Source organism: Cavia porcellus, unplaced genomic scaffold, assembly GCF_034190915.1.
Source record: "Cavia porcellus strain 051 isolate PalLab524CR breed Dunkin Hartley unplaced genomic scaffold, mCavPor4.1 scaffold_2, whole genome shotgun sequence".
Lineage (NCBI taxonomy): Eukaryota > Metazoa > Chordata > Mammalia > Rodentia > Caviidae > Cavia > Cavia porcellus.
Window position 1 is genome coordinate 50,740,694 of NW_026947485.1, and position 144,179 is coordinate 50,884,872.

General features: G+C 37.3%; 1 protein-coding gene across 1 annotated transcript; it reads right to left on the bottom strand.

Moving 5' to 3' along the window:
* Positions 1–445: 445 nt before the first annotated feature.
* Met (MET proto-oncogene, receptor tyrosine kinase) lies at positions 446–106,722 on the bottom strand. The gene is made up of 21 exons (XM_003475137.4): positions 106,542–106,722; positions 80,437–81,650; positions 59,211–59,402; positions 49,753–49,887; positions 48,828–49,001; positions 44,194–44,354; positions 41,288–41,387; positions 41,041–41,177; positions 40,219–40,380; positions 38,941–39,040; positions 35,297–35,515; positions 28,350–28,496; positions 26,514–26,670; positions 26,182–26,322; positions 22,858–23,088; positions 20,934–21,014; positions 17,209–17,390; positions 14,352–14,461; positions 13,036–13,201; positions 2,663–2,799; positions 446–2,559 (listed from the first exon to the last, which is right to left on the bottom strand). Exons 2-21 carry the CDS (start codon positions 81,634–81,636, stop codon positions 2,349–2,351), a joined length of 4,143 nt encoding a protein of 1,380 aa, XP_003475185.1. The 5' UTR covers positions 81,637–81,650; positions 106,542–106,722; the 3' UTR covers positions 446–2,348.
* Between the last annotated feature and the right edge of the window lie 37,457 nt (positions 106,723–144,179).

Below are 144,179 nucleotides of genomic sequence, written 5' to 3' on the forward strand. Positions count from 1 at the left end.
GGAGGCAAGGCCGCCGCTCTTCACCCTCACTCCCCAGGTATCCACCTCTGTGGCCACAGAGAGGTTGCAGCACCACTGTCATATCTTTTGCTCCAAGGGCCACTGTCATATCTTCTGTGCCACTGTCATCTTGTGCTTCTGTCACATGTGACTGGAGAATAGCACTATGCTAAAATAGGATCCAGTAGCTCCAGCAGTTGAAATATTGTCAGAAATTGCAGGTAATTCTGCAACTCAGTGCAAACCACTCTGAGAAAGACAGAGACTCTTAAAAATTAAAGTAGTTCTTTTAGCTATGGTCCATGCATTAACTTGACTAAGCTTCTCATCTATGGATGAGCTTGATGTAGCCTGGTGAAATCAATCTCCAGGCTTTCCTGTCATTATGTAAATAAGTAGGTAATCAACCATGGCTAGTAATAAACTGCTTTCAGTACACAAGATGTTACATCACTTTAATTGTATGATTTATTAGAACAACTATTAACATACAAAGTACCATTCAGCTGAATTGCAGGTATAGGCAGTGACAAGTATTTAATTCTTAGAAGAATCACTTATTCCCACAATCTTTTCAGACACATTAACCTAAGGACAATATCATAAATAGCAAACACGATTTCCACATCGCAGTTTTCTCAAGTACGTATATACAGGTGTGCAGCCCTGTTGGCAGGTTGTTACCACAAGCTCTCTCTGTTCTTAATGACATACATTCTCTTGGCCTCTTCAGGGTTACTTCTCTCTGCAGAGCAGATATTTTTAGTAATACTGGTGAATTAGTATTACTCTTCCTATAGATGAAGTAGTAATATCTGAACTGAGTATCTCTGCAGCACCATTCCTTGTCTTCTGGCAAGTCCCACCATTGTCAAGGGGCTTTTGGTTTCAATCATTTTCCTGCAACTATAGCCAAACTCAACTATTGGGTTTCAGTGTAACTCACTCTTGTTGTAGCTTGTTCTGTTAACCCTTGGCTTCAAGTCCTGTGATGTAATGAGGGTGGGGTGTACTAGCAATCAGTACGTTTCCTTATTACTATTTACAGCCATTTACAATCATGCTGATATTAATCTGAGTCTGACATACCTTTTCTGAAATGTTCACAGTGCAGTATTTTATGGCCAACAAAATTTTTTTATACCATTAAAAATAAACATTTTTATAAAAATATATTTTCAATTTTCACATTGACAAAACCAGCTAGAGTAACCTATGCCAATGCACTATACAGTAGTCAGCACAAATTCCACAGAAAAAAACTCACAAAAGTCCTGCCCACAATAACTATTCATCCAAGTGAAATAATGAGGATTTTCAATTGCCTTGTTCACCTGTTTGTTGATTTTTAGAATGTATTTCGCTTAATGCAAAACAAGTCATAATGTAAAACTGGACTCCCCAAAAGATTTTTCCCAACAGTTTGTGAAGTGGGAAGCTGCCACCTGAGAAAGAAGTTAATATTTCCAGTCCACTGAGTTTCTCTTTGTTCTGTATATGAGCCATGACTGGAAGCAAGGAACCTTTTAGTCAATTGTATTTTGCTTTAAAAACATACTGACTTACCTTTAAAAATATTTATCATCACAAATTACTTGTCTATTTTCAGAGGTGTCATAAAAATACAGATACAATTTTCAAATGTCCACATTCATTACATCAGAATCGCATCATTCTCAAACACTTGGTTTTAAAATGACAACTAAATAGTTCATTGTGACTAAGCTATTTTATGAAAATTTCTTAACATTCTCTACATACAATATATAAATATCCTGGCTAATTTGTAAACACATCTTGTGTCATGCTACTTTGAAACTTGACTGCACTGCCTATGGATATTTTTCAATCAAAGGAATGTGTATATGACAATTTAAAAGGGAATGTTTGCCTACAGGGAAATGATAACATCCGTAATAAAAAGCTCTGAAAACAGTGAAATTCTTAGGGAGTGGCGTGGTCCTGGGGCTGCTTTGTCTGTCCATCTCTTCGGAATTTTCTATGAGTAAAATTCACTGCATCAGTTTCTCCTGGAAAATCAAGTGGGACTCTGAGTTTTAAAACTTGCCACTCAGAATTCCAGTTTGGATTCCAATGTTACAGGAGTGTTGTTATAGCTGCAGGATTGTCCATGGTCACTGGCCTGTGGAAACAAGTCTGTTTCTCATTTTTGTCAGAGGACAAATTCCTTGAAGCCAGTGATTTAAATAACAATATAAAGTCCAGTACTGGTGTAATGTTGATAAGCAGAAGGTGTCTGGTGGCCTTTTGGAGGCCAAATGCTGAAAATGTGGACTGTTGTCTGGGCTAGTACTATGATGTTTCTCAGAAAGAGCAGGTGGAGTTCATCACGTGTCCATGTCACCATCGATGTTTTCTTGTGATGATAACAGAGAAGGATATGGAGCAACACATTTTACATTGACGTAAGTAGCATTCACATGGACGTAATGCTCCCCGATGAAAGTGGAAAAGATGGCTGATATCTTGGAGACCAGCTCGGAAAAGGATGGGCGCATTTCAGCTTTGGGGTGCCAGCATTTTAACATCACTTCGTACCTGTTTCAGAAAGAAATGCTGTGAGAGACCCTTTGAATGCAAATACATCTGTCAAGGAAATGAACATAAGAGACCAGGAGATCCTGTGGGGATTCCTACTTACAAGGGATCTGGACAGTATTCGGGCTGTAAGAGCCTTCTGCCTTGTAGCAAGTAAACCGTGATATCAAAGGTGTTCACATCAGGATAAGGGGGGGCTCCTCTTGTCATCAGTTCCCAGAGGAGCACGCCAAAGGACCACTAGCAAACAAGAAAAAGGAGAACTGAGGTGAGAGAAGTGTGGCCACACATGTGAAAGGCAGTCAGTAGGTCCTAGTAATTAAACTTTGCACAGCGTATTCAATATTATTGCTGTTGGGGTGATAATTTCCTTAAAGGTGATTACATTTCATGACACATGGTATACATTTCTTGATCTATTTAAAACAGGACCAGATATCATCTAGAGTACAAGTAAATGCAGTTTTCCAAAAGAATATCTGAGGTCATACGATGATTAAAATTTCATCTATGGTTTGTACAGTATGCTTTCTAAGCTCTTTCTTACAGGATCAAAGCATCAATATGTTTCTATTCTCTCTTTCAATTATCTCTCCTACAATGTTAGCTATTAGTAAAAGAGGAAGATATAGAAAGTTTTCCAGTGCTTAAATTTGTAGGATTTCAAAATGAATATAACAATTCTACTTTAAAATTTTAAAAAAAATTTTAAGTAGAATAAAACTGAACAAAATAAAACAATAAAGCCTATCAAAACAGAACACTGAAAGTGATATAGGACTTTAAATCAAGATAATAGGAAATCAACAATGGCTACCATAATGTCTTGTTTTCTCCAAAATAGCTGCCCATTTGTTTTTAGTATTATTGGACATAATAACAACAAATGAAATGAAACAGAATAAAACCAACCAAAACAAAACAATGGAAGCATTACAAGACTTCATAACCCAGAAATAGGAAATCAACATTGGCTATCATAATAATCTTGCTATCTTCAAAATAGCTGCCTATACCATCAGACATAATAACATCAAACAAAACAAGATAGAATGAAACCAAGCCTAACAAAACAATGAAAATTATATAGGAATTCAAAACAAGATAACAGGAAATTAACAGTGTTTACCACCTTCTCTTTTTAGAGATTTCCTACCCTATCACTTTCACAATATTTATTGCACATTTTGGATCCCACTAACTCCTTCAGCTTTTTATGCTAGGGAGATAAAAAATGATGCTCACTCATATGAATCTGAACCATTTCACACATTAGCATGATCTCAAGTTGCATCCAGTTACCTACAAAAGCCTCAAGATTATCCCTTATAGCTGAGTAGCTTCTCATTGTATAAAAATACCATATTTTTCTTTTCCATTCTGTGGTTGATGGGCAAGCTACCCCTGCTTTTTGCAGATTACCTATTACATGGAACAGTTTTTCTTCTTTGAATTTCAGTTTGTGAACTTCCTTTTGAGTTAAATGTGTTTCTTGTATACAGTATATTGATGGATCTTGTTTCTTGATGCACTCTCCCTGTGTTTCTTTTTATTGGTGAATTGAGGCCATCCACATTGATCGTTACAACTGGCATGCATTGGCTTGTTTCTGTCATGCTATTCTGCTGTTGGCCCCCACTTTTCCTCTCAGTTCAACTGCCTGCCCTGTTTGGCAATTCCCCTCTGCCACTGTTCCTGGAACCGTAGTCATCTTTTCTCTCTCTCTAGAATATCCTTCAGCACACTTTGTAGGGTTGGTTTGTTGGTGATGAATTCCTTCAGTTGTTCTTTATCATGGAAGTATTTTATTTTTCCATCAATTTTGAAAGATAGTTTTTCAGGGTACATCGATCTGGGTTGGAAGTTGTTTTCTTTCAAGATTTGAAACACTTCATTCCAAGATCTTCTTGACTTGATGGTTTGTGTTGAGAAGTCTGCTGTGACTCTGATGGGTTTTCCTTTATAGATGCTCGGTTTCTTTTCCATAATAGTCTTTAATATTCTGTTCTTGTGCTAAATTTCTGGGATATTGATTACTGTATGTCTGGGTATAGATTTATTTTGGTTATGGCTGGTTGGAGTTCTACATGTGTTGTTTATCTGTATGCCAGATCCTTTTGCCATGTTTGGGAAGTTTTCTGCTTTTACTTCTGTAAACAGTTTTTTTTTTAATGTTATTTGTGTTGACTCCTGCTTTTTCATTGAAACCTATAATTCTTAACTTATTTTCCTTTGTGTTCTCTTGCAGTTGTTGACTTGTTATTTCCTGGTTCCCTGCTATTTTTAAGAGGTCTTTCCTTTCATGATTGCAAGCTGCAATCCGTTCTTCAAGGTATGAAAGTCTACCTTCAGTCTTTTTCAAGTAGTTTTGCCAGCTTTTGATCGAGTTATTAATTTCCTGGAAATCTCTGAATTTTGCATGCATTGTAATTCCTTCTGTACTGTTCAATTAAGGTTTTAATCATCTTCTTATGCTCCCTTTTTTGTTTGTTTTTAGTATCAGGGATCAAAGTTACAATCTTAAGCTTGCCAGGCTCCTCTTTTTTTTTCGTGTGTCTTCTTTAGATACATTCAGCAATTCTTTCATTATGTGATTTCTTCTTTTACCTGAGACGTTATTTCTGATCTGATACTTTTACAACTTCATGAAGTTGTTTCTTTACTTCAGTTGCTATCCTTTCAGATTTCAGGTGTGTCACTTCCATTTTATTCCATGTCTGTATCTCTCAGTCTTGTTCTGTGTGGGCTGGAGGTCTGAATTGCCTTTTGTTCCTTTGTCTTGACATTTTCCTAGGTTCCTCCTGATAAGTCACAGGCTGAGTGATACCTTCCTGGTCACTTTCAGGCTAAGAAGCATATGGGGGAGAACATGACCCCTGAAAATAATGAAACTTGGAGAGGAAAGAGAATCCAGATTAGATAGGTGGAGTAGAGAAACATAAAACTGAGATGTGATGTAACTTATACTCAGCAAGAAGGAGAATAATGCATGCCTTTGAACACTGTGATCGAAAGAAAAAACTAGGTAAATATGGTTGTTGCTGATATAAACCTTTATAAATGGCTCTTTTCCTTTGCTCAAGTGCATGAGCCCTTTAAGGCCACTGAATCCTTTGATCCAAATGACTATTTAATTTTGCCCTTCAAAACTGAAGTTTCCAAAGGCTGGGAATGTGGCTTAGTGGCAGAGTGCCTGCCTAGCATGTACAAAGCCCTGAGTTCAATTCTTAGTTAGTACCACAATAAACAAAACAAAACCAAATCCCCAAAATTGAATTTTTGACATCCTGAAAATCCTACAAGTCATTCTGGTAACTTTATTTTGTTAACCTTTGAGTTCCAGAATTTTCATTAAAATTTAAATCAAATTGACAGGTAATTACTGACCTTTGATCATGTATAGTAGGTTACTATCCAAATTACCGGATAGGTACCAAGACTGATTAAAAGAACTGTACAGATAACTGTCACACAGAACAATAAGATAATGACTACAATATAGATCAATAAAACAAAGAGGTGGAAATGTTGTAAAGTCAAAGAGATAAAAGTGGGTTACTAAAAAGGCTTCAGGAAAAGTGACAGGAAAGCAGGCCCTGAGGAACAGGGAGAATTTGTTTTATAGGTGCGTGAAGCACAAAAACAGAAAGCATTCTGGACAGAGGAAGTGGCCCCAGGGCTCTTATGTATTTTCACTGAATCACAAGTAGCAGAGGTCAGGCTGTCAGATGTGTAGAATAGGGAATAGAATTACAGGTGAATAAGGTTGAAAGGGAACTGTACAGTGGAGGCTTCTAAATGTAGAAACTGGGCTAAACTAAAATTGATGGGCATGATTTGAGTCATGCTGCTGGACACTGTACCTGTAAACACCATGAGAAATGTGACAGTGCACTGGCAACATGGAAGCCTGTGGGGCTGTACCCTAACTTGCAGGATGGAAAAGCGAATTTGTCATGTGAGGTTTGTGTGGACATCATAACTGTTATAAACCACTGTCTTATTTAATCTGTATAGTGGTTACATCTGATTACATCCCTGTAATGTAACTTCTTTTGCAGATGACAGGCTCAGCAGCACTGAGATCAAGGCCTCCTAACAAGAGCCTTAGGCTATGTATTGGTCTGTCTGAGACAAATTTATAAAAAGGGAAGCTGAGTTAGTTAAATTCCTGAGGAATTATAGGATTTGGGCAATAACTGAGTATCAGTGGAGAGCTGGAGGACTCATGGAACGGAAGTTAGAGGGAAGGAGCTTTCAGGAAAACACTGTAATGGACTACACCAATATATGTGCAAAACACATGTCTGATAACACAGATTGTACCTAGATAAATAACTAATTATTCATGAGTTTAAAAAGTATGAGCAAATAAAAACCTCGTAAAAATTGTAAAATCTAACAAAGAAAAAGATATGTAATCTGAGTACACACTTCACAAAAGGAGATATAAGCACATAAATAAAATAAGCACATAAAAGGTACCTAACATCATGAGTCATTATAAAGAAAATGAGATACCACCATCATCATTAGAATGGCCAAATCCCCCAAATGTGCTGATGTAGACACCGAATGGAATGAATGGGGACATTGAGACCATAGCTACTTTGAAAAACTTGCCAGTTTCTCATAAAGTTGAACATATACTTATTTTACATCTTCAAAATCTTAACTTTTACGTATTTACCTACAGGAGTAAAAAAATATGTTCATGCAAAACTTTTAAGCAAACGTTTCAGCAGTTATAGTTATACAGAAGTAAGTGCTTAAAAATGAAAGAACCCAATTATCCTTCAACTGGTGAATGAATAAAGTAAATGTAGTGTATTTTCACAATGGGATTCTCAGAAATAAAAGGAAATGAATTGCTTCACTAAGGAAAGTTGTATTGAATTCCTCAAAAAAAATTAAAAATAAAACTATCATAGCATCCAGCAATCCTTTTTCTGCGTAAATATACAAAAACCACAAACAAAAAACTAAAAACAGAGTATCTCAAAAAATCTGTACATGTTCACAGTAGGACTATTCACCAAAGTCAAAGGTGCAGGAAACCTAAATGTCCATTATCAAATGAATGGATAATGAAAATCTGATTTATACATATAAGAGAATATTATTCAGGCTTTAATAACAAAGGAAATTTTGTCATGCTCTACAGCTAAGAAGCTATAAGAGAAAAAAGTCACAAAAGACTAATACTTCACAAAGCAACTTACAAAGTACCTAAAGAAGTTCAACTCACAGCCCTGGAATGTAGAATGGTGATTTCCAGAATGGCTGGAGGAAGGGGAAAAGGAGAATTGTTGTTCATTGTATACTGAATTTCGGTTTTCCAAAAAGAAAAGAAAAACAGTTCTAGAGATCGGCTGCCCAGGGTGTACACAGCTAACTGCTGTACCATACACTTCAGATGGATCTACTGACATAGCAAGATGGGTGACCCTCAGATCCATTATGGTAAGTGAAAGGAGACAGACTCAAAAGGCTAGTGAGTGTATGATTCCATTTATACGACATCCTGAAAAAAGAAAGACCTACAGAGACATAAAACAAACCAGTGATTTCCAGGTTGTGGACACAGGGTTGAAGTGACTATGAGAGGACACAAGAAAATTTTCTGAATGATGGAAATGCTCTGTATCTGGATTGTAGTGGTCACACAATTGTATGCATTTGTAGGAACTGGCGGAACTGTACACTAAACACGGTGACAGGTAGGTAAAATGCACCATGATGATGCCATGAAATACTATAGAAATCAGGTCAGGGGTTGTCAGTTTGGTGGAGAAGACTTTGATTTTGAACATGGCAAATTTGTGATGCTGATGCTGACCTCCAGGTAAAGAAGGTCAAAGGTGACTTGTTGATGCCAATACTTGTAATTGTTGGGGGAATTTGATCCCTGAAGACAAACATCCTGGGGGATAGCCTCACCTAGCAGGTAAGAGAGAATGAAGGGAACAAATAGCATAAAGAAAACACACTCAGAAGCAGGGGGAAAATGAGATGACACTGTGCCCAGAAACTCACAGAAAGAGGATATGTCAAGATGGAAGACATGGTCAACAATGTCAATGCTTCAGAATTGAGGTAGGATGAGACTGACAGAAGTCATGTGATTTGAACAATGGAGAAGTCAATTCAGACTTTAATGAAAAACTTCATATACTAATTGTGAAACACTGCACAATGCTGGATGCTAGTAGTTTCCAGTTTGGTTTGAATATACTTGAAGAATATTGAGCTTAACCAAATTTTGCTAGGCATTTGCTAGAAAGGAAAGCTATCAAGAAGCAAGCACATTTTTGCTTACAGGTCTCAACATAATTTATTATATATGTTTTTGGAAGTGTTACATGCTGACATTGAAAAGCTACTGTCTTTGCAATGAAAGTATGGAAATTTATCCATACAATCAATAACCTTGCCAAAGCAACACTATACGTGGATTTCGCAGGTTCAGCCTTTATGTCATTCAGGATAGTGTCTTGCATTGAGAAATGCCACTGGCATAGATACAGTCAATACCTGGGTATTGCACTGTCCTTCCCTATCCCCAGACATGTGCATATATGTGTATTGAGGTACTGGAAGTGGAGGTGTATTTGTGTGTCAGTCTGTATGTCTTTCAAAAAGCTCAGAATCCCCAATCCTGCCTTGAATACCCAAAATTTCAGTAGACTCCGACTTTAAAACAAGCTTTGCTAATATATAATTTATAGAATATAAAATTTATTAAGTATAAATGTACACAATGATGCTTAGTAAATTTATATAGTTTGGAGGTATCATTGCAACTCAGTTTTAGATCACTTTCAACGTCCCTGAAAGTACTTTCATGCCTTTTTGTAGTAAATCCTCATTTCTATCCTTAGGCCTAGGTAATCACTGATCTGTTTTCTGTATCTGTATTTCTGCCACTTTCTAGAAATTTCATACAAATGGAATCATTCAACGTGTAATCTCTTGTCTGCCTGGTTTCACATGCATCACTATTTCCTTTATATTGTGGAATGGCATCATTCTATCATAGATACCCAGATTTTGTTTGTCCATCTACCAGTTAATGGACATTAGGAATGCTCCTGTTTTTTGGCTATTATGAATAAAACTACTATGATGACTCACGTACAAGGCTTCCTGTGGGTATGTTTTCCTTTCACATGCTTATTAGCTAGCTATTCAAACATTATTTGTAAAATGTCTATTCAAATCTCCTTTTTTCCCCAGTAGTACTGGGAATTGAATATAGGACCTTTGCACTGAGCTCAGCCCTTTTTTATTTTGTGACAGTTTCATTAGGTTGCCTAGGCTGATATGAAACTCCTGGGTGAATCTTATAGAGTGCCAGAACTTATAGAGTGCAAGCACCACCAGGCCTAGGAGAGTTGGCATCTAGTGACAGACTGGGAATAATTCATGAATGAACAGGATGTTCTTCGAGGAGGGCGAGTCCTTTCTACTTTTTGCTTTTACCTGCCACCGGCTAATATACCCCCGTCTCCCCTCTGTACTATTCATTTGTTTAATTTTTTTCAGAATCTTTCTATATCAAAATTCCAGGCACTGACTCTATCACAGACTGCACCTTTCTTTTCATCAACCTGATATAACTGGCCTCTATGATGTCTGATGACTCGCTTATTTATTGGAAAAACAAAAACCAAAAAATCCTGTGAGTCACCTCAATTTACTTTCTGATGTTTTCTTCATTTCCTTACAGGATCTGAAACTTAGTTGTCACTAGAAGATCCTCATGTATTTGACTTACTAATAGGGGTCACGCTTCTTGCTTTTGCTGACTCAGCAGGAAAGGAATGCAATGACTTCTCACTTCCCAGTACTGCCCGCAGCTGCCTGTCACCTCTCACTAGTGGTCAGCCTTTCACTTTTTAGGTTCTCTTCTCTATGAGCATTCTTTTACATTGTTTACCAGTATCATGGGTTGTCCTTTTAAAAAAAATTTTCTCCATGCCATTTTCAATGTCTGAAATATCAAATGTTTTTCTACCTGGAGACCACACACAGTCTCAATTCCATTCCCTGGCTCCTTAGTACAAAGACTTTCAAGTCACTCAAGCTGCTCAGCTTCCAAAAGACCCTGCAGCAAAAGTGCAATGAAAGCAGGGGAGCTGCTGACCACCCCATTGTTTCTGAGACTTGTTCTTTCCTGTGGCTTTCATGGCTGTCTCTTCTCCTGGGTCTGCTTCCACTCTGCAATTCTTCCTCATTTCATAGCAGATTCTTTCAAATAATTATTTTGGGACCCTTAAAATTACATTTCCACCCTTGACTTCTGCTATGTCACTGAGTTTGGAGATACAGACCTTCAAAATGTTATTAGGTTTAGATGAGGTCACTGCAATGGAAAAACTGTACAAGGCAAATCACTCTTCTTAAAACTTTCTAAAAAAATTGTTCTTTTAAAACTGTATAGCTCTAAACTGCTTCATGGCTTTGTAATTACTTTGTTCACCCCTCTAAACCATGAAAGCATAAGTGAATATGCAGGATGCCTGATTGTACTATTGCACTAAGCTTTATGAAATGATGATCATTGATCTATTCTTGTAACCAATGATCTTTCCCTTTTAGCTACTCAGAAGAACTACCAGGCTGTGCTGTCTCCCCTTTGTACCTGCTTTGTACCTCCTACTTGTACATCATATAAAAGCCCTAGACCATCAGAGATCTGGGCCTGATATTCTGGGAATGATCCTGATCAGTGTCTGTTGACGTGAATAAATCTGCCTCCAAATCTGGATGCTGCTTTGGTGTTTCTACTTGCTGTTGCATCACAAAGGTGGAGCTCTTGTGATGGAATAAGTACAGTTATAGGAGATACCAGAAAGTTGGTCATTCTCTCCTGACCACAAGAGTACATAGTGAGATGGCCGTCTGTAAACTAGAAAGAGGCCTTTACCACAGCTTGACCATGGTGGCACCCTAATCTTGGATTCCTAGCCTCCAGACCCATTAGTAATAAATTTCAATTGTTGAGATTACCCAAGTGTTTGTTTCCTTTTGCTTTTTGTTCTTCCAGCCTTAGCTGACTTAAAAACGAAACAAAAATAGCTGCACATTCTCATTTTCAAGTGCCTGATGAACCCAAGGCAAACTCAATGTATTCAAGGTTCAACTTGTTTTCATTCCAACTCCAGATTTTATTTCTTTTTCACATATTGGTTATTGCACCAGCTTACAACTTAGCTCATCTTTGACTTCTATCAATTCTTGCTAAATACTGTTGATTCTACCTGTGTGATGTCTTTCCTTCTACCTCTTCTTATCCATTATCATTGCTTCCATATTATTTCATGTTCTTTTTCTTGTGTCATCTTAAGGCTCTACATCTTGCAAGCCATCTTACAGAATTCATAAAGACTACAATCTAATTTGATTACATGTTTATGTTTTACATGGACATGATGAAGAAAACAAAACTTTGGGAACTTGAAACTTAAGACCAAAATGTATAGCTTATACAAACCAACTGTCTTGTTCTGTTTCTGTTATCTTGCTTGTACAGCCTGCCTATGCTTAACCACGCCCCATTCTGCCTCTGTACTCAATCTGCATGTTCGTGCCGAAAAGCTTTATGTAAAACAGCCCCAACAAAGGCTCGGGGCTCAGACTTTGGAATACGCAGCTCCTTTGAGCCTGCTGGCACAATAAAGTTTGGTTCTCCCCCTCTCTTGAGTCCTGCTTAGTTTTGTCACTTCTGATAAATCTAAAACGGCTGTAACAGGCAGACCTTCTGCTGTGGTTTTTAAGAAAGCTTCATGACTTAGTACAAATATATTTTTCTAAATTTATTCTCATAGTGTCCCCATTCTCACCAAATCATCAATTAAGTACTATTTCCTCAGATTTTTAAAGATCTTTCTATTTCCCTACACCTTTGCCTTATCTGGATTCATATTTCCAATCACCAAGTTGCTCAGTTCCAAACTGGCTGTCCTTTAAGGGCCATTCTAGGTGCCGGCCTCCTCCATTAGTTGTGAGGGGGATGCAGCAAAGCTGGGTGCCAGCTCTGAGTTTCTTGCCTATGTTCAGTACTCACCCGCATGCATTTTGAAGCTTGTTCTCTGACAGGCATGTGGACTTTGCACATAAAGAAACACGATTTTCAAGCCAGGCACAAAGGCCATGTCCTCACTGCCAGACTTGCCTCAGTTACAGCTTCCAGATTCTCTAGGTAGAATTCCTAGTACCAAAGGGCTAGGAGAGGCAGTACTAATCTCAAGCCCTGGTGCATCATAAGGAACCAGCATAGTGTTCCATATCACAAATGCTTTTGAACAGACAAGTAGATTTCTGAAAATATACTATAGGTACTTATCAGACAACTAACATCAGTCTTATTATTTAAAGATAACTGAAATTAGTGGTGTTGAATTCTTTCACAAATTAGACTGCCATGATATTATGGGTATGAATAAAAAAGAAGAGAAATAATCAACACATTACCACATCTGATTTGGTGGTGAACTTCTGAGTTTGCAGGCTTTCTAAAGCCATCCACTTCACTGGTAGCTTTGCACCTGTTTTATTGTGTACACTGTAGTATTCTTTATCATACATGTCTCTGGCAAGACCAAAGTCAGCAACCTTGACAGTGAATTTTTCATCCAACCTGCAGAAAGAGCAAAAATCATTTCTGGTGATCAGAACAGAATAATTTACAATGGTGTTATAGATCTATAGATCAGAATAAGTGGCACCAACAGTTGAAATCTCTATCTTCTGAAGGGAATGTTTCCTTGGGCCTATTGACTAACACTAAATTAACAGAACTCTTGAGTAAAAGTGCTTGACATTCACAGGCTGAGGAGTGAGATGGTGCATGCTACAGCATACAAATATCATTTTGGCTCTTATGTAGATCTGGAGAAGAAGTAAAGCTGGCTCCCTCTCAGCTTTCCTTGGTTGCTAAACAGCATGCCAACCGACTACCCACAGCAATCACGATCTTTACTTGTCAACTTATCAGCAATATGCAGTTTCATGGGAGAGACATGACATGGGACTGTTATTTTAGTTTTTATTCTCAAATAGGATAGCTCAGGACACAGAATTCCTATCTCACCACTGAGGTAACAGAGAAATAGGCTACACACTAAATCATCTCAGCAAACAGCGAGGTTCTGTTAACTGAGCTTGTATTCTGTGCTTAAGTGGCTTTTATGGTGTTACATGGACCAAAACTAAGGTAGAAAATTAATAGCACGGTTCTTGCATTCACACATACCATAAGTCGTGAATCAGTGCTGTGTCAGGGAAAGCTCTGAATTACAAACTGTTGACTGTTGTGTTATGCAGTCAGGGAGCCAGAAACAAATAAAAGTTCTTTGTATATTCATTCCCAAATTCCATTTTTGGTAGGGCTTCTGCAGGCTGACTTCAAATGGACTCTTGGGAAGTTACATTATATTGGTATCTGTGTTACCAGCCCTCTCCTTTCCACTGTAAAATATTGAAGATCAAATTCTCCCTCCTAAACACTAATACAGTGTGAAACCACAACATTGCAGGCCGCTGGTGGGAAGGACCAAGAAATGCAAAAGTACACAACAGCTGTTTAAGACCCCCTAAAGAGCAATCTTTTAAATTCTCTGTTTGATAAAGCCTGAAAGCCCGCCTACACGCACAGGGCTCATACATCCATTTAAAACAGTACAGGAAATAAAGGATTTTTGCATAAGAAGAGAAAAACATCCTGGCTTGAGCAGTGGGAAACAAACTCAATTAATGTGAGTAACAGGCTCAGAGATTCTCATACTTACATACAGTTTCTTGCAGCCAAATCTCTGTGGACAAACTTTTTGCTTGCAAGATATTTCATGCCTTTGGCTACTTGAAGACCAAAGCCTATAAGATCTTTTACAGTTGGGTTCTGCAAACAAAGAGAGATGGAAAAGTATAAACTAAGCTGCTTAGAACTCACTGTTCTAACTCTGATCTCAGAACACTGAAATGCCTGAAAAAATTACCTTGTCTCAAATAATAAGTGCCCCACTGGTAGCCACAACTATTTGTTAAATATTCATTGCATATAAAGCAATAGGCTAGAAGTTTTTATAAATTATGACTAATTCTTACATATGTTGGTAAAGCAGGTGTTACAGCCTCCAGATTCCTTCTGAAAAATTAAGTGTTTTAAAATGTAGATTTTTATGTTCCACTTCCCGTTTCTTCTTTGCAGTGCTGAGGACTGAACCTTGGGCCTCCACTTGAGAGTCAGGCAAGTGCTCTACCACTGAGCAACTTCCCCAGCCCCAAGGTCTTATTCTTCAGGTATGAAGAGGCCAACAGGTCAGGAGACAACTGCCACTGAGGACAGTTGGATACTCAGTGTTTCTAAGAGGAGAGTGAAGGCCTTGTCATGCAGGGTCACATGGGAAAGCATAGGAGACAGTCAGAAGGCAGAGGGAACAGGAGAGGCAGGAGGGAGGGAAACTATAGTTTCCATAGGAAGAAAAGGTAAGGCAGGCTAAGCCGGTTTAGGACTGGCTACCTAGACTAATTTCTGCGAGCTCTAGGGAGTTGGGGGTAGGGTTCTCACTCACTGTCTTGTAGTTGGCTGTGGAATAATTAGGGCAGGTGCACAGTGGCTGGAGTGGTTGGTTCACCTATGAAATGTGCATTCTGAAGGCAAGTTGTTGAGCATCTCTAGGAATTAGCCCTGGGAGCAGCAGAATCTTCAGGGTTATCAGGCTCCAGATGTCAAAGCATTAGGAAAACACACACAGGAGGCTCAGAGAGAAGTGAATCACTCCAAACCACTCAGATGTAAGTGGTACATTTAGGATTTTTTCCTCTTGTGTTGGCCAGGAAGGCTATATTGTACTGAAATCCATTAATGAGAAGTCTTCCTATTGGGACTCCATTCCCGACCAGCTCATGGCTCCTGAAATTTTGGGCCACACAGAGAATGGGACAGCTCATTTCCTGTAAATGCCATCCACAAACTAGATGGACACATTTAATAAAGATGACATTGGGGCTGACAGCTCTGACTAGGGCCTGGCCATCAGCTAGAGGGTTCCTTTTCTTTAGCAGCTATTGCAGAAGACACAGTCAGAGGGGGCCCAGCCATGCGCTGCAGCTCTCCTAATGCACAGAGTGAGCTAGGAGGCCGACATGTTTGTTTTCAGCTTTTAAAGACATATCTGTGAAAGTGGTCATCATTAGTATGGACTCCTTGGTTTATAAAAGTTCAGAATACTATTCTCTGCTGGATAATAGAGCATCTCTGGTGCTTAACCCTGGGGGAACAATACTTTAGGATAGGCAGTGCATCTGAGCAGATTAACTCATCAGGGTAATGACGCGAGTTAAAGTGGGATCTGTCAGGGCAGTTTTACACTGTGCAAGGTAATGTACATTATCTGCGAAAATTCACTGTGAAGGAGTTGCTGTATCATTTTGGTAGAACACTATTTCTTTCTTTTCCTCATTTTCTTTTAAGAACCTCACTCCGTGTTTACAAAGGTGTTCTGATTAAGAGTAGCACTACTCTCCTGATTTTCAGAGACTTGGACTAAGGGAACCAAGAAGGAACGTGAAGCTGTGAATGAATTCAGTTGGGGATTCCTTTCCCTTCCACCTTGTTTGGCCTTGGCCTGGCCAACATTTGTTCACCCTTTAGGTCTTGGTATAAAAATGTCATAAAGTCCCACTCACAAGAGCTTACAGTTCTCTTTTGTAACCTTGAGCTCATTTATTCAACAAACATTTACTGAGAGCCTATGTGTTGAAAACTATTTTAGGCACTGGAGTTATAGAAATGAACAAAATACGCCAAGATGTCCAACCTCGTAAACTTGCATTCTAATGGCATGCATATACATATATACGTAAAGTACAACAAGGTAAAATTAATTAACCCAACAGTCAATATACTATCTTAACCTATAATTATGAATATTTTAATTTCTTTATTATACTAAATATTCAAAATGTATGATATACTTTACACAGATGATACATTTTAGTTTGAACTCATGACAGTTCACAAGTGGCTTTTTGTCACAGTACTGGACAGTGCAGGCCCAGTGTATCAGATGATGGTGAGTGTCATGAGGAAAATAAAACCAAGAATAGAACACAGACCAAAGGCATAACAATGGGGGTGGGTCAGTAGCAATTTTAAACAGATCAGGGAAGCCTCATTTTGAAGAAGACCTTAAGGAAAATTGCTAAAGGAATGAGATGTATGGCTCTCTGGAGGAAAAAGTGCTTCAGGCAGATGAAACTGCAAGTACAAAGGTCCTGAGGTAGGAGAGCAGGTGACAAGTAAAGGAAAAGTAAGTCATTCATTTGTAATTAACTCTTCAGTGTCTCTTGGAGATAAAACTGTGTGGCTGTGGTTTGCTTTGTGTCACTAGCCCTACTTTCTGGCACATAGTAAGCAAAGATGACTGACCAGCTGGGATGGTCCGGCAAGGCTGCTTGCTGAGCAAGTAAGAATTATCATGCCAGGATGCCCTCCCAGGTATCACATCATCCCACCCAGACAAAAGACTCTGAGGTACACTTGAATGATGCCACTTTTTACATAAATGTCTTTGGCTAATAGCTTTGCAAAAGACACAATGCAGGCATATACTGAGTGCACGGCTGGCTCAGGAATATACTTACGTGAGTCTCATTTCGAATGAAGTTGCGAAGGTCTCCATGCTTCATGTATGGTAGGACTACTAGCGGGGACCCTTCACTCCGCAGGCAGATGCCCAAGAGCGAGAGAACATTGGAATGGCTGAAATCTTTCATGATAATTCCTTCGGTCAGAAACTGGGAAACTTCTCCTATGTCAGTGATTCCTGAGAAATCAGGGGAAGGGAGGGGGCACACACACACATATTAACTTCATTGTGGAACAGTGACTGCTTTGTCAAATTTGCAAAAGAAGAGTAATGAAATGTAAAACTACAGATCTCAACTCCAGGATGCTTTTTCTCCAGTATTACACAGCTGGTGCCCTAGGAGTGGAAAGGTGTGAGCACTTCTCACCCACTGTGAGGGGCACAGATGAAACTCCTGCAGCTACAGGCAGGTTGGCAATAGACAAGCCTAATGGATTTATTTAATCAAAGTTTTTCTTATTAGTACACGCATGCAGCACATACTGATTACACTGATCTTGGAAGCTGGTACAAGTAACATATACCACTTCTTTTTTGTTCCCTTCTCCTCCACCTCTCACTTGCCTTCCCATTCCCAAAAGCTCTATTTCTATTTTTTCTTTCAATTCTTTTATTCATTCCCTTTTCCTCATCTCCCTCCCATTTCCTCCATCTCTCATCTCCATTCCCACTTGAAAAAATACCTTTCTATTATCTATCTTTTACTTTGATCTTCATTTACATGGAGTTCTCATTTATGAGAAACCATGTGATATTTAAGTTTGTGTGTCGGACGTATTTTGCTTCATATTTTGGTCTCAAGGTGCCATCTATTTACCTATGAATGCCTCAAGTTTATCCTTAATGATAAACTTGATTGAAGCAGTACTTGACTGTGTCTAAATACAACATTGTTTTTGTAATTCATTCATGTGTTGATGGGTACACAGGCTGTTTCTAAGATTTAGTGTGCATGTATCACTGTAATAGGATATCTTTAACTATTTTGGGAAGACTGGGTCAAAAAAATAATAAAAGTTTTATAAGACACAGAAGCCTTCAGAAACAGAGATCTAAGCATGCAGGGAAATAGTGCTTTCATGCTTGGATGTGATGGAGAATAGTCAGGTGCATAGAAATGTGATCTAATGCTAACAGACTGAGAGGGAAACCCAGCAGGCCCATGTGTTGTGATTCTTCTTGGCCTTTTGGTGCAACATCCCTTGCTCCTGGATATGGGACAGGACCCCTTCTCCAGTAAGGGTCTTATGAGCTACAAGCAGACGAAGTGGCTCAGAGAATTTCTTAATGGCCAGCTGCAAAACAAAGACGGAGGACAGTGAGAGTAGTATTCTAGATGTTATGGCTGGCTTTGGAAGAAAGTGGCTATAGTGTTTACACCATACCTGCTTAGGGAAGAGGAATTTAGTGAGGGAGGAAGGAGAGAAAGAGTGGAAGGCAGGAAAGGGTCAGAAAGTGCTTTTTTTTCTGAGGCCCCTCCACTGTCCCTTAGAGTTCAGAGTACTCAGTGTGCCCAAGCAGCATAGTTAAGGCATTGTTTTCTAGGCCCCAACAATGTCACCTGGTGCCTTCAAGTTACCACATGCATTTCTCTTGTTAGGTAAAGTCCAGGGACCTGTTCCTCGAATAGACTCTTAGTCTGTCTCATATAGAAATTCCATGGTAACTGTCAAGACACAGCCTGGCAAATTTTCTATAATGGGTCAGATAGTAAACATTTTTTGGTTTTGAGACTACATGGTCTTTAGGAAAATGTTTAACTCTGCTACAGAACTATGAAAGAAGCTATATGCAGGCAGACAATAAGTGGTTGTGTCTCAATCAATTTGACAAAAATAGGTGGTGGGACATAGTTAACTGATTCATGGGCTAAGAGAATTTGAAGATCAATTATCATATGGTACTTAAGTAGGCAGTACATTCTAATCATTTCCAGAGAGACACAAAGAGGGGTTGATACTAGTTAGCATTAGTGAAGAGTTAATACTGATTTATTAATTTTACTAGACTCTGCACTGAAGTTAACAACATTGATTTATTAATTTTACTGGAATCTAATATTAATAGAATCAGTACTTTATATCTCAAAAACTAAAACTAAAAATTCCACTTGATCCTCTCCTAGGTGTCGCCCTGAAAGAGTTAAAAGGCATCATATTACACGCATACTCATTTTTATAGCAGCATGACTCACAATAGCTAAATATTTAAAAGAAAAAAAATGTTTTTTAGGGGGGTCGAATTCAGGTGCTTATGCCATTGAGCTAAATCCCCAGACCTAAAATTTAATTAATTTATTTTTGGTACAGGGGATTGAACTCATAACCTTGAACTTGGCAGGCAGGTGCTTCTGCCACTCAGATAAATCCCTGGCCCTAAAATTTAATTAATTAATTTATTTATTTTTGGTACTGGATATTGAACTCCCAACCTTGAGCTTGGCAGGAAAGTGCTTATGCCACTGAGCTAAATCTTGGCAATCGCTAAATCTTGAAAGTGACCCATATACCCATCAACTGATGACTGGGATACAGAAAATGTTGTATACACACAAATAGAATATTACTCAGCCATAAAGAAAGATGGATTTGAGTTACTGGTAGGAAAATGGATGCACTTTTAGACCATCAGGCTAAGAAGATTAATCAGACACAAAGCCTACTGCATGGCTTCTCTTACATGAGAAACTCAAAGTATAAATAATTGAAAGAACAAAGTAAATGATGATAGGAAACTTGGAGGCAGATTTTATGGAGATAGGAGAAGGATCTGGGGATGGGGAAATTACAGGGAAGACAGCAAAGGGGAAGCAAAAGGAATAAAGTAAGATATGTGTACCAATTCCCACAATGAATGTATTTATTATATATCACAAATACATACTAAAAAAGAAAAAGTTACTTATGAGAGTAGAAAAAAATGAAGCCTGGGAGCACTGTCAACAAAGTGGACAAGTTGGAGCCAGGAACATCTTAGTATGTAGCACGCTGAGTTGTATAATAGTAATTTATGGCTATAATTATGGTTTTGGGTCATTAATAAAGATTTAGTTTATGTGTGGAAACATTTTTTGTTTCATACAGTATGGATTTTATCTTAAAAGTTTATAAATAATAGCTAAAATTTTAAGAAATGTTCTAGAAGTAAAACAGGGCAAGTTTTACTTCTTTAGAAAGTTCAATTATACAGATCAACTCATTCCCCAAACATGTGACTAAATGAGGTATTACCAGACTTACAATATTTCAGTTTTCTGCCAGCATATTTCTCTCCTGTTTGTTTTATTTCATTTTTTATCATTTTAATGGAAGTTGTGGTTAGACAATAATTATAGTAGTGCCTAAGGGTAAAATGAGTCATTACTATTGTATGTGCCAACATGCTTCCAATAGTTTCCATAAGTGTCATTGGTAAAACAAATATTATAAGCTCAACATAGTTAAATGATACTTAGTTCATCCAAGAACCTCATTTCTTCTACGCCTTTACTAATGAGGGCCCTGACGTGTACCTTCAAAGGGAACAAGTTCATAAGAATCTACCCCAATAAGACTTTCTCTAGATCAAAAGAATTTCATATTTAGATCCATAATTTCAACAGTAGCTAAATTTTTTCCACAAGGAACAGTGTAAATCAACATTTTATTATAAGATTTTCATACATTTGCAAACTACAAAATTATCCTCCACTGCTCCGTAATCTAATAGTAAGCAACTTACTATTCAAGGATTTCACAGCACAGTGGATTTTCTTGCCATCACTGTCCAACAAAGTCCCATGATAGACACAACCAAAATGTCCTATGTGAAAGAGAAAACTGGGTTAGAATTGTGTAATATTTAATTATTCAGTAGTTGTTTACTAAGGCTTTCATGATCTCCATAGGGCAAAGAGTACACTGTTTGGATACTGTAATGATACCACTGTATATAGGGTATGTATGTTTTGTACGTTTGTAAATGTGATAAATATATGATTGTATATGGTAAAAACCATAGCTGACATTATTGCTATTAAAAGTTAATATAATAAAATATTCAATGATAGCAGAACCACTGAAACAAGGCATAATACTCTGCATAAAAGAAATTTATTATTTTAAAGGATTAAATATTACTAAAAAATGAAAATAGTTTTGTCCACACAAAGAAATATAATAAAATAAGCTTCCTATATTCCAGTAAATGAAAATGAAATAATAATGTTATCCTTCATAATTAGAGTAGCATTATAGAATAAGGATTTCCCCCATTAGTCACCAGTTAATATGTAAACCAGGTTGGCAGAAACTGAAAGGCAGTTGCCCCAATGAAGCAAATTCACTCTGACTCACTGCACACATTTCCTTCTAGGTTTAACCACATCATTTTCCCAATGGTAGCCTTTCATCCAGGGCAGTAATTTTTCCCTGAGGTGCCAAAAGCCTGATAGCTGTGTAAGTCACTCATTAATTAATTCATCTATTCAGCCCAGATGTCCCGAGCGCCTAGTCCTTGAGTGTCAAACATTAGGCTGCCCTCTTGTAACACAAGGAGGAATAAAGTCTGTTTTCCTGGAGAAAAACGTAAAAGCGAATAGCAGCTAATATTTACAGCCTGTTGATGATTATTTCTTCAACAGAGAAAGAATTGACATTTCAGCACCTTCCATAATTAAAAAAAAACCTCTTATTTTACAATGGGTAGAAATAGAACCCAGTTATGAGGTTACATATTCTAAAATTGGTGCAATTACTGGGATTAAAGGCTGATAATGGAACCATTTATTACTGTGATGTAAGCCACGGAAACATGTCTGTGGACAATGACCTGCTTTTGGGGTAGGGGGTAGCATGCTCAGGATTAAACTCTGGCGTTGATACAGGATGTATGGATGCCACCACAGGAAAATGAGACACCTTGTGTTCATGGAAGGCAAATAGTCCCATCAGTTTCTCTTGCATTATAGTGGCAGACACCCATACAACCTCTTGTAGGACATAGAGTGTAAAACAGATCATAGGTCATTCAGTATTAAAGTAAAAGCAGCTTAGGAAAAAAAAAAAAAAGATTGCAGTTCACTTCCTGGCTTCTGGTTGCTTTCCTTTCCTGCTAAATATTTCTTCAGATACTGTTTATACTAGCTGTTACTGCAGCTCTGGCTAGCTTATTACAAATATTCATTCCTCTTTGTATAAAGAAATTGGAGTGTGTTGTGGAGATGATATATGTTGCTTGAGATTGTGGGAATGCTATAAATTTCCTGTCTTCTGATGCTGTCCAGTTGTGTATAAGCTGCTATAAACCAGTGCTTCATGTTTTCAAGGTAAAGGAAGGCTGGCGGCAGATACAACTGAAAATATTGGAACTTAAAGGAATGCTTTTTAAAAGGAAATCAATGGCATGGTTCAAGAAACTACAGTTGCTACTATGAGAAAGATGAGAAAGAAATTTGGGAAGTTATCCAGTTGCCTCCCTGCACAGACACAAGTCCCCTGGATCTGATCTGCAGGCTGCATTTTTGCAGACCAGGAATCAAGTATACTCATTATCACTTCTCTGTCACTTGCTCTCACCATTGTCTAAATTCCTAATCTGCAAAGGCAGAAGATAAAATGCTTACTGGAAAACCGTATTTAACACAAAGCTGAGTGGAAATACTTACCTCTTCCTATGACTTCATTGAAATGCACTATCAGGCTGCTGGGCCCAATCACTACATGCTGGACTGCTTGCACCAGCTCTGGATTTAGAGCACTGAGGTCAATGTGGACTGTATTTTGTAGTAATGGACTGGATATATCAGAGTCTCCACTATTTAGGATGGGGGACAAGTCCGTCAGAGGATACTGCACTTGTCTGCATGATCCATTCTGAGATGAGTTAGGAAACTGATCTGCAACATAAAGCAAAATTACAAGAACACAATAGTGAAACCTCACTTAATGAAGACTGCAAAAAGGCAGCAAACTAAATTATTAGTGAGGTCACAATTTTAAAATTAAAGAAGTGGTGCTTATAACAGATAAGGCTAGGGATTGCCTTTGATAAAAATGGTATAGTAAGTCGGGAAAAATACTGGCTTATTTTATAAAACATTTATGATTTTCCTTTATGTAGACTGTTAACTCTGAAAGTTATGTGCCCTCATTTGATGTACCATCAAAGAAAGGCATTTTTCTTTTGATTAATAGCAAAAAATCATATTGAAGTTCATTTTTGAATGTTGTATCTTTAGGAAGCAGTGAGTTGATCTCAAAAAGTTCAGTTTAAATGTAAGAATATGAAAAGTTTCTTTTAGGAGATGTGTTTACTAACAAAAGTAATAACAAAAATTATGGAAATCTATATGACTTCCCAACCAAGGAAAAATACATATTGGAACACACACACACACACACACACACACACACACACACACACACAATTATATACAGACCGAGTACTGTTTTCTGAAATGCTTGGAATCAGAAGTACTGCATTTCAGATTTCTTGATAGCTGTAAGGAATTTACTGGTTGAGCATCCCTGATCTGAAATGTTCAAAAAGTCAAAACTTTTTCAGCATGGTGCCATTGGTCATAAAGTTTTATAGTTTAGAACATTTGGGATTTTAGGTTTTCAGGTCATGGATGCTCAATCCATATACATGTAATTATATATATGTAATTAGAAATGCATAATGGTGATATCTTCAGAACTGAAAGGTTTTCACAGTAGTGATAAATTCGCCACCTTATGGTCATGGCAGTAGAGTTATCGTCATTCAGAGTAGGCAGCTTGGACCTGGGTTTGTGTGCCATCCCACTGCCTAGTTGAGGGCACTTGCACAGGAGGTCCTTGTAAGGTGATCTTTACAACAAAAACTCTGGAGTGCTTCAGGCAAGATGCTGTTTTGGGAGAAGAAGCGATTTTCTATTTCAAGGCTAGGGAACTATGTTGCTGAGATGCTGCTTTGCCTAATGCCCCAGAATACGTATCTATCAAAGAGGAGCATCATAATTGGGCAGTGACTGAAGAGAAACCAGGCAGGGCACTGAAGCACAGTGTATCACATGAAAGGCTGTGAGTGTGTGTGTGTGTGTGTGTGTGTGTGTGTGTGTGTGTGTGTGTGCCTATTGGCACCAACAGATGATATTCTCTGTATGCAAATAAGAAAATCTGATTTTGGGACACGAAAGTTGATGGCATCTTGACTATTTCTAATCCCATCTAAGCATCTGTAGTATTTTCCGTGGCTCATATTTGATTAATAACAAATACTTGGCCAGAGAAATGAGTTTCAAAAGTGGTTCCACAAAAGTTTGTGGGGCACCTACAGCCTTGGTAATAACTAGTTGGAAATAAGACAGATGCAGCATTAAAAGAAGGATGTAGAAGTTAGCGGACCATCTGAAATGCTGGGCTGGTAAAGGAAGGAGGAAGCGTACTTAGATGCTGGCTCCTCAGATCTCAAGGAGTTTGGCTCTCCAAGCTTTCCTCAGGGGATTGGAAATGCAAATAAGCTTCTTGAAACTCCTACCTTCACCTTCACTTTCTAAACTTATGCTTCTGGAGGTAAGAGTTATAGATTCTTAGGGCTGCAGGGACCTCGGGAAATCTCTAGTGAGATAAGGACAAAAGTCCTCTGGCAGGGAAATTCTACTGACCCTTTAGCTAAGTTCCAATATGTGTAGAAACCAATTTAGACCACCAATGTGTGACCTTGATGGAACACCACAGAGAATTCTGGGTCTTCTAATGACTCTTGGGCTATTCTCAATAATGACAGAGGAAGGCTCTATAGCTGTGTGGTTGCCAGCTGTGCATTCTCCTCTGTCTTCTCTATGGAAGGTCCTCTTTTGCCAGTTTTTACCTTTCCATGTTTCCAAGAAAGGTTCACAGTGGACATGGGAAAGAAGCTCCTTGTCTTAGCAATGATGACAGAGGTTTGCTGAGTAAGGAGTTTGGAAGATTATAAAAGCTTTTTTTCTTAAGGTATTGTGAATTCTAATTATCTCAGGTTAGTTATCAAATATGAATATAAAATAGTAACTAGATCTAAATTTCAAAACACACTAGGATTTGATTTGTCCATACTGCTAAAGAATAATTTCTAAAGGTGAGAAGTCATGTGGACAAAGATAATATTTATAACATATATCTCTATAGTGATAACACAAACTTCAAAAAATTTAGAGGCAGCAAGTGGTAAGAAAGTTAACACGTTAAGCATGATTGTTCTTGTACTTGTTTGGATGAGCACCTTTTAACTTTCCAGTATCTGCAACTGTCTGTGACTCACTTTATTTGTCCAGTGGTAAATATTAAACCAGGGAAATGCTGGCACTTGACTCATGTCCTGTAACTTCTAAAGATAATGGTGTTGGTACAATACAGACACTTTGCTTTGACCAGGAGATTTTTAAATTAAACAATGTGAAATGCTGTGGCCATCCTGACCATTATTAGGCCTAATGTTTTGCAAAGCAGATGATGTTGATTTCTCCTTGTTTGATAGCATAATTGAAGGTTATTCTTGGCTAAGACTCAAAATGTGTTCAATTCCTAGAGTGTAATAGGTAAAAGACCGTGCTCATTGAGAATGCTTCAAAAGGTTACTAATAGTATAATTCAAAATGTTTGGGATTCAATAAATGTAGTAGTTACAACTTATATTTAAACAAAAATATGGTTTATAACTTAACTCTTGGAGTTGTAAAGAGTTCATAATTTCTCAGCATCATGCTCTGGTGATACACAAATTACTACTGCTCAAATTATTTTAAAATTAGTTTTTTTGTGAGATGAGAGCTCATAGGTTCTAAAGTTAGAAAATATACATCGTTTAGAAGTAAGAGCCATGTAATTCTGTGTCAGGTTCACACCTCTTTGGCAGAGGTTAAGTGCTTGTTTTTATTTTTATAAAAATATAAAGGCAAAAAGTAAAACAACAACGTCACAACCCACAGAGTTAAATGTATAGTTATTTCTAGAACAATAAAGTATACCTTCTGGAAAAGTAGCTCGGTAGTCTACAGATTCATTTGAAACCATTTCTGTAGTTGGACTTACACTTCGGGCACTTACAAGCCTATCCAAATGAGGAGTGTGCACTCTTGCATCATAGCGAACTAAGTCACTGCCCAGATCTTAAAATAGAGAAAGAAAGAGCTTGTTAAAGTCTTGGGTATCATGGTTCCCATTAGAGTTTGACCTAGTGTTAAGAACTCACGGGTTTTATGGTTTACATATAAGATGGCACACAAGATCTATGACAAAGTTAAATTGTAATGGTTATTCTTAGGAGAATTTCTTAAAACAAATAACGTGAAAAATATACCTTTAATTTGCTTTCTCTTTTTCAGCCACAGGAAAAGCCCAAGTAATACTAAAAGTATTACTGATACCGAGACAACGCTAACAATCAATCCCGTGAAATTCTGATCTGGTTGAACTATTACTTTTCCAAGGAGAGTTGAAGAGACTTCTTGCTTCCACTGAAAAGTGATAAAGAAGGGTTAGTCTGATCATGATTGATATAAAATATTCTATCCAAGGTGAATCCCATTTTTCTGGGTGTCAAATCCCACCTGGCTGTTATCATCATGAAAGTGGCATCCCTGTGTTCAGAGAAATAAAGGATTCTTCAGTTCTGCTTCCATGATCAAATACTTAGAGAATACTGATTCCCAAAATACTTCTATAATATTTATTGGCTTGTATTTGTAAGTAGGTGTTAGAGATAAAAAAGATCTTGAGAACTGATGTATATTAAGTAAGATGCACATAAATAATTACAGCATAATATGAAATGCAGCATATCAGCATACATAAATAGCAAGAAATCAATTCTGTCTCATTAAAGAATGGAGTGGATGGCAGAGAAGACACTGTGAGAGACAAATAATTGTAGTTATAATGGGACAATAAAACCTGAGAATATTTTTATTCGTCTTGATATATAGAAGACATCTTTGAGGCCTCTTCTTGCTCTCTTTTAGCATTTTTTGACTTTTAGGCTTTATGATGACTCTGAAATTCCATCTCTGAGCTCATGATTCAGTCTTCGATTTTCTAATATTTTTCATGTTTTAATTTCACAAATTTTATTCTCTATAGCTTTTAAGAATATTTCAGGAATCCTTTGAATACCATTTATTCTTAGATAAGCAAATTGTGGGACACATATAATGAAGTATTATCCAGTCACAAAAAGGAACACAGGAATAACACATGTCCATACACGGATAAACCTTGAAAACGTGTGCTCAGTGAATCAGACATACAAGGACAACTATGGCATGACTCCACCTACAGGAAATATCTAGAACAGGCAAATTCATACAGATAGAAAGTAGCTTATAGATTACTGGGGGCTGATGGAGAGAGTGGGGATTGTGGAGTGACTGCTTAATGGGTCCCGAGCTTCTGTTTGGGGTGATGAATGGACAGTGGGATTAGACAGCGGATGATTACACTGAAGGCAATACATGCTACTGAACTGTACACTTACAATGGTTAAAATGAAAAATTTCACATTGTATATATTTTAACACAATTTAAAGAAGTTAGTGACGTAATACAGCAAACCCACTGAAATGTACTTTAAATGGGCAAACTGTATGACAGGTGAGTTACACTGTAGTAAAGCTATTAAAAATAATGAAAAAAATCATTCTGGTTCTACATTATCTGACTGAGCTGTCTCCATGGAAAAAGTTACTGTGAACTCTTTAATCCACACTTTACTCTGTCCAGCACATACATCTTTCATTCATGGGGTCCATGCATTTGTGGTCATGTAGTGGGTGGTGGTACACTGGCTCTGGGCTCCTGAGATGTGAGAGATGGGGAAAAAGATACTCTTACACCTGATCTTATATTTTCTGAGAATTACAGTAAAGTTTGGCTATACAACATGATGGAGAGCCAGTGTGGGCAGAAAGGACTTTTGAGACCTACCCTCCAAAGCCTGGGGCAGGAGCCAGTGTGGGGGAAAAAACCAAAAAAACAACAAAAAAAAACCTGTTTCTAGAATAACAACTAGGAATTGAGGTTGAGTTGATGAGCCACAGCCAACACATAAATGAGCTTTAATGATTTATTTTAAGCCTACAAGTGACATAATTACACTGGCATCCTTATTTACATCATGAGAGGAATGCAGGAATCCCACCTCTATATTTAGCTCGCTGTTCAGTTTCAGCAGGTCATTGGGGACCGTGCATAAAACAGCTTCATCATGTGGCTCTACACTCTCACAGCTCTTATTTCCAACTTTTAACACGTCACCTTTAACTGCTTCAGGGTCAATATCATTTCCCTAGAAGGAAAAAAAAAAAAAAAAGAGGTTGTTAACACTTCGCAGATTTGCAGGAATGCTCATGATTGTGAGGAGTATAAATACACTGCACGCACAGGCCATGTTATTGTTTGCCAAGGCCTATGATTTCATGGTGCTCATTTTCATGGGAATTGGGATGGCTGAAGGGAAGCATGAGCACTTTAGGACACTAATTAGGATTTACAGGGCTGAGCTTTTTCGTCAAACTGAATTTTAGAGAAGAATAAAGAAAATCTTGTTTTTTACCTTACATTGAATAATGTCTTAGTCATAACCATCTTACTACTGCATTCAGTGGGAACTGGTGTTTGGCAAAAGGGAAGCAATTTAGACTTTCAGTTGTTGCACGGCCTTACACTGACTAATGAACTTGGATTTGCTTTTAGAATCACACTGAGAGCTTCAAAAACACTCATGCTTAGGTCCCAGATTGCCAGAGATCTGATATAATTTCTCTATGCCAAATACTCCTCTTCTGTTTGAGTTGAGCAGTTTTTCTCATCCTTCTTGCACACTTAAGTCCTATACCTGAAAGAACTTTGTCTCAAAGAAATTCCCATAAGATATTCCATGTTCTTCAACATGGAATGTATAATTATATTACCATATATCAAATAACTATATAGTTACAGAAGATTTTTTTTTTAGTACTGGTGAATGAACCCAGAACCTTCCACACTGAGCTACATTCTAGGCCTTTCTAAAAATTTACTATATATATATATACATATATATATATGTATATATATATTTTTTTTAATTGGTGCCTGTTATCAAACTCACAACTTGCAAGGCAGGCGCTTATGCCACTGAGCTAAATCCTCAGCCCAAGATTTTAAAAATTTACTCAATCTGACATATTTAGTTAACTGACTTTATCAGGAATTTAAAAAAACATCAGCATTTGTTGAAGAAACAAATCATTAGCCTTGAGAAAAAAGTATAAATGTGTAATTTCCCGTATCTACTCTTAACAAGCATAGTTATTTATTGAATAAGCCATTACTTTGAGGAGAGATCTATCAAAACCTGTAATTATATTCTTTATGAACAAAGAATGACTAGTAATAGCTACAGGCCCGATCCTTTATTTTATACAATCTTTAATACTGCTTTCACATATAATATCTCAAATGAAACTCAAAAGATTTGAAGGTCAGATATTATTATAGGAAAAGGAGCTGAAAGAAGATGCTTCTTATAGCATGAGGACTTTGAGAAAAGATGACCACAAAAAAACAGTATCCTGATGAGATTTCTCTATTCCTGAAGCAGTCTGCACAATCCATCGATCCAGGCCAGCCACACAGGGCAATTCAACATAGAAGCACATAAATCTAATAGGTCACTTTGGGGCTTCAAATGACAACTTGTTGGTTAGATCTGAGGAGGATGAGGGATCTTACCAACATATTGGAGGGAATTCAGAGAATGACAGAGAAAAGAGATTAAAGAGTAGGAGGATTTGATTTATGAGGGAGGGACTGAATATGTCCTGCTTGCTAAGATAGTAACTACAGTTGGGGGAAGGGATGTACATACTGCATTTACATTTTCAATACTCGTTTTTTACGTTTAGGGTTTTCTCTAGGATGTTACATAAAAGGAAACAAAAGAAAATCATACAGTTGAACAACTGCACCCCTTTTCACACTCTCCCACCAAGAAATATATAATGAGCAGTGTTGCATATAAGAAATTACTCTCAGCTTTGTATATTTAATAGTTTTAAAAGCTGAAAAGCGTAGGTGTCACAGAAGTGATCTTAGTGCCTACATGAGGAGAGCTAATTTCTACCTGTAGGCCAGTATAGTCATTTAAAGTAAACAGCTACATAAAGCTAAGAAAAATGTATACCTTCAGAACTTTTGTTACTTTTATCATTATTATTAACTATCATTAAATAGAACATATTTATGAAATCAGTTCAATTCTGTAGACTTTTAAATAAAGCAACATAAGAAGAAGCAGATTTCTGATATTTAAGCCCTTACACATGCAGAACAAATTAGAATTATAATTATCTCATTTTATTCTGCAAAGATATCAGCCTCTCCAGGTAGGTATCCTGACTGTTCCGGCTTTATATATGAAGCACAGAGATATGAGAAAGACTAGGTCACTGAAGCAAATCAAATTCTATTTGATGCAGAATGAACTGACCACCTACTGTGTGTTGTAATCAGGGTTAGTCACCAAGGATAAAGATGAACCAGAGTCTCCCTTCTTTCTGTAATGTTAAAATGGGCACATTTCGGGGCAGGGGATTTAGCTCAGCGGCATAAGTACCTGCCTTGCAAGCAGGCGATCGTGAGTTCGATCCCCGGTACCGATAAAAAGGAAAAAAGACAAAAAAAAAAAAAAAAAAAAAGACACATTTCTAAAATCTACACTAGTGATTCCTACTATGTCATGTTAGGATGTACTGGTTCGTGTCTTCTCTAAATCTGGCCACACATGATATAATGTTTCTACTCAGCATCCAGGCCTGGGGATGCTGCACAGGCTACGAAAGGGGTGTAAGTGGAAGCACAGTGTTTGAAAAATGGCATTGTAATAAAAGGGATCTGCATGTGTTTATACTCAGGTGGCTGCAAGGCAAACTGCAGAGAGTGGGTGAAAGCAGTAGGTGCAGATTAGTAGCAGGACCCATCAGGCAGGTTCAGAGCAGGGAGGTTAACAGTGGAGAATCAGCGAGTTGTTGGTGGAGGTGACATTTGTATTTCACCAAAAGGATGTGAGTCCCTCAGGTTAGAAGCCAGGCCAAACAACTGTCACCAAAAGCTTCAAATTTGAGTTTCACAACATGTCAACAGGCAACTGAGGGCAAATTCCCTGGATGTTTGAGAAAAGCAGGGCAAACCAAATTAAGCTGATTTCTTCACTGGCTACTAGGCCTTCACCATTTACTTACTTGGAAGAACCTTTCCATTGCTGTCAATGTGCCCTGGAATATAATTTTTTACAGAATTCCCACTAATGTTTGCAGCACAGGGAAATAATGTTTGAGGGTAAGGTATGCATCTGTTAAATGAGAATAAATCTTGATGCTAGGTCAAATGACTTTGGAGAAAAGAATCCTTCTCTTCCATCTTGTCTGGAGTGAGAACTGGCTATGTGGTAGCCGTGATCGGGATTGGGTCTATGGATCCAGGTAAAGTGGTTGGAGGAGGGGAAAAGATAACTATTGGCTGCCTCTGGCCAGCAGGTGGGTTGGGTTGGCTCAGGATGATGCTCCCTTTTAGATCTTTTTGAAGCCTGTCATTGATGCCTGATCTTCACCTGAGTTTTCAACATCTGTTCTAGTGTGTATCACACCTGAGTTCCTGATCTGTTTTAGTTCATCTTCCTGCCTCCTTTTCTTGTTGAACTGAGTTCTCCAGACTTAAATTTTGAAGCATATCTATTTCCAAATATTCCTATATGCTCCAGAATAAGATGAACTCTCAGAGAAGTGTCAGACAGCCAGAACTTTCTATAAAATATATTCATGCACAAATGTCAGATAATAATTACAGAAAGTATCAGATTTCTTTAAACTAAATAAAATTTTTGATCATTTTAGAAAGCTTAGTGCTACTTCACTTAAAGAACTGTATTAATATGTGCATACCATTGCTTTTCTTAATAGGAAAAGCTTTTCTATTATGGAAGCTATTTTAATACATATTAAATGAAAGTTAATATGAGAAGCACTGTAATTTTAGTGGAATTTGGCCTCAAGTAGCTTAAAGAAAGACCTAGTTCTTCTGTTTGCTCCCTAGATAACCCTGACACAAGGCATGTTTTTGTTAATCTGCCTATAAATGCAGATAATCTTTACAGACCTCCCAATCTCATAGGTCCATGTAAGAGAAGAGTGAAATAATGTATGTCAAAGTACTCCATGAACTGTAAAATTCCTCATAACTGTTGGCAGTTGTTGATAGGAACATCACATCCTACTTTGTATTTCCAAAGAGATGTCTACCTCTGAGGCCCGCTGTCTACAGCTGGGTCTGGTGGACTTGAAGCCATGACCATAACTACCTCCTACATCTGCAGGGTTTCTGATTCATGCTGAGAAGTGACTGATCTTGCCCCAAACTTGGCTGGCTCTTTCACTCATGGTGTAGTCACTGAGCCTCCTGTTCATTAGCTAATGCTCACAACTGGGGCTGGAGAGTATTGCCATCCCTTCTTGGCTAAGGGATCTTTTTGGATGTGGCATTCAGAGTAGACAATAAAGCTCACTCTAAACACATGATGTTTTAACAGCTCTTTCAATGAGAGGCAAATGTACTTCACTCTCATGGTCTGAATGATAACTGAACAAGTATCACTTTGATCAAAACACTTTTAATAAAAATATTTTACTGCTCATCCAGAAGAGGCCTTTTCTTTTCTCTTTTGATGTTTTATTTTCCCTAGTTTCTTCTTTAAGAGAGGCAGAGGTTTCAATGTGATCTCTTTTAGAAAATGATAGAGAATTACATTTCTGTCACAACAGCCAAAGTGTGGTGACTTCCACCTACAACCTCTGCACACTGGGAAGCTGAGGCAAGAAAATTACCAGTTAGAGCACAGGCTGGACAATTTACCAAGACCCTGTCTCAAAAGATTGGGGATGTAGTTCATGTGGGACTAGAGTTCAATCCCTAGAACTTTAAAAAAAAAAAAAATGTCGCAAAAATACTATCATGTGTCTTAGATTTCCTCTTATTCTTAAGGAAAGTGGAGCATGGGCATATGCTATCACCCTAAAACAAGTGCCCTAAACTGTCCCTTCCCCCAGAAATTACTGCTCTGTGTTATGTCAGGTGCTATATACTTGTTAGAGAAAAAGTCTTTGTACTATCACGAAAAGGAAGGTTTTTGTGCATGTCTCCAGAAACTCCTTGGGCCATGATGGAATAACAATAATAGGATGAGGATGATGTCAAATCACATTTTTCTTGGTTCAAATACTTTGTAGCGTGTTGAATAATGGGTATTTAATTTATATAAAAAAGGAACTTTTCTGTATCCTGTGTAGAAGGATATATAAAAGAATCATTTATCTCCAATGTGTCCACCATAGATATAGGAACACAAAATGGAATTTCTATGGGCATAAAACTATTTGCACATAAATCTTTGTTTTCAACAAGAAAAACCAATGGAATCTTTCAAATGGCAAACACAGTAATTGTTGAAAGCAAAGGTCACACTAGATTAATTTTATTGAAAAAAAGTGATAAAAGCCCTTTCTGCTTTTCTAAAACTAATTAAAGAAGTGGATGAAAGAACCTTGCTGTGGTAAACATGCTGCTCACTGAAGCAGGCTTCCGTTTAATTTCATGCTGGGTTTGCTTAATTATTGCACGAAACGAAACTGTGAGGTTAGTAAACTTGTATGAGTGTGAATGTATGCTGGGGTGAGCTGTGGATGGTATCTTGTTGATAAAGCAGGAAAATTTCAGTAGAAACATATTACTTAGATGAAAATGGCCCGTGACAACCTCTATTACATCAAAATAAAGACTAGCCTATTGCTTTGTGTTTGTATTTGCACTCACAGGACCTTTCAAGAAAAAAATTCTGAATGTTTAAAACAACATGTTGAAGGATAAATATTTTGCTCTTTTGAGTGGATGGGTTATGGATAACTAACATCTTGATAATTTTGATGTTCTATTATCTTTTGAAGTAAACATTACTCGTGCTACGTAAGAGAGCTATGTTCTAGTCTGTTCTGTCACTATTTTGCCACTTGTCAAACTATTTAATCTCTCTTGGCCTTGTGGCTCTCCATTTGCAACAGGCTGCTTAGAAAAACAATGAACTATTACTGTAATAGGTGGGGCTTTTTTAGATGTGACTGAATCTATAGTGTGTGATGCCTGGGCCAGGGTGTGTGATTTAAATCAGTCCACGGATTGGTTTGGCACTGCTCTAATCCTGACAGCCGACACAGAATATAAAAGGGGCAGAAGGAAGCTGCTAAGATTCCTTGCTAGGGGGCGGGGATTTAGCTCATTGGCATAAGCCCCTGCCTTGCAACTGGGCAGTCTTGAGTTGCTCCTGAATTGTACCAAAACCAAAAAACAAAAAACAAGATCCTTTGCTTGCTTTGCTACCTCTTGCCCACTCTGGCTGTTTCTTTTCTGAGATGCCTGTCTGCCACAAGTTACCCTGCCTTGAAGCCAGCTGACTATGAACAGAAACCTCTACAAACTGGAAGCCAAATAACTTTTCATGCCTTAACTTTGGGTATTATGTATTTTGTCTCATCAGAGAAGTAATTATGCAAATTACTTTCAATTAAACTATATTTAGAGGCTAATATATTCCCATGGTGTTGGAAATCCAGTTCCATTTATAAATCAGTTTAGAAATGACCACACACAGATATAAAACTCCAAATATGATAAAGAAGTAAAAGAATTACAACTGATGCAATTGCTTTTATGGCCCTTATCTTTTACCTTGTAATGAGCACATCTAGGTGAAGTCTTCATGGGAACTGTGTAACATCATCGGGATAAAGGACTGCAGGAAGTCATTTAACAGATTTGTATCCTGCATTTATTACTTTTAAATATATACACAGAAAAGTACTTTCAAATGCTTCATTAAAAACCAATCCACAATTAAATTTACCTTTTATTCTTAAACCAAAAAAGATTTGTTTTTTAGACCTTACATATTGCTGATGGGGCATAAGAGAAAATGGCATGTACACTGATTCTATTCAAATAGTTATGAGCTCAATAAAGTTCATGATGATTATTTAAGAGACCATTTTAAGCAATTCTTACCTTAATTTCCAGCACATTTGCATTGCCCATTGAGATCATCACTGGCTTTTCAAAATGCTTGAAGATGGGATTATGTACATAAATGAGATCAAAGTATTTGGAAAGAATCCCATCCAACATGAAAAAGGCTTTGGTCTTCAGGGGGAGTTGCAGGTTCAGCTGTTGCAGTGAAGGCGTGGTACAGCAGATTATCTCTAAATTAGAGCGATGTTGGCATGCCTATAGGAAGACAATTATCCACTGTCAACAGGATGTAGCCTGACAACACCCATAGCAACTTCCATAGTTTACAATCTTAATCAACTGAAAACACAGAATTGTTAAAAAAAATTCTGCATTTCACTTTCTAATGTTGAAGAAACCATTTCTGGAAACACGAGAGATGCAACATTTTCCAAACAACCCAGTCTTCAAAATACTGCAGGGCTTCATTTGCCCACAGCATGCTCTGTTGCTCTATCTGCAGGTTGTCTGTACTCTTTTATTATTTTATTTTCCTTAAGGCAGAAGAGTCACCTGGAGGGACTGCCTCCTGAGTTTGTGAAGCAGTTATGGCTGAGTTGGAGCTACATTTTGTGGGGTTTAGACGTCCTTGGTTCAGATCCTAGCTTTAACTGAAGCTCTGAGAACCGAGGCAAAGCTCTTACTCAGTTTCCTCATTTAGAAATTAAGATTAAAATTTTATCCATAATGCAGGATACTGCCTAGTAAAGTGATTTCTATACTGCCAAGCTCCATACGGTTACCACTGTCATGAACTATGTAGTCAGAGAATCTTATTATTGTGCTTTAAGATTTTTTTTTTTTTGTCTTTTTCCTTTTTATCGGTACCGGGGATCGAACTCACGACTGCCTGTTTGCAAGGCAGGCACTTAATGCCGCTGAGCTAAATCCCCAGCCCCGTGCTTTAAGATTTTAATTTATCAGGTTCTGTGCAAAATGCTTCACAAAGTTGGTCTTCTGATAATCCTACAGGTAGATGCTATGAATATCCTATTTAGAGATGAAGAAATTAAAGCTTTTCAGATGTATTTCCTTAGACTCAGGCCACACATTTCTGAGAGGAAGAATAGAGGGTCCATATGTGCTGGGTCATTAACATCAGTACTCACATTGTCTTCACTTCAGTGATCTATCTTGTGCTCATTATATCATCTATACCTGTAAATCTTTTCCTGTTTCTCTATTCTACAAAGATACTGCTATTGTTATTTCATGCCCTTTCATCTTTCATTTCAAATATTCTCCTTTGAAATTCTGATTTATGGAATTTTGGAAAATGTGGTTTCCTCTTGATTATACTCAGGCTAAAACTAGCAACACAAAGTGATAAGTTTAAGGTTAAATGGCTGCTTTCCCCCAAGGAAAAGATAAACAAGCAACAACATCCCTTAGATTTCCTTTTCTTTAACAAGTTTAGTTGGAGATAAAACAATTACTTATGCCCACAATAGAAAAAGCCAAAGGATATACATAAAAAGCACAACAGAATTTGGTGTTTGATATTTTTTTAAAAGTAACTTAAAAATTATTCTACATTTCAATGTGTCATGTTGTAAGCAGATAAAACTGATAGGCAAAATGTGAACAAAATTTATTATTTAGTTATATACCAAGTTAATATTATACTGCTAAGAGCTATTTTTTTTTCAGTGCTTGGGATCTACTCCAAGTCTTGTGCATCTTATGACAAGTGCTACCATGGAGCTATATCCTTAGCCCTATTCCAATCCTCTTGAAAAATGGAAACAAACAATTTTACTATCTGTTATCAATACTTATTTATAAAATACCAACTTTGAAGCTCTACAATAAGCTGTGGGCATCTGGGTTAAAATGTACATGAACAAATTAATACACATTTTGTTGTTATTTTTAATTAAAAATTCAATTTTAATTAAAAATATTTAAGTTTACTAAATGAAAGTTATTGAGGCTAAATTTATATGTCTAAATCAGATCTGATCATGTGTTTTTATTTGTTAAATAACAAATGGGTTCGATTTTTCATGGTCATCCTCAAATTTTGAAAGTGTCAGGGAATATAGAACACATACTTTTTATGAGTTTCCACAAACAACAGTAAAGTAGTAAATAGTCAAATACAGCCACTGAATTTTCATTCCCATCCAACTCTCCTGTGTATTTCTATTGTACTAACATGTCTGTGGCTAAAAACAATAGAAGTTTACATTTCTAGGTATGTAAATAGATTGAGATTTTTATCTTCTGCCATTGTTTGATTCTTTTTGGAAACATGCATCTCTCATGTCTGACACCTAGAAACATTTTTAAAAAGTATTTGATTATAAATACATGAATGAAGCTGAGTTTTTCTTTCTGTCATCTTAATTTTGGCAAGGGAGAAGAAAGCAAAGGTAGACACCATTTTAATAATGTAGACTTGATATTAATTAGATAATCTAACAATTTCTTGGATTACTACTTTAAAAAGGCACATGCCAACACCTAAGGAGCTACTGTTATTCTGATATGGCTAATGAAAAATTGCTGTGCTTGCTTGTGGAGAACTGACATCTCCTAAATTAATAGCAGTGGTATTTTAACTTTGTTTGTGGCCATGTGTGGGGATTGGCTTCAAAGCCCTTTAGTTCATGCGGTAACTCCCTGGAGTACAATCCCTTAGGAATATGATAAAAATCTAATAATACTTTTTAGAGGTGATGCAATGTGGCTGATTGAGAAGGTCAAGAAAAATCTCATTTGAGATGACCTTATTGTTTGGTGATTTAGTTTGACATTTTTAGCCTCAGATTGGTTTTTGTAATTAAAGAACACCGTGGCTTTAGTCTTCAAGAAATACTGGATGGGGAATCTCAAAGAAAGTGCTGTAATTCAATCAGTCACCTACCTGATCACGACCATGTTTGAGCTAGAGCACTCAAAACTTTCATTCTATGTTGAGTGAACAAGTCCAACTAGATTATATAGCATCTTATAATAGACATTAGCAAAAGGTATGCAATCTTTGGAAGTAACTTCAACTTCTTAAGTCTTAGACAAAAATTACCATTTTAATGTGACCTGTTGAAATTGTTAGAGCATAAAACGGATTAATTGTTTTAAAGGAGGCATTCAGTCAAAGTCAAAAAGACCTTGCAAATAGAATCAGGATATGACAAACAACCACCACACTCCAGGAGTCATAGTCTAGTGATGTTTCTTAGTACTTGATAATATGCTAAGCAAAGGACAAGACTGGTAAAAAAATAGGGAGGAGCATAAGCAAACACTGACTAGCTGCTGCCTAGAAAAACAAGACTGCTGCTCCAAAACCTAGATAATCCTAAACCTTACATAAGAGTTATCTTAGAATGCAAGACTCCATATTCTATGTGGAATCATAAAGATCCATGGGAGAATGTTGTGATTTCTATGCATACAGGCTGTCTTTAAAGTTGGTAATCTTAATCTGTGTCTAAACTTTGTATGCTTGCATTTATGTCAGCCCAAGATGCTCCACAATCTTTGTTGTTGAGTTAAAATATGATTTGACTTCTGCTGCAAAGAAGGTAAATAGCAAATATCAAAGGCAAAATCAAAATGTCCCATGTGCCCTGAAAGCCAGGTAGCAGAGACAGAGATGCAGAGCTCTGAGTAGAATTGTCTCTCAAAGGACTCACCACTGTGTAGTTCTTTCCCGCTTCATGCACATTTATTACGAGTCTTGGGACGCTGACTGAATTCAGGTTTTTTCCAATACCCGTTATTGTGCTCCCACCACTGGCACAATAAAATAGAAAAAAAGTAATACTGAGAGGTTCTTCCCACCAAGTATTTTTTGGGGGGTAATTTTTATTTTAAAGAGAATAAAACCAAGCAAAATAAAACAATGTAAGAAATACAGAACTTCAAAACCGGTAATAGGAAATCCACAATGGTTACCATGTCTTTTGTTGTCTTCAAAATAGCTGCCCCTAACTTTAGACATAGTAAAAATCAAACAAAACAGAACAGAACTAATAAAAAAAAGCAATGAATGCAATAAAGGACTTCAAAACAAGGTAAGAGTAAATCCAAAATGGTTACCATAACACACTTGTTAGCTTTGAAATAGTTGCTTTGACATTGGATATAATAAAATCAAACAAGACAAAACAGAATAAAACCCCTCCCAACAAAACAATGAAAATGATACAGGACTTCAAAACAAGAAACTAGGGAATTAACAATGGGTACCACCTTCAGAAGGAGATCCAACAAATATTTTGAGAGAGTTTCAATTTTGACACACATGCAATGATTATATGAAGCACCGTCAAAGTCCAACGGAAGATGAGGGGCAATTCTTCAATGGAAACAATGCATTTAACTTGGAAATATTTTTAAACATTTGTATTCTATAAGCTAAAGAAAATTTTACTCACTAAATATATAACAGAAATATTTCTTTGGCCTAAAATAAAGAAAATAATATACGTTAACTATTGTTGCTAGGCTAATAGAACTAATGGAAACAGGGTAGACTGAATTGGCTCCAGTGAGATACTGATTCAGAGGGAGTTGGGGATAGGAAAAAGTTACACGGAAAGTAGGCTGAACAAAAACACTGAAGAATGGGAGAAAAAAGGTGTTTCTACTTTGGGGTATTGTGGCTGCTATAGAATTAACATGTCCATAAACACAAGTGCATGTATGTTATAGTGCCACAAGGAACTACTTTACTGCAAGCCATTTAAAATATAATTTAATTTGAAATGCTTGTTGGCATGATTTATCAGTAATAAGGACAGACTGTATCCAGAATCTGAATGTGACTTTTTCCACTGAACTGGGAAGAAAGTCTTCAAAAGCAATGCAACAGCACCCAAGTCAGGAATAAAAATGCATTTCTTGCTATTCTACAGTCAATTCATCCTTATGTCCACTATTTTGTATACTTATCAGAAACTCTTACTTACCTAATAAAAGACTTGGTCGGGTGAATTTCATAGACAATGGGGTCATCCTGGTAATGGAAGCTGCCAGTCTCTCGGTTGGCTAAGTCAATTTTCAGCTTAATAGGAAACTCAGCTGAAATGGTCTGGGCTGGTGTGTAACATTCAAGAATACTACTTGATACACTGAACAAAAAATAAAAAAATGGATCTTAGCTTTTCAAGGTACTCATCATTTAGAATTATGCCCATAAATCAAAGGATATAACTCAATGGTGCCTAACTGAGAATTTCCTGAGGTGGCCGAGAAAAAAACCCTTTCTAGTGTAGGCTGTTTACATTTGACTTGATCCCGAACTATGTTGTTGAAAGGCCATCCCTAACTTCAAAACATCTGGCACTTTAAGCAATCTTTAAAGTACTGTTGGTCCTTGAGTAAACTGATCTGTTTCAACTCAAAGAAGCAGAAACATAACCTCCTTCCAAGTCTAATCTCTCTTTCTGCCCCCCCCATGTGACTTCTAATTTTAAATCTTGATGGAAATGTTCATTTTAACTTATTGTCAATTACCAGAAACTCAAGTTCATCATTTTAAGGGGATATTGAGAAATAATGCAGGTAAATGGAAAAACAAAACTTAAAAGTGAGATTAATAAATAAAAAAGAAAAGGTAGCAAATTCAGCAGAAGGAGATGGTTGGATTTGTGAGTCTTAGCAGCAGAATAGTAAACAATAAATAAACATCTTGATTTTTTTCACTTTAGAAAGAACAAACTTGGCTTGATTTCTTATGTGTAAGTATTAATACAACTTGGCAGATACAATAAAAAATCAATTTACAACACCTTTTTAAAGTGCATGTTTTTCCACCAATTGAAATGTGTCTAGAATTTCCACTATTCAGGTATTTTCCAGTTAAAGTAAGTAAAGTGCCACCAGCCTTAGGACCATAATTTGGAGAAATACTTGTTATTACAGGATCCTGAATAGGAGAAAAAAATAAAACAACATAACTTGTTAACTGTATAACTAAAAAATTTAAATAAAAACTAAATATCTTAGTTCATGAGAAAAAGGAAGGCTTAGACTTACTACATAGGAAAAGGTGCTATGTGCTGTTCCACGATTGTTTGAAACAAGTATGGACATATTGAAATGCTCATTCACTGAAGGACCAACTGTGCATTTCAACCTGGAAAAAAGCAGTTTCATAGATTACAAAACCATATGTATTCTCTGGCGTGTTTTTTTTTTTTTTTAATGAGGGGATGTTAACTTCAGATTGTGAGCTGTTCTGAATAGCAAACAGTTTTGTGGTAAGAATTAAGGCTGAAAATTATATAATTCTACTTCTGCACTATTATGCTAATCCTTATACTGGCTGTAGTATAGCATATATACAGAAAACATAGGAAAAAGACTTCATCAATGCAGACTTCACCAATTAAAAAGTACATGGTTAAAAAAAGTGCATAATAATCTAAGTCTATAAAATTGTACAAATAAGATTTGGTGTATTTAAAATAAAGTAATAATATCTTAATAACCAGTAAGAATGGCCAAATTTCCCTTATCAAAATATATCAACAAGTTCATTTCTATTTTTCTACTTGTTACACATTTAAATTGCTTAAAGAATAATGAAATTAAAAGATAATGAAATTGTCAGGTGAAGAAATACAAATGGCAAATAAATATATGAAAAATGTTCAGCTCTGGTCATTAGAGAAATACAAATTAAAACAATGCTGAGATTCTATCACACTCCAGAAAGAATGGCCAGGATCAAAAATCAACCAATGACAAATGCTGGAGGGGCTGTGGGGGAAAAGGAAACTTCTTCACTGTTGGTGGGAGTGTAAAATGTTGCAATAACTGTGGAAATCACTGTAGAGTTTCCTCAAAAAGCTAGGAATAGAGGTCCCATTCAACCCAGATACCCTACTTCTGGGTATTTTTCAGAAGAATTGAAAACATCATACTACAGTGTTATATGAGCACTCATGATTATAGCTGCACAATTTATAATAGCCAAATCTTGGAAACATCCCAAATGCCATCACCCAAGGGATGGATAAAAAAGATATGGTATTTTTATACAATGGAGTACTACTCAGCTACAAAGAGGGATCACATTAAGGCTTTTATACATAAATGGATGAGACTTGAGACCATACTCATACATGAAATAAATCAGACTCACATGTGCAAATACCATATTGTTTCTCTACTGTAAGAAACTGAAAGAGTAAATAAAATCCAAAATCTACAATAGATATTGTGAAAGGGTAAGAAATTGCCCAAAGGGGAAAAATAACTGGGACAGGGCAAAGGAGAAAAGAAAGGAAAAGGAAAAAAAATGTGAATTTGTGTACACGCATGTAAGATAGCTAAGATGATTGTACTAATAATTCTATTAGTTCTTGAAAAAGAACAGTTAATACTCTTATGATTTGATCATTTTTTCATGTCTATATTTGGTAATTTAAGCAACTCCTTTGAAGATAATATGCAATACGACAACCATTGTTAAATTTGTATCATCTTGTTTTGAAAGCCTCTATTGTTATTGTTTTGGGGTTTTCGTTGTTCTTGTAGTTGTTTGTCTCTTTTGTTTTTCTTTTCTGTGTTTTTTCTCTTTAAAATAAAAAAAGAATAATGAAATTGTGATGGGCTTTGCATAGAATAATTTTTAAATCAATAATCTTAAATTTTGAAAAAGTATAACTTGTTATACTAAGTTTTTAGAGAAGACAATAAATTATTTCATTTATACAGACACTAATTTATAAATGCAGTAATTAAGAAGAGTTGGAGAACTTACAAGAAAATTTCTAAAATGAATTTATTTTGCCATTGAGCTAACAAATATGACATTACTTGTTATTTTTGTCTTATTAGAATGAATAGATGATTTTTATAATCCTTATAAATTACTGTATAGTAATTGATTTCTGGATCCTCACTGTGGAATTCAGTATGGAAGGCACATGTAGAATACAGTAGAATAAGCCCAGGCTATGGATCAGAAAATCTGTCTTTAAAGGTTCATTGGGCTCTTCTTGTCTGAATCACCTCTGCTAAACCATATTCCATTCTTGGAATATCACGTATTTCCTTTGTAAAATAGGAATGCTACTGCCGCCTCCCAGTTATACTTCGTTCAGTACACTGCCGATAGGCATTATTTGAATGTAAATTTAAATTCATTTAAAAATAGTCTGAAAAAGGTAGTTGAGTGGCTTTACCAAACTTTTAAGGTTCAGCAGATGAATTTACAAGAGGAGATCTGTATTGAGCTGTTTACTGACTATAGAAATAGCCTATTGGTTGAAGACAAAAGACTGTTTCTTTCAAATATACCTAGACACCTTTTGAAGAGTTGTTACATTAATGGTTGAAAAAAATCCCTAAATGCTGGGTTCTTTTTTCCTTCAGTAGGCCATGCCAACATTTACCTTTCCCCAACCCCTGTAACAGGATTAAAAGCACAAAGCAAATCACAAGTGGGGAATTTCTTGTGACATCCAATGGGTTGATGTCTGCTTGAGTTGCCTGGGATGTACAAGTCTTGAAGACTAGCCCTTTTGCTAGCTTGGGCAGACAGGGGCATGATCAGATAAAAGATAATTACTCGGCCAAACTCTCACCTTCTCTTGCTGCCCTGCCTTGTTACCCAAAACAAATATCTGTGCTAGGCACGGCTCTACTGCCTTTGTCGTTCCTCAATAAATCTGGGGCTTGAGTCGGCTTGGGGCTTCACTCCATTTCAGTGAAGACCCTTGGTCCCCCAACAAAGATGTTCTCTGTCTCTTGCATCTTCACTTGTTTTTCTAACAGGATGTACTGGCTTGAACCCAGTATACAAGGAATGTCACAGGCCAAAGACCCCTTTTAATTCAAGAAATTAGTTTTTTGAGAAAAACCATACTAAGCATTCACTCAAAACCAAAATCTGTCTCCAAGTACACCCCTGCAAAGCTTTCAAAAATCCTTACATATTTGTTGTGCTCTCACTTGACGTCAAGGTGCAGCTCTCATTTCCAAGAAAAACTTTGGTTTTCTTTAAATCAAATTTGTTATTCTTCCTGAATCCAAAGTCCCAGCCACATATGGTCAACGTTGTCCCTCCTTCAATGGGTGCACTAGTAGGGAAAATCTACAAGGACAATACAGAACTTAAAAAAAATCCAATATGTTATTTTTTTAAATACGTGGATAAAGCAAGCAAAAACAAACTACATATCCTTTTTAAAGTGGTTTGAAATTCTCTCATGATACAGTAAAAATTCAATTTTCACTAAAGGAAAAGGGTCACAAATTGCACAGCATCTGGAATAAACACTGAAACTATCTGACATATGATAGAACAAGCTGTTTTCGGATCCAGAAATAGGAACAAGAGTAGAGTCAGCCGGAATAGGAAATAGGGGCTTGTTGGGCCAGTCTGAAGTGGACTCATTTTGGGCAGCAGTAGACACTTTGGGTCCAGACTCTTACTTGCTTGTAATTGATTATACCACCTTCACGGGCCTCCAGATAAACTTCCACCGGCCCTGTCAGCCAACATCATCATTACACCTTGCTTGGTGCATGAGCTTTGTGTGCACCTCATTCTTTTTGCTACTGTCATTCTATATCCACAGAAGAAATTCACATGGTAAAGGTCCATCTTTTAATACTTTGTGTTATACGACTGTACTCAGCAGCTATCGTAATACCAACACACAGATGGTATTCGTTACATCCCTGGCAATCATTCATTCATTCATCATGTAAAAAGCACCTTCTATGTGTCAAATACCAAAAAATAAGCAAATCTACTTTTTTATTCCTGTAAGTTAATCTACTTCTTTATGCTTATTAGTTCACATTTATTACTGACAAGATTTTCCTTGTTCTTTGCATAGTCATTGTTTGATGTATAACATGTATATGATGTAAAATCAAATACTGCATAACATTTTAATACATTTAATACATCTTAATATGTTATTTCTATGAGATATAAAAAAACAGAGCTGGAGGACATCTAAAAACAGTATTGTAGCCGTCTTTCTAAATATCTCCATTGGTATTATTTTACATCTCACTTTTAAGATTTTTTCACCCTTTGTTCAATGTTTAATACATAATAGGTTCATTGTATTGCAAGATCACCTTTGGTGTATTAAAGGTAAAATTTGGAATTCTTAATAAAACTTTGGCAATCATGGTATAAAGTAGCATTAGACATTTATAAAGTCTGCAAGATAACTGTTATTAGGTTAAAACTAGTTAAACAAAAGGCATTTCCAAGTTAAAAATAAGTTTCTCCTGGGTAGCTCTGTGACAATTGAGAAAGGAAATGCTCTTTTGGGGGGGTATATTGTAAATTGTGCTATAAAGTACAATGGTGGGAAAACAGCACCAAGATAGAGGCAACTTAAAAACCAGCAAAGGTATTTGCTAAAGCCCATTTTGTGCAAGTCTTACAATTAAGAAGACTTATAGCAAAATTCAAATTTGCAAATATTCTCATCCTTCCAAGGTAAATAGTTCCAAACCAAAGTCTTAATTTACCCTTGTTACCAAACCCGTTTAAAGTCTTAGCTTAATGCTTTTATGATAGCCATTTTACCCATAAAAATCCATTACACAGTTATGCCTTTCATGAAAATTTACCTCTCTACGTCTAGCCAAATGAGAACTGCTAAAAAAAAATCTGTTTATTATTATGTTAGAAATCCAACAAGAGAGAACAAGACATCCCACCCTCCCAGGTCTCTCCTCAGCCTGAGGCCGCCACACAGCTGCTATTCCCTCTTCTAATGAGGAGCCTTCCCTGTTGAAAACAGCTGCCCAATGCTGATTTGGGTCCGTTCCAGCTGCCTCCATTCCCTTTACTATGTGGAAAAAAAAAATGAAGTCTGCCACTCAACATACATCATCACTAGCCGCAAAAAGCAAAGGGATTGAGTGTTGATTTGAGAGGAGACACAGAGTTGCTGAAGTGGCGTGCTGGCAATAGAAATGAGTATTAGAAAACTTTCACTAGGTGCAAGCTTCAAAAGGTTTTCTTTCTGCACTGAATATTTTTCCCTTGGTTTAAGAGGTAACCTCCACTCTTTTTTCAAGGGAAAAAGAAAGAAGGGGCCATGGATCACACCATCTTCCCAGCACTGGAAAGGCAAACTCCATTATACTGGAGTGCACTTGTGGGTAGAAAGTGTGTCCAGCAGGAAGCCATAGAGGCTGCGTCTCCCACCTGTCTGGACAGGGGAGATACAACCACACATCAGCTCTAACAGGTGAAAGACTGGGTTTATGATGGGCTCATTCCACTGATATTTTAAAAGGATCATGTTTTTTAAACACTTAAGATAAAACATGAAAAAGCTAAAAGAAAAAACATCCCTGAACAGAAACATTTGCAACGGAAGGCTCTTTCTGCTCTGGCAGGAAAAAAAATGTCACAAAATATACCCTGGCAATATATTGCCTGTAGCCCTCCTACTCCTACAAGACATTGCTGCTGCTTCTTATCTGAGTCTTCTGATTAATTAATAAATAGTTTATTGTCTTACTGGGATTGACTTCAACCCTATATGATGACAACGTTATCCTGATAAATTCACAATATATTAATTAGGAAAGTACTCTTCCTTTTCTAAAGCATTTTTCATTGCCCTGTAAGTACAAGATCAGTTGACATATGTGAAACAAAATAATGGGCTTGCATTCCTGCTATCTCTCCTATCTAGAGTTGCAAAGAATCTTACTGAACATGATGTACCTTGAAAAGCAGGTTAACGCGCATGTATCGGCAAATGAAACTCTATATATCTCTAGATTTTGTGCATGTAAAGTTTAAGACAGATAAGAAAAAGATGAATAATCTGTCTTATTCTTCACAGTAAGAATGCTAAATGTCACGGTCTAGCACAGCATGAAATCTTCCTAACAACTATGAACCAAGAGGGATTTATGAACTCAGCTGCACTACTTTCCCCCTAACTGTACAGCCCACGCCTGGAAGACTAGTGCATGATACAATGCAACCTTTTAAAACTGCCAACTGTAGAGTGCTGGAGCCAGAGGATGTGAGAGATGAGGTAGACTCAAATACGTGTCTCTCTGCTTCCAGAAAGTTCTAAAATATTACTCGGTTTCTGACCATTTTAATATGACTTTCATGATTAGTAAAAGAAAACAGTAATTTAAATATTTCTGTACTGGTTATTAACCTGCTTTCTTTACAGGCTATTTTGGAATAAAAGTTGATTTAATTGTGTGTGTAAGTACATAGACACACACACACTCCGTATCTCTTTCATGGAACATGAAGAGTTCAAATTTCTAGTGTCTTAAATTGCCAATTCTGTGTGTTTATAAAAGTATAAAATTACATGAAGGTTTTAAAAGTATACTGGATGATAAAAATGTGCATAAATACTACAGAATAGATTCGAAGTTTGTTTTATTTCTTCAGTTTATTTTCTGGTTGATCAAGCCAAAGCTTGATAGTTGTTACATCAAACAGAAAATGATTTGGTCTAAAATCCAGTCACCCACTACAAATCTCATCTGAAACCATAGCTAAATGAAAACAGACCTGTGCTTAGACTGGGTTCTTGTTTTGACGTGTACACTTTGTTTACTTGAGTGTGAACCAGGTGACCCAGACCTTTAACTTGAATCTTTCACAAGAATCATTTACTAAAGTCCAACTGTTCTAAATGCATGCAGAGAAAATACATACTGGGTCCTTATCAGAGAAGTAATTTCAAGCAAAATGTATAGTATTTGGACCAAGAAATAATTGCCAAGGAAATTTTCATAGTACTAAGAATATGCTTAAGCAAATAAGGTAACAGATTAGAGAGTGTGGATGCAATATTACGGGAATGTCCACTTCCAGAAGTCAAGTTGTTTAACAGCAGGAGGCACATTTATCTTTTTTTGACTATATACCCCAGTATTTAAAAGGCCTGCCATGTGGTATGCTCTCAATAAGTGTTTTTGCAGTGAACTAAAGGATGAAAGATCTTACAGCACTGTAGACGCCAGTGCAGTCATCAGTCCCACCTTTACTTCTCTTTCAGCTACACCAAGTCGATACTCATAGTGACCCATAGGCTTTAACCTTCAAGTTGCCTCCCATATATTCTGGGACACAATCTCCAATCTACATGTGATGGCACAGTTTCTTCTGTGCCTCATACAGAAAAAAATCCTTTTGTCCTGTCTGCCCTTGCATGGCTGGAATTGTGGGCTTGCATGGTTCACCTTTGAGGTTCTGGTTATGCAACGAAAAAGTCTGTCAGTGGTGGAGACTTCTGTCTGGGCAGCTGGCATGAAGCAGGTGATGAGGAGTCAGAGAATGGGTGAGTCAGGAGGGAATCAAGCTCCAGTATGAACAAATGGGGAGCAGTATCACTCATGAGCCATGCACAAGGAACTAAGGAAAAGCAGCTGCCAAAGGAGAGTATCTAGTGAACAGGAAACAAGTCCTTCAGCTGCAGGACTCAGAGGTGCCCTAAGGCCACGCAGGGACAAGCTGACGTCTCACAGCTAAATGAGTAAATAAACTTTAGACTGTTTTTTCAACAGTGAGATTTGTATTTAACAAAAATCATGCATGATAACCTACCTTGTAGATTGCAGGCAGACAGATCTCTTGTGTCCATATCCCATTGGTGCACTCATCTGATCTCACACATTGATTGTGGCACCAGCCACACTGCACAAAAGATGGAGCAGAGAGACACTGACTACAGGACTGGAAATGTCCACAGCCCAAACCATTCAGTGGGATCTTTGTGATCTGTGGAGAAAAGTGACACAAAGGGTTTCCAGGTTTTTGGTTTGTTTGAGTAAATGTGAATACACAAAAGTTACATATAAATATCAACTTATGGCGTCTACTAGAGAGCACCTATGTGCAAATCACATAACAATGGTTACGTGATTAAAATTAAAAAATCAGATTTCTTGCTTCCCTCTATTATTGGTTTCTATGTGACAAAAGCTGACATGACCGCCCAGGAATTTTACAAGCACTGTCATGCAAAGGGAGAGGTTACACAGAGTAGGAACACTCAGTCTGTCAAGGTAATTTTGAAGTAAAGAGTACAATCTAGGCTGCAGGAAAACACATTTGAATTCCTGGAAAATTTTAAGTGAGGGCTGATACCAAAATGCACATCTTTTTTTCTCAGAAAAGGAATTACTGGCTGGAGTCAGATTCCAGCATACATTTCCAGGATTTATCTGTTTGAACTAGAGTTCTACTATAAGATGCTAATTTTCATTCTCTGTGTTTGCTTCTCTCATTGAAAGATGTAGGACAAAAGTAAAAGTGTACATTATGAAGAAAACATCCTGTAAGCCTAATCATGCATGAATAAAAAGTTAACTTTAGTTTGGAACATCTTTGGAATACTCAGAAAAAACTTAATGGAGGAGATGCGAATGTAAGACAAAGAGAGAAGTTATAAAAACAAAAAAACCCAAATGATACTGGCTGCAGCTATCCACTCATAACTATGGAAAAGCCCTGTCAGAACAAGGCTTACCTTTTTCCCAGTGATAACCAGAGTGTAGCCATTTTGGTTTAACGGTTGCTCCACGATGACTTCTGGAGACACAGGCTGGGAATCCAGGCGAAAATTCACATGAGGGGTAGATGATACTGTTCGAGAAACCACAACCTGAGAAATAAAAAAGGACATACCCCATTCCAACAAACTGTGTTTAAATATAAGCAGATGATGTGGATGATAATGGAAATAACAGATTAGAAGAGTTGGCTGCTCTTTGAACCACAGACCTAATGGTTCATCCTCTTGTAAATCAATACAACATCTTCTAATCTCCTTCCTTGAAGCCATTTATTTGAAGCCCCAAGACAGAGTTTTGTTATGATCTTCTAATGGTTTCTAGGGAAAGAAATCTTCCAATCAATCAGCTAGCACATCCAGACAAATCCTCACAACTGTACAGGGAACTGGAGGAGCCAAACCTCTCCCCAGAAAGAAGACAATCATATATGTGCTACAAGGATTCTGGACTATTTTTATCTATCCTTCGGATCCTCCCTGTGAGGCAGTTTCCCTTGACTTAATAGTAAGAGTGGTGGATTGGGAATCTGGAAACCCGGAGCCAGTTCCAACTTCTTCATTCTTAAGCCATATTTATAGATCTTTTGAGGTCAAAATAGACCCTTGGTTACATCACATTGATGTATCATATTTTTTATTTACTGCTGTGTCATGATATGCTTTTACTTTCATTACAGCTACTTCTTGTTCCAGTTTTAAAACAAAGCCTGATGGTTTAACAATGCCTGGGAAATGATGACTGATGTTATTCTTGCTTTCAGGAATTTCAAATTTGGGATGTTTCCCACCTACATAATACCTGCTTTGTTCTTACAACCCAATGATAATAAAATTCAGAGACTGTGGATCAACAACTGAGATAAGATCAGGGTGATTAGATGAACACAGATTTTAGGAGGGTTTAGGAGTTCTCAGAGCAACTGTTGTTGTTGAGTAGGCCAGCAGTTTGCATATACATGAGGGTGTAGGAGGTTGAGCACAGCTCTGTGCTTGAAATCTGCTCTGTGAATCTGCCTGACATCTCTAATAAGCTTTTACACTGCACTGACAGTCCATTGGCTTGCCATGAGCGTGACCTTGAGGGGCAAATATAGGCAACTGTGGGATAAAAAACAACAACTCTCCCAAAGCTTTCTTAATCATAAAGTTGAAATAAAAATCAGAAGAGTATCTGCTTTGTACTCTAACAAATACATACAACATAGAAATGTTCTGGGGACTAGCAAGAGGCTTTTTGTTCTTCAGCTCAGTGAAGGAGCCAAGTAGCTGCAAACAATTCAGGAAGATTTCCAAAGTACCTGGTACATTCCCAGAGAGCGGCCTGTTGACAGATCATCTAACCAAAGTTGACATAGAGCCATGAAAGTTAAATATCAGATAGTTTTGTTCTAATATTGGTTCTACCCTAAACACTCAGCACTGACAAAACATCTCCATTAAGCAGGGTGGCTATATTTGCTCAGAAATAGATGATAGCTCAAAGGTCACTTGGTCAAGATAAAAACTACTGTTATTTCCTGAATTTAAGCCCTAATAGATATTTGTCCCTTTTGCTGGCAAAGTGTAAAAGAGTTCAATTACCATTTTCACCTTCCTCTGAGTGCTGGTTACAAACAGAATGTCAGACGTTAGACTTACCAAACCTTTTCCTCCAAATTATCTAGATTTTAGTTATCTGAATTTGCAAACTGGTGCTCACTATCTCTCATTTTTTCTCCTCCTTTTTATTCCCCCAATGCATATCTACTTGACCTCTACCAATTACTGCAGACTGGAAAGGTGAAAAAACAATGTTTTTCTCACGCACAAGTCATAACTGACAATAGCAGTGCCAGCTTGTCATAACGCCCTGACTCTATACTCCATTTCATTCTGTACTTTTTACTTCACTGAAGACTATTTATCACTATGAAACTTCCTACAGATATCTGCATTTTGTGTTTGCCTCCCTGGTTTTTTCCCACACTATACAGAACTGCTATGTACCAATCACCTCAAAGAGCGCTTTGAAATGATGTGCTGTATTTTTTTTAATCATTGTCCTATCCTGTATTAGAAGTGGAATTGTTGAGCAATATGGCAATATAATATTTAACATTCTTGGCCCTATCTTCTTGTTTTCTTCAAGATCATTTTCCATCTCTGTATTAAACAATCTCTTTTTAATTAATGGGTCATCATATTTGGGTTTATCAAATACCTGAAGCCCATTCAGATACTCATTTTCAGAAAAAATTAACCATTCTCTTTTTTTCCATAAAGAGGCTCTTTGTACCTTTAAACTTAGATTGATTGATTTGTTTTTCTCCCATCAAGACTTTGTCTGGAGAGCCCTGTACACATGGCACTTTCATCATAGGTAGTGGAGGCAGGTCCTATGCTAAGTGCTTTCAATAGAGATTTCACTGACTCTCACAATCATCCCATAAAGTATGCACTATTATTTGCATTAAGGGAAATATAAGAGAATTTTAGCGAGGAAGTACAAGAGTCAGGTTTCCAAGGAGCTTTATCTAATGCCAGAATCTGTGTGCTTGACCTCTCATTACACACTCAACTGCTAGACTCTCGGAGCACCAGAGTAAATACTAATTTAAAAAGAAAAAAGCCTTTCCATTTGGTTTCCCAAGAGCCCTGGTGAATCAAGGCATGACAAGAGCTTTCTTGATATTTGTTCCTTGCCAGTTTGTAAACCTGTCCACACAAGTTATGTGCTTAAGGGGAAAGCTTTCACATTTAAATAGTTTTCCACGACATGGAGGAGGAAATGTTACCAGCTCAGCTAGCAAAGCTCTCCTCTTCATCATGGCCTAGGACAAGCACTGGTCAGGGTGGAAAATGGAATGAACAAGGGAAGGTGGGAAGGCTCTGTGGAAGCTAAGATGAACCTCAGAAATGTTGAGCGGTGGTTGTTCCACAGATGCAAATTTCTTTTCAACTGATCATTAGCCTTTTCTTTTCAGATACATCTATGCCTGCAATTCCTCAAGCCAACAATGCTTTTCTATCATTGATTGCTCACTTTCTCTTATTGTCAGAATTCAAAATAGTCTAGTAACCACTGTGGCTCTCAAAATACGTTGAAGCAAAGCTTGTGAGAGTTACAAGTTGCTTGTTGGTGTTACGGAGTTATTTTTAGGGACAGACAAGAATGTGGCACGTAAATTTAATTATTACGAGAAATCACTTGGCAATTTTAGAACAATTAGTATGAAATTGAAGACTGGCAATTCTCTTTTTTAAAAGTTTCTACTGTGTCCAAGACTAATTGCTAACATTCAAACTGCAGGATATTTTTCTGTAATGGTCTTGAAAATACAAGGCTATTACATTTTGAGGGGGAGGGAAAGAATCTGAAATTTCTTGATTGTTATGGTAAGTTATCTGGGAGGGTTAGAAATATGTTGTACAGATACATAAAATTGTTGTGGCAAGGCTCCTGTATTTGCAAACATTAACAAAATAATTTTGTGTGCACATATATGTTACCATACAGAGAATTAAAAATGCTTTAGAATTTTCTTAAGAATGGCTCACACAATTTAGTATAACACACTTGTTTTGTATGTAGTGGACACTTCATTGTTTCTTAGTACAGTCACGGATTTGTGCAAACGTCACTGCAAACAACTTTGAAATACTTTCATTACCTCTAAAAGCGATCACACATATTCCTTAGCCAGCACTCCTCAATCTCCCCTGACCCTCTTGCCCTGCACAACTCTAAGCAATTTTCTATTTATATAGATTTTTTGGTTCTAGATATTTCACATAAATGGAATCCCACAATGTGTGGTCTTTTGTGTTCGGCATCTTTCACTTAGCTTAATACTCCATACCCCTTTTTATTGCCAAATAATATTCAATTTGATGGATACACCACATTTGATTTATCGCTTCATCACTTGGTAGACAGACATCTGGGTTATTTCCACTTTTTGGTTGTTGTAAATAATGCAGTAAGGAACATTAATGTATGACTTTTTTTTTTTGGTACTGGGGATCAAACTCATGACCTTGTAACTTGCCACGCTAAGACCCTCAGCCCCTACTGTATGACTTTTTGTGTGAACACATATTTTCATTTCTCTTAGATACATATATCTAGGAGCAGAACTGTTGTGCATTAACTCTATATTTGACCTTTAAGGCATTGCCAAACTAGTTCCCACACAGACTGCACTATTCTACTATTTTGCCAGAAGTGTCTGAAGGTTCCAATTCTCTATCCTCAACCAACACTTGCAATTTTCTATTTTGACTCTAGCCTTCTAGTGGGTGTGAAGTGCTACTTAACTGTGGTTTTGATTTATACTTCTCTGCCAAATGTTTTCTTAAATTAAGTAACAGGAAGGTTTACTTTTGAGGTTCACAGTCTCCTGCCTGAGTCTGAGGACTTTGGGCACCTCCTGCTCAGTACCTCGGTACGTGTTCTGAGGAATCTGGCCTCATGGCTGGAGTGGAAGAGAAATGAAAGTGGAGGAGAAAAGTGGATTCTCACCAGGAATCTCAGTATAAAAACAAGCAAACTGTTTGACATAGCTATTGCTTAATGTATGAACATATCAAAGTTAGAAGCTCACTTAATCTTTGATGAAAGCATGGGGTTTTCAAATCTTTCAAAATTTAGACAGTCTTCAATAGTTTAACGTACATTTTCAGGGTATGGCCTGCCTGCTTGAGGCCTACCACCTTCTTCAGTATGTGATGGAAATTGTTGTACATTTACACACCAAAAAATCACAGTAAGAAAAGTAACTTGTTGCAATTGAGGTAAACATTCAGTTTTACAATTGATATTGTTAGTTCAGAACTAAAAAGTCATAAGATAAATTGTTAGGTGGCAAACGTTGAACTCGGTGAAGCTTTCCTTTGCTCTTCCTTTCATTCTTTTTGGGAATGAACACTTCTATATCAGACTGCCACAGCAAAGGCCAGGTATATCCAAAAGGAAAGGGATTTTCCTCTTTCACAAACTGATGTATATGTGTTCCAGTTTTTGAAATGAGGCAAAAGCGAGTCAAAACAAATTAATACCAAATTAAGACCTTATACAAAAATCAAACATGTAAAAACTGAACAAGCTAGGAAATGTGTAAAAAATTTAAATTAACTAATACTTTTCAAATCAGTCTTTCCAAATCTATTGCTGTAGGATTTAGTACTCCACACACAGAATATACATTTGTGAAATTTAAAAGTGATACAAGTTCCAAAACTACGGGTACACATACCTTGTGTCTTACAATATTTCTCTGTTCTTTCCAAAAAGCATCCATGCAAGAAATTCCAGTTCCTCCCGCTGCCCCAAACCAAAACAAACAAGAGCTCTGCATTTTCCCATGGTTTCAAATATTTATGATGTCTCAAATTTCTATGAATATGAGAGTATATAAAATACATGTTGTTCAATAGCATGCATTAATTCATTTTTGGAGACTAAATAACTGGGCTTAATATTTAGTTATGGACATACTAGGTTTTATAAAAATATTTTTCTGTACTCAACCTAAGGCATTCACACTTTTAAAAATTTTTAAATTTTGAGATAAGGTCTTGCTAAATGGTTAAGTTGCCCATGCTGGGTTCAAACTTCCAATCTCCTGCCTTAGTCTTCCAGAGTGCTGGGATGTCAGATATGAGCCACCACATCTGGCTAGCAAGTTTGTTTTTTTAGAAGAAAATTTTATGGGTATATTTTCCTTTAAAGAAACAGACTAACACTAATATCCTTTAGGGAAATAAATAAGTCACCTAAGGTAAATAACATTTTTTAAAAGGCAGATACTTTTATCTGAGCACTTTATAAAAGAATTAATAATTCCTAAATAAGAGATAGCATTTGAATTTAAGTTTCATTTGATTCTGTCACTGCATAATGCTCATGGTATCGATGAGTTGCTGATCTGTGTCTACATATTTAAAATAAGTCCAAATGGGTTGTATTTCATTGGCTTTCAGTGAAAGCACTGACAACTGAAAGAGCTGAAAGAATCTGAAGTCAGATCAACAGATGAATTGGTTCTTCTCACTGGATGTGAGTAGTTATTCTCAAATTCACCAATTACTGGCATAACCCTTTAAGTAATGGTCATAAATAATGAGCATGAGCAAGGACTTTTTTTTTTTAGATGATCCTTGCCTCTTTAAATTTCTTATTTAAGACAAATCAGTCCAGTTATGACCAGGGAAAAAAACATTTAATGAGTGGTAACAGCAACAGAGGTAACAAAATTGGGGAGAAGGGAAAAGGAGGATGGAAGAAGAGCCAGGATGGTGCCAAAGAGCCTGATGGCAGTTGTCACAGGCTCTAGGCAGGGGTCATGTTAGCAGGCGTAGTGCAAGTTGCCTAGTGAATGCTTGTGGAGCTGCACTGGAAAAAATCTTGAAAGGGCCTCCCCACGCCAACCCATCCTTGATTTACTCAGTCTGCCTGGCCTGACAGTCATGCACAAATATTTTAATAGCGATGCTTTGCATTTAAAGATTAAAGGTCTTATACAAGTGCTGTAAAAAAAATCAAGCGAGCATTGTTTTGGATATAGATTAGACGAGGAGCTCAGAAGGGGAGACATGGGCAGTCCCTGTGATTAGTCCTATGATCTTCATGAGAATCCTTTTTCCCCTCTCCCACGTAGTCACGGATATTGTGCCAAGGTTCCTGTCATGTTCTTTTCTGCACTTTCTCTCCCCAACCTGTAAGAAGGCACATTCTCATGTTTTACTTACTCTACCTCAAACATTTCATTTATCATTATTATTTTATTTCAAAGCACCCTAAGAAAGTGACATGCGAGTAAAAACTGTTGTTGAAATTTGTACTGACACAGCTCTACAGATACAGAGACTCACATATTTGTGCCCATCAATATATTTAGCCATGGCTGCACCTGTATAAGTTAAGCATGTTTAAATATTTCAGACAAGTAGAAACTGTCTTCACTGCCATACACAAACTATTGTTAACTCAACAATATAAATTCTTTCTAATCAAATAACCACTGTGAAATACCTGATTCACTTTGCACCCAACAGCTGGAGATGAAGCTGGTGTTCCCAGCCGGAGTTGAACACAAGCACAATAGGAAGGGCAGAAACAGCTGCAAACTCTTGCTAGAAAAAAATGTGCAAAGCAACTCTGCCACCAGGCTTCTGAGTAGGAAGGAAGTAAAATCATTTTTTTGTTTCTTTTCATGTGTGGCAGCTGTCTTTGGAGAAAAAAAAATATGCCCATTTTATTTTGTAGCAGAAACTCCATAGTATTTATTAAAATGAGAATTGTAGAAATAGGCTGGCTACAGAGTTAGTATTTTAGCCCAGTCAAAACATTTACAAAACTTGGTAGGAAGTCACTGCCAGGACAGATCTAACTGGCCGGTCTCTAATCTTTGCTTCACGTCCAGCCCCTCCACCAAGAATTATGTGCTGTACACAAAATGGATTTCAGTGATGTTGGCTATCTTCAAATGCTGGGGGTTTATTTATATGAAATTTAACGGAATTCTTTAGACAAGCGTTAGAAAAATCCATCTGTGTGTCCCTAGAGCCCTTTGTCTGTATGCACTATTGTTAAATGTCTTTTTTTTTTTCCTCTGCTACTAAAATTATAGCTTCTTAAAGGCAAGTTCTATGTCAGTGTTTCCTCTGTGTCACGTATTTGCTGGGTAAAGCAAATTTAGTACATTCTCTATACATATGTGATGACTTAAAAGTCATCTTGTTTTAAAAAATCAAAAATACTGATAGTATTTTCATGGAATATGTATCTATTTTTATGTTTTGTTTTGGATGCACAGTTAATAGTGTAAGATAGCATCTTTTACACACATGCTAGGAGACAAGGATAGAATTATCTGCTATAGCATTTCTATTATAATGAGATGATACATTCTATATTCTTTGGATAGTGCAGACTCTTTGTTATTAAAGCAATCTATTTAAAAATGGGATTTTATTAGAACTTTAACATCTGGAAATAGACAGGAAATCTTTGATGTTGAAAAAAACCTGTCAGACTTAAAGTGGCCATAGAAGCTTACTAATGCGAACCTGAATTGGCAAGATAATGGACAATTTTGAAAAAAAAAGAAAAGCAGAAATGAAGATAAAGGGAAGCAAGCCAATACCATGAATACATTAGGAATTCAACAGATGCAAGCTTCTCTCACGCTCCTTTGGAATTTTATAGAATACCGGCAACAGACATTAAAAACATATAAACACAAATTAATGCTACAAGGAGAACAGATGCAACAGGTGGGTAAATAAACGAAATGGACCGGAGAAAGGAGGAGGAGAAAGTGTGGTTGGCTGTGAGGCAACAGAAGCCGCAGATACTACTAGTATAGGAACATTTAGACCATCGGATCTGCGCTGTCAGTTTTGAGCTAGGAAGGTTTTATGACTTTGAAAAATTCTACCATACCCACTAGTATAAGACAAACAGACATATTTTACTGTTCTTAAAATATGGCAATGGCCAAAGTCCAAATGATGATAAAGAGAGTGGCAATGTAAAAACTATATTTCATAAGGGAAGACAGATATAGTACATGAAGAGATGCAAGTCATAGGAAAACAACTTCCTCCTTAATTGGTTTACTATAAGTTGTTGTCGGACCAGGATGCTAATTTTATCAGACAACTATGAAATAAACATTGTCCTTTATAAGAAATTTCTAGTCTTCATACACACCATGAATGTCACTGTCATTTTGCAGTGATCAAGAATCTACGAATGAATCATACTGAAAGCAGTAATAAATATAAAAGCAGTAAAACTAGAGCATGTTAATTTCTGCAAAGTGCTATGATTCCTGTAGCTAGGAAACATGGTAACTTTAGTCAAGTTTAAACTATGAACATTTATTTTATGGAAATGCTGTTACTAGCCATTAAAGCACTTCTTAATACCCTTCTCCCTTTTTAAGTATTTGAACTTCTTTGTGTCTGACCCCACCATTTTGCGGAAGAGCCTGAGCTACAATGGGACTCTGACTGTAATATCCCTTCCTAACTCCTGCCAATACTTCTCAATGATGTGAATGTTGCTTCTCATGGAGACACACAGTTCACACAATAGCTTTCCTTTGATCCGTAGCTTCCCTTGGAATAGGAAAACATCGCCTGGAAGTGCTTTAATTGTTTCATTTTTACTTTCCAATCATGTGATAAAAGTTATGAATGGAAAAAAGATCCAAACCATTCCAAAAAAGAAAATTAAACAACCACTTCAAAAACTTAACAAAAATAGGCCATACACTTCATAAAAAGTGGGACAGCTTTCACTGTTTGGCTTTTAGTCCCTGTTTCTAGCCTCTACTGTCATTTATACATTGTGATGTTTATAGCAAACATTTTCCTGCAAAAACAAAACCACACTAATTGCATAATATCAGGTAGAAAGCAATTACCTGCATGAAACGACCCTCTGATGTCCCAAGATTAGCAATGGTGAGGTCTCCTTTAACGAAGGTTGATATAGATGTTAGAAGCACCTGTTTGAATTGGCCCGAGAATAGATCAACACGCTGTAAAGCTGTGGTAAACTCTGTTCGATACTCATCACTGCGTACTTCACAGCCTGATGAATTTCTCAGCAGTGTCTGGAATAAAACATGACCAACAGAGTTAATGTGAGTTCAGATGTGAGCAATCTGGTAAGAAACTTTTCAGTGTATCTTTTTAGGGTTTGGCAAGGAATGGCCAGGACAACTGTAAGTTGTAGGACAACTAGTAAGATAGCCCCAGAAAATAATAAATAGTTTTAGTGATAGAAATGACCCTCGTTTTCTAGGCACTGTGGAACAGGCATAGATTTTAAAAAACTGGAGGCAAACATTGTTATCACACAATAGCTTTTATTTTACGGAAATATTGTTGCTGTTCAATATGTGTGCACACAAAGAAGGAACTTAGCAGGTGATATTAAAAGAAAAACAAAGCCTTAAATATCTCAGCCTTTGACATAAAAGTAATGCTTTTAGCAGGCAAGGCCTATGAGATGAATTTCAGCTGGAATAACAAATGCTGGAGTCGTATTTTAAATGTGTGCCCATGTGTATTCGCCACAGAAGTGGTGGGGAGTAGTGGTTAATAGGTAATTCATGGGCAGCAGAGAATACAACCAAGTGCCTACAACGAAACCTGGTCTCAAGGTTTCTGTAAATCGTACAGCCTTCCTGTAGGATTCATACGATCAGAAATTCACAAGATCTCTGTTTCATTTCCCTCATCTATAAAATGCGGTATACCAAAATGGTACCTATCTTACAAAATTACTACAAAGATTAAATGAACCGGTTTACATAAAACATTTTTAACCTGGCCTGTTGGGCTTCAAATCTTCAGGCCTCTACCTTAACTTCTCCAAGTCTCTGCCTATTAGTGAGCAGAACTTCTTTCAGCTTTCTAAATGTCAGGTGTCCCCTCCCCAACCACCCCGCATGAAGAGCTGTTTCCTCTGTCTGGAATGCTCATTTCCATTTCTGTTCACCTTGTTAATGCCTACCCCTCCTTCAGACCTTAGCTTGTCACCATTTCCTCAGGCCTGCCCCGATGCCAAGCACTTCTACTACAGATTTTCATGGTACCTTTTACTTCTGCACCACAGATAACATAGAATAGTTATAGTCATTATTGCATCTTCACATTTGCTCATCAATTATAAAGTAATATGTAACTTCTGCATGGATCTGGGAAGCCAAGGAACATGTTTCTTCACCACTGAAATGCTAATTGCAAACTAAATACCAGACATAGAAGATAACCAATAAATGAGCAAATAAGCAAATCAATTACAGGTAGATGGACAATATGAGTGGAGATATGAACCAAAAGTATTTAAGTTATTTTGGGGGTCAAAAGTGGGTGAAGCATTTATGGGAAGCAAATAAAGTGTTTAGCTCTTGACTCTCCCAATGAGAAATGGGAATCGGTAAGCTGGGACAGACGATGGAGGCAGAAAGATGCAGTAAGGAAAATCGAGAAGAAAAAGTGAGCAAAAGTTCATTTTTACAAATCTATGTAGCTACAAATCCAGGAAAGAACAGCAAGTTAGCAGTTCTCTGTGCTTATCCTATAACAGGATCAAAAGACTGTCATAGTAGGTATTAAATTATCTTACTTTTTAATTTTACAAATAAAAATGTTTATCCTTCTGTATTGTGATCTTCATCCTTAAGGTCAACTGTTTATCAAATGGAATGCAAAGTTCTAACAACTTGACTTTTATGATTGAAAGTCACCTAGAATGCTCTAATTCCATATATCAATTACTCTTCACTTAAATAGCAAGAGATTATCAAACTGAGAGTCTCACAGATGCTAAACCAATGACTCTTGTAATTAGCAAACTGTTAGTAAAATAAAAAATTAGGAAAATTAATAAAATGTTAGTGCTAGATATTTATTTTGATGTACTAATGAATGCTATTTCACTATTTAATTAGAAGCTTTTCTTCTATAAATTACTCTGAGTAGTAGTAGAAACCTGGGATGTACTTGGAACTAAATAGTAATTGCTTAGCTGATAATTAAGTTTCTATTGGTGATCAATCATCCATTTTGCACAGACAGCCAGAGCCAAGGGAAGCTTACTTAAAGGATCAAAGACTAATTTTAAATCTGAAGGGCCTTGATGTGCAGTATTACAGAGATGGCTATTTTTCAGGGCCAGTGTTTAGTGGCTGTTTTGTTCCCTCACTTGCTAGTGCTTACTCTGTTCTTTTAGGTCTTGGTTTTATCCTGGGAACTTTGAAGCCTCAGACTTGCCTTGGGATACAATACAGTGCTACCTGAAAGACACTAGATTCCCTGGGATACGAAAACAATTTTCTGTGTGTAGAGTGATCTTTGATCAAAAACCACTGGCAACCTCTTATCAAAAAGAGGCAGCAGCTGGTTTACCACCTTTTATACTTTGTGCCCTGTAGCAGGCCTTGAATACAGTAGGTACTTAACAACGCTTGCTGAAAAGCTACTGCATGTGCAAAGCCATCAGAAACCCAAGACCCCTCCATCTTGTTGTGTGGTCTTCTCTGCTGAATGGGGCAGGCAGGGGGATGGAGGGGAGAGTGCCTCTAAGTGTTCCTCTGTGTCTGCCAACCTGCAGGAATCCTTTAAATGGTGAGAAAGCAATACAAACAGGGTTTTAGCCTCAGTGCACCTGCTTCCACACACAGAAGTCATACATGCAGGGCTCTGCATCTGAGATAGCATAATATTTACACTGTACACTTTACAGCTTTTTCTTCAGGAAATAGAGAGGTTCCTAAATAGTACCTCTTCAAGGACTAGTTGGGTTGAGGTATGTCTCTTTTGCCCTTCTTCTTCCAAATTTCCAGACCTTCATCTTGAAAAATGATATTTGGAACTAAAAAGCAAGTAACATATCAGGTTCAAATGTCATTCAAATTTCATAAGCAGGGGATCCCACAGCAGACATTTGTAGGAGGGCCATGTGGGAACACTGGCTTCCAGGAAAAAGGAACATTCCAGCATTTGCTACAGGAAAGGGGTTTCTCCTTGTCTTTTTCTGCTGAAAATTCTGATCAACTCAGCGACAGGGTCAAGGGGCAGGAATTGGCTTACAGCACTGCATGTTGTTTTTGAGTGTTGGCGTAGAACTTCAAAAGGGAATTCTGCAAAGTAAAGCAGTGTGCAAATAAAAAGTCTGATCTTTTGTGTCTCGTAAAGGCACAAAGCAGAAGTATCTGCTGCTCCTTTTTGCAGGGAAAATGGGATGGCTCCGTTTCAGCACCCTGCCACCATTCCTAAGGCCCAGCTGGAAGAACCAATCCCTTGTTGCCAGGGGCCTCTCTGTTACTTGTGCTTCCTTCAGAGTCATTGTGCCTCGAGTTGCAACTAAGTGGAGTGAGCAGAAAGCAGTTCTGAAAGGTAAGAGCCGCTCTGCAAGTACAGAGAAGGTTTGCACCAGCAGCAGGAGGGAGCCTGAATGATTCTGCCCCTACTGTAACAAAGGGAGGAAAAACCAAGGAAGGAAGGAAGGAAGGAACAGAGGGTGGAAAAGAGGGAGGACTGGAGGGATGGAGGGAGGGAGTGAGGGAGAGAAGGATGGAGAGAGGAAGCAAATCAGTTTTTACTCTGCACCCACAATGTGTCAGGCGCTGAGTTGGGCATTTTCACATCCATGATTCAAAGCAACCTCGGGAGGATTTTATTACAGGGCAGTCAAGGGTCCAGTTCACCCTGGAACTGACATCAGCGCTCTCTGATTCTCAAGGTCATTAACTTTTGTTACTATTTACTATTCTGGACAATGTTCTAAGATTGTCCAACTTTAAAAATAGAAAAGGCCTTGAAGATTGTCTTATACTAGTGATGAGTGGTGTAGCTCAGTGGTAGAATGCTTGCCTAGTATACCCAGGTCTCTGAGTTCAACTCCCAGCACTGCTAAGAAACAAAAACAACAATAAAACCACTATCACCTCACCCAGATTCTTTAAGAGGTAGAGGATTGAAAGTTTGGGTCCAGTTTAGGTAATTTGGTGAGACCCTGTCTCAAAATAAAATATAAAAAACCTTTCCCCACCTCAGCTTCTTGACAATGTAAGCAGTTTTGAAACATTCTCAAGGCTCTTCTTAGCTCAAAATAATGTTGAATAACCTTCACATAGCAGATTATAGTTTTCTTTTTCTTTTCCTTTTTTATAGGTACCAGGGATCGAACTCACAACCGCCTGCTTGTAAGGCAGGTTCTTATGCCGCTGAGCTGAATCCCCGGCCCCTATAGTTTTCAAAGTACACGATCACATTTGATCTTCTTGACAAGTCTATGATTTGGGTGTTAGGATCATGGTAATTCTGGAGATGAAGAAACTGAGGTTCAGAGTGGTTAGTATTAAAGCTTGAACCCCAGCTCTGAGGCAAACTCACATTCTGGGAATGGCATAGGAATCTGAGGGAAAGGAATGATAAAGTCTTTGGGACAAGACTAGCTCTATCCCTGCAAGGCTGTGATGAGCTCCATGACCTTAGGCAGGTCACTTGCTTTCTCTGGGTCCCAGTTTTACATTACTGATTTAACAAACTGATTTGCTCCTAGTGTGTGTGATGTGTCAGACACAGTTGTAAGCACTTCACAACTATTAATTCACTTAATCGCATAACAAGAAACCCAAAACAAGGCACTGAGTGGACCACATGACTGTGGTACAGGGTCACAAATAAATCCAGGCAATTAGGCCCCAGAGTCCCCTACCACACTAGGTCACACATTCCTTATCTGTAAAGAGAGGTGCTGAGCAAACTGATCTCAAAGTCCTCTTCCAATTCTGTACACCGCTTCCCAATGCTTCTCCTTTGGAGTCACCAAAGGCAAGTCATTGCTTGCGAGGTTCAGGTTATCAAATGTGTAAACACTGTGCTCCAGTCACTGTGGGCTGCTCCAAGGTCTAAGTAGATTTCGCATTCTGTTTTTTTTTTTTTTTTTTTAGTATGAGCTCTTCCATGTCTAGCCTCTTCTAATCAATGATTTTTTAAAACAAAAATCTTGATAACTGGCTTCTTTAACTCAATCTTACATATGATCATAGAGTTAATAATTATTTTGCAACTTGTAAGTCATGATGCAATATTCTAATTAATTTTGTCTTTATCTCTCCATGAATATTTGCTAGCCTTTTATTTTTTCTTTTCCATACTGAGGATTGAACCCAAGTCCTTCATCCTGAGTTACATTTTGAGCCCATTTTTTTTTTTTTTTTATTTTGAGTCAGTTTCATTATGTCATTGAATTGCCTAGGTTGGGCTCAAACTTTGGATCTTCCTGGCTCAGCTTCCCAGAGTGTTGGTGACAGGTATGTGCCACCACATTGGCTCCAATATTTTTTGTCTGACTCAGACAAACAGCTTTTTTTTTTTTGAAAAAAAAAAAAAAATTAAAGTGCTATATACCAATATATTTGATTCAAAATGTTTCCACTAATTAAGTCTATGATGTATGCAGTGAATATGTAATTACATTTAATTCAGTATAATTAAGAATGTGATATATTTAAAATAGTGATTCTTCTAATTGATCTATAGGAAAGACTTAGCTCATCAGTAGATAATTTAAATCAGTCTTGCAGATACACTTTTCAGAAATGTGCTATCTTGTAAACTTAGTGCCAGGTCACCCAGATCAAGTCTCTTCCCATATAGCCATGATTAAATTACCAGAAGCATTTTAATACAAACTTTATTCATAATCATACTTCATAGAAATCTAGATACATCTGGTATCTGGGATGCACATGGTACATATGGAGGCTCACATTGAACAGTGTTCATCTCAACTTCCTGGGGGTTCATGTTTCTAAATAGAAACTCCCTCTTAGCCTAGAGCTTATCATACAGTTGACTAAAACTCAACTGTCCTAATTTCAGCAGTTTTACTTTGTTTCCTTATGTGGAATCTCTTCTCATAGTTATTAGGGAGCACTGAGAAGAGAACAGTGTGAAGCTGACTGCTAGCAGTGGCCTAGGGCACTAAAGGTCATGTCTGGCTATGTTCTTGCAGGTAGACTTTACCTCCTCTCAGCCTGCCTGAACACCATGACTGTCAGCCTGGAAGCCTGGATTCTCTATATGATGTAGAAGAGTTAGCTCTCATGAAAAGCAGGCCATTTTCCTCAGGATCTTTACTGCAAAATGTGGGGTGAGATCCAGCCCTATGAATCTGACGGCACTGTTTTGTGCTATGAAGCGGATTAGTGAACTCTGTGTGGTCTGAAATGAAGAGAAAGAGCTCAAGGAGTGGCCCTGCCTTTGCCAGATATGCAAAGTCATAACCCTTGTATCTCTAAGACTCAACTTCCCATTTAAGAGTAGAAAGTAGAAAACATACACCTATATAATAGAATTGTTTTGAGGCTTAAGTTGAATGAATTCAGTTCCAGGAACAAATTAAATGGTCACTTCATTCATGTACTCATTCAAAAATAAATTTTATGGAGACTCATGTTGAACAATGTTCATCTCAACTTCACATCGGCACTGAACATCAGAATGTGACTGAAATGGGCTTCTTGATTATTAATTAAGGATCATGAAACGAACTAACCTGGATGTGTATGGGGCCTAAGTCCGAACACTGTTGACTACTGTCCTTATTAGAAGAGAGGATACATGGAGACATATGCGTCTCATGTCCTCATGCCCACATGAGGATGGAGATGGGAATGATGCTGCTGTTATCTAAGGATATGGTCTGGATACCAGAAGTGCAAGGAGTCTTTCTTGGAGTCTCTGGAGGAAGCAGGGCCAGCTGACACCTTGCTTTTGGATCTCAGGCTTCCAGAACTTTGTGAGAATAAAAAACTAATGTTTTAAGCCACTAAATTTTCGTAATGTGCTATGATTGTTCTGCGAGATGAATACAGACTCATATCACGTGACAGACTGTGGTAGGTGCTAGAAAGAAATGGTCACAAGCAAACAAACAAAAAAGTAAATTCCTGCTCTTGCTACTTAACAGTTAGGTTACTTTTATTACTGTTGTTGGTCTAATGACTCTACATAATGTCTTTAAGAACAAGGTCCAAATTTCTGAGTACACAGATAACACACTTCAGTTCCTTCATCTGTAAAACAGAAACACCTATACCTGTGGAACACAATTACAGCTGCTAAGTAAGGTCATCTATGTTCTCCATAAAATGTGTGGACCTATCATCTACTATTCTTTTCCTTTTTCCCTCCCCCTCCCTCCCTCCCTCCCTCTCTACTTCCTTCCTTTTTTTCTTTCTTCTTTCCTTCTTATGCTGGGGGTTGAACCTAGGGACTTGCTCATGTGAAGCATGTGCTCTAACACTTCACTGCATTTGAAAACCTATTTTTCATTATTCTTGAAAGCAGGGGTTGGCACATTTAAAATTAAAAAAACATATTATTAGTACCTGTTTGCAGATAATGATCACATTCCTCATGAGGAGCTGGTTCTTGTATATAACACATCTTAATTCTTTTTTCCCCCTCCCTCCATCTGGCCTTTTCTAAAGATACATGGTATATTAATCTTGGAAGGCCACTGGTCTCCAAAGCATATTTTGGTTTGTCTCTTGTGTTTAACATTCTGATTGGCTTGAACCAGTGGTATATGCATGACTGCCCCTTCGGTGGGGGGGACAGAACAGTTACGGATGGGATACTCATGCGTGCGTGGTCCCATCCTAAACATGTTAACCCTTTAACAATGTAGCACATGTAAAAAGCCTATATTTTACCCAGCCTACCAAATCTACCTATGGGTCATCTTGAAGGTGCAACAGAGGAAGGTGAGAGACTGACACACAAAATATCTCATAATGCAAAGTTCAAAGAAACAAACTGAGAGATCAGTTCTGCAGTAAATTCTATGAAAGGAAGAGAAGGGTAAAAGCAATGTGAGCTTCCATAGCTGGAGAAGCCACACAGCAGGGCTAGAAATTGAGCCAGGTCTTTAGAGAAGCTGGATTAGTGACGAGGGAAGAGAAAAACACTTGGAGCAGAGTACATTGTATGTGTGTATAGGTTTACATACACATGTGTGCAGATACACTTACACATAAATATATAATCACTCTCTTCTCAAGGTAACACAGGGATTTCAAGACTCAGGATCCCCACATGATATGGAATTTGAAGTGTTAAAACTTTTGCTTCTTTATCATCATTTCCTAAGGTGAATCAGACTTAAAACAGATCAAGCCCATGTGGTTTCGGTTAGCAGGCTTCCTACTGCACTTCAATCACAGCCAGGAGTGACAGTGATTCATAAAGAAAATTGTTCCAAGTGAGGCAGATTTTGATGCTGCGTGCAAAAAAGTTTTCTGCCTTTATTTACTTAACAGAAACCAAAATTTACTGGACTTACTCATAGAAATGTAAGTAGTTCTTCCCGAAGATGGTAAGAGATGTGATCTTTTTATGTGTGTCATACTGTCACATTCAGTAGGATCAAGCTGATGAGTATCTTTAGGAGAGGGAGAGAAGGGTGAAAGACAGGCGAAGCAAGAGTCCTTCTCTTGTATGTGTTCCGATATACTGTGTAAGCCATGACTATATTTTACCTGGCCATTAATGCAACTGCCATTTAGTGCTCCCTTCTTTCCATCCTACATCTGGAGATTCTTGTTCTTCATTCTCCCCTCCTTTCTGACCACGACTGCGTATCAGGAGGCTTTACCTTTGGGCAAGGTGTTCAAGGCCAAGGCCCTGAGTTCTGTACCCATTCCTCGCTTTGCCTCACTACACGTAGACTAAGCTCAGGAAAGCTGTGTACTGGGCATGCCCTTGAGTGTCACTGTAAGTACAATCCTGAAGCTGTTAAAGGTAAGGATATTTGCTCTTAACTTCCTTCCTTAACCTGCATGCCATTTTCAACTTGAAACCACAGATTGGTATCCAGTAGTGACAGTCTGTGGGTTCCAAATGCAAACTTCAAGGGAGGTCATCTCTGCTGGTACTACTGCTTGAGCAAGTCTGAAAGAAAGAGTTATTGTCTAAAGTTGCTCTCATGGTCAGTACCACCCTCTCAAAGGGTGGGCTCTATGAAAAAGTTTGAGAAAGCCCTAAGGATCAGAGAGGTGTTCCTTCTAATGGCTTTAATTCTGTTTTCCCAAATTCAGCCTGGAATTCCTGTCTACTTACCTACACTTTTTTCTTGTCCTTTCATATTTCTACTTCTTTGTTCTTTGATCCATCTTTGTTCCAAAGTGGTGGTGGATGGAAAACGGTGTGTGTTTGTGTGTGTGTATATATAAGGAAGAGGCCTAGATCATAGCGAATGGAACTTCCTAGTTTTTAATTCAGTGTAAATGTAGGTGTTGGAAAATATCAATTCTAGAAATTAGTTTTCAGAGTTTGAGGGAGCAAATGGAAAACTGTTTAAACTATTATTTTTGCTAATCAGCATTCTAGCATGCTATTTGAAATATGAGGCTTCGTTGTAATTATTTACTCATTTGATGGACATACATTTTGTTGAAGCTAACATGTTATATACTGTGGATCTGGCGCTACAATCCCTGGTCTGTATGTTTAACAGGTTACCAATGGGAGTGGTGCACATATTTCTACAGATCTATGACTGTGGTATGGGAAGAGAGCATAAAATGTCCCACGTGGACTCAGCAAAATCCAGAATATGAGGGTGAGGGAGAAGGGATGAGGGAGAAGCTAGAGAATTCGGGAGAAAGTGTGAATCAGGTTCTAGAATCAGGGCTGTGAAGGAGACTGACGATTCTCGAGCCACAAAAGTGACGGGATGAGGGTGGGGCAGATGGCAGTAGGGTCCTTGAGTCACTTTGTCCTTGCTGACAGAAGAAACATTTGCACACATCTCTCCCTGGATTTTGTTCAGTGAGAAAATCTGCTTCAGTGATAACTTGGCATTGGCATGGTGCATGTGTTATACCCAAGAAATGGGACACTACAAATCAGGGGCTTTAAGACTCCCAGAGTTAAACAGTTAGCAGCATACCACGGGTGTGAGGGAGCACAGGGAGCAGCACGCCAAAGTGAGAAAGACCTTAAAGGCCACACAAAGGAATGTGGGTTTTATCCCCAGAGAGTCCTCAAACTGCTTTATGAAATGAAGTTCTACAAATAGGTTTGCTTTCAAGAAAGCTCAGTTATTCACTCTAGCATCACTTTGGAGAAAAGGAGACTGGGTGGAGAGAAGGGAAGAACCAGGGTGATTTAATATTACCTTCTTGCCATCATTTTTAATGCATTATAAAACCACAAGCCCTGTCAGGAATAATGATATCCAATTTTCTGTTTCTGCTTTGCATTAATGTAGAAGGAGAGAAAAAGTGAAGATTTTTTAAACTTGGAATTTTCAGTGAATGAAACCCAGTTTTATTCTGAAGAAGGAATAACATAGAATTAGGCTGTACTAAGGAAGAATGCTGAGACAAACTGATTTCTTGGAAAGATTAAACTTCTAGATTAAATAGGTATAGCTGGTTGCACCCACATCAGCAACTAGATAAGGTGCTTGGGAAAGTCTTAACTGGGGCTGGCCTACAGAATGTCAACACGGGTTAATGAATGAGAAAGGTTGTGTAAACTATTACTTAATCCCAATTGAGGGTTTCCTGAGCCACTGGAGAACTGGGCTGGGACTGATAGACAAGAGTAAAGTTAGAAGGAAACAGGGCGTTAAACAAACAATAGTTCAATGTAATTTGCAATTCACCCATAATTCAGAGTGTAAAATGAAAACCTGGCTAATAGCAAGAAAGGTAAAATGAAGCTACGTTATCACTGTTAAAATAATTGCCTGATCATTGCGGGAACAAAGATTTTATTATATACTGGCAGAAAAAAATATATAAAAATCTACTGTTTCTTAACTAGTTCTTGAATGTCCAATATGAAGATCATTAAATAGAGCTCTGGGATTTTTAACAGCTGGTTCCAAGGGCTAAGAGAATGCAAGGAACAGTTTAACACTGATAGAAGCTTTATTTACAAAAATTTAGGTGTTCTTTTCCAAAGAGTAAATAATCCTTCTCTTTTTGTGAATTCATCTGAATTAAACTGGATTGTTATCTTAAGGGTCATATGACACCTCATAGCAAGATGTTTATGCCTTGATTATGCTAGGCCCCATGGTAATTTGGAGGTTTTTGCTAGTTTGTTTTAAATGAACTTTATTTTTTTAGGTGTAGTGAAGTCCTGATAATACATTTGTTTCTATGATTTCTTTCTTTCTTTTTTTTTTGTGGTACCAGAGATCGAACTCACGACCTCACACTTGCTAGGCAGGTGCTTATGCCACTGAGCTAAATCCCTAGCCCTTATTTCTAGGATTTGTAACTGCATTTTACACAGTGATCTCTAAATTTACAACACTAAGGCAAATATGTTTTCCTTGCAGAATCTACTAAAGTAGGTAAGTGGAGTTAAAAGGAGAGGCAGAGGGACAATTATAGTACCATCATGTCATACACCCAGACTAAAAGCATGGAATTGATGCTCACGTTTTCAAAAGCTTTGCTTCTAAAAAACACAAAGGCAGAACATATTGAAGTTATTGTCACAATTTACCATAATTTGTAAAGCAGACATATATTTTAGTTCTCTGTACATGTCAAAAGTCTATATTTTGACCTTGCAACAATAACTATAAATTTTATGTAGTATTGTTAAACTACCAGTTATATAATTCTCATTTTATGACTATTGACTAATACTCTTAATCCTGGGACAGTAACAGAACTGCTTTTGCATGTTATATTCCTCCTTTACTTGGAATCATACTTTTCAAGTAATTCTTCTGAAAATGAGGGTAAGTTTTTTGAGGGTAAAAAAATATTGTACTGCTCTTTTTTTTTTGGATTGGCCCTAAATAAGCCCAATTTAATTGGCATTTTTCTAACTAGAAATATTTCTCAATTACTTTTACTAATACACTTACTGATGCTTGTTTACCATAATGTTGGAGCCACAAATAAACTTATATTCAATGAATCATCAGATATCTTATACCCTATTACACATTCCTCTTCATTTAATTCACCTTGTTAAGCCCTGACATTAGCTAGTTTGACCTCATATTTACCTCTATTATTGCACTTTAGAATATTTCCAGAGTCTTGGACCTTCACATATAATTGAAGTATGCAAAAAAAATAGTCTCATGTTCCTATTGTCTTTCCTGAGGTTTTGAACACCTCCTACACACACTGTCCTCTTATAAACAACCGGTTACACTCAATATTCTGGTCACTTTACTGGAAAATAAATAGTTCTCTGCCTGTAATTATAGCCCTCAGGAAGGGGCAAGCCTGTGACCTCCTGACTTGTAGGCACAGGAGTAAGCTCTGGAGATTAAATGTCTCCTTTTCCCTTGCCAAAAGCTATGTTTTCTTGGCCAAATGGATGTGAACGAAACCAACACAGAAAAGGTGAATGTTTCTTTTGATTCATCATACCTATTTTTATACCTACATCTCAAATCCTTACAGTTTGCGGGGACAAAAAAAAATGTTCTTAATGATCCATTCATAAGAATATTCTCCAGTTTCATCAAGAATCTTTATTTTAAAAGCTGTTTACCATGAAAATATGCAGGGTTTTGGAAGACAAATTTTTTATCAAATAGAACTGACTCTACTTTTGGTCTATAATCTACCAAGTATGTGCTTATATAATAAGAAATCTGACAAAAAGGCCTGCCTGTGAGACCTTAAACTTACTTATGTATTTGCGTGGTTGAAGAAAATATACCATATATATATATATGTATATATATATATATGAACAGGATTCACATGAAAGAGAGAGGCAAATGTGTATACAGCCCCTGATGAAGGAACTTGCCGATAGATTACAATGTGAAGGTGCACTTCGTCCAGAGCACATGTTTGCACATCAGTAGTGCTCATGAGACCTTGTGAGTCCCGGGAACACTTGTCTCTCATTTGACCTCTGAGCCACATGACTCTCATGAGAAGGGAATGGACTAAAAACGGATACTATTGTGCAGAATACACTACACAGAGGCGGAAAGACAATGTGACTTGAGGCCACCTCAGCATTACATTCACTTGAATTCTATTAACCTTTATACTTTGGATAGATTCAGAACGGCTCATTGTATGTGTCCTCAAATTTGTATGATTCTCTGTCACAGGACTCATGGGCAATGGGACAACCTCCTCCACACCCAAGAGAAACATATGCTTCTGACAAATAGGATCTCTGATGTTGATGCAGAAGAAAGGAGAGGGAGACAAAGAAGAAATAACTCGGCCTAACAGAAGAAATATCTATTTTCAAAGGACTGGAATAAGGTAATAGGCTACAACAGGTAGTGAATGTGAACATGACCTAAATTATGTTCTTAGCTTCTAGAAAGTACACTTTATCGTGTTCATACTAGGAATCAGATGAACCTAATTAATTTAGAAATTGAAGACAAGCAAAATTTAAACACTATGACAACTTTTTAAAAACATAAAATAAAAAAAACCAAATGAAGTTTTCCACCATAACACTACTTCTTGTGATGTTTTAAAAGTGTAAAATAGTACATTTTAATAGCAACGATCCACTTAAACAAGCTAACGTTAAATGCAGAAGCTTCTATTATGATGTAAAAGTTAAGAAATTGGTAAAATTTTTGGTGTATTTAGATACTTATTATATATTTACTCATATTTTTTTTTCTAGAACTTTAAGCTTCACATAAAAGTTAGTCTTCATCTCTTCAAGGTGGTCTTTTGTGACTACACTTCCAAATTTAGATATTCTTTCTCATTTGCATCCACAGATGTTTCTTTCCTTCACAGCATATTTCACAAATTATGCTGATGGGCTGTTATTGGTGTGATTGATTACTGTCACCTCCACTAGTCTATTTGCTACATGCAGATAGAGGGTTCACCACTGTAATACCAGCAGGGTGAGGCACTCCATAAATAGCTCCGGGATTTCATGTTCAATCTTTGTTGTTGTAAATAAATCCTTTCCTCCGTCTCTTGCTGAAAACAATGATTATAAGTATTTGGCCATTTTATGCACTAAATAAGATGGCTGGGCTTCTAGCACTTAGTTTAAACTAATTAGATGGAAGAACAAGCTCATAAATGTGATTAGGCTAAAATAGATTGAAAATATTGCACATTTTATTGTCAAGATAATTTTTAGAGATACTCATTTTTGTTACTGACTGCCACTGCATTAGTGCTTGTAATCTGCTTAGTGCATTAGCACTAAATGCTATTGATTCACTCAGAGCTAACAGGACAATTTAATCTTTGCATTTTCCTCATTTCCTGAGCACCATTTTACCTGTAGTGTAGTCAATAGGCTGTTCGCTAGACGACAATAGTTAATCAGGTATTTTAAATTTCAAAATGTCATCAAAAAATTTAACATACAGAGTTGCACTTTTTTTTTGTAGATACACAACTAGTTAATCATTAATAACAATCTATGTATCTTGAGATAACATCTCAGTAAACTTAATTTTCATAAAATTGGCTCTAGAAAACAACATTTTACAAATTAAAATAGACATTTATCACTCCTTTTACCACGAGCACAGTTTGAAATGTCAACTACCATTTTAATATCTGCTGATAGACTCATTTTGGTCGTTTATCCAAATAAGACCCCTGAAGTTGGGTGTTAAGTCTGAATTCACAGTATATCTTTTTGATTGATAGTTATACTATTCATAAGCCACTTTCCCCATGTGTGAATATCTAGAATAGTTAAAACAACCGCTCTCCTATATTATCATGCACTTTTAGACTTTTTTGTTTTCTTTTTAGAAGAACCAGAGAATGTTTTTGAAGTATCTGCACACCTCATCTGCTCCAATGTTACCCAAGTCTGGGCTGAAGCAACCTAAGTTGAGTCCCTAAGGCAGAGCCTGGCTTTTAGAATAGGAAGTCAACACTGCTTGGCCAGTAGCTCACATGCAAATGAATGTGCTTGGAACATTTTAGTTAGAAAAAATATATAATTAGCAATCTGGAATATATCCAGGATCCTAAAATCACTTAACATATTTATTATCAAAAAAAAAAAAAAAAAAAAGGAAAGGAGTTTTAATGACCTCAAGAGTAGCTGAGCCTTTGGGTTCATTTCCTTGATAAACGAGCTCTTTATAGATGTGAGTTATGGCACATACGTGGGGATTTAGTCATCATGGGCTTTGAGTACCAACTGAATTAGTATCTGTGCCAACCCATGAACAAGCAACGGCTAAAATTCCTAGTGGATCCTCTACTCAAATTCTACAGATCCCAGTTTTTCTCCTTAGTGTGAGGAGACAAGAATACAGAGTGCTAAGATAGAAATGTGAAGTAAGGCATAACACCCAAAGTTGGAAATCGTATGCTGAGTAAAAAATGTATTATTACTCAACCAAGTTAATATCCTTATCGAAATGCAGAATCCTACATGCTTTCAGAACTCTGTAATGATAGAGCATGGCAAAGAAAATATGTATCAGTGCCACGACTTGAAGTTTTTATTAATGTTTGGGCTTTTCAACAGCCAACTTTAGGATTTATTTTTTCTTGCAAGAACCCCTTTATTGTTTGCTCTCTCAGTTTTGCCAAATGAGTTTCCATGTAGAAATCAATGACTTAAATAAAACACAGGCCGTACCACTGCTTTAAAAAACACTGAGGAGAACCTCCTGCAATCCCAGCACATGGGAGGCTGAGAGGAAAAGCAATGTGAGTTTGACCAGCCTGGCTACACAGTAAGACCCTATCTAAACCAAAAACAGAAACAAAGAACCAAAACCAAAAACACAAACAACAATAACATCCCTCACCAAAAAACAAAAACGAAAACAAAAAACCCTAAGGAGAAGAAAGGATCTAAAGCGTGAACGGCACCTTAAGTCTTTAACTAGCCACACAAGTGAGAGACACTATCAACCACATCAGTCACCATAAGCCACAGTTCAAATTTACCTGCATTTTGAGGGGGGGGGGTATTGGCTTTAACTCTGTTCTCTTGCTTTTAGCTTATAAAACATTGTGTATTTGCCTTATCACCTTTCTTAAAGAGAATGTATGAATGAACCATGCAATAATTTAAGGAAGATATTAGCAGAAAGGAGGGAAAAACACAAGAGATACTAATGGCTCATTGTGTAATGTGTTTTCCAACACTCCCAGGGTGTGCCCAGTGATGTAAAAGAGTGTTACAAAATCCTGGAAATAAACTATTACGATTTTGAATTTCTCGTAATAAAATAATGCAATGTGCCATCTTTCATGAAATGAATACACTGGAGAATTCAAATAAGTAAGTTAGGAAGCAGAGACTCCCTGATCTTGCAAGAGAATACAATCAAGAATACAGAAGGAAAAGTCAAGTGAAAGTAAATTCCTTAGATTTATTTTGTAAAGTACACTGTATCCTTATACTTCAAGGACTTTCTTGCAAAAATTTTCTTTGATAGTAATATTTGGCACACAGCCAAGATATTTAGTGTTTACATTTGGAAGATTGTTTAGCATCAAAAAAGAAGAATCCTCAGTTATACTTTTCATGTAGAATAACATTCTCTCATTTCTGAGCACAGGAAGCAAAAAAAAAAAATTCCTTGGTAATCTGATTTCACATTTTTCATCCTTAATGTAAAATGCATTCATTCTCTTGAGAGTGCTAGATTGTTTAAATAAGGGATCCAAACCAGTATAATTACATAGATGTTATTTGTAATGTTGACACTACATTCACAGTTCAAACGGTTCAGGGGATTATAGATATATGGCCTATAAAGAGTTATAAATCTTTGTTTATTGTATTAAATATTAGGAGACGTGCCCTGAGGATAACAGATCAATAATGATTCTGCGGTTTCCTGATGGAAGGCTGCAATTATTTTCTTCTATTACAACTTAAATGTAACTCAAATTTATTCATCTATCATCTTTATAATAGTAATAAAGGAATGTATGTTTATTTTTCTACCTACTCATATTATTCCTCATTGGCATCTTGTTTTGATTTTTGTTCTCATTGAAAATTGTTCTAATCATTTTGGTTTCTTCCTCTGGTGACTCTAACAGTGACCCTTTAACTTTGGCACTGTGAAACGGAGATGGAAAATTACTACCTTCAGCTTCCTCTATTTTGGGAAGCTGTTGGCTACTATTTGAGTTTGAGTTTAAATGATATTTAAAAACAAGGAAGCTTGATACAAACAACCTATAAGGTTGAATTTTTCTAAAGGTGCATTGCCTGAAAATTCTTACTACAAAGTATGACTTGCAGTACATAAACATAATATAGTTGGAATGTTAACTCAGGAAAAAATAGCAGAACTTAACACCTTCTATCAGACTACAGTACAATTTTGATTCAATTGTCTTTCTATCTTCTGTACCCTTAAATCACCACCAATCCTTACCTCATTATTTAAAAAATATAATAAATCTTAAAAGTTGTTAATAAATTAAGCTTCGTGGAAGGAGGTCCCTTGTAATAGGTAGAGAGGAAAGCAAAAGACCCATGTAAGACATAGAACCAGAATATGCCCCTTCCAGGAAAGAATCCAATCATTTGAATTTATCACTCTTTAAACAAGCAGGCTTTATGATAGTAGCTGATATTTATTATATGTCCTTTTTATAGCTCTTACTGCACTTGTACATAGTTCAGTATGAAGGCAGCTGAGTTCTGAAAGTGTAAGCAGTGCTCTCATGCTACTCCAGGTAGAAGTGGTAGAGAACAGACTTACACCCAGATCCCTGACTTCAGTCTCCTTTAATTAGACCACATCGATTCCCAAATAGCTTAATTTGTGATCATCTTTCTGTGCTGGGTACTTTATATATATTATCCTAAATTTTCACAAAACTCTCTGAAATTGTTATCTGCTTGTTATACATGAGACCTTGTCTCTAAGAAGTTGAGTAATGTTGCAAAATTCAGAAAGCTGGAATGTGCAAAGCCAGAACTGACATCGCCGTGTCTGGCACCAAATGTTATGCTTGCTTTTCCCTTTCAATTGATCTATCCTCAGTCATTAAGATGAACAGAATGTTTGTGAAAATGTTTGCTACAATTTTTTTCTCATTATTCCAATGCTTCTGCAGAGAGAAACACTTTGATAATAGGACTGTAAGGAAAACACTGTATTAATTGTATTTCATTTCAACAATTCTTTTTCATTTCAAATTAAATTTGAAATCTCCCCAAAAGGTAACACTCCATCACTCTCAGAAAATAGCATTATAACTCAGGAAACAAAATCTGTGCTGATTTGGAAAGTTTAAAAAAATTCTCCAAGTTGGTATTGATTCTCATTTTGTAGAAGATTGCGTCTATGTGTTCTTTTTCTTTCCCTAGACATGTTAAGAATTCCTTATATATGGATGTTGGATATTCAAGCTAATTTTAAGCAAATGAACTGAATTTTTCTTCCCAAATTTTGTTTTTCACAAGATCTACATAGTATGGAGCTACTGTAGCAATTATTCTATTTGAACAATAAAGTACTGTGTAGGAATATACATTAGTCTAAAACATTTGAATCAATATTAATTAGAATGTTCACTGATGAATGGGTGAAAAAGATAATAAAAATATTAAAGACACTAATTGTTGCGGGTGTGTAATCTTGTAGTTTTCAGTGTTGGAAGTCACTGTAAATAAACCTTTTAAGAGTAACTTTCAAAAGTAACATTCTTGATTTACATTGTGAAAATCGAGAACATATTTTTGCAGGATGACTAATATAGTTAATAGCACTCGCATTCTGGGAATAGGAACCTAGTGTTTGGGATAAATTTCCAGAAACAACATCATGCGTGGAGACGAAGTTCTCAAGTGCTGCTAATTTGTGGCTGAAGGTGATGTGTTCTGGGAATTATCAGGTGACTCAAAAGAGTGCTTCATGATGTCATGAATATGAGAAGATGCACACAAGGAGTTTATATAGACATATTCATGAAATGAGATGGTAGAAAAAGCAAGATCCTATGTGGTCATTAATAAAGTCAGGCCTGAAATACCTGCTGGTCCCCTCGAATATAAAAGACGTTCTTTTCTGGTACTTTTCACTGCCTGATCCTGGTGTAAAAACCCATTTTGCACATGGCAGGAAGATCAAAGCCCTTCTTACGGATATTCTTATACTGAGATAGGTAAGTGCTTACTTGCAAATGTACTCCACAGCATTCTTAAGCTTGTCCATGGAGCACACAAGAGTTCCTCCAAACATGAATTAGAGATGTTACTAATAAAATTACGGTCTGTGTCTAGTAACCAAACTTCATGCCAAAATAAAAACTCAGTTCCAAAAATTATTAGAAGGGTCATCTGATATCTAAGTAAGTTAATCTGCCAAGATAAAATGCAATTACCTTATTGCTTAGAGACTTTCTAAACTGGTTCAATCTTGTAAATCATTTTGTTTTTGTGTGATGAATGGCTCTTGTTGCCTTCATTTTAAGATACAGCTGGAAAAATTATTATACACTGGTTATAGGACCACTGAGGTCTTTCTGTGGACTGGGTATACAAAAGATAGGAGGCGGGGGGGGGGAGAGAGAAAGACATGTATAGTCTTGGTCTCAGAAAAACTGTGACCTTTCGGATCCAAAGAAATAAATAGGCAAATAAATAAAGGAGGTTTGAAGGTATTTGTCTTCATGGAATTTGGCCAGTGTAAAAGTTGGCTTCCCTTGTTAGAAGACTCTGCTGGCAAGTTCCATCTTGTTTCCCACAAGAATTTTTGCAATTCAAGTGATAATGGTTTCAGGTGTGGTCAGTGCATTTTGGGCATTTTTCCTGGGTGATAAAACTGGCCTGAATTTCACTGCATATCTCACTGTTCCTGTTGGAACACTAAAAATGTCAAAAGGTAGGATAAAGTTCAGATAGAGTTTGAGAATTTCTAGACTTGGCAAGTACTTTTATATCTGGGACTGAAATGCAAAAAATAAAATAATGAGATAACAAGCCCATGCCCTATGAACTCAAGACTTTTTAATCATTAACAATAACAACAAACATTTTTAATAGCAGAATCATGTTCTCTAGAAGCCCCGGGAAACCCCTAACAGGCTCCAAAGAAACCTTGTGTTTCCAAAGCAGATTACTGAATACAGGAAAAGGGTTTTCTTAGAAATGCCATTACTATTATTACACTTTTATTTCCTAATCCCAGGTTTCTAAAATCCCTGGTTTCCTTTCACTCTTTCGTATTTTCTAATAGGAAATCCATTCTTTATTACAGATTATATAGGTATATTAAATGCAGAGAAAATAAGCCTTAATTGGGGTATGTGTGTATGAATGTGTTGAATGGTCCTAAACTTTGAAGGGGAAAGGAAGAAAATTTTGTCTTTAGTTCACCAAAACATGAACTGACTTTCTTAGATGTACTTTCCTAAACTTTATTTAAAAAAGCTAAACAGAGACAATTTCCATCTAGGGAAGTATTCCACATACTGTAACAAGTCAACCAACCAAGTGCTTCTGAATTTATATGTTTTTGGTATCCTTTAGCACAATTATATGCTTTCTCTAATCAAGGATATTTAATATTCTTTCCGCTTAGTTATAACCTTTCATTCTTAGATTTGAAACTGCTATGGCAAATGAGACATACACACACAAAGTTAAACTGTCTTTAAAGAGCTCTATTTTTTGCTTGGTCATGATTGATAGTGGTCATTATGTTGGGAGGTATATTCGGTTCTACACATGCAAATCTGATCCACTTTACAAAGGCCATGGCCACAATGGACTCGCAGACTAATGTTCCCCCTCCTGCACTCAGTGACCAAAAGATCAGCAGGAAAAATCCTCTGGGTACAGATGACAGCTTTTACTATATTTAAATCAAAGCACAAAGAACTTCCCTATCATTTCCTTTAAAAGTATCATTTCATGCAAGTAAAAATAATCATCAATAAAAAAGTGTTAGAGACATGCAAAGCCAAATTGTAAAAATAGTTTTTTCTTTTAGTTACTTTAACTTCTTAAGATATTTCAAGCATAAATGAATATTTAACTTATTTTTTTCTGGGAAGAACCTGAAGATATTCTGAATAAAGACCATTTATCATGCACACAAAAGCCCTTGCTAGCTAGCCTTTCTAAACTCATTCTTATCCTACTTTGTACCTCAGAGTTTGTAAGTGAAAAACCTATGTGACTTACCCTATTAAAGCAGTGCTCGTGATTTGGCCCATAGAAATGCTGCAGACATTTCACATTGTTTTTGTTGACGATCTTATTGAAGAATTCATTGACATATTTGATAGGGAATGCACAGACAGCAGATCGATTCATTGGTTCAGCAGAATCTGGCTTGCTTTGTGCAAACACCCCATATAAAATGTCATCATTCAGACCCACTCGGATTTGCTTAGCGAGATGGGCCCCGGCTGTACCAACATATGCAGCCTGAAGGATGTTAAACACTTCCTGCCCTGTGGATCTTTTTCTTCTTTTTTCCGTAAGAATACACTCCAGAGGCATTTCCATGTACGAGTGCAGTCCAGAGTCTGCAGAACAGAACCTGATGATTCTTGTGTGAAAAGTCTGAGCATCCAGAGTTTCCTTTTGGACAGTTAGAAAGTAAATGAAATGGCTGCTTTCAAAGGCATGGACGTACTTAATGGGGTAAGAATCTCGGAACTCAGGTAAAACATCAATATAGGACTGGTCTGTCAAAAACTTAAAACCATCTAGTGTTTCTTTTAGCCTTCTCACTGATATTGAATGCAATGAGTGATCTGGCAGGTAAGAAGAATTTATGGTATTGCCCACAAAGAAGTTGATGAACCGACTCTTTTCAGACAGAAGGACTTTGGTTCCCAGAGCGCTCACCACACAGTCAGGACACTGGCCGGACTCTTCATCTGCCTGTGAGAACATGCAATATACTTTTGCCTGTATGTCAGCAGTATTACTGAGTGGAAGGACGTGTCGCTGGCAGGTCCCTCTGTTGACACTGCCACAACTAATGAGCTGGTCATCATAGTACGTGTCAATAAGCATAGCCATGTTGATGTTATCTTTCCAAATGGCTCCTGATAAATTGGCTTTACTGCTGCAGTCCTGACATGGAAGACAATCCGGATGCTCCAGCACAGGTCCAGTCTTATACTCAGCTACCTTCTGAAGGTCTTTGTCATTTAAAACATAAAGGTAGTTGGTGGCCCCCAGGTAAATGTGGTGCCTGTGTAGAGCAACGTGCTGGATGGGTGTTTCTGCAGTGAAGTTGGGAAGCTGATACTGCATGTTCATGTTCATCTCAGACTTCACTAGTGCCTCCGCACATTCCCCATCGCTCCTCTGCACCAAGGTAAACAGCAGCACCAGGACGCCAGGTGCAAGCGCAGTGGGGGCCTTCATTGTGAGCAGCTGATCTGCCAAAACATGTTCAAGGCAAGAGCAGGTCAGTCACAATCAGAAACAAACAAGAAAAACCAAAAGAACTATCCCAGTTAAATATCAGAAAGAATGCCTCCTAACTGGAATTTTTACATAAAATGAAACAAAAAACTCTAGTTGGTAGCACATAAAGATGCATTGTGTGGTTGGACATGACTCCACATGTTATATTTTTAGAAGTCAAGCTATGAACAATTTTAGGGAACTATTATGAGATGCAAAACAATGTTCTGTATTAAGGTCCATATAGCAACTGAGACTCATTCAGCAATGAAATAAGAAACAGCACAGTTCTGTATTAACCCCTTGCTGGTTGTTTCATGTGGTTTCATATCTGTGGCTAATGATGAGGTTGATATTTCAACTTCCTTAGTCAAGTAAAGGAACTGTGGTTCAGATTCATTTATTCTAAAATTCACAGCAGGCATTGTTTCCTTGGGAGCATGTAGAATTACTAGGCTAAATTTAGCTTTCTTTTGGAAGAAAACAATCATAAATTGTAGAGGCAATATGATCACATGCTGTTTATAAGATTTTGTGTGCAGAGGAAAGGTATGGTTATAATTTGGCTATAGTTAACCTATTGTTTCAGGCAGACAAATGTTTAATGTAATAACACTGGACTTGAAAGTAGCCGGCTGACAAAAGTATAAAATAAAGTATGATCTTTAGAACTACAGACCTAACACTATGTCTTAGGGGAAAATGACATATTGTTCATTACCAAGTCAAAAAACTATTTAGTAAAAAGAACATTATTTCCATTGTAAGCACATGGACAATGTTTCCCAGGAAGCATGCTTGGGTTTGTTATTCCTTTTTTTAAAAAAAAAAACGTAAGGGTCACAAGTTCTAAATATGTGAGTTTTACTTTTAATAGCTATAGGCAGGACAGTATGTTGGAAAAGAGAGGACTTAAAATAAAAGCAACTATAGGTGTCATCTTTTAAAAAGAGCATCATTCTGATAGCACAAAGGGAGACCCTACAAGTGTCATAGGCCTTATATGTCTACCAAAGACAAACATGGGGGTCCACAAAGCCACAAAAAATTGTCTGAGCAACTATTAGGTGCATGGTTCTGTGCTTGTACTATGGGAAATGGGACAGGCCTCGTGCCCTTCAGTGAACCTGGAAAGTAGTTAAGCAGTAACTTACACACAATTGACAACCATACTGCAAGGCATGTAACATGAACCAAAAGCTACTAGCACAGGAAGAGAGAAATGGCTTGCATTTATGATAGTAAATATGAGAAACAGGGACAAGTTTGTTATGCTGTGAGATACAGGACAGCAAGGACAATGTATGACTTATCACTGAACCCCAACTACCTGCTATGAAGTCTGGAACACAGCTGGTGTTAAACAAATATATACTACAAGGGAAAATAAAAGGTAAGCAGTAAGCTCGAAATCGAGTAACAGGTTGCTGCTGGTAGCCAAATTTTTAAAATATCTTTCTGACTCCAAAATCAAACATGCTTATATACTATGTAAGTTCTAAGAACTGAGGGCTTAAAGATATTAGAAAGTAACCGAGTGGGTCTGAACTTCCTATCACCAAGGTGTGAGTCAAAGAAGAGAAAGTGGACTTCCAGCAGGGGAGAACTTGGTAATGAGCAGATCAGCTGATCAACTGTTACTACAGTCTATAATGAATAAGGGCTGAAGCAAGGCTGTGACCCCAAGAATAGAAAGAAGAGAGGCACATCTAAGATTTGATCCCACATTGGGAAGAAGATAAAAGAAAAGACCAAGGTGTCTGACAGTCATCTGGGCATAAGTGGAACAAGTTACAAAACCAGGGTTGCCAGCACCAGGAAGAAAGGCTGAAGACACTGGTTTTAAACATAATGAGTTAATGGGAATGAGTGAATGTTCTACAGAAGGCATGACGAGCAGGTTTCACACTATTTACCAGGAAGCAAGCATCTGGAATACATGAAGATAAAATTCTGAGCAGAAAGAACATATGTGGCAAGGAATAGAGATGAATCATGAGAAGCATTCAAGAGAAGCTGTCCTTACTGGAAAGTGGCATGAGTAATCTTAGGTGACACAGCTGTTTTGGGAGACAGTGGCAGGTGCAAGCACTAGCGCCAGGTCACTGTCACTGCTAAACCAGAAGTGAAAATTGAATTTTGAAGAAATTTGGGCTCAGGCTGGAACAGAAATAAACTCTGCATATATCTGCTGGGAAGTGATGGTTAAAACCTGAGTGGGTATGTTCACAGAGAGATTAGGTAAAAGAAATGACAGCGAATGAACTAAACTTTGGGGAAAATTTTCTCATGTTAGTAATAAGTGTCAAGGAAGATTAAGGTCACAGAGACACTGAAAGCTAATATGCACAGTGTCACAGAAGCCAGACAAGCATTTCAAGGAAGAGAATGCAGTTTTTGTGAAAGCTCTTCACTGAACGTCGAAAGGATAGTTTTGCCAGATTTGGTGGTGCATGTGTCTTGTAATCCCAGTACTTCCATAAAGATAAACTTAAGTCATTTGTAGAAAAATGGATGCACCTTCAGACCATAATGTTAAGTAAATCAGACAACACAAGCTTCAATAATGCACAGTTTCTCTTATATGAGAACCCAAAGTATAAATATACAGCAAAATAATAGGAGCAGAGAGACAGATTTATTGTAAAAGGAAAGGAGACCAACAGACGAGGAGAGGGATAAAAAGGAATCAAGATGTGTTATGTTCATGTACCGACTCCCCACAAGGGATGTAGACATTATGTTCTGCAAACATGTACTAATAAAAAATTAATGAAAGATACAGGTATAGGAATGCAAATGAGGGGTAACCAGCGAGATTTGAAATTATGCTAGAGCTGAGTCTCTAAGAATGAGGCATGGAAACTAAGAACACTTTGACTGTTACAGGGCATAAATGGAAGGAGTTGTACTTACTGTTTTTATAAATAATTCTCATTGTTTGAAATGCACTAGAAAATTGCATATAGGGAGGAGAAACAGGGAATAGAAGAAAAGGATTAAAGACACATTGTTCCATCAGTCCAGAGCATATTATGTAAAGAAATTCTCAATGTGGTGACTACTGTTGGATTTTCAAAATTGAGAATATTAGCCAAACGAATAATTTATTACTGTATTTTCTCTAGAAAATATAATAAAAGAAGGTAAGAAAGGAACCATTGTTACCATTAGAAAAAAACAGTACACCCAGTTTACATTTTAGTGACGTCTTTTAATATGACACAGGATGTAAATGACCTTTGTCCTTTGTAGGCTTTTTGAAGAAGTCTTCAAAATGATCTTGTTAAAAAATTGAAAGCACTAAACTCTAAATTATGTTTCAAAAGTAAGTTTCATATGTTAAGGTTGAAGTCATTTATTGTACTAAATCTCAATTAGCTAGAACCTAAGAACCGTACAAATGAGCATTTTGTTATCTTGCCAGATGAGACAGCTATCCATAAGAACATCATAAGGGAAGAATTATTTTCTCTATTTCAAGAAATGTCTTTCAGAGCATTAACACAGTAAATACTTTGGTCTCCTACACTTCCTTTTCATTCTCTTATAGCAAATTGTGACGCCATTTTTCAGATTAAGAAAGGATAATTTTTCCATTAAGAAAAGACAGGATTAGGCTCTATTATCAACATTTTTAATTTATAAAATATAGTTTTCCATTTAAATCTGAGACAATAAGAAACCTTATTAAAAGACTGCATCTTTTTTGACTGTTCCAACTATTTAAGGCCCCTCTCTCTTCACTCACTCTTAAGGGTGTGCGCAGGTCAGACCAGGTCTCCAGGAAATGTCTGTGTCCCTCTTAAGGAATGAAGGGAGACCTTTTACAAGATTTTTGCGAGGCTGGGTACTCTGATTAACACTGCCAGTTAACTGAGTGACAGCTGAATGGCCAACTTATATCCTCTGGAGTCAGGTCTCAGGGTTTTCTATAACCTTGGGCAACTAACTCTTGAGCTTCTATGGTCTCAGCTAAGATGTGGGTGTCACTATGGTAACTATGTCAGCTGTGAGAATTATTCTGTGGATTCAATGAGGTAATGCAGGTAAGCCACTGAGAACAATGTCTGGCACACAATAGGTTAGTACATGTTCTTATTATTGTTTATTCATTCCCTCAATAAACACTGATGAGCATCTATATTGTGCAAAATGTTGAAGTTACAAAGATAAAATACTTTCCAATTGTTAGGAATATCTCAGATGAGTAGGGCAGACAGGCAAAAGCACCACAGTTTAAACAAAATATGGAAAAGACCTATGAAGGAAACCTTAACCAGGCTGGGAGCCAGGTGGGTTTACCCATCAATTGATCACGGTCCTTTGCTCATAATAAATTTGAAATCTTGAGGTGAAGAAGTGGAAAGAACCTAGTTTTAGCTGAGGCAGTAAAGCAAGTTAATTCTATGACTCAAAGCACGTAACTCAGTTTTTCTGGTCTCAACAGCTTTCTAATTTATCCCATTACAGTGCTGAACCAGCCGCATGCTCAAGTTCCCTGGTTCTGGCTCAAGACGATCTTACTTTGTGCATGTCTTTCTAGCTCACATTTCAGTAACCTCATCTTGGTAGCCTAAAATCAGCTATGGTAGGAATATTTATAACACAGAAGTTGGCAACCACAAATTAGAGAGTTTTTTTTCCTTCCCTAGGGGGAAGGTTGGTTAATAAATATTTACCAGTGATTCTTGGGTTGAACTAATGAACTCCAAAGAATATTCCAACTCTAATAATTTTTATCTTTTAGATTGTTTTTCACAGTTACATTTTACCCTAATGCCACTGAATTGACATTACTTTTACTTCCTCACGTATGACAGATCTAGCTGTACAAGCAACTTTATTATTGATACTGGTAGTGACCCCCACAATACTTTCACTTTTTGTATATTTTTGTCTTGATATTTATTCCTTCAAAGTGCCTGAATCAAGCTTCCAACATAGAATACCTTTTTGTTGCTTCTTTTTTCTTCCTGTAAACTTGCTAGTCATTTTATCAACTTTAATTCTTCACTAAATTGAACATGCAAAATGTTCAAATAGACTAATTCATTACTTTTAAATAATCATGCATGTATCAGGTGAAACTGAATCATCCATAATATATTTCTTTCTTTTCAGTTGACAGTTAAGATAATCTCACAGACAAAACATTTCCTGGGAGTGATCATCTTAATTGTACTTTGGCCGTTAAACTTTTGACATTTAAGAGTATTTCCCTTAAGAAAGATTACTTTTAGTTACGAATATTGGCTTGGCCTAAACTTCAAACCAGCCACTAGGTTTTGTGTGTTGTCTCCTTACCTTTTGTTTTCTCCCTGAACTAGCTTACACTGGTCTGTTTATTTCCCAGATGTCTCGTGATATATTTATTAAGTATTGAGTAGCTCCTTGTGCCTATCAACACTTTTACCATCCTATCATTGTAAACAGAAACATGCTGCAAAGTATGTTTTGCTGTATGCAAGTACTGATTCCCCAAGAAAAACACAGAGACAGACTTTCCAAACTTTGACCCAAATAACTCTGTTTGCTTTTTTCTTAGAAATCATAATTTATTACTGTAGAAAGTACATTTAGTTTACAAGATGGTTACATCACATCTCTTCTAATCGTATAAACATTATTCAGTGTTTTCAGCTGATAAAAAAATGAGATTCAGAGAGGTCCAATATTAGCTAAAATGTAGTAAACATGAAATTTAGGTCTTTTTGGTATTTCTAATTCTTTTAATAAAAAGATTATGATGCTTATTTGAACTGCCTTGAATTATTAGCATTTCCTGGAAATGATGTTTCTTCAAAAGGGACAGTAATTTTGTGAGCACCTAGAATTACCTTCACAGAACCTACTATTTCTTGTAAAGTAATGCTTTTGAATACTCTTTATCCCCTATCTACTAGAACTGTCAGTTAATTCCAGGGCTCACGAATCACCGCATGCAAACTAGGTTGGCCTTTTTTGGATTTATACCTGGGCAGGGATGAGCACAGGACCAATGCCACTGAGAGTCAGTCAGAGTCTTTTCTGAAATTTAATACGGACCTTGGAAGAGGATCTTTTTCTGTCAGAGATCGCAAGTACTACAGATGTTAATTTGGACTATATTTTCCATGAGGAAACTGATGCAAAAGGCAGGCGGGTCTAGATAGGTTCCTAATCCTATTGTGCGAGCATCTGTAGTCCAAGTTAATGGGAACCAGTAATATTTCTTCTTCCATATTTTTTCTCATCAAAAGTTTCATGATGATTCTTTTATTTCTTGCTTCTCAGTGATTTGAGGAAAAAATTTACAGTGTTAAATATTACAAACTTTTGAGTTTAAACACAAGGTCTAGTTCATAAAAACTACTTCATATAAAAGATTCAAGTAATTTGGACAAATTATGTGGATAATTACTTTAAATATTTCACTTTGCACTTGGGAACATAGCAAGATTTCTGAGGTGATAACTAGTTTTACGTACTATATAATTCTGAATCTTTTGTGATATTTTTATAAAAATTTATCAAAATTTAAAAAACGTATTAAAGTGAAAAATTCAAGATATGAAAACTGGAAAATATTCTAATACTGCTTTTAAACATGTAAAGGGGATTTATGATGGCAGGAAATGGCCGAGGCTACTAACAGGGAAAATATAATATCAAAACAGTAATAGCTAAATATTCAGGAGGACTTGCTAGAGTCCTCCTCATTTTTACATCTGTTTTTCATCCCCCAATCTCTTGATCCCTTTCCCTTTTGCAAAAGATCTATCACCCTGTGTCCTATTTTCTATCTTCTATTTTGCTCTTTATATTTTGGGGTTCTCATAAAACAGAAACCAAGCCATAATGAAGCTTGTATGTCTAATTTATTTCATTTAACATTATGATCTCAAGGTGCACTCATTTTCCTGCAAATGACTTGTTCATCTTTCTTTGTAACACAGTAATACTCCATTGTGTGAAAATTCCATATTTTCTTTATCCATTCATCTGCTGATGGACATATATATCAAAATTTAGCTATTATGAATCACACTGCTATAAACATGAATAGACAGGTATCACTGTAATATTATGTCTTGAACTCTTTCAGAAAGATACTAGAAAGAAAAATGTCTGGGCCAAATGGTATTTTTAGTTTTATGAGGAATTGCCATTCTGATTTCCATACTGGTTACACTAGTTAATGTTCCAACCAACAATGTAAAGCCTTACAAGAATTTGTTATTATTTGATTTCTCCATTTCTTTCTGGAGTAAGGAGAAATTTCAGAGCTGTTTTATTCTGCATTTCTTTAATGGCCAGAGATGTTATTTTTCATGTATTTATTGGGCCAGGGTAAAATTCTAAAGAAAATTCTTAGTCTTCTGTACATTTACATTATTTTCATTAACACTTAAAAGTAGAAATATAAAAACAAAGTTATAGAATTCTAATAGAAATTCCTTAGGCCATTTAAAATATTGTATTTATGAATATCCATTACTTCTGAGGAGTCTCATTAAATGACACAATGTTAATCAGGTATTTGTTTATGAGTATAAATTACATTTCTATAATTTTCTAGTTATTGAGAATTTCTGCCCATAAAGGTATATATAGTCTGTTAGTTTCAAGATGGCAGAATAAATTCTAACATTTAATGTATAGCCTAAATTGAAAAGTAAATAAATGGACTAGACTGGAGAAAGTGAATTTTAAAACATGTTTGCTGAACATTTGATTCTTACCCATAAAGATTTATAATCATCAAAATAGTAGGGGTGGACTTCAGAAAGATATCCCTCTAGTGCAGCCAAATATTATCTATACAGTCATTTCTATCAGTAAGTCAAGGGGAGAGAAGTGCTCTTCAGGGTTTTTCATCCATTCACATGCTCTGTATAATCACATTTAAATGAACCCAAAGACGTCTGAATCAATCTTATTTTTTAATATTGTGGACTAGTTTGCTTGACAAACATTTTGTAATGTTCTTCCCAGAGCTCACAGAATCTTCTGGAAAAGGGGAGGGCAATAGTGGAGAGACTGTGGGCACTGGCCTTAGATATGATGTGCATCCAGGCCTACTTTCACACTTTCTGAGTCTGAATCTCCTTTGATCCACATCTTGTAGGAGGGCTTTGAGGGTTAGAGGTAACCTATGAGAGATACTGGCAGGCAATTATGCAGCACACTGCCATTCAGAAAACACAGCTACTGTTTGTTATCCTAAATTTTATTTTAGTCAGTTTTTACCTGTCCTTAACAAAAACCAGGCAGTTGGCCAGAGTACTGTGAGACCATTCCAAGTACTTGGTGACTGTTCCATCACATGGCTTATCTTATTTACAGTTTAAATGGTGCTATTTTCCCATCCTTTGGCCATGTTGTGGTTTGTCTCTAATTCCATTTCAGCTTCTTGAAGTTTTTGTTAAGTTGTCTTCCAAGGGAAAGGTCACAGTAAGGACTTTCTACACCAATGAAGAAAGGAAAACAGAAACTACTACTTTACCTCTTTAAAAAAAGAGTAATTCCATATTTCCAATGAGATTTAGTAAGTAGAGAAATAGGAAGACCACTTAAATTTGAACTTCAGAAAAACACTGAATTCTTTTGTATAAATAACTTCCATAAATTTAATTATTTATTTTTGAGACAGTGTTTCACTAAGTAGTCCAGACCAGACTTGAACCTAGCATCTGCCCCAGACAATTCTAGCTGTAACTCAATGGAAAAATAATAAAATAATAACTTTTTCCCTTACAAATAGAACTCAGGTTGAAAAGATTTTCGGCTGAATCTGTCTCTGGCATAGAACAGGTTTTTAAGGTTTGGCAGTACACACATATTGCAAAAATTTTTTTTCTGCTGATTATATAACACATGCTTTTAAAAGTGATTAGCACGGTAACCTGTTCCTTACAGGTGGCTTAAATATCATGTGATGGTGTAACTGTGTGAAACAGAGTGATTATCATTTTTTATAACTGAAAATACTATAGATTGCTGCATAAACATGACATGACATTTCTGAAACAAAAAGGATTCCTATTTGCATGTTTCATTTATGAAAAACTTCAAATATAAGTGACTACAGAAGAAAACAAGTTAAATTTGGCACTAGAATAATTTGCATGCGATATAATTAATGCTTCTAGAGATTGTTCTGAACATTCTTGATTATCATGTTTTTCCTTTGATAGTTGCTTTTATTCAGCTTATCAAATACTATATCCTTTTTTCTAATAATCATTACAAAAGTTGAAAATGACTGAACCTTAGCATAAGGAAAAGCCAACAGTACAGTTTCTAGTTGAAACACAAGATTGAAATCATTGGGCAACCCTGATATACCAACAGTAAAGATAAGCGGAATGGAATGCACTATATTCTCAAGATTATCTATCATAAATTTGTGGTCTGTTGGTAAACATTGTTGTCCTTTTAAGAAAGGATTAAAGTGCTCAGCTTCTGGGAAAGAAAAATACATGTTTATTTGTTTTATCTTTGTGCATATTATAAAAACTACTGTTCAGAAAATTCATTGAACTGTCAAAACCTTGACTGATGGAGGATCCTGTGCCCCTGAGTAAACTGTAAGTCAGACAAGCATGTTTCACTGTCTTTGAAACTGTGAAGGTTGAAGCCCCCTATTAAAAATGCTTGAAACCAAAATTATTATTCATGTTTTTCAGCTTAGTGGAAGGAATTTTATAATTCAGATTCTACAGAAGTACTTGCAGTGTGTTCACCTAATCTAGGACTCCACAAAGGATATTTGAGAAATATTTCTCCCCATATGTAAATTAAAATAAGCCTGGCAACTTTTTTCTGTTGCATTCAAATATAGGGCTTGGATAGAATAAACGTGACTAAACAGTCAGAATGTGAACTGTAGAAGAAAACAAGTTCGAGGAGAACGCTGGCAAATTACTCAGCAATGAATCAGACCTTCCCTCCGCAGGGGCTAAAAATGTTCTCAGCACAGGGCATGCTACAATTCCAGGCAGGGAACTGTGCCCTGGGCTGGGCTGGTCAACCTCCTCTGGAATCACCCAAAGCTGAAATCAAATGGCTTTGGAGGACTGCACTGAGTGGGTTCCATTCTTGCCATGGTGACTGTCATATAAAGGAAGATAAAAAAGCATCCAGGGAAAGAGGGAAGAAGGACAAGAATGAGGAGTACAACTTCTGATGGATGAATGGAAAGAGTGTTTGTAATACAATTTTGACATAGTTCTGAAACTTATTTGCTCATACAGGTTGGCAACTGGATTCTTAACAAAGGAATGAATTAAAGTCTCTTTGTGAAGGTATCATTACATGATACTCTCTTCTTTAGGCAAAGTAGGAAAAAACCTGTCAGAAATCATGAGAATAAGGGCCGGGGATGTAGTTCAGTGACAGAGTGCTGGTCTAGCATCTACAAGGTTTTGACCCCCTAGCTAGCAAATAAATAAGTAAATGAGTAACAATAGGAATCATGAGAATACTGTGAGTGGAAGGAATCAGCAAACCTGGCCATATTTTGTATTGATGAGGATTCTATAAGTGAACACAATGTAATTCTACCAGACTTGGATGAAAAATTAAAAGCATATAAACAGTACTATGTTGAGATCAATATGCCTTTATAAAATAAAGAACCAAACAAAACTTTTTAAGAAATTTTAAATACTTTAAGAAAAATAATGTCAAGAAAACAGATCCTAATAAAACAGGATAATAGCAAGGAAAAATAAGTACAGAATTCAATTTCTAAAACTCAGTAAACACTTGGATTCTTGGAAAATCAATGAACCAAAGGTTAGGACAACTTAAAAACAACTGTGCTCAGCATTGCATTTATAAAACTGATCAATTGAAGGAAAAATAATTCAGGGCAATGTGTGTGTGTGTGTGTGTGTGTGTGTGTGTGTGTGCTCACGCACAGAAGAGATATATGTATTTTAAGGAGAGAAACAAAAATACCAAAGAGAAAGCAAGCCATTACAAGATCACTTTTTTTCAATTCTGTATGTCTAACTGGGTATCTCTACTTTTTGCCCACCTCCTCCAAGGCTGTGTTCTGAGGATATGTACATGTCCCTAACAGGACACAGAGGGAAAAGATTTGAGATCTGTACCTTCATATCTCTATCTCCAATCCATTTAGAGATTCATCTCTCCAACATCATTTTTTTCCATTGAACAGGTACTTAAGATTAAATTTGATAAATATTTACTGAAGCTATACAATGTGCTAAGTGCTCAGGAAACATCATTAAACAAAACAGCCCCTCCTGCTCTGGTGGAACACATTAGCAGTGGGATCCAGGCAATAGTGAATACACATAAATTCATTGATCTAATAGTGTATTTAGAAGATTGTAAATGTTGTGGGGGGAAGAGCAGATTTAGGGGGTCAGGACTGCCTACAGGGATAGCGGAGAGGTCTGTAGCTTTCAAACACTGGGAAGGTCGCTTTTGAGAGAAAAGCTGAGGTCAGAAAGAGCCATCTGGGGAACGAAAAGATTCTGAGCAGAAGCAAGAACAAAAGTGGGAGCATCTCTGATGCACAATAAAAGGTTTAGTCAGCCCAGACCCTGGTGGTCAAAAGATGAGATCAGAGAGGACAAAGAATTGGCTGCTAGTAAGGAGGTGATGCAGTTTTGAGGGAGAGAGTATGTATTAATGTCGTCATCTTGACCATGTGAGAAGAAGTCTCCTGTTGACAGGTAGGAAGGACAAGTATGGAGGCTGCAGGGCCAGCTGCTGAGACAGGCCAGGTGTGTGACAGTGATGTTGTGGCCTATGAGGGAAGGAAGGAGTGATAAGATGTAGCTGATTCCTGGTTATATTTTGGAGACAAAGCTAATAGGATTTTCTGATGATTTTTCACATGAGATGTGTGTGGGGAAAAGGAATCAATAAGGATTTTAGAGTTTGTAGTGGGGAGAATAGCTTTGTCAGTTCTGACATGGAGAAGCAGGTGGGTGAAGAGAGCACCAGGAGTTTGGGGAGGATATGAGAAGACCAACTCCATTTTTTCATGGTTGAAGTATTGTTTAAGCATCCAAGTGGAGATTGTTGGGCATGCAGTGGGATGTTCCAATCGAATACACAGTTAAGAAGAAAGATCTGGGTTAGAGATTTATAATATGAGGTTGTCAGCACAAAGATGGTATGAAGATATACAAGACTAGATAAGAACACCAAGGAAAAGTACAGAGAACAGGGAAAGAGGAATTCAGTTCAGGGACCACTAAAACTAACAGGCTGGACAAAGAAGGTGAATGTGACAGGATGAAAAAGGGGCACCTGGATATTCTTCTGGTAACTGTTCGTTCTTATGAAATCTGCTTGCCTACAGTGTCCTGAGTGCCTAACATTTCCCATTTCCAGGACATCAGTCTTGCCTCCCACCAACATATTTTGTAGATTCGCCCATCTGCCCATCTGCTTCCATTCCTGCCGTTCAAAGCAGAGTCACTTCTTGCCTGGCTGCTTCCTAGCTGGTCATTCCTGTGCACTCTTCTTGTTAATCTGCTACCCAGTGAACCAGAGATGTTTTCTACATTGACAATCTGATTGTCATTTTCCTTACAAAAGTCAACTCTTAGCAAAGTTCAAAAGCCATGCATGATTCCGCTTCTGCCTTTCTTGCCTTAACTCTTGCCATCGCCCTATCAGCCATCCTGTTCTCTTTGAGTTTTTGCAGCAAGCCATGTGCACTCCCATCTATATGTCAGCACATATAGAGCCCTCTTCATGAAACACCCTTGCCCTTGCTGTCACCTGAATAACCTTCACTCTCAAGTCTCACTTTCAGTAACATCTCTGGGAAGCTTCTCTCACTTTCTAGCAAGGGAACAGGAACCCTTTCATGTGCTTAACCATCAAAACTGCTTTCACTTTAGCCTGCATGTTATAGTATGTTGACTTGTTTGTTTGTTTTTGTAACATATTAATTTTTTTAAGTATTAAAAATATTTTCTTTTTTATTTTAAAGGGAATAAACAAAACAAAACAGAACAGAACAAAGCAGATCAGAATAAAACAATGCAAGCAACACAGGTTTCAAACAAGACAACAGGAAATCAACAGTGGCTACCATGATGTCTCCTGTTCTCCCTAAAATAGTAGTCTATTTCTTCACACACAATGAATTCAAACAAAACAAAACAGTACAAAACCAGTCAAAACAAAAGAATGAAAGCATTACTGGCCTTCAAAACCAGACAATAGGGTAATCAACAATGGCTACCATAATGTCTTTTGTTCTCTTCAAAACAGCTGTCTATATCTTCACAATATTGAAATCAAATAATAAAAAACAGACTAGAACCAATCAAAGCAAAGAACACAAGCATTACTGAACTTCAAAACAAGATGACAGAAGACCAGCAATGGCTACCATAATGTCTGGTTTCTTAAAAGTAGTTGTTCATATCATCTTACCTAATAAAATCAGTTCTTGTAAACTCTTTAGAAGTTGTAGGCATGTATAAGCCTATACATGTACATCTACCCTTTCTCTATTAGAGGAAAAACAAAACAAAACAAAAATACAAAAGAGACAAATAAATAACAATATCAAAGAGCCTAAAATAACAATATTGGCTTTCAAAACAAGGTAGTAGGAACATAACTAAGGTTGTTATTTTGCATAGTTATCTTCAGAATAGTTACTCTGATTACCACATACAAACATGCAAAATTGATCTAATCCTATGAATGTATCTTGCCTTCCACTAGACTGTGAGCTCCAGTGTTACTCCCAGGTTAGTGTCAATGCATGTTGGTAAGTATTTGTCAAATTAATGAATAAAAGAATAGATTAATACCTGAAGGAATGATTCTGAGTAAAAATTCTGGTGATACAGACACAGCAGAATAGATCAGAATGATATCAAAGGCAATTTATGTGGTAATAGTTCAATATGGATTTTGATCAAAGAGAGCCTGAGAAGTTAAGGATGGCTAAAAAGTGTTTCTGTTGGGTGACACAAATCAAGGTAAGGAAAGCAGGAAAAGGAGAGTTTTGGAGCAACATTGATTTGTAATTTTGAGGTATTTATTTGCCATTTAAGTGGCAGTCTCTATGAGGTACCTAACAACCTAAGGGAAGAGAAAGTCTTTTGAATTCATTGGTATATTTGAGGTCACTGAGGAAAGTGTGATGACTTATCTGTGTGTTCACAATAAGTTGAAAGCAGGAATTCAGATTGAACCTTAAAAAGATTAGAATCTAAACTGTATATAGGTTGTACATCCTTAATTTGAAAAATCCAAGATCCATAATATTCTAACATTTAAAACCTTCTGAGTGCACAAAGTTTGGAACAATATAGATTTTAGATGCTTGGATTAGGAATACCCAACAGGTAAAGATTATACAAGTATTCCAGAAAAAATCAAACACTTCTGGTCCCAAACATTTAAGATAAAGGATTCACAGTCTGTATTCTAAAATATAAGATGGAAAAAAAAACTGTAATCAAAAACAATGCAGAGTGGTAAGAGGCAAAGTTTGAAAGCTTTTCAAAAGCTAAAGGAGAACTTCCAATGATGAAGGAGTAAAATATACAATGTGGAAAACAGTGCATTCCACAGAGGGGTCAAGTGGTATAAAACACGTCCATCTGGTGATTAGAGTGAAGAAATTTTCTTGAGTGTCTGAAAGGGACTGCTTCAGCTGAATGAATCAAGGCATGGATGGGAGTAAAGAAAGTACAGAAAACAGGTTAGAATTTTATTTCCAAGAATTATTCATTTAAATGATAAAAGAAATAGGAGTGACCACTTAAGTAACTGTGCATTCATGATCCTATCACATGCCTTACCTATGTGTTTGATTTTTTTCTTGAAATAACAACAGCAATAGTTAACTCAGTCTTGAGTTAAAAACTGAATGAAAAACAGTGGAGACTTTCAAGATAGGAGGGGTGAGTAGGAAAGGCAGGAAGGATGAAGCAGAGTGATCAAAGATTCAGAGAAGAATGGGATTAGATTCACAGGTGGAAAAGTCCATTTCCTTAGACAGAAGCAAGGAGGTAATAATGGGTGAATGGAAACCATCTGGGCTTCTGTTATTCTATAAAAGGAGATCTTACTCTGAAAGTAAGGGGAATCAAAGAGGTTTAAGAGTATCAAAGCCAAGTAGATCTGCCAGTAAAAGAAATGAATGCAACAGATTGGTCAAAATGGGAAATTAGCTGGTTGTGGAGGCACACACATGTAATCTCAGCAACTTGGGAGACTAAGACAGAAAGACTGAAAAGTTTGAAACCAGCCTGGGAAACTTATTAAGACCCTGTTTCAAAGTAAAAAGGGCAGGCTTGTACGTCAGTGATAGAATGCTTGGCTAGCATATAGAAGGTCCTACATTTAAAATGAAAATAAAAATTTGCTTAAAGTAATCCTTATTTTACTGCACAATGTCCATTCTCATTGAGTATCAACATGGTAAGCAGTCCAACTTGGGAATTAAATAGTTACATGATTATAACCTCTGCAGCACATTCCTTATAATGTTTATGTAATTCATCAGATCTATCTGCCTTTAGTAAGTGGAAATGCCAGCATTTGATTATTTTTATTTCAAAACTGGTTTTATTGACATCTGTGAGGAATAACTTCAGGGAAAAGAAAACATATTGAAACAGATACCCTGCTCTCTTTTCAATAAAGATATTTAAGAAATGAATTAGATATTACAATAATCATCTAACTCTGAAAATTAAAACTCATTTAGGAATTGTGGAAGAACCCTGATCCTGAATACCACTTTCAGCTATTCATTTCGAATCTTTAATAACATTTGGAAAGTAATTAATCAACCCATGACATAGATTCAAGGGCTTTTACCTTTCATTGTTATTAATGAAACTGTCTGGAGTTTTATCTGCACTTTTCTGGTGATTTAAAGAACACAATTTTTTTGTAATCTTTTTGAAGACCAGAAGAATGTTTAAAATTACTGGGCCTTGATGTACAGATTTCAATGAACAATCCAAGTATGTGTTAGTGAGACTGAAATAAAATTTAGAAGTCTCTTAATTTTGACAAGACAGAAAGGGAATTTTGAAAAAGCTCCAAACACATATTCACTTCTGTTAGGAGGGAATTTTTCTTCTGTCAACAATTTCTGCTTGTTGTCTCTTTGTATAATTCAATAGACTTTAAAATATCATACTATTTGATATTCATTGAGAAAACCAACAACAGCAAAGGTGTATCTTAAATCCAAAGCTTCACCTGAATCCTAAATGATTAGATTTGTTTACTGTCTTTATTGTAACTAGATAATGATTAGACAGGGTACCCTCTGGCTGCAGTGGGAAGAAATCTGCCTAAATGTGAGGCCAGAGTCATATGACAGCTGTTCATGTAAGATCGTGGGGGAGGAAAGAAGACAGAAAGTAAAAAGCAGGCTTTGATATAAGTTCTCTGAATTCTTTAATCAGTGTATGAGTTCATTTTAGACTACGAATATGGAGTTCCCATATGAACTCTACTATGAACTTTGTATAGTCAAAATCTAAAGAAATGGCCTCAAAATAATAGCTTCAAGGAAAGCTTTTCACGCTCACAGCAGATGATATATCAATAGGAAATGATTGTGGATGTGGTTTTTAGGTTCATAGTTTTTGTTCCCAGAAATAATATATATGTTATAAAGGGGAGGTTTGCTAGAAATTTTTAATCATCAAAATGGTGTAAAACATTTATAAACTTGTCTGATTTTGCTTTAACAGAGGCCCATTTTAGAACTGCACAGACTGCACTGGTCAGGTATGCATTACGACACACTACGGAACACCCATAGCAGCTAACTTTATAGGAAAAGGATTTATTTAACTCACAGTTTTTGAGATTCAAGGGCGTGGTCTTTACATCAGCTCAGCTCTGGTGAGAGCTCATGATGCATGGCAATGGCAATGATGAGAGGGTGATCAGAGCCAGTTCTTGCATCTTGAACCAGGAACCAGTCAGTAGTCCTGAGATTCCACAGTCCCTCATGAAGGCAGGTACCAACGACACAGAGACCTCTCCCTACAGCCCACATCTTAAAGGTTCCTTTCCCTCAGTTCCCAACACTACCACTCCAGAAAACAAGTTCCTCATTCGTGACCTTTGTGGGGAGCACAGACCGCGTTTAAACCACAACATAGATTGCAGTTAATCTTCTTCCAGAATCAAACCACATGTGACGGAAGCAGAAGGGGAGTTTACACTTTGTTTACCACGTGCCTTACCACCTGTAACTTCTCTTTATTTTCCACTTGACCTGTTCTTTCTCAGTTAGAAGGCACAGTCTGACTCCTCATGGGATACTCTCGTTATGATTTACAATGCATTCATGCCCTTGATCCTTGACATATACCAGCCACTCTCCTTTTGTCTCACCAACCCAACACCTCATCAAAGTCTCTAAGTCTTCTTATTATCTATGTTCTGCATTTATCTAGTTTTAACGCATTATCAATATCTATAGCATGAGTTAATTTTTTTCTTAAATTGAATTACATTTCCCCCAGTGTGTAAGTACCGAAGGAAGTATCTGTTAATTTATTAAGGTGTGAGTCCTTTTAATTGAACTTAAAAATCATCTAAAGATGCAAGTGCACAAATACACTGATATATGATAATAATTGATGATTTGGCTAGGCGCAGAAATTAAATGATGAGGTATGTATTCCATATACCTCCAAGGTCACCTGAGAAAATCTCTTTTTCAAGACCATAATCCTCCCCAACCCTGCCCAAAAAGAAACTGTTGAATCCTATCACCCCTACATGTCACACTAAGACAACACATTTTTGATTAAGGTTTTCTGAGGACAAAATGTGACGAGTAGTTAGACATCCACAACACGGTGTCAAGAAGGTTCTCAACACCTATGTTTAAGTACCATATTTTCCTGTGTCCCTCAAGGCATTCATGTGCTCTAAATAATAGCATTTCAATTGCGCTTAAAAGTTACATATGTGTACTGAGTTTCTATGAGATGTCCAGCTACCAGAAAATACACATTCATGAACAGGAAATCTAAGTACAGTAAGATGATATTTTTCTCCACACAATAGAGTTCAAAAGATATGTCATCCATGTAATTTGGAGCAAAACTCAAAACCCCTATTATTGTTGAGTACCTCCTTTTCCCTTATTTTACAGCAACTTATGATTATAGCATTATGTTTCCTAAGCCTGTGCGAACTTGCTGCTCTTGCTTATATAGACAAGTGGCATTCCCTTGTTTCTGCATAGATTTCAATCACTAAGCATGTCAAGGTGGGAGGAAGGATGACAGGAATAGTGAAAGTGGAAAAAATCAATTTTCAGAAAACATATGGTAACAACTGAACAGTTAATCAAATTAGCCTAGAAATTCCTTCCTATTTTCAGCACTCTTTGTAAGGCAGTTGCTTCATGGTACAAAATGAATTTCAATAAATGTCATATATTTAGTTAGATGGCTTATTTTAAAAATGTGTTGAAGCAGGTCACCAACTCAGAATAGATTTCATTCCAAGATGTGACAGATGGATATTGATACTAAATAGAAAGACTGACATTAGCAGGAAGGTTCTGGGCAGAAGAAAAAGTCATTCATTTAACACTCCACAAAATATTTACCAAGTACCTACTATGTGCCAAGAAAAAAATGATAAATATTTAGGCTTCATATTTATATTACAATAGACAGAGGACAGGTTTCAAACTCAATCACTTGGCATTAATGTGGATTTCAGCTGAATGCTATGGTAAAATAGATCTTTAAAGATACTTATATTTTTCACATTGTCTCAGAAAATGGATTAGTACTCATTCAAACATCTATGCTATTGTGGCTGCAGAATTTTACACCTAATGGATTTTTGAAGATGCTGTTTACTGACCCTTGGCAAAAATTAACTTCCTATTTTTCTAGAACAAAAAGGGTCTTACATGGTTTCAAAGACTTTTAGACATCAAAGAGTTTAGAGAGACATACAGTTTATGGGTAATAGTTTAGAATTTGGTGAATCAAAAACACATGGATTAAATTTCCCTTAAAAGACTCCCAGGTTTAAATCTTAAGAAAGAAAATGCTCTGGTCCAAGCAAAGCCAAAAATGTATTTTTAAAACTAGTTTAAGTTGTCTTTAGACCCAAAATTTGGCTGAGTTTTTGTCGTCCACATGAGTAGGCCCCAAACAAGGCAAACTACCTCTGCTAAACAAATTTACTTCATCTCTCTCTCAGTCTTATGCAAGCTACCTTACTTCAAAGGACTCCAAATCTGATTCCTCTTCTTGGTATTTTCAGTAAAAGTCCAAAATCTTCCACGGTCTTACCCAAATGCTGAATGTTCAAGTCATCATCTTTTTAAACATACAACTTCAAAACTGGATCTGAGATTCTAGATTCTGTCTCAGGTTTTTAACTACAGGCAAGCACAAAATCATTTCAAAACAGGAAAAGGGCACTGATTTTAATATGTGCACTATTTCTGTTACATTATTATATTTACATCTAAAATAGTAGGAAGAAATACAGTACACGATCTTTCTTTTAACACAATGGCCTTCCTGAAGGCCTGTGCATTTCACAGAGTTTTTAGGATTAAAGGAAACAAGTTAGCACATAAACTGTGAACTTCTATACCTTTGGAACAAAGTGATTGTGACACTGATAGTATTTTTAAAGGGCACTTGAAGCCAGCAAGGCAATGTACATTCTGAATTTCAGTGACATGGGGTAACAACATTGAGGCTGTCAGATGAAAGAGACAAGAGACAGAGAGGGAGGGAGGGAGTGGCAGAGAGAGACAGAGAGAGACAGAGAGACAGAGACAGAGACAGACAAAAAAACAGAGAGACAGAAACAGACAGACAGTGCCTAATATTCCAAAGGAACAGTTTATCCTGAATGGGAAAACTTGGAAATTAAGTTCATTTGTAACATTGAGTTAGATTCAGGTTTCAGAGACCAACTGCTTCAGTTTAAGAATGAAATAATTAAATTATCTTTTAGTTTAGACATATACATAGCTTGACACAAGATGAGTTGATGGGTTTTAAGAGAAGTTAAGCATGTTCCAATAGAAAATGAATTATAAAATATTTTCTTCTTTCTTGAATTGCTTAATTTTCCAGTGTGGGGAGGTTAAGAACTGTAGAAAATAAAATATATTTTGAAGTTTTCCTTTGTTTCCTTACCTGGGAACAATATTGTCCCTGAAGGTGCCACAGGATGCCACTTAGCACTCTAGCTAGGGCCCAGTGTGTGATTGGGATCCCCAGAGGCCAAATGCGGCCTGCTGACTTTCTGCTCTCTAGGCTGCATGGTAAAGATACTGAATCAACATTTTGAAATTAGATGACTAGGTTCTCTCACAAATGTTAAAGATACCACTAATGAGCCCATAATACACACTGGGGCCCAGGGCAACTCTGTGACGCTAAGTGGTGGCCATTTTCTCCTTGGCAGGGCTTTTCTGTCAGCTTGGCAGTCCCTAGTGAAACAGCTGGTTCTACTCATTCAGGCTACCAGTTTGTAAATCATCATCAGGACACAGAGGTGGGTCCTAACAGTGCAGAAGAGGAAGGAAATCCAGTGTAGTGCCTTAACACTGGAAAGGGCAAGGCAGGAGAGACAGAAGGGAAGAAATGGTGCACAGAGGATGGACTACCTGTCATCACCAATCACCTCTTTTGCTTTCTCCAGATTTACTCCATGCAAGGGGTCAGCAACGAAGGCCATGGGGCTTACGCTTCAACCCACTGGCCAGGCTCGACGTGGAAAGTGAGAAGAGTATCGAAGTGGATCAATAAGGCTGATCAAACGGGACCAAGCAAACGCAGGAAATTGTTGCTGAATCTTTTTCCATACCCCATAGACCAAGCAGAGTGGGGTCAGCACTCTATCTTCCTCTTTAGACTGTAGCTTTCTAGACACTCTCCAAAACTAGGGATTCTGTGGACAGCTGTACAAACGGTGCACTGAAGAATTCCAGAGAAAAACACAGTAAGAAGGGCACGTCAGATAGCCACATGACTCGCTCATCCCCTTCATGTTCTAGCGATATGAGTGAGGCCTTCTCTGACTCCACTCCTGAATTTTTCAGTCAGTAGCCTACTTCCTCTCATCTTTGAGTCACTGTTCCATTCACTACTTTATTCTCTCTTGTAGCGCTTATCATTACCTAACACAAAACATGATTTTCTTTCTCTCTTTCTGTCTTTTTCTTTCTCTTTATTGTTTGTTTCCCTCAACAGAATCCAACATCATGAATCCAGAGATTTTGGCCTGGTTCACTCTCTACTAAAACACCAGCCTATTTGGTGCTCAACAAACTATCTTGACTGAATGACTAAAATCCTCAATTGCAGTCCTAGGGCACAGGAGCTTCCATTAGAGCTGTGATCCTCAAATCACATTTCATTATTGCTACCCTGTACTGTAGTAGGATCAAAACAATTTCAAGTTCCACTGCCTATCATACAATTTATATAGCCAGTGTCTTTATAGAACTGTTAGGGGTCCTAAGCCTGAATAATTTGTTACAGAAATTAAAATCAGCGAAGAAACCTGCATAAACTTACTTGCCCGTGTCGACACAATCGCATAAGGAAACGTGCTTGCCTGGGTGGGTGCGATACAAAGTGAGCTGTTTTTCATTTCACAGTGCTCACACCTCCTGTTACAAATGCCACACGTGTGATTTTTTTTCCTCAATTATGCTTTACAGCTTATAAAAACACCTTCTTCATTTTGTCCCTTGAAAAGCAAAGTAGTCAGATTTTAACTGGATGTTTTTATTGAAACAAAAACCCAAGGGAAATACATTAAATTGCTTAACAGATCTCTGAGAATGGGCTTTTTAAAATCAGAGGGCAGATTACAAAATTACTCACAGTTCTTTATCTGATTCAGAAGACATTATCACACACATACACACACATGAAAAGCTTTTTTCTTCCCTTCCTCCCTCCTTTTCTACTCCTGCCTTTTTGGTATCTTTCATTTGCAACTCATCACTAACTTCAGGTCCCAACCTAACTTAGTGGAAGGTGCTTTCAGGAGTTAATCTTGGCTGATGGCTGCGGCATGTGGCAGTGTGGCACTATGGACAGTGAAGAGGGTGGGCTTGAGTCTATGACGGGGATATTAAGGTATTAGTATCAGCCATACCAGGATTGTAGCATTAGCGAAATGATATATACATAATCACCTTGAAATTTTTAAGGTCTTTAGGTTCCAACCTTTTGATTTTTAAAAATTGAATTGTTTAATAGCAAATGGAATGATTTCTAAGGAAGGTCTTTAAAAAATCTATTTATAATGCTCTTTTAATTATTGTGCACTTGGGTTCTACTTATGTCTCTCTGTATAACCAGAACTGTAAATCCTTCAAGAGCAGAGATTTAATATTTTTTTCTTCTTCTTTTTAAAAAAAACATTCTCCTAGTACCAAACACATATTTTGCTCGAAGTACAGTTCTTAGCTATTTTTAGTGAGGCAAATGTGGGCCTGGCAGCAACTCAGTGTCTGTTAAGAACACAGAATCAAAGTGATCCTGAATTGACATTAGTCAGCGTACCAATCCTTTATTACTGAGAGGTGAGTACTATATTTACTTTGCACCGAGTTAAAACCCAAGGAAAAACTACCCCAAGGGCTGGTGCTTCAGACATGAGTTTCAACATTACCCAGTCTGGAAAAGGAAATGAATTTCCTCGCACTTGAACTTCTGCGTGTATTTTCTCCCACTAAGGGAACATAATAGGAGAACTGAGCGTCTCAAGAATATGGTAAGCCAAGGGAAATCTTAGGGACAGGCAAAGGAAGAGCCCTGGTGGGAATCATGAAGCCCAATGGCAGTGAAGAAGAAACCAGGAAACTGGCATGGAGAAGTAAGGAGACACAGGATTGGAAGCAGCAGCCTGACCAACCAAAGGGACAGGGAGGAGGAGGAAGAGGGCACCCAAATGGGAGGAGTCTGAGTGCCTGAGGGGTTGGGCCCCAAGCAGGTCCATCACCATATGCTTTGGGGCAGCCACCAGAGTGTGCCTTCTGAGAAGCCCTCCAAGTTACTCACTTTGTTTCTAGATGAGATCTGAGAAAAAGTTGATTCAAGGCTATGGTACAGATTTACAGAAGGAAAACCAAGCCAATTCTATTTTGAACTATTATTTTTTACCAACAACTACAAAAATTGATGTTTGACACATACTTCTTCATATAGACAACATTAAAACAAATCTTTTAAAAAATTCAAGATTAATGTGGGCCATATACTTCATGGTCTTAAAAGGAATTTATAAATGATGAGTATTTCTATTTAGAAATGTGTTATCTTTCTTTTATTATAGACTTAGAAACAATAAAAAGGTTATTAATTATCAGATTGACTGGCTATTCTTAATTAGTGCATTTTCTCATTCAGAGAAATCCTACCCTCTAATTCTGAGAGCATGTAGTGTACATCTAATGTAAACCTTTATCGCAAATTACCAAGAACAAAGCAATCTTTGAAAAAGCAGTACTTGGCAGATCATCCTCTTTATGCCATAAATTCTGTCTTGTTAAAAGCAAAACATGTTTAAGTCAACAATTGCAGACTTATGCAGTTAAGTTTGAAAACTGAATACAAATTTTATAACACTGGTATGTTTTACAGGCAACCAGATGCATTTTTGGTACTATGAATTTTCTCATGAATGATGTAAACCTTAGCTACTAATTATGTCAGTTCATAAAGAATGAGCACTGAACACTTGACATGATTGGACCGAAGCACCCTGTTTGTGTTCCACTATAAAAGTTTACATATTCCAAACAAAGCCTGATAAGTTTCTAACTGGAAAGAAAAGTCATATACCTGAAAATAATCCAAGTGCCACTTAGTACTGTTCACATAAAAGCACAATTTATGTCCCAGTAGCAAAGAGAAACATGATGTACATCATGTTCAGATCATCTTCATGCAGAAAAAATTCATTAGTCAGCTGTAATAGTTTAGCTGTAAAGGAAAATAATGTTTTTTTCTGAATCCATTTGCATGGCAATGTGCATGTGTCTGTCTGGTGGAAGGAACAGAATAAACCTCCACGCAATACTACAAAATGTGAAGTCTTCTTTAAGATTCAGTCTATATTCCCTTCAGTGTCAGTTTTTACAATCTTCTTATATTCATGATTCATCTTAACTTGGCAATTAAAGCATCCTCATTATTTTGCCTGAAGGTTGACAATATTTCTTTCGGAACATAAAACTGTAATAAGGGAAAATCCACTGTGCAACTATTCATGCCTGAGCCCCTGGAAACCTCTCCAACTGCCAAATTAGCAAATGGTTGTTTTAAAACATAAAAGATAGGAAATGGAAAAACATATTTTGGGGTATATTCTACATCGAGTTTTCACGGGTGCTTTCATGCCTGGATCAGCACAAGGACGGGTCAGACTGTCCAACCTCTGGTTCTAATCTGTTTGACCTCCACAGAGCCCCAGCAAAGACATAAGGTACGACTGAAAACAGATGGATCACAAGCTCTGTGTGTCTGCCAGAAATGAAAACTCAGGCCGTCCCAGAAACACCTGCCGCGCGGAAAGACCCTCAAATAACACAAATAAAGCAGGGCTGGCGACAAGGAAATGACTGGGTTCGAACCCTGCATTACCCCGGACCGGGTGACTGAACCCCGTTGGAAGGGTGGACTCAAATCACAGCCTTGAAACTTGTGGGCTGTAAAGGTCCCAAGAGCGAGCACTCTTGCCCGGCGCCAGTCTCGCCGAGTCAGAGTCCCGCCGCGGCTGTCGGGAACAAACCCTGAAAGCGATCGGCGCGAGCCCCTTTCCGCCCCCTACACTTCCTCCTCTCGGCTGCCTGCCGAAGCCCCTGAACTCTCACTCACCTCTGCGGTCTCGCTCTCGGAAAGAGCACGAACAAAGAAAGCAGAAGCTCCGGGGAGCGGCTGGCGGTGCGAGATCCGAACGGGCTGTCGTTTTCCGCCGTGTGGTGCCGTGTGGTGCCGGGGACCCGCGGCGAAGTCAGCGGCGGGGACCACCCGCGCGCCCCGCGCGTGTCCGCCGCAAGTCAGCTGTCGCCCCGCATCTGGCCCGCGCGCCGCACCCGGCTCTGCATCTGGTCTGGAGGCGCGCGGGACCTGGCGGCGGCGAGGCCGTCGGGGTCACCTGCGGCCGGCGGAGCCGCTCGAGCCGCCCGCCCCCTCGCCCGCCGCGCTCCCTCCGCCCTGCGCTCCGCGCGCGGCCCGTGACTCAGCCCGGCATCGGCGCGCGCGGCCCGGCGCGTCCGGACGGAGGCAGCGCGGGGGCCGAGCCGGTGCCGTCTCAGCACGTGCCTCCCTCCCTGCGCTGTCGGGCCGCGGCAGCGGCTACCCGTCCCGGGCCGGCGAGTGGGGACTGGCACCACCCGCAGGGGGAAAGCGGCCCCGCCCTTCCTGCCACCCGCGCCGCGCCTGGCCCCGCGGGGGTCGCGTTTCCTCCCGCCCGCCCCGCCCCGCCGCGCCCCACCCGCGACAAGGTGAAACTTTCTAGGTGGGGAAGTTTTGTCGCCCTGGCCGGGTGCTCTCTCCTGGCTGGGCTCCGCCAGTCAAGCACAGCCGGAGATAAGCAAGACCGAGTCTCCCCCTCCTGGTGCTTGGGCAGCAAGTGTCACCGGAGCGCGGGACACACACCCCCGCCAGGGCCAGCAGGATGAGCGCTGCCTCGGCCTCTCCCACGCCGCAGCCCGCGAGCGCTCTCCCGGGTGGGAGTGCTGGGGGCGCCGCGGAAACAAGCAATTCATTGTCAGGGATGGTCGTGGGAGTGGATGGACGAACTGTCCCAATGATTTCATTATGCAACCATTATCCCCTACTATAATAACTCTGGATTTCTAGAAGGAAGAACAACAGAGAAGTTTAACCCTGGAGAAGGATCAGTTTCTAACTATTTCCCCAAACCTTCTGGAAACAGGCTGATTAAATAACTGGACAAATAGCTATGGTGAAAAAGCAAAATTGAACAAAAGTTTAATTCTTGAAAGTTGAAGGATTTTTGTTGTTGTTGTTGTTGTTTTAAAGATTGATGCCTTTGTGAATTGAGTTAGGATTTCCTTTAGGGTAATTTTTAAAAAAATATTTCACATGTAAAATTTATGTTGACCTACAAGAATAAAAATAAACACTCAAAGGTAACTAACAGAATCTAAAGAACAACATTGCCTGTTAAAACTTGAAAATTCTTTCCAGGTCTTGTAAAAGCAACGTGTGAGCTCATGTATCTGTTAATTATTGACAGTCATGGGACAAAATTACAGTTACATGGAGGTTCAGGTACTATTTACTTCCGAATAAAGAGTAGGAAAATGCAGTGAGACTAGTTACTATTTTCCAAGAGCTTACTATGTGCCAAACACATTACCGGAGACATCAGAATGATTTTAACCCTTTCACAACTGATTACTTCACCAACCCCCACGTTATGGAGAAGGAAAGTTCCTATTAAAATGTTACAGTCCAGTATGGAACCATTTCACAGATGGAGAAACAGTTTCTGAGAGTTCCTAGGAGGATCACACAGCTGGTAGTAAGAGAGGCAAGGTTACAATCCAGCTCCCAAGTTCAGGGCAGGTGTTCTGACAGCGTGCAGAAAGCCTTAACTGAGTCTGTTGAGTAGACCTGGCCCTACCAAAGAGACCCTGATACCACATGGCAGAACTTAAAAATTATTGTTGATACTAAAATGTGATTTTATTGATTATAGAGTGCTGGACCTATTTATGGACAGATCAGTTGATTTTTGTTATCATTAAGTAACAGCCTTCGATAAAAGTTGAATAAATGAATTCACACACAAAATGATGAGTACTGTTTCTGTTTCCTGGTTTCCATAGCAATACGTTAACTGGATTTCTACATCGAAGTATGCATCCGTCTTAACAGGTTTTCTGAGCCTGAATGCCATGATAAAGATACAGAAGAAAAAAATTACAATTAAAGTTGTAGACTGATCCAGAGAAGCCAGGACAAATAAAGTGGATAATAAGTACAAATAATCTACTAGACATTTTCAGCACTAAAGTTTTCTAGTTGATAGTCATGGACTATCCATTTGATCAAACATTTGATTTTGAAACGATTGAAAATGTCCTTTTGATCTATTAACTGAAAATAAGTTGCAACTGTGGAACTGAGAATAGCTAACTAAAAGAACCAGAATTTGCAAAAGTTAAGTAGTAAATTTTTTACACTACCTGGGTGGATTTGATGAGAAAAAGTACTGAAGATAATTTTCTAGAAATGGACAGAAGCAGACACAGGATAATTGGAGTTCTGTAATTCAGCTTTGGTTTTGCATCAAACTTTAATCATTGCTGTTTAAGTTTCTCAAGTCTATGGCATGGGTGGATACACTGATAAAATTCTTCTATTGGTATTTTCTTTACCAAACTAAACCAAACCAAATCAAACTGCCTGATGACCAATGCTGTTGGCAACCTAAACCAGCACCTGTTCGTAGCTGCCTTTTCCTTTTAGTGTCTCTACTCTTCCACCTGGAGAAAGATAAATATTTGTTTCCCAGACTCCTTCGCAGTCAGACATGGCCATGGAATGTCATTTTGGCAGTGAGGTAGAAGGTGAAATACGATAGGGCCTTTGAGAAAGGGTTTAATTTCCAGATTAAAAGGACCTAAGAAAACTGGGGTGCCATGCCTTCTGCCTATAATCTCAGCAACTCCAGAGGCTGAGGCAGGAGGATTGCAAATTAAGGCCAAGCCAGAACAATTTAGCAAAATGGACCCTATCTCTAAAGAAAGCCAATGGCATGTCTTTCTCCTTGCTTTCTTGATTTTGTATCTGCTGCCTAGTGCAGGGCTTGACACTTTGCCACCAGGGAGAAGTTGGCACTGATTTTGTTGAGCAGATACCTGCTTTCAGCTTTCTTGTGGAAAAATACTTGGTCCAAGCACTTAGGGCTTTTGTCTCCTGCAGCCAAAAGCACTCAAAATGGGTTTACCTTGCCTACACAATCTGGAATTCAGCTCCTTCTCTGTTTCTTGCCATCTAACTCTGGGCCTTATCTGTAAAATGGGGATAATAGAGTTATTATGAGGATTAAATGAGGTGCCACAAGTAAAGCATATGGGAATGGTGTCTGGTAAAATAGAAATGGGCAAAAGGCAGGAGCTGTCCTGATCCAAAGACTTGTGTGTAACACAGTGCTGACCGCTTAATAAGTCTCCATTTCTCAACCTTGAGATGGGCCTAACAATAGCTCTGTGGTGGGAGACGACAGATACCTCCTGCTCTAAACATGCCACACCCTTTGCATTCTCCTTTCAATACACAAATATTTGGATCTTTGAAGGTTGTTTTTTTTTGTGATATTTTAAAGATTGTAATGGAAGAATATTAGAACTTTAAAAATCAAGAGGGGTGTGGGAGCACACAAGGTTGTTTTTTTAAAGTTCACTTGCATGGTGCTCTTATTTTTGTTTTGATTTTGGTTTGGAGATAGGGTCTTGCTATGAGATTTGGATTGCCCTTGGACCCACTAAATGTAGCCCAGGCTGGCCTTGAACTGATTCTTCTGCCTCAGCCTTCTGAGTACTAGACCACAGGGGTGTACAATAACACCTGGATAGCGTGCTTTCTTTGAAATAAAAATGAAAGCAATTTCCTAGGAATAGAGACTTCATGCCTACAACCTGTGGTACGTAGTGTGTACAGACACGTCTGGCTCATGGAATGTTTTTTACAAGTTTGAATCATGGTAGACAACACATGTATTCCGCAGTTTGCCACTGACCTGTCTTTAGCCCTGCAGCCAACCCACCATTGTGCTTGATGTCAGGCTCACGCTCTCCTGGAGGCCTCAGGCTACATTCTTCCTTGCTCTGCTCTGTACCTCCCCTGCCCTGTCAGCCCTGCTAATGTGCCTAGAAAATTATCTTCATCAAAAACAACACAAGAATGCCTGCCCCCAAAATAGAAGATTAATATTATGGTTCCTCATGTTATTTCTGTAAGCAAATAAATTTTGGAAATGTAGGATTCCTGTTACCCTTTTAAAGGTATATCATATACACTGGAATGTTGAAGGTTCTGATATTTTTTTTGAGGAAAAATAGAACAGAACAAAACACAAACAGAAACAAAACCTTTCTTAAGTTCACTTACCTTACCATCTCCCAAAGTTCATTGACCATGGGATGTCTTTTTTCCCCTCTTAGTATTTGCAATTGTAATTTTATATAAATTACTATTACAGATAACATTTATTGAGAACCCTTGCTTTAAAGAATGGCAATGCCAGCTACAGGAATTTAGAGCTGGATGTTTTCAATATGAACTACTTTTATATTGATTTGTATTGGTCATTTGCTTATAGCTGGGCTCTCTAAAAATAAATATGCAATGTTCAGTCATCTAAAAATATGGCGGAGCCTATTCAATACCGAGGACAAGTACAAGACTGCTTGGATGCAAGCTACAAGTTTCACAGTTTTAATCAGAAGGCCTGAAAAATGTAGGCAGAAAAAATTTAAATGTATTATCTCCAAGAATATACTGCCATTTTGTTAGTGATTTTCTTGATTCATCTTCATGTCTGGCTTTTTGTCTCTGTCCTAAAGCCAGGCAAAAGTGCAATGTATTTAGCTTTCTTTTATTAAATGTCTACAGTGAGTCTGTCGTTTTGGAGTTCGTGGGCTATAACAAAACTCCAGACTAGGTATCATCCTTCCTGATTTGCATTGAGGGAAATGAGAGCTCAGAGCTCATGTAACTAATCCAGAGTTGCACAACTGGGCAAATCTGTCTCTTCCCAGAACAACTGCATTTCCCATTGTGATGATTATATGTGGTCTCTGACCCAATGGTGAGTGATGCAGGCATTTAACTTAGAACAGCAAAACTTAAGGTTGTTTGTTATATTCCTTTCTTTTCTGTCCACAAGGTCAGCCACCATTTAAGGCATGGCTTCTTTTCTCTTTGCCTGATCCTTGGCTACTGTTGCAGTGGACAGTAAAATGTGGGTACCTGATGCTGTTCATCTGTAAAGCATTACAGAGGTTGGAGCAAGGGTCCCAGGCAGACCTGGTGGGTTAAGTGGGGGCCTATAGGTGCACAATCCAGTTTTAAGCCAATCCAGTTTCAAGAAGCATCACCAGTGTGGAAAACAATGAGTCTGTTCTTTTTCTCATGCCTTTGTTGCACTCCTGAGATCTCCTTTAGAAACTATTAGTCTATTTTCTCTTATATAACACAATATCAGGGGTTGGGTACTTTAGGAAGGAGAATTCTATCTAGTTTATTATATTGGAGGGTGAATTTTCAATATTGGATGGCTTTAGCTATTTAGCTTCTGGCAAGAACCCTTGTGTCAAAACAGGCAAAGAAATGGTCAGAGAACAATCTTCATGCCAAAGGGTCCAGTTCTTGCTTTATAACAACTCATTCCCATGTGAATTAACTCACTTTGTGAGATCAGCATTAATCCATCTGGCAGGACAACTCCCAGTGACCTAATTACAGTATTATCCCCCTCCTCTACTTGTAGTTCAAGGTTCAAGGCCTTAGTCCTTCAAGAATTTTTCTTACAAACTAACTAATAGTGATTCTGGGAAATTCCCAAAGTTTCAAGGAAACCGCAAATATCCTCCACCATTGTTTTTTGGTGGGAGGATTGTAAGCAGCCAATCCAGTTTCAAGCATCTACTATACCTTACATTAAGCTTCCTTTCAATTTCATGTTACCATACGGAGGACCAAGCTTCCAATTTATGGTCCTTTGTGCACACACGTGTGTGTGTACACGTGTGCATGCACATGCACATGTTGGGGGATCACCACATCCAAACATAGCAGGATCCTAGAGAATTTGCAAGAAAAAAAGAAGCAGTATGAAGTTTAAGAGACAATCTTTTGGAGCTTCGCTATCCTTTTATAGGATGAAGAATGAAAACCAAGATTTGCAAACTGCCCTGGAAGGCTGCTTCCTCAGTTCTTTCTCTTATTAATAATTCCTTCCTCAAAGCCAGGTTCATTTATTTTTCTTCCCTTTTCTTTTTCTATCTTTTACTTTGTGATTAATCAGTAGAAAGTATTTTGAGAAATAAAACTCTTATTTTTGCACAGCATAGTACTCTAGAGTATTATCTCTCAATTATTTTATCCATTCCATCAGTTAATTTAGACTTTGGAACTAATACAAATACATTAATCAATCTTGAGAAAATAATGCATCAACAAAAATAAATGTGCTCTATTTTGTTGATCAGCATTTCTTTTAAAAAATGTGTCTGTCAGTGTGTGATTTTATGTAATTGCTACAATTCTAGGTTTTACTGCTAGCTTGATGAGTACTTTGGCACGTATCCTGAAGGAACAGTTTTTTTTCAGCTATAAAAAGCAGTCTTAAAGTCTGATGAAAATGATTTGATAAATATCAAGCACCAAAATTTTACAGAAGTCAGTGTATTGGGAGCAAATAGACCAAACAATTTACTAGTTGCATTGCATGTTAAGGGACATTGTATTTTTAGAAAGAAATACTTCAGTGTGTGGTTTTTATTAACTATTGCATTGTCCAAATGTGATAAAATTCTTTTTTTTCTATTCTAAGTCAAATAATTTAATAATCAACTTAGTGATGATGTATTTGGTGAGTCCAAAAGTGAATTAGGCAATTAAAAAATGTCTACAAGTTTAACTGTTTATTTGAAAGGTTTAATTAGTGTAGGAGACAATTTGAGCAACTCCCCTTGAATGCAGAACAATTGCTACAACATTAGTTAAACTGAGTCTTATTTCCATATATTGATATGTACATAGTGGGTTGTGCTATTCCTTTCTCCCCTCATTTGGCTCTAAGTGATCCAAATAAGATCAGTCAAGGTACTGGTGTGTAATCCCAAAGGCCAACCTGACAGTCTCCTGTTTTCCCACATAGAGCTCTTTGTAAAAGATTGAAGTGCAGAGCCGCTCAGCTCCAGGAATCCTGGCTGGGTAAGAGCCTCAAAGTAAGAGGCCACAACTACCCAAGGCACAAAAGTTTATAAATCAGAAACTGAAGCAACAGCCTCCGAAATTCATTCATATGCTATCCCAGTCAAGTTATGCAGACTGGTCTTTCTGCATATCTCCTTATGTATTATAAAGATGCTTTTCTCCCAACCTGGATAGCCAGTCACTCATGTAGATCCCCTCATCTTCTGTGTCACTCATCCTTGAACCATCTCCCTTCCTCACAAGATAATAAATTCTGAGTGAGCCTTGGATCAAGGCTTTTGTCAGCATATCCTCACTTGGATCTGGTTTAGGACCCCTTGGCTACTCTTAAGTTTGAATATGTCTTGGTGTCTTTACTCTCACTATAGGTTGCACTGGAGGTGATAGATTAGCATTAACTTGCTGAGATTCCAGCAATGTTTCAGTGGGATTACAAATATAACTTTTTGAATTATGAAGAGGACTCAAAGAGGGGTTACATTGCTTGCAATGCAATATACAATCAGAATTACAATATTCAACATTCAGATTACAATAGATTAGGATCATTGTAACTTATACAAGTAGTGTTATTTATGAAATATAATAAAGATAACTGTATTAAAGTGCTTTTCAATACTTCTGTGTTGATCAAACATTGGCCTCTAACAAACTTTAGAGTCTAAACAGAATACTAGCGATGTTCATTCAAACCCATAGCAAACACTGCAGTAACTCTGGATTAACCTTGATTTGCCAATGGCGAATTCAAAAAAAGATGAGTGCTGACAAACTGTGACCAGTCGTGACAAGAGTCATGCTCAGAAAGTTGAAGATGTTGTAAACTGCTTAGAACTTCCCATTCATTGGGATGTTATAAATATTTTGCTGTTACTTATAAAACCCGGAAAAATCCAAACAAATTACCCCAGGAGGCAATTACAAACTAACTTCTAGACAAAACTGTCAGATCTGATAAAATCATCTGCTGACTTTTGTGTTTATATTGAAGAAACTTTCAAGGAGTGTATAACCTGAATTAGCAAAACCATCTTTTTCAAGCTCTCTCTGAAGTGTCGGGTCCATCTGTTTTGGTCTGAGCTCCCCACGCTAGAGCTGTTATCAAGGACTGTTGGCTACTGTTACAAATAGGATTTGCTGCCCCAAAGTTAAGAAAAACCACATATCTGTCCTGAATTTTAAGAACAGATCAAATGTGTGTTCTGTTCTTTATTTTGAGAACAGATTAAAAGTGTGTTATCAACAGAGGCAGTGAAATTGAGATTTAGATATTATTTTATTAACCTGATCAATGCAGTCATATGATTTAGGACCATTTCAAGAATTAGATTGAATTTCAATATTTGGCCATCTACACTTATCATATTATTCCTAAATTAATCATTTTTTGTGGTGCTGGGGATTGAGTACAGGCATGCATCACCACACCTGGCTTTTAATCATTTTTTGTACATTTAATCTATATTATGAGAATCATAATTTGTATGGAAGCAGCTATAAATATAGAATAAAATATTTAAACATCTATAAATTAATTTTAACCAGATATTTATTGAGGTCCTACCATGTGTAGGGCAATGTTATTGCCTGCACTTATAAATATTATTGAGCAGTGGTCCTTATCATTGAGGACTTCAGACTCTGTCTCTGAAGAACGATGTGTAAACCAGCACACTTGATACAACATGGCATGGTTAGGAGAATGTTTTGAACTAACTTTGGGGATCTGGAAGAGGGAAGGCACTATGAAAGGCAGTTCAGTGATATCACATGTGAATCACAGCTTAAAGAATGAACAGGAATTTGCCAGGCAAATATGTTTACAGAGGTGAGGAAACAAATTGCTTTTATTCATTTATTTATTTGGGTACTGGGAATTCAACTCACTATCTCGTGTTTGCCAAGGGGGTGTGGCACCACTGAACTGTATCCCCAGCCCAGGAAATGCAATCTTAGTAGAGGGATCAAACACACAGCCTTGGAATAATTATATATTTAAGAGTTCTGCAAATGGTTCTGAACAATTGGGACACAGTGTGTGTGTGTTGGCTTAAGGCAGAAAGGGAGAATAAAAGAGTAGGTGAAGAATGTATATGAGTGATCTTATATACCACACCAATAAAGAGAATCTTATCATAGGTGATGAGTCTTTAAAATAATTTACACAAAATGCAACTGCCCCTGTATATCTGAGGGGCATATGTCTTACATATCCTAAGAAATAATCACAGATTGAAAACACTTGAAAATACTGTATCCATACTGTAAATGTGGACTTTTCTTGTCATTATCCATGAAATAGGAAATAACTGTTTACCTAGCATTTATATGTACTTCATTACTATTATAACATTCTAGATGAGCTTTAAAGTACATGGGAGAATGTTTCTAGGTTATACTCAAATACTATGCCTCTTGGTATAAAAGACTTGATTATCTATGGACTTTGGCATGGGGTGAGAGTGGATCCTCGAGCCCAAGTTTCATGGGTACTAAGGGATAACTGTGTTTAGAATTTTAGATTTTAGTGGAGACTTTCATTTTAATGGAATGTTTGGGGGTAAAGTAGGATTGAGGCAGGAGAGAAGTGTTATGTACATGTATTAGTTCCCCACAGTGGATGTGATCATTAGGCACTGCAAACATGTACTAGTAAAAAAAATTTAAAAAACTAATTTTCCTTACAGCAGAGGAGCAAAGATGAAGACTTGCTATAAGGTAGTGACTGCTGTGATTCAGGGACAGGAGCAAAGCTGCATAGATCCTTAGGGCCTGGAATCCACAGGATTGCTTACAGAAAACAGAACCTTTCTGAACAGTACTCAGAAAGGTAGTTTTTCCTATACATACATGAAAACATTGTGTTGTATATCACAGATACAATATATATCAGTTACACCTTAATAAGTTTGGGGTTCATTATTTTCTTTATACTGTGCAATGATGCCTAGGGCCTACTGATTCACTCTGGATGTACTGAGTGTGAGGTGAATTACTTCAACCTGCACTGTGAGGTCTGGGTGTTTGATCAAAATACCAGTGTACCAAGTTCTTCTACTGTTCACTTGGTTAGGTTCAGAACTGTGTTTTTCAAGCTCTCATCTGCCTATAATTACAGAGTGTATCTGGCTAACAGAGATAGAGTAGCTCAAGTTTATTATCACCTATATGCGATAAGAGTCACGTACGCAGAGATGATGGCAGGTTTCAGTTTGTCTTTACCCTTCCTGCCTTCCCGATGCCCACCTAAAGTGACACCAGCCCCTGAACCAGAGCACTGCTGAGGACTTACAGAGATGGTAGATGAGAAGAGCCAATGATTGTCCAGAGCTTCAAAGTCCCGCCACAGCAACAGAGTGGGATGGTGCTCAGAGATCCCTGCAAGTTCTGACTAATATGAGATTTTTCTGTTATGTCGACTCTGTATTTTAGATCCTTATCTTTTCCAAGTCTTCCCATAATTATTTGAGTTACATTCCTATAATGAATACCTTTTTCCGCATCACTCAGAGTGGTGTTGCTTCCATGACTGAATCTTTTTAAAGTTACAAGTGAAGTGCCTCTTCAAATAGAACCTCTAAAATATACTATATTTTATACTCAGAACTTTTGCCACTTGAAATTACTTGGCTTTTGAGAGATTGTTTTCTCCCCCAATGGTTGCTAGTAAAGTGATGATCTGAATGTGGTACAACAGGAGAAGTTGTAAGGATAGCTGAAGAATTTCAAGGTTATTTGATATTGGCTTCTGTTTTCATTCAGAGCTAAAATATTTGACCCCTCCCAAGGCTTGAATACTCAGAGTTGAGGGGGAACTTTTGAAAAGTGACTGGATCATAGAGGTGTAACTGACTGTGCTGCTGGAGGTGGGGCCATGTTGGAGGAGTCAAACCTTTGTACCGTGCCATTCTGTTTTGGAGCCGGCCTTGTATGGACTGAACATTTTGAAACCATGAGCCAATTAAATTTCTCCTTTAATGTGTGAGTGTTGGGCATTTTATCCCAGTAATAGGAAAGTGACTAATACAGGTTTATGATGTTTAAAATCATTTTATAGTGTTACAATGCTTTAAGATAAACCAGTGATGCAGAACATTCAGAGAGAGTCAGCCATGAATAATCTCAAGTGCACTAGAGATGAGAGAGTAGGGAAGACCAGATTAAATTGGAACAGGAAAAGAAACTCTTCTTATAGAAAAATGGAGCCATTCTCGAGGAAGAGGGTGTGAGACACAGTATCTTATTGAAAGAATAGATATGAAACAAGGATCCTGATACTATTGCTCAATGAAAAGTCCTCAGGAGCAAGTCAAGCACAGATGTGAGTTGGAGGTACTGTTCAGAATCAAACATAGGCAAGTGAACCATTCATTGGTGTGATTTGGATAAGCATCGCCCAAAGGCCAATGTGATAAGGGCTTGATCTACACAGCCAGTGACACTATTGGGAGGTGATAGAAACTGTCAGAGAATGAGGTGAGAGGTGGGGAGAGGTGTGAGGTTATTAGGAACATGCCCTTGAAAGGGATCTCAGACCTTCTCTCTCTTTACCCTCCATCCATGAGTTGGGCACCTTTGCTCTGCCTGAGCGTGCAGCCATGATGTGCTGTGATTCCCCTGGCACAGAAGCAACAGGGCCAACAGATGCTGGGCTGAAATCTCTGAAAGTGAAAGCAAGCACAAATGTTTCCCCTTATAAACTGATTTTCTTGGTTATTTGCTGCAATAATGGAAAACTGACTACAAACTCATCTTGAGCAGTTCTGCTATAGGGAGAGGATGGAGTTAAAGTCCGGGAACATCAATAGAAAATGTATCAAACTTTTTGTAAGCATAGGGAAGTAAAGTTTGATCTGGAATATTTTGTTTGTTTTTAGCTTTTTTTCCTTATCTTTTAAAGGCAGCAAAGCAGAACATGGATGTTCCATACCTTAAGAAGAAAGGTTGTGTAGGGCATGATTTTCCTTCTTGTATTTGCATAGCAATCTGAGTAGCCTCCAAGGTCCAAACCCAGCGTTAGAAGTTAGAAGCTTCTATGACTGGCTCCTCCCTGAGCAGGCTGACAGGTGGCTTCATCTCTTTTCCAGTGACACTTCATACCCTTAATTTAGTATATCTCACACTGTATTACAATTAGTCACTTTTTTTTGACAGCGTAACCCAACAATATATTAATTTGTATGGTTTTCTATGACTCCCGTTTTATGAATCAGACAGTGTGAAGGCAAAGAAAATGAGAAAAGCTGTCCTTTAGAACAAGAAAAACAGAAGGTCTTATGTGTCTTTTAGTGCTGCCTTATAGCAAATGCAGGCCATCTCTCTGTTTTCTTGGTTAGCAAAGCCCAGAAATAAAACATTTTTAATAGATTTGTCTAAACCCCTTCACATCAGTGTATATGCAAAGTGTTAAAGATTCACCAACAAGTCTGGAAATTAGACTGTGGATAGGTGAATAAAGAGCTGGAGATTTTATCCTGGGAGCCGAACCTTCATGTACAGGGTTCGAAGTTCTTGCTGCTAGCTGATTCATGTCCTGAGGGGCAGCCTTGGGTAAACCCCCTTAATGGGCCTGATGACCCTATGACCTACTCTGAGTAATTAATAATCTTCCCCTTCTCCTGGGAGACAAATGAGAATAACAAACTGTGGCAGTGTCTATTATTCTTAAGGAAGTCACGCTGAGATCGGTGTCACCTTTCCACAGGACATATTATACATACTACACAAAGGGAGGGTTATGCACTGTGTGTAAAACTCTCATGAAAAATTTCTCTTTGTCTAAATAACATGACTGCTAGCTATTGTCTATTAGTCAAAAAGTTACCACTTCTTAGTGCCTCAAGTGAAGCAAAAAGTTGGACTGAATGTGTTCATCAAATTTGTTACAAACAAGGAAGCCAGTAGCCCAATTTTCTAGGTTTGAGGGAAAAAAGTTGTGCCCAATGTTACCCAGGCCTCAAGAACACCTCCCCGCTTTGAAGCATTTGCTGATTATGCGCTCGCCCTTGCCAGTAAAGCAAGGAGCAGCCCTCTTGCTATTCTAAGAACCAAGTTGACCCCACCTGTTATGACTCCTGGACTGCTCAGGCAAACAACTTCACATAAACCTGTGTTTGTCTCTTAGGGGTCCACATTTACACTCCAATAATAGTAAAACAATGTGAAACAAAGCAGAGCCTAGAAAATAGCCCTAGTTTTGCAATATTCTAAAATATGTAGCAAGGGCCTAGTTGTTGAAAGACAATAATCCAGGCAGGGGTGGGTATATATAATTGCAGAAAATCATATGGTCACGAGTCAAATTTCTTGAGCCTGGTCTGAGTCAAAAAGCAATCCAAACAGAGGTCCACTCACAGGGTTTTGGTGCTAATTGTGAATTTACCCACAAAAGTTTGGGGTTAACTGTAAATTTGTAAGGTCCTAAAGGTCAAAGACAGAAAATTTACTTATTTAGACACTATAACCAGGACAGCGTATCTAGAGTATCTGAATTACGGTTGAGGACAGAACATAAAGGTGGCAATGAAGAAGTAGAGCTTTCTGTTAAGATTTCATAATGAAGCATGTCATGGTCAAGGCATGAACCAAAGGTCAGAAGTGGCATGGCTGGATTCCTCGTGTTGCCAGGTCCTTGAGCTTCTTTCCTCATTTATTTTATTTTTGGTGGAACACCTCCTGTATATTTTTAAAAAAGTATACAGATGAAGAAAAATTTTGGAAACCTTATAAGTATTAAAATTTTTATATTTTACCCTTATTATTCTTAAGAGTTTGAGTAAATGTAAAATTCTAGCTAGAAAGATCCATTATCTATAAACCCCCGATCTTGTACTTGAAAAAGTTGGATGCTATTTTAAATCCTATTCCCCCCCTTTTTTCTGTTTTCAGATACTTTAAAATGGGCTTGCAAGACTTCCAAAAAATGTCTTCCAATTTTTTTCACACATATATGTGATATAAGTATATTCTCGTTCCCTTTTCCCCTTGCTTCCTTCCCTTATTCTGTTTCTTGGTTTCTGTATTTCGGTGGGAAAATTTCCTCAAATATCTGCTAGGTCTTGGCTATCAATTTCATGAAGCATGAGAAAAATTAGAACTAATCATTAGGGATATTAATTGTGGCTACAAGTTCTAAAGTCAATCCACTTAGATGATTGGATCATGACAATGTATAAGTGCATAGTAACAATATAAAAATCTGTAGCAGACAATAACAGTGCGGGAGAGTTTTCATTTGTTCCTCAATGTGAACTTCACATTGGACACTTGGGTGTGTATTCAGGGAAGCTGACCTGTATAGATAACACATACGTGTTTCCTTGTCCTCTGGCTTCTGGTTGGTTTCAGTCAATGGAGGCAACATCAAGCAATTAGAAGACCTGAGCCAAGCGAATTGGACACTTCATTCCTCCGACACCCTCCCTGTGGATCCATTGTTATCAATGGCTTTGGCTTTCTATGGAGGTTGAAGCATCTGTCAGGTGGATCTATCCTTTATGTGCAACCGCAGTTATGACTCCTCAGGTTCAGTCGCTACTCCTTTTCTCTTTCGGACTGCTTAGAAAGGGCTCTCTGCTTTTAGCTCAGAGAGGTTTTGCTGTCCCTTATTGCCCTAATCCAACCCATGTGTAATTATTTTCAGTGGTAGCAGAATTCAAAAATGATTCCACAAGCTTTGCTGTCCCTGTTATGCATATACTACCTTCTTCCAAAATTCAGTCAAATACAAATGTTGATTCTTCAGTTAGTCTAAAGATAGGGACATCACATCTAATCACATGAGATTTTAAGTTAATTTTCTCACTTTTCCTTTGAGTGCCATTTGTCTCATATCAGTGCGCATATTAAAAAACCCCATGAAATATCCCTGTCTTTACATTTGAACTTCAGGCTCTCTTGACCTAACAAAGAGGTTATGTTTTGGCTCAAGGAACTTACTTTTTCTTTTTGTGACTACATTTGATTTTCACAATTCTTATTTTCACATAATTCATTCACTTACCATCTTTAGGCCATGGAGACACTGAAATTAACCAAAAAACTTATAATCCATCTGAAGTACATAAAAAATAAACAAATAAATAAAATTTATGCAGGTTAGAGGATGGCAAATACCAAATGGGGAAAATATAGCAGGAAATAGCGTGGAACTGGTGTGGTTTAGGGGAATGTGCTTTTATATATAGTGGTCAGGAAAGGCCTCACTGGAAAACTGGCCATGACCAAGATCTTAATGGTGGCAAATATGGGACCCAAGACCATCCAGGCAAAAGGTACAGCAACTCTAAAGGCCAAGAGAAAGGACAGTGTCTCCACATGGGACATCTCTGAGGACAAACAAAGAGGCATGTGGGCAAAGAAAGACAAATGAGGGAAGAAATCTCAAATGTATTTGTCCTGATTATTATAATAAACCAGGAGGTCTTAATTTTGTAAATGATCTTTGAAAGTAAAAAAGATTAAGAAAACCATTTTTGTAAATTAACTTTTCTCTTTTGCTCAGAATGTGATCTACTTCACCTTTAATGCTGATAACTTACTGGGTGATTTTGTGGAAGTAACTTACCTCTACAGACTTTTGTTTCTTGAATGTAAAACAAATAACTAGGCACATGTAATCTTTCTTATCACATTTGCCTGCAAAAACTGATGTTGCATAGGGGTATCTTAATGGTAATTAGTACTGCCATTAGAGGAAGGCCTGAGAAGTGAAACAAAATCAATTAATATTGATGCTCGTTCAGTGTCTCCTGGAGAAAGATTAGTTAGAAGAGATCCATACCTGTAAGTCCATTTTTAGATTCTAAAATTCTTCTATGCTTAATATATTTATAGATAACTGATGGATCCAGGCAATGTGGTACTCTTTTAATGCATATAAGTGAGGTGTTGATATAGCTGACTATCTCAGGTGCACAATTAACAGAACTTTTTGAACCTTTAATGTACTGTGATATGGCATAGCTCACCATCACAAACACTGAGTAAGTACTCAGCAACAAAGAACGTATGGAAAACATTCTTAAATATACTCTCAGAAGATCACATGCAATCCAATACTGCAAGTTGCATCAAAGGATAATACTCACTCTGACCTATTTTTGCAATGATATTTCCTAATGCTACACTCTACTTTCTACTTACACTACACTACCTCCTGTTTCTGTTATCTACAATCCTTCCATCAGTACTGCTCCTCCTTCTCATATCACTGGATCTCAGTCATCAAAATCTTACCCATCCATCAAGGTCCATATCAAATATTTCCTGGCTCAATGTAGACTTTGCTGGTCTTTTCAGGAAAGCCTGTTTTTCCTCCTTTAAAACTCACAATACATTATTTGTACCTTTATAACAATGCTTTTTTCCTTCTCTTTGGAAACATATCCCTCTATGTTCCTTTTACATTGTAAGCTTCTTGAGGACAAGAAACATATATGCTTATCTGAATGTTTCTTACTCTACGCAGTAAAAGACGCTCCTCTGGGAGGTTGCAGAAGAAGGATGACGAGTCTGAGCCCATTCTGGGGCAACATAGTGAATTAAGAAGATCTTATCTCAAAGGAAAAAATAAAAATGGGTTAAGGGTATAGCTTAGTGCAAAACCCCAGTACCACAGCACACACTCCCACACGTTGTTAAAATGGATTTTATGTAATAAACTTGCAGACAAGAGCCCATAGTTTTATTGAAAAACAAAATGTAATTACATATGAAAGCATGTTTCTCTGTCTTTCCTAAAAGAGTTGCATCCCTGGACAAAAACATCACTTCCTGTACTATCATAAACAAACTGTCATCTTTTCTATTTCACCTTCATTATTTAGGAAAAATGCATTCCATGTTTATCAGGTTTGGGTTACCAGAATTTTTGGTTATTAAGTTGTTAAAGTTAAATTCATTATCTTTTAGACAAATATCCCCCACATACACGCCTCCTGCAACCAAGCAGAATAATCTTTAAGGTTAGACTATTAGCTTTGAGATGGCCTTAATCGGTTACCCGATTTAAAACACTGTAATAATTGGAACATGTCAGCCTGTAAGTGTCAGCCAGTTGGAATGGAAGCCCAGTTCACCTCTTTATTAGCTATCCTAGAAAAAATTTTCCAAGAATTTCTTAAGTTTCTTGTGATTTAAAAGCAGTTTCAAAAGAGCTTTTAAAATAAGACCCCATGTTTAAATTTTAGGTGGTCTATATTTAAGGGGTTTAAATAGTTTTATTTAAGGGGATTTTCAAAAAGATTTTTCTGCTGAAAATCCAAGTTCAAAGTCATTGGTTCATATTTCATTAGTTCTCGTGTTGGCTGTCACCAGTAAATCTTCCTCTGGACACTTGTCCATTCCAATGAAATTAACTCTTGCCTTTATTTCTGGTTTTCTATTTTTTTAGCTTCCATTAAACCGAGGCTTGGACTAAAGTCTTTTTTTCTAACAGAGATCAGGTTACTAGAAATAAGTGCAATGTTAAAGACTCTCATTTAGCCACTGAAATAGGTTTATCTGCCACTATGAAGAGCCCTGGTTGTATCTCTTGCGTATTTGGAAAAATTTTTTGAAAATATAAAATATATAAAATGAATTTCTCCAATGAATTACAATACAAATCTTGGGAGTTTTAAATATTGTCAAGAGATATCTTTCATGTCATATCAAAGAAGACAGGTCTTTGGAGAGTGCATTTATAATCTTGTATTTGAGATCTCTATTATGTATTCATGACAAAAACTCCAAGCTAGGATCAGAAAATACACATAATATACATTCATATATAATTTGTTATTTCATTTAGAGAAATCTGATATGTGCTATCCTTTCCTAATGCACAAATTGAACAACTTTTATTCAGCATCTGCTTTTTCAAATTTAATCTAGAAACAAGCTACATCAAGTTTGGTGCTAAAAGTCTATCTGATAAAATCTTTCCAATTTCATTATCTTTAGATTTATATAGATACACTACACAATAGTCACTTTTAAGTTGAAAATGTAATTCAGAATAAAGGCTTTCTTTCTTTTAGTTTTAGCAATGTTATGCTTATATTGAACATAAGATAATAACAACTCATCAGCATAAGAGTAGCTAAATACTCAATTTCCAGAATAATATTGAATTTCAATACTGCCTGTGTGATGGCTTTACACAGCTAAAACTAAGTAAACTCTGTAGTGCTTGATTGTAATGTTCTTCTGGCTTCCTGCCATGTAAATGGATATATTAATACACACTTCTCAAGAGTGTTGTGAAGTTTAGTTAATTAATGTTTATAAAAGCTTTTTGAGATTGTCTGCTGAAAGATATAGTATGAGTTAAAATTATATAAAAAGAAAACATGTAGAGTACTCTAGAAACTGTTGCCTAGAAAAGATAAAAATGCCCCATCTATTAGCAATGTCTGCATCAATGACTTCTGGTTTCTTTAATTTATTATGGTATTTAATGGCTAGTGCATAAAGATGACTTAGAGGTACATCATCTTTTCATAGGAAAGAAGTCTTTACGAAATTGTGGTCAGAGAGGTTTACATAGAGCATTTGTCTGATGTTCATTTGGGTGGAACATTCAAATCAGGGGTCTCATAAAAAGTAAAGTATTAGTTGGAAGATTAATTCTTGCTCCCAAGTGAGTATACCTCATGGTAAGCACCCTACTTCCCCAATATCTAATTTCCATCTCTCTCTTATAGCAGTAGAATGCCTAATATTTTTTTTGGGCATACTGCCATCCTGAATAAAGTCTACACTGTCTGCCCTTCTTACTTCTGGGTGTGGTCTGTGGTACTAGGTTATGGCCCACACGATATAAGAGGGATTTATTTGTGACACTTTAGGTTACGTCTTTAAGGGAAAAGTGTGGCCTTCCTTTTTATTTTTTCACCTACTGTTTGGAATGTCGATGTGCTGACAAGCCATGTTGCATATATGGATAAAGAAAACAACTTCAATCTAGGGGAAAAAAGAAATTGAAAGGAGCTTGGATTCCAAAGCACTCACAGAACAGAGCTGACTTAGCAGGCCTATACTATCTCCCTGTGAATTTATCTAAAACATTATTTTGAATCTTGGATATAAATAATATTTCCTAATTTATGTCTATCTCTATGGAAAGCAAAGGGGAAAAAGTGATTCAATTTTCAGATCCTACATCAAATTGCCCAATTATGAGTTAGGACTCATTGAAAATCAACTATAAGTTGTATTTTTCTCTGGGCACATTAGTATTTTAATTTTTAAGTGTTACTCTTCTTCCTAAAATGGATATGGGTAATTTTCTTTAACTGTGCCTATAAATAGCGTAAAAAGCTGTACTTTGAAATACCTTTCCCTCTAAAAGTCCTTAAGCTATAACAGAAGTAAAATATCAAGGAAAATATTTTAACTAAAATCAAAAAATCCTAATAAACAGACAAAGAATTCAGACTGACCATTATTTCCTACTTTATTTTAACTCATGCTTGTCTTTTTCAGCTGAGTGGCTTAGTGGCAGTCACTGATTTCTCAAAATTATAAAACTCAACAAAGCTAAATGTACAGATTTGCTTTTGTTTTTTAAAAGAGATCTTTATTCTTTAAATACTCTCCAGAGCTCAGAAAGGTGATATTACTATAATAGATGCTTTACAGGTACGGTTTTTAATTTTCCTCTAAAGTATTTTTTTTTATAAATTTGCTTCTGAAATTTTTTGGTTAAATATTTATGTGACTCACTCTGTGCCTATAGTCAGATGAAATGTAAAATCAAACATATGTACTAAATACAGTTCTGGATTAAGGTCATGTGGTATATTCATGATAATTCTACATTCTTCATAATTTTTGAACACTAGAAATTCATCTAGATTTACATTTCACTAAGAAATGTAATTCTAGAAATTCATCTAGATTACATTTCATTTTTAATTTTTTCCACTGAAAATAATGGTTGTCTATTGCTATTAAAATAATGGTTGTCTATTGCTATTAAGCTAAGCACCTCAAAACTTAATGGTATAAAACCGTAACAGTCATTTATTTTGCTCACAATTCTGAAATTTGGCCCCTATTCAGAGGGGACAGCTCTATTTTGTTTCATAAAGCATCAGCTAAGACAACTCACCTGGAAGCTGCCAGTCTCATAAGGCTGAGTCTGAAAACTGGCACAGCTTCATTTTTGCCCTTATCTTTTGGTCAAGCAATCACAGAGTCCATCAAGGCATGAGAAGGTGGGACATTTATTCACCTCTTGATTGGAGCATTGTAAAACAAAGTTGTGTCATTTTAAAATCTACTGCAGTTATTAAACACTTCTCAACTAATATGAAAGTCACAGAGATGGAAAGAAGGGAGGGGAATGGGAGAGAAAGGGGAAGTAAGTGTTACGATGTGTTACGTACATGTACCAATTCCCCATGACAAATGTAATCATTATGTACTGCAAACACGTATGAATGAAAATAAAAATTAAAAAGGAAAGTGAAGAGTAGCCATTACTCTTCATATGAAAAATGGTAAAACATCCCTAAAAAGAAGTAATAGAATGGATTGGTGCATGTTTTAGAAATACTTGAAATCTTGTATTCATTGCAGCAGTTTTAACCTTTTGGACTCATAATATTTTTTGTTTAGTAGCAGAATTTTTATTGACAGTCTATGTAAAGTCTATGCCAAATCAGTGCTTACCTGATTCTCTTCTTTATCTTTATAAGAAATCTCTGAATTTATTTAATGTTAGCATTATACCCAGGTAAAGATTTTCAGTCCTTTGCATATAAATAATGTCAGGGGACCCAATTCTGAACAATTCACCATAAACAGAAGTTACCAAGTCTATAAATCTAGGAAAAGATTTTCAGGGGACAAAAGTTCTTCCTTATGGTCTCCATTCTTCCAATCTTTCTGGCTAGATTATGATTATGTTGTCCACCATTTACAACCAGGCATGAACAGGGCATCACAAGGATCACAACCTGCCAAGAATCTCTGAGAGGAAAAGGAGAAGACTTTTTGGTGACAACCTTGTGAAATCACCTTTCTAAGACTGTCTGCTCTGGATGTTATTTTTTAAATTTTATTTTATACAAAAAAGGTAAAACAAAATTTTATAACAAATTGATAGAAGAATAACAATAGTTAATACATTGCATATTATAATCTTTAAAGTAGTTACTCAAAGTACAAGATATGGGCATAAAAATTCTCCAATTGATATTAGTGCAAATCTTCCTTTTCTATGAACTAATAGACACTAATAGTATAAGTTGCCCTTTCTCTCCTTTTCCTCTCCTTTCTGTTTTTTCTCCTTCCCCCATCTTAGTTCCTTTTTCTTTTTTAACACTTTCTTCTCATTTCACAATATATATTGTACATTTTAGACCTTATTTAATCTTTTGGCTTCTCACACCATGAAGACAATACAATGTTTGCATATATGAGTCTGATTTATTTCATTAATGAGTATGGTCTCAAATTGCACCCGTTTACTTATAAAAGTCTAAAGTTTAGCCTTCTTTATGACTGAGTAGTATTCCATTGTATAAAAATACCATATCTTCTTTACCAATTCCTCAGCTGATGGGCATTTAGGTCATTTACAGGATTTAGATATTAAAAATTATAGTGTTACAGGGCTGGGGATTTAGCTCAGTGGCATGAGCTGCCTTGCAAGCATGTGGTTGTGAGTTCAAACCCCAGTACCAAAAAAAAATTATACTGCTATAAACATGGGTGCATGTATATTGCTGTGGTATGATGTATTCAATTCTTCTGGGAAGATACCCAGAAGGAGAATAGCTAGGTCATTAAATCTCTAATCCTAGCTTTTTGAAGACTTTCTGTATTGATTTCCAGAGTGGTTGCACCAGTCTTCACTCCCACCAACAGTGGAGAGAGGTTCCTTTTTCCCCCCAAGTCCCTCCAGCATTTGTTACTGGGTGATTTCTTTATGATAGAGATTCTTTCTGGAGTGAGATGATATCTCAGTGTTGTTTTAATTTGCATCTTTCAAGTGACCATGATGTTGAACATTTTTCCATATATCTGTTTGCCATATATTTTTATTAATCTGACAAGTGTGTATTCATCTCAGATGCCCATTGTTGGACTGGGCCTTTGAATTTGGGGAACCTGATTTTTTTCAATTCTTTATATGATCTACATAGAAGTCCTCTGTCCGAGAGACAGTTGGCTAAATGTTTTTTCCCATTCTGTGGATTGTATTTTCACTCTGTTGGTGATTTCTTTTGATGTATAAAAGCTTTTTAATAAAATGAGGACCCAGTTGGGAAGTATTCTTTGAAATGTTTCCCATGTAGTTTAGTTTTTGTTCATGATCTCTCCGCCTTACCTTTATGTTTTCAAGATTTCTACCTACCTGTCTTCCAGTAGATTTAGTGTTTCTGTTTTAATATTTAGATCTCTCATCCATTTTTACTTTAGTTTTGTGCATGGTGATAGATATTGTTCTAGTTGTAGTCTCGGCATGTGGAAAGCCAGTTTTTCCAGGACCATTTATTAATGAGGCTATCTTTCCTTTCCTCCTGCAAACATGTTTGATCACTTTGTCAAAGATGAGGTGGCTGAGAGTTTTTATAGTTGTGTCTGCATCTTCTATTCGGTTCTCCTTATCCTCAGGACTGTTTCTTGCCAGCACCATACTGATTTTATCATGGTAATTAGTTGTATAATTTCAACTCAGGGATTGTGATACCTCCTGCCTTGCCTTTGTTGACTAGAATTGCTTTTGCTATTCTAGGTCTCTTCAGTTTCCAAATGAACTTTAGGAATATTTTCACTAGTTCTGTGAAGTTCGTTAATGGTATTTTGATTGGGATTGCATAAAATATGCAAAATATTGCATAAAATATGGGATTGCATAAATTATTATGCAAAATTATGCATAATAATTTTGGTAGTGTAGCCATTTTCACTATGTTGGTCCTTCCTATGTGTGAGCAAGGGACAGCTTTCCATTTCCTGATTTCTTCTTTGATTTCTTTTTTCTGGGTTTTCTGTTTTTTTCTGGGTTCTTGCTGCATGAGGTATCAATTTTTATCTTTTGGCTTTTAGTATATGATTTTTTTCAAGTTAAATGTGTTTCTCATATATAGTATGTTATTGGATTTTGTTTCTTGAGCCACTCTACCAATCTGTCTGTTTTGATTGGTGAACAATGATACAGTAACAATGATAGTTATAACTGATAATATGTCATGTTATTTTTATTTTACTAATTTCCTGCTTTTTCCCTCTGTTCAATTGCTTGCCCTTCCCGATAGTTTCTTTCTGCTATTGTTTTTGGAGTGATGGTCACTTTCATTTCTGTATATAATATCTTTTAGCGCTCTTTCAAGGGTTGGTTTGGTGGTCATGAATTTCTTCAGTATTTCTTTGTCATGGAAGTAGCTTATTTCTCCTTTAATTTTGAATGTAGTTTTGCAGGTATATCAGTTTTGGTTGGAAGTGTTTTTTATTTCAGGACTTGAAATACTTCACTCCAAGCTCTTCTTGATTTGAAGGTTTGTGTTGAGAAGTCTGCTGTGTTTCTGATGGATTTTATTTTATGGGTGATCTCTGTCTTTCTCTAATGGCTTTTATTCTTCTATTCTTGTGCTGAATTTCTAGGATATTGATTATAGTTATATTAATATATTATATGGTGTAGATTTATTTTGATTATGGCTATTTGGGTCCTATATACCTCACTTATCTGTCTGTGAGATTATGTTTCCATGCTTGGGAAAATTTCTGCTATTACTTCTGCAATAGTTTCCTTTTTCAAATGTCATTTGTGTTTACTTCTGTTTTTTTTTTTCCACAGAGGTCAGTATTATATTGTTTTGCTTTGCATCTTCTTGGAGCTATTGCATTTTTATTTCATGGTCCCTTGTTATTTTAAAGAGATTTTTCCTTTTGTGATTGCTGTGAGCTTTTCTTCAAGGTGTAAAAGCCTATCTTCAGTTTTGTTCAAGCAATTTTGCTAGCTTTCAGTGTAATTTTTAATTTCCTGGGTATCTGTTTGAATCTCTTTCATGCATTCTATTTCTTTCTTTTATTGTTCATTCAAAGTTTCTATCATTTTCCTGTGCTCTTATAATTTTTGTCTATTTTCTTAGCTATGCTAAACAATTCCCTAATTAAACTATTCATTTGTAGGGCCAGGATTTAGCTCAGTGGCAAAGTGCCTGCCTGGCAAGTGTGAGGTCATGATTATAAAATAAATAAATAAAGTATTCATTTCTGTTTATCTGAGAGATTATTTCTGATCTAACTTACTCTGTAGCCTCATGGATTTGTTTCTTTACTTCACTTGCTATCTTATAAATTTCTGATGTGTGTCTTCCAGTGTCTTCTACATCAGTGTCTCTCTCTATACATGTTCTGGATGAGATAGAGATCTGAGGTTATATTTTGCTTTTTTGTCTTATTATTTTCACCTCTTGGTTCATGTGCATCTTTTTTCAATTTTGATATTCCCACCTGTCTATTATGTGTCTTTGTGTCCCACTGTGTGGATGGTGTTTATCCAGTTCCCAAGTCCCACAGTGTAGGAAAGGGTCAGTCACCTCAATTCCTCCTACAGAGCCAGTTGAGTGAGTCCTAGATTCTTCCTGGGGTGACTAGCCTAGGAGTATTGATATGAACTAACCTTTAGCTTGTCATGTTACTGTGGTTTCAATTTTTTTCAGGCCATCAGACTCATCTGTTTATGATGTGTTCCCCGTTGGAGTCCTACTCTGTCTCTAAGGGTCTTGCAGTCTCACCTGAGCTCTTCCAGGTGCTGGGAGCCCTCACTGGAGCTTCTGCAGGACTTCTTGGGATCCTCCAGGTGGAGAGAGGGTTCACCCATACTCTTGCCAGCCCACCAAGATTTTCTGGGTAGGGTGAGGGACCTGGACTCTTTGCCAGCCCTCTGAGGTCCTCCAGGTTGGAAGAAATGTCACTGAGACTCTTTCTGTCCTACTTGAGGTCCTCTGGGTTTCTGTCCTCTTTTTTTATGTATTTCTACTGACAATTTCCTTTGTTGACATTTCTTTTTTTATCTGAGAGATTATTTCTGATATGACTTCCTATATGGCCTCAAGGATTTGTTTTTTTACTTTGATTGCTATCATTTCAGAAATTTCAAGTGTGTGTCTTTCATTTTCCCTACATCATTGTCTGCTGGACTTGTTCTGGGTGGACTGGAGGTCTAAAATTGTGTTTTGCTTCTGTGTCTTGTCATTTTCAATTTCGAAAACTTTTATTTTGTTTTCTGTGTTGATTCTTGTAAGTTTTTGCAGTAGGTAGTTACATCACTAGTATCAAGTCCTCTCTAAGAAAAGTCTGTTCTTCAGGAATGTGTTTTGTATGTACGAAGTTCTTGGTTTGTGTCTGTCCCAAGATTCTACATTCCCAGTTAATTAAGAGTAAGATGGTGTTATCTGTTTGGCCCAGTCCCCAGTTCTTAGGTTCTGGGCTGTTGTAAAGTTATTACCCCAGAACTTACCAGTTTTGATACAGAAAGGAGAACAAATGATTACAACAGACATAACTTTCAAGCTAAAGTAGTAATAATTAGCAATAACAATAGCATCATGCACAGTTTAGAAACCGACATACTGTGATAACTATTAATTTTGTACCTTAAACCAGATGAGAAAAATCTATAATTATATAACAGAACTGCTCAGAAATTGGGAGCTACTATGCAAAGTACTTCCCTTGGTAGAGTGGTTTTAACTCTGGTGGGGAAGTTTAAGAAGGATAATGGATAAAACAAAGATAATAAAAAGAAAATAGAAGCAAGGCTGGAGGACAAAGGATGATCATGCAAGTGTTGGGAAACTAGGAAAGGGGGCAAAGGCAAAAGAATGGAGGAGTGTGGAAGAAGAGAGAGAGAACCGAGGTGGCCCCTTCTGCTTGCTTCTATTCTGTGAATCATTGTCCCTAAGCACAATGTTGGTTCACCTAACTTGCCAGCTGTTTTCTCATATTGTTATTGTTTTTTCAGCCTTCCCACATGTTTGCCTGTCCATCCTGTGTGCCCTGGTTGGGACCCTCTCCACTGGCATTCCTTCTGGTCCCTGGGCCTTCCCGAGCAGTTTACTAGGTTGGCAGAAGTGGCAGTGGGAGGGGTCGCCCTCAGGGCTTTCACCTGGATTTTGTTCTGGATTTCTTAAAACATGATGGAAATAATCTTACATGTTCTTTAACAGCTTCACTGGGTTTCTAGGGGCATAAAGTCAAATACTGTTCCTAATTGAATTAGCATACTTAACAATTCAGCAATAGTAATAACATAATCATTGCTGGAGATCAACAGTGTATCTGACTATCTGCAAAAACACTAACAGCTTTTTTCTGTTATATTTCTGTAAGAGGAGAGATGGTACAATTTTGCTCTGGCTGCCTTGTCTCCTATATTCATGTAGTGAAATTTCGGCATGATTAGTAAGTATGGGATCTAGATGCCCTTATGAAATTACAAAATGTTTTTCACCTCAGTATATTAACATATGCTATATAAGAGACAATGTGGTCCACTCAACATTCCATCTAATAGACAACATGGGAAAATAAATTTTAACACATAGAAAAAATAAATAAATGGATCAGCTTATTAATGAACTGCTTATAGTAAATCAGTGATGAAACCATTGCTGTAACCCATGAGTTATAATTTTGGCTGTTTGGAATATTTTATAACACATAAATTTAAGGGCTTTGCCCAAAAGGTAGAGTTATCTATAAGTGATTATACAGTCTAAGAAAAATGATACATTTGGCTGCTTTATCCAAGATCACATAGTAGTAGTTCAAATATGACTGAGTTTTCCCTTAGGTAAATATCTGAGTTTGGAAGTGGTTGGGCATGAACTGGTGGGTGGATAGGCAGCTAGACAGCTGTGTTTCACTTGGAATTTCAGTTTTTTTTTGTTGTTGCTAGGCTATGACCTAGACCAGACTGTTGCTCTTATCCACAAGGTCAAAGTTTTTTCACTACTATTGTGTACATTCTAGACTTTAGGAGTGGGGAAATAATCAAAGGGCAGTCACTTCCTATGAGACTGCGATCCAATACTCTGAGAGGTTAAGACGGGAGTTGCAACCAGCCTAACTTAGAAACTTAGCTATTTAGTGAGACTCTGTCTCAAAGTAAAAATGAAAAGCTAGGGATGTAGCTCAGCATAAAGCCCTTGGGTTCAACCCCTAGTACCATACACACACATAAATAATGTGATCCTAAAATGGTCCACATCGTTTCTATTTATACCCCTTCAGACATTTGGTAACAAGCCATAACCGCTGAGTAGTCTGTTGGGAAATGGCTGTAGTTGCAAGCCCATGTATAGCTGAGGACAGAAAGGTTTTATCACTAAAAAGTGGGGGAAGTACATGCTGGGTGAAGTTGTACAACTCTTTCACGAGTATCTCATCTACTTTCAGAGATTCCCTCTGTCAAACTGGGGCTATTTGGCTCCTTGGCTTTAGAGAGAGGATATCAAAAAGAGCATTTACTGAAAGCCTGTGGATGTGCCCCTGAGCAGACACAACTTTTGTTTTCCAGCTCTCCTATATACAAGGTAACTTCCAACTCCTGAATTCTTCTTTTCCTTAGCTTTGGTCTTTATGCTCGGGTCCTCTTCTCACCTATCTGTCACACTGAATGACAGCTTATGGTTTTCAACATGCATATTGTAAGATCTCAAAGCAATTACAAGTACAACAAACCTTATTGAAGGCCAAGAGTGGTGGCAGGTGACAAGATTGATAGGTGGTAAGGGAGCCTGTGGCTTTCTTAGTGGCTTCTGCTCTTTCCTTACTCTTTTCTCATCTCAGCACTTGTTTATCTCAAAATTGCATTAAAGGCCTGCAGATTCTATTTCCTCCCTTAGGCCAAAATTTCTTTCCAATCCTGTGAGGCCTTTACAGGCCTACCAGATCCTTAGAGGATTCTGCTTCTATCCCAAGTGTTATTTTCAGCAAAAGTTGTTTAGTCCTTCAGAGTCCCAGTGCCAGTTGTTGAAATAATTAATGTCCCCACCCCACTTCATTAAACATGAAATCAGCTCTTGAATTTGTTGTAAAAGTGTTGAGAACATCGCCCATTACATCACTCAGTTTCCTTTCTATAAAGCACCACATCAGAAAGGTCTTTTGCATTTCAGTGCCAGAAAAAACTTTGCTTCTCCTAACTGATAACAAGAGCTATATAACTTATCATGCTTTCTGAACCATGTAACTCAGAGTCAAATTTGCAGCTCTGTTATTGCAACTATATCAAACATGCTATTAGCATATTAGTATTTTCCACATTTGCTTGGGTTATTTTATATGTCTATCCTCTTACTCTGATTTTTGTTACAAACCATTTCAAGTTCTTTTAAAAAAAAAAAGTCATGGTAACTGGGCACAATGGTGTGTTCCTTTAGTCACAGCTGCTTAATAGGCTGAAGCATAAAAAAATACTTGAGCACAAGCATTTTAGGTGAACCTGGGAAACATAGTGAGACCTTGTCTCAAAACAAATTAAAAAAAGAAATAAAAATAAGTTTGCAAGTAAATAAGCATCTTAGAGATCATCTTAGATCATTAGTGTGCAGTGTTTTTCCCACCTCCTCAGACAAAAAATTTTCACTTTTATTAATGTATTTGCTAGGAGTAAACTCTATTATTTCATTTTTCCACTTATCTCTAGGAGTATTTCCTTCTGCCATTATAGTTACAATACTAAGAGGACTTTAACTGACTTGAAGACAGCACATCTGAATAGTATTCCTCCTCATGCTGGACCTTTTGCCACTCACATGTTACCATAAAACATCTTGTTGATAGTGAGGAAGGTGGTGTTAATCCTATACACAAATATTTGTAACCCAGAAATAAGGAGGAGCTAGTTACCCTATAAGGTAAACCTTGTCTAACAGTGAAAGGCAGCGGACAAAAATATGCCTTCCTTTCTCTGAAAATCTGAGTTCCTGCCTCGGGTTGCAATCATTCATGTAGATTCTTGGGATATAGTCTGGTGAGTTCAAGCGAGCTGTTGCATCTGAGGCCAAGTAGAGGTAGCACAATATCATTCCCTGGTCTTGGCTTTTCCATCTTTCGTCCCCTTTTCTTTTCTTTCACTCTTGTTTCCTTGAGCTTTACTATAGGATAAGGGAGCTGGAGTCAAGCTTTTGTGTCAGGTTCTGCTTGAGAACCCAGGCGAGTGAGATGATTGGTGAAATGCATGGTCTAGAGGACAGAACTTCAGGATAGAATTTTGGAACTCGTTTATTCCCGTACCAAAGCGAAGTCCACACTGATGGTGGTGAGAAGGGTGGTGATAGCACTTGGTATCAAGATTTCACAGTCAATATCTGCTTTGGTTGATTAAAGGTTTAAGGTGAGGAATTGGGATTTAAGAAGCTTGTGGAGTGATGATAATAATAAAGATTATGGAATATGGTGGCTTTTGTTAAAAGCCTCAGTATGTCAATTTAAATGTAGTATGAAGGTTAGAAGTCCTCTCTGAAAGTTGTAAATTTTGTCATTTTCTATAACTGCAATAGAGACTATATTGCAGACCAGGATTTGACTGTGAGTATCTAATTTCTAGGCATGTATTTCTAATGGGTTAAATTGTGTCCCTCCAAAAATGCATCGAATTTCAAACCCTTAATACTACAAAATGTGACCTTATTTTGAAAGAAGTTTATTGCAGATAAAACTAGTTAAGATAAGGCGATACAAGAGTATGGTGGGTCCCTAACTAAATATGACCGATGTCCTTATGAGAACAGGAGACACAGAAAGAAACAGAGAGAATGCTATCTAACAATGACAGAAATTGGAATTATGCAATGTTGAGCCAAAGAATGCCAAGGATTGCTGGCAAACACCAGTACCCAGGAAGAGACAGTGAAAGACTCCCTTACAGGTTTCAGAGGTACCATGCTTACCAGTACCTTGATTTCAGACGTATAGGCTCGAGGAGTGGGAGACAATGCATTGATGTTGCTTGATAACACCTTAAACGTGGTTTCTGGTTCTTTGCTAAGAAATTTCTAGGTAGCTAATGCAGAATATCATTACAATTTTACTTAACACCAATGTTTTCATTTTAGGGAAAGGGTATTGCAATAGTGAGCACATAGTAATGGATTTCATGAGTACCATATATACTCTATCACCCAGAAATAGCTGGCCTAACAAATAGCATAATAATTTACTAGAAGCTCAGCTAAGGGCTGACCTGGCACACTATCCTATGGATTATAGCACTGACCTTCAAGGTGTTGCATATGTGCCAAATCAAAAGTTGAGGTATCATGTATGTCCTGACTTGTTAATACACAGAAGCAGGGACCAAGAAGTGGAAGTGGGATTGATTTTCTCACTATCATTCCCAGCAACGCATTGTAATTTACATTTATGATAACTTAGGTTCTTACATTTCAATTCATGTTTTCAAGGCAGATTCTTGTCATCAGACAACATAACAAACATTAACTTCAACTTCAACTTGAAGCTACATCTATCACTTGATCGCTTTAGACAAAGAAATATTACTGAAGATAGTCATCCTTAATTATCATGAGGATCTCAGTATCTGCCATTCCATTAATGAAAACAAGAGAAATACTTTTGGAAATAGTGGATTTTCTAGGATATTTCTTGGTGTTTTTGTGCCCAGTGATAATGAAAAATGGGTGACTGTGGCATTCATGAATCCTTAAGAACAAGACAATAGAAGAGCTTAGGACTCTCAGAGACAAAGGTCTGTGTTTACTTTCTGGCAAAAAAATCCCAAAATGGTATCCAAGTATGAGAGAATCTAGAATGGATGGTGGAGGAAAGGCGGTGAGATGATGAATATCTAATATGGCCTTAGTTACCTGTGTTTTCACTTTTTTTCTATCAGTTTCATGTGGACTTGTACTCTTAATTCTAGGATAAAATAGTAAATCTTTTCTCTCTGTCTCTCTGTAAAACTTGGCTAAGATAGTAGGATTTAGAAATTGGCTCTTGTACACTTGTATATTCAGGAAAATTTATGGAAGCTTACATTACTCTTTTGTAAGAGATTTAAGAAGGAATTTTTGTTCTTTCTTGATCCATGAGGGTAACCACTGCTCACCCACCAACAACCACAGCATCCTTTGAGAATCACTGACCCATAGGATTATATCAATGATGACTGTCTTATAGAGGTTGAGAGTCTCTAAAGCCAGATTCTTTAAATAATTTACATACTTTAGTCTTACTTTTTAATTTCCAGTGCTGGGGTCAAACATAGGGTTCACACATGCCAGGCAAGTGCTCTACCTCTGAGGCATACTTCCAGCTATACAATATTCGTTGATGATGAACGTTGGAAAAGTACTTCTGAAATATCTAAAATTCTCAGAAATCCTGAGAAGGCAAGCATTTTTAAAACAATATTTCTTGAGGAAAAGTTGTCACACTGGAGCTAGAGATGTCAGTAGAGTGGAACAGGAGGCCTAGAAGCCTAGATTGGGTTAATTAAGAGGACATTAAGATTAAAATTTAAGGGACTGGTCAGAATTAGAAAATCACAGAAATGAATGTAACCGATATCTGAGATGTGACAAGCAGTTAGGGGCCTGGAAACTCATGGAAAGCAGGTTGGGACAGCAAGGCACGAATATACAAAAGCACTGGCTTAGCTGATGCTCCTGGTTAGAGTCAGGGTGGCAATAAAGCCTGGACTGGGAGACTTGGAGACTGAGATCAAACTACCAAAAGTAAACCAACCTTCTATATGCTCTGTGGTGCTCTCTAAATTTCTAGAGAATTATTTAGGCCAGGGTCCAACTTAAAGCCTAAGGAAGGGCAGATTAAAAAAAAAAAAAGAATTGGGACGTGTTCGGTACACGTATCAACTCCACCCAAGGAATGTAAACCTTATACACTGCAAACGAGCAAAAAAAAAAAAAAAAAAGAAAGAGGTCAAGAGATGTGCGGAGGGGGAGGAGAGGGAAAGGAAAGGAGATGAAAAAGGCATGAAGATGTGTTCTGACACTGACAAATTCCACACAAGGAGTGTAAATATTATGTACTGCAAATATGTACCAAAGGAGGGAAAAAAGAAACAGAAAAAGGGAAGAGGAATTGAGGGTTGAGTGGAAGGGGGAGAGAAGTGAGGGAAGGGGGATAAGAAAAGAAATTCAGGTGTGTTCTGCACATGGACCACTCCGCACAAGGAATGTGAACAGTGTCTACTACACACATGTACTAGTAAACTGAAAAACAAACAAACAAACAAACATTTATAAAGTATTTTTAAAAATGTACTTTTTTATTTTCTGGAAAAATCTCACTGACCTAGAGTAATTTCTTGTCAAAGAGATAACAATGAAGTCAGAGCCGACCACACTTCCTCTGAGCCTTCTTTCCTTTTTTAGAGAGGCAGGGGGGCCTTTGGGTTTTATTTCCAGCTCGTTCTTTGAGTGCAGACACCCCTTTGGGGGTGCCGCATGGATCTGAGCCATTGCTTGGTACTTTGTTAACTGAAATGAACTAATTTAAGGTGAGGCTCATCAGATCTGCTTTTTTTTTCCTGTTGGTTTATATTACAAACTGTCTCCATCTGCTACTGACAACTCCTGTTGCTAGGAAGTAACTAGCCAGAATAAATGGGAAACGTGCTACTGTTTTAGAAGACAGACTGATCCTGTGCAGTGGTCCATTGTTCTTGTCAGATGCAAAAAATATGCGTATCTTCAAATCTTAGTAGAGACAAGAACTAGTGACAGTACTGACCTCATCTTATCACCTTTAATTCTTTTTTTTATTATTTAAAGAGAAAAACAAAACTAAACCTTTAATTCTGAGAGCTCAGAATTCTTGTCACCATTTGAAGGAGACAGTCTCAGACAATCAATCAGCTCATGCAGTGTGGATTTGAAGCCAGGTCTGTATAGCTCCAAAGCCTGAGCTGTGTGACTTTATCAAATGGATTTTTTGACTGTCTACTCATGAGTGACAAGAGAACCTTTATAGAATAATGCTTTATCACCACTGAAATGAAAATACATTTGATTTGAAAGTTCAGAAAACACTGAAAAATTAAATGGACAGTTTCTATGAAACGTTTAAAATTTACTACCATTTATTCAAATTCTGACTCAAATTTCTTAAAGCAAAAGAAGTACCTTTAAAAGGAGTTAGGGTTTTTTTTTTTTTCCTGTACTGAGAATTGAACTCAGGGCCTCACACTTGCCAGCCAGGCACTGTGCTGCTGAGCTATATCCCCAAGCCCCAAAGGAAGTTAGTTTTAATAAAATCTTACATTGTGAAATGCAAAGTTCAGATAAAGAAATGTCTTTTATATAGTGGGACTATTCATTAGAATATGAAAAATAATGAGGAAGATAACTGTCCAGTTCAAGAGTAGAATCATGACATCTTGGTAACCAACATCCTCACAAACCTGAGAGACTGTGTGAGTGGTATAAGCAAGTTAAACTCAGAAATTCAATCACAAACAAAAACTATGATTAACAGAAAATACCACAGAAAACTATCTTCCAAGGGAAGACCAAATCAACTTCCCTATTTTGAAAGCAAATCTAAACTTATTTGAGTATTAGAAATATACCAGTTAAGAGCAAAGTCTGTCTATACACTTTTTGCAACATTCTGTCTGGTTTATTAATGTAAAGGTTTACAAATATAGTCTATAAAATCATGAAAACAAATTACATTTCCAATTCAGAGATGTTGGGGAAGAATAATTAGATAGATAAATTTTAATGGATATAGGCATATTTTTACAAATGCCTTGTTAATTACCTATGCGGTAGATAATTAACAGTAGATAATTACTGTGTTTCCCTTTATATATCTTCAAGATATCTATCTATCTATCTATCTATCTATCTATCTATATAAATCTCTTCTATTTCATGGTTTGGTTCTGTCCTGTATCGAATTTTATCTCCAGATGCCTTACTTTGCATATAGAATTATTTAATATTACACAAATCAGTGCTGAGAAACATAGATGGATTATATTTGACACTGGATTTTTAAAAGTTCTAATCATGGAAAATTTTGCCAGTTAATACTGATAAAATTAATTTTAATAAACTGTCAAATAGGAAACATGGTATAGTATGTACAAAGGACCTCTTTGTTAGAAAGTATTTTAGGGGATTTTCTTAAGAAAATTACCAGAAGGCAGACGGCTGAAATCAATAGCAGGACACACACAAGTAAACAAAAATTTCTAAGGAATTCTTGGAGAAAGAGGTAGGGTAGGGGGTGAGTCTACTCACTTGTCTTGATTATTAGGTATGTAAGTTTCTTTTTAAAAAATTGATAACAACCAATAAAAATAGCATTTGGAATTATTTTATTCTTCTTTCTTTTCTTACAACTCAAAATAAATTTTTTTCTCAGTAACACCTATTCCAATATTGATCACAATATTCTTAAAAATCAACTTAAAAATTGCATTATTAATTTTCTTAAAGCCATGTCAAAAGAAAATATTTACTCAAAGTTTTCACAAGGTGAATTAAATTTATACTCTAGTTTTAAAACATCTGTGGGAAACAATTTCAGGAATCTGAAAACTTTCATTAAGCAGTATTATCCTTTAATAGATGCATTAGCTAGAAGTGCTTCAACTGATGAAAATATTTGGGCAGTATTCTGTTTTGCTTAATTGTTTTTTTCTCTTTAATTTAAGATAAAATGTTTCATTTTCAATTCTTATTGAAAATCTTTAAAAAATGTATTCAGAGTCCTTTCTGTCACAGTAAATACCAACAGTACATTAATCTTGCTTTGGCCAATGAAAATTTCCAGTGTCTGAGACATTGATCTTTCTGAATATTGATAGCCATTGTACAGTTAGAAACTGGGATGAATGTGTAATGACTTCAGCACATAACTAAGGAATTGATTACCTGAATAAATATTTGATATAAACTTTCCTTATCAAAATATGCCTCTTTTCTTTGCTCTCAAAATAGAGTTTTAAGAATGGTTTGAGACTGGAAATGTTTATTCATTGACTCTGGTTTGTTTAATCTTGTTGTACTCTTGATTTTAGGATTTTAGTATTTTAGTGAGTGCAGGTATAGACTGCTGAGGTCTGGCCCATCACCCAACAATAATTCACTTGACAGAGTGTAGCTCACCGTTTAAGGAATAGATGGAGAAATGACCTTGAGTGAGGCCAGTCTGCTTGGTATCCCAGTGTGGTCACACATTAGCTCGACTTTGGAAGCAAGAGTTAGAGTGTGGGGCTGATTTGGAAGATGTTTGTACAGTGGTGCTTATGGCTGGCAGATTCAGCCTGGAGGAGGAAGGCTAAAAGGAAGTATTAGGGTTCATGCAGTCTGACTGGTTTTAAATTTCCAGCTTTAAAGAGGGGTGATATTAAATAAAATTCCTGAATTAGATCTACACAGTTGAACCAAGGCAAATATTTCAGTCAATAGGGTGAAAAAAGATGTAGGAGAAGCAACAGTCTCTTGCTCCAAGTGGAAATATTGGAAAATATGTCCATTTAAAAAAGGAAACTAACCAGATTTGAATTACCAAAAATGAAGAGGGAACATGAAGTCAGATTTTCAAGTAGAAGGGGAACACATGGGAGCTCACAGGGATTTTCTACCAGGTTGGGATTTGAAGACTAGGACTAGAGCCTAGAGCAGACCTGCGTGAGTCAAATGCTGGGACAGAGGCTGCCACATAAATCCAAGTCTTAATGAAACAGAAACTCTACCTATGTAGATCGAATAAAGAAAGCAGCAAGAAATTGGAAACCTGTGTCAGCACAGAGCAGGTGTGACTTCTGCACTCCTGGAGTGCAGGAATCCTACATTGAGAAATTAACTCTGACAGCAGACTTGAGCTCATGAACTTCTGGAAGGAAGAAACAAGATCAGAACAGCTCAGAAGGATTGTTCCACAGCACAAAGAACAGTGGAACTAAAAGAAAATTAGAAAACGAAACAAGGAAAAGGAACAGCTGCAGCAACCAGGAGAATTTGTACCCCAGGATCTGCAGGTTATAGAATAATCTAAAACACAACAAGCACATTAAAAAGCTTAAGGGGAAAAAAGAGAAAATCAAGACATAAGTATGGAAAGAGAAATGGCATAGTCTAGCACATATAGTCAGTGAAATGAGAAAGCCAGTGAACATGTTAAACACCAGATTAGACACAGCCCAAGACGGGGTAAGTAAATTGGGGCTATTCTGAAAAATATCAATCAAAATGTAGTTCATAAAGATAAAGAGATAGAAAAAGGTGTTGAAGAGAGATGAACAGAATTAGGAAGTCCAGCATTGGACCTTCCAGAATTATGAAGTGCAAGTGAGGTAAGACTTAAAAAGAAAAAATATGTTTACTTCTCCGCCCCCCCCAGCTGGTGTTCTTTATTCTCATACAGATAAAATCAGTAATTTTTGTTCCTGTAAATAAAGTTTTATAACCCCTCGTTCCCATAACATTGTGTTTGCCTGAGCAAGGCCACTAAGATGTTAAGCTGCAAAACGGTCACAGTTTAGCTGCCTTTGTTTTACTTCCATAAACTTGCCCACCCACAAGTTTCATGTCATTTCCCAGCTCCTCAGCAACATGTGTAAAATGGGAGCCCTTTCTTTGTTCAGCGCTCAGCCTTCCGGACATGAATCCATAGAGTTAGCGGACATCCAAAATAATTAAGTCCTCCCATTTCCCCTCGGCATCTCCAGATTCTTGAATTGTGAAAGAGAAGGAGCAGGAAAGGAGTTATATGGTTACAAACTTCATAGACATGAAGCAAGATGAAAATCCTTAGTTTGAAAAAATACACTGAAATGAAACTTTTGGACTTTTGGACTCCCCAAAACCAAACAGACGATCCTAGCTATTCAGAGAGTCACAGAAGGTTATCTAAAAGAAAAGGAACTTAGAGTGAGAGCAGTTTTCACACAGAAGAATTAGATGTCAGGATCAGTGGAGCCCTACTTTAAATGTTAAAGTAAAATTACCAGTAATTTAGGTTTCTGTAACAGATCAAAGTATCACTAGATAGACGTTGTTAAAGTATAGAGTTTAAAGTGTTTTCATGACAAACAATAAGACAGATTATTTTTCAATTAAACGATTTAATCATTCCACATTGTGGCTATATAAAAGCATCATATTATACCTCATAAATGTATACAACTATTCATCAATTAAAAATGTAATAAAAAGATAGAACAAAAAAGACATTGTGGTCAGTTGCATTATTAAACCCCAATTCTTTGCCCCTTTAGTGGGAGAATACAATGTCACAGGCAGTAATTCCCACAAAAGGGGTTCAGTGTATTCCCCAGATCTTGGTTCTGGATTCAGCTACATGGTTTATTGAAATACATAGAATAAAGTACATTTGCAACCGAGGCCAAGTTTTGCGTGCTTCTGTGTGTGGGTATCATTGCCATGAGGAAAACCACCTCACTCGCCCCAGCAGGCTGGCAAGAGATGTAAACTGCAGAGGCATTCTAAAGTGAGCTTGAAGGGTATCAACTAACACACAGATCCCTGAGATTCAGTCATTATTCTCTTTATTTTTCATTTTAAAAAT

What these genes read in the sequence shown, in the direction of transcription:
- Met (XM_003475137.4), bottom strand. Translation starts at nt 81,636, where the DNA reads ATGAAGGCCCCCACTGCGCTTGCACCTGGCGTCCTGGTGCTGCTGTTT. An exon ending in ATAGCACCTTTTCCTATGTA is followed by an intron (nt 41,178 to 41,287) that starts GTAAGTCTAAGC and finishes TCTCCTATTCAG; the next exon opens with GATCCTGTAATAACAAGTAT. An exon ending in CAATGAAGTCATAGGAAGAG is followed by an intron (nt 21,015 to 22,857) that starts GTAAGTATTTCC and finishes TCTTTCACATAG; the next exon opens with GACATTTTGGTTGTGTCTAT.